Source organism: Halichoeres trimaculatus, unplaced genomic scaffold, assembly GCF_033239565.1.
Source record: "Halichoeres trimaculatus isolate MK-OKI-2021-1 unplaced genomic scaffold, fHalTri1.1 fHalTri1_scaffold_17, whole genome shotgun sequence".
Taxonomy (NCBI): Eukaryota; Metazoa; Chordata; class Actinopteri; order Labriformes; family Labridae; genus Halichoeres; species Halichoeres trimaculatus.
In genome coordinates, this window is record NW_027437195.1 from 14,799,936 (window position 1) to 14,933,118 (window position 133,183).

General features: G+C 41.7%; 3 protein-coding genes across 4 annotated transcripts; 1 reads left to right on the top strand and 2 right to left on the bottom strand.

Annotated features, from left to right (window-relative positions):
- Positions 1-62,824: 62,824 nt before the first annotated feature.
- exoc5 (exocyst complex component 5) lies at positions 62,825-75,142 on the bottom strand. The gene is made up of 18 exons (XM_074691866.1): positions 74,946-75,142; positions 74,523-74,617; positions 71,591-71,738; positions 71,290-71,484; positions 69,805-69,869; positions 69,560-69,588; positions 69,343-69,452; positions 69,179-69,223; positions 68,946-69,086; positions 68,786-68,868; positions 68,482-68,691; positions 68,213-68,360; positions 67,993-68,101; positions 65,102-65,222; positions 64,877-64,963; positions 64,671-64,779; positions 64,311-64,526; positions 62,825-64,034 (listed from the first exon to the last, which is right to left on the bottom strand). The coding sequence occupies exons 1-18, from the start codon at positions 74,970-74,972 to the stop codon at positions 63,846-63,848; spliced, it is 2,127 nt and encodes a 708-aa protein (XP_074547967.1). The 5' UTR covers positions 74,973-75,142; the 3' UTR covers positions 62,825-63,845.
- ap5m1 (adaptor related protein complex 5 subunit mu 1) lies at positions 75,139-80,297 on the top strand. The gene is made up of 8 exons (XM_074691867.1): positions 75,139-75,411; positions 75,535-76,195; positions 76,285-76,512; positions 76,599-76,738; positions 77,244-77,329; positions 77,558-77,670; positions 77,840-77,936; positions 78,029-80,297. The coding sequence occupies exons 1-8, from the start codon at positions 75,344-75,346 to the stop codon at positions 78,109-78,111; spliced, it is 1,476 nt and encodes a 491-aa protein (XP_074547968.1). The 5' UTR covers positions 75,139-75,343; the 3' UTR covers positions 78,112-80,297.
- A 5,888-nt stretch (positions 80,298-86,185) lies between these two features.
- Positions 86,186-112,044, bottom strand: slc35f4 (solute carrier family 35 member F4). Of its 2 annotated transcripts, none has more exons than XM_074692790.1 (7): positions 111,633-112,044; positions 91,717-92,017; positions 91,114-91,333; positions 90,893-91,018; positions 90,570-90,762; positions 88,093-88,182; positions 86,186-87,561 (listed from the first exon to the last, which is right to left on the bottom strand). In XM_074692790.1, exons 1-7 carry the CDS (start codon positions 111,859-111,861, stop codon positions 87,320-87,322), a joined length of 1,401 nt encoding a protein of 466 aa, XP_074548891.1. In that variant the 5' UTR covers positions 111,862-112,044; the 3' UTR covers positions 86,186-87,319. The 2 variants fall into 2 exon arrangements, with proteins under 2 accessions (XP_074548891.1, XP_074548892.1); XM_074692791.1 differs by lacking the exon at positions 111,633-112,044 and adding an exon at positions 96,870-97,414 and having other exon boundaries at positions 86,276-87,561.
- Positions 112,045-133,183: the final 21,139 nt, after the last annotated feature.

Consider the following 133,183-nt stretch of genomic DNA (forward strand, 5'->3'; position numbering starts at 1 on the left):
TTGAGTATTTGACCTGAATATGTGATAGGGTCAGGCACCGTGCCTCCACAGGGACCTCCCAGCAGCACAGGAGCATTACAGCCTCTGCTGGATTATACCACCCTTAGAGGAGGGTTAGACGTGTACACACACACACACACACACACACACACACACACACACACTGGTGTAGTTTATTAAACTCAGTGTATGTTTTTTTTAATTCACACTCATGAATCAATAAACCACATCTTGTTGGTTTTTCCTTTCCCAACTATCAGTATGTTTACTTCCTTTAAGGTATTAAGATATGAAAATTAAAGGAAACTTTCAGATAATTTTATGACATAAAATACCAAGCTTCCGTAACTATTTTTTTTGTTTCACAAAGTTTTATTTGCTCACTACAATTCCCGCATCTCCCAAGAAAATCTCTCAAATTACATCCACCCTTTCTTATTCACTTACAAAAAACCCAAGTCTATGAATATGCAGATGTTGCTAATCCAAAAAGTTTAACTGCTGGACACCAAATATCTCCTTCTCACCAACTAGAGAAGTGAGTTTCACTGCTCATGTGCCCGAAACTTTAAGCTTTGACGACACGCTTCTGTCACTCAAATGTTTAATTGGGATTGACTTCCACAAAATCTCAATAGATTCTGCAGAGCCATATTCAAAATTTGAAAACAGCGGTCAAGATTCAAACTGCATGAATCTTTAAAGTAAAACACCTCAGTGAAGTTAAAAATGTTATAAGTGAGAAAGCTTGAAATAACCGTGTCTCTCTGCAACCAAACTGGTTGTGTGTGTTGACAAAGCTAATGATTGTTTGCCTGACCTTGATTGAAACAGCAGAAATATAAGTCAGAAAGCAGCTTGGTGTTTTTGACAGTGAGGGAGAGTGAATAATGTTATCCAGAGGATTAACTTTCTTTACGAACATGCTGCATCACATGGTTTAGTGGCTCCACTGCCTGGGTTTCTCGTCTGCTACATGTAACTCTCCCGCCTTGGTTCGATAAAAGCAAGTGCAATGATGTGTGTGTGTGTGTGTGTGTGTGTGTGTGTGTGTGTGTGTGTGTGTGTGTGTGTGTGTGTGTGTGTGTGTGTGTGTGTGTGTGTGTGTGTGTGTGTGTGTGTGTGTGTGTGTGTATGTGTGTGTGTGTAAACCAGTGTTTGTGCCCTGTCCAAACCCCACTTTGCTTTGAATGACACTTTGGCGATGCCCCCAGCTCCCCACTTCGACTTCTCAAGCGTACCCCCCTGTTAGAGTCAACTCTGCCAATCCCTCTCATGTCTTTAATATCTCTCTTTGGGCCCGTGGGTTTTGCCAGCACAGGCTCCCCTGTGACAGTTGGACATCACTGCCATCACATTTGGGAGACAGTGGCGGGTGTTTGTGGCGTTCCCAGCCCCAGGCCTGTGGGGAATCTGTGATGGCTCGCCTGTCAGCCGGCCCCTCCCCTGTAATTAGGAGAGTCAACACAGCGCCTGGCTCTGTTTGGTGGGGGGGAGAAAAAGAAGTGGGGAGCATAGAAAGGGACTGTCCGGCTCCTGTGTTACTGCTGCTGGAGCAAGTTTGGACTGACAAACTTTGGTTTGCACCTCATCCCTTTTCTAAAGCAGGCCTGTTGAACATTGGGGGGCCACCAAGGAGGCTTTCTGTCAAACTGAACCTTTGTAAAAAATTATTGTTGGGCATGCTACTTGTAAAATTTAGTGAGCCAAGATATCAAATCAAACTTCAGGACACTGAAGCTACCCACTAGAGAAATGTAGCAAGCTAGGCTACAGCAACATGGCACAAATTAGAAAATGGTCTAGATACATTAAAGTTATTTCTTTTCACTAAACCAGTTAAAGAATCAATGTATGCTTATTAGTACTTCACTGTAAAAAGTTATGAATTATGCCTTCCATGTCACACCTGTGTTAAAGTAATCCACATAAAATTAGCTTCATTGCTTTCATGGACATGAAAAGCATCAGCTCAAGGACTGGAGAGTAAAGTCACCATCGATCGGAAATTAACTCTCCATTACAAAACAAAACACATCCATCATCTGGGATTCACTCATCATCTGCTGTTTGATTTCACACCATTGGAGAATGCTCTTCTTGTAAAAAAGTTAGCCTGTGTGGCTCCTAATGTAAAGCTTGATTAATAAATCAGCTACTTAATGAGAGCTGCTACTGCCATCCTACAGAGAGTTGTAGTTGAACGTTTTTTTTGTGTTTTCTTAAAGTTAGACAAGTTTGAACATTGGAATTTAAAGATGTTATGAAGAAGATCTGTTTTAATTGGACAACCTCGCCACCTTGTGGCCCGGAGTCTCCTCACACTGTTGTAAATTACTTTTAGTGAGGAGTGTGTTTGTTTTTGAACTAAATGGAGATCGGATCAAAACAAATTTTCTTTGTTCAAGACAACTTTTTACTGGATACAACACACCGAGGTAAGGGACTTATCTGTACAGTTATGTAGCTCTAGGGTTTGAAACGTGACATCAAGCAAACGTTCTAGTAGCCGGCTATATGCTAGCAACATTGTCAGCCCAGTGCTCTGATGTATCTGTAGGCTAATGTGACAACAAGTAGACACTGTCAGTTTATATGTAGTTTAGTAGCCATTTATATTTAGCACAGCGGGCAGCTTGGTGCTCTGAGACATGTCTGTAATGTGTAACGTTAGCAAACCCTGGTTAGCTAAGTCCTGCCAGTCATCTCCCAAGCAGAGCTAACGTAACCTCACTCTTCATTTTATTGATAGACTCTCAAGTTTGAACAGACCACTGCAGAATAACTGCTGACTGTGGGTTGGAATGAACATTAGCACAAACAGTTTAGCTTGTGTTAGCCTTTAGCTCGGGCTGTATCACTCTCCCATTCTCTCTTCTGCTCTTCTGTCCTTTTTCTGTCTGACAGTTAGGCTCCAGTGTCCACTATCACTACAAAATTAGTCACAGAAATCGTTTTCAGCAGAGAAAAACACAGATCTCTGTGTTTTACCTCTTGTCTTTACTTAACTTTGTCAGCCAGCATGGTGTTGTCAATCCGGTCCTGGTCGACCCGAACTGGAAGCTAAGAAGTAGCAATTTAAAATAACCTGTAACTAGCAATATTGGTGCTGATCTCATTTCAGAGTGTGGATTACGATCAGGTATATATCTATAAGGGAGACTTTTTCAAGATCACTCTCAAACTCCTCACAGTTCCTTTAAATTACTGTACAAACAACCAGGAGTTAAATTACTTGGGGCCATCACTACTAAAAACACAACTATCAGTGGTACCATTACTGACCAACACTACAGATGATGCATTGAAAAACAATCATTGGTCAAAGCTGTTTCCTGTGAGGTATTTCATGTGAATTTTACACCACCAGTATGCACATGTATAGACCCTGCACTAAGCCTCCATCCCCTCCTCTCTTCACCTCTCTCCTGGTTGCTGGGGCTACTGGTCAGCGGCTGGAGGAATGTGTTGTGAGTTGGAGTTGTAGCTGGAGCTCGGGACCAGCTCAGCTCGTGGGGGGAGTGCCATCCTACCATCCCACCATCCCAACAACCCATCCACTCTGCTCTGCATGGGCGGGGGGGCTGCGGGAATGCTGAGACCAGGAGGGGAGGAATTTTTACTGGAAAACCTGCCAGAGAAATGCCATGCGGGGAGCGATGAAGAGAGAAACCTAGATAGAGAGGGAGAGAAGGAGATCTGAGCCAATTGAAACGCAGCCTGTCAGTGTCATTTTTGGTTTTGTAGGATGCTCACTGATGATGGGCCAGTTGCTGAACGAGCTGGTTGACACACAGACACAGTGGCACCACATCTGAGTCAGATCTTAGTCAGATGGTTTGGCGTCCAGTGAGGTAGCTTGGAGTAAAGTCAGTGTATTTTAAACTTCTTATAGTTTTGGTGTGAGTCATCCATCTGTATTACCCACCATCTGTCTTACAACATGAGTGTGATCACTGGGTTTTGTGTTTTTAAATCAGATGGTGTGCATCAGTGTGCATGTGGTGAACAGGGAGAGTACAAAGGGAGGGGTTGCTTGAAGGCCCGGTGTACTTGCCAAAGTCTTTACGGCGCCCAGAGAGCCATGCTGCAGCATCATGGTCCACAGCATGGAAAGACATGGGGCAGATGGGTGCAGTGTAGCAGCACAACCTCCCCCCCTCCTCTCCCCCCAAATGTGAGGCAGCAGTGGTGGGAATGGCACAGTGTGAGAGGGAGCCCGGGTTCATGGCTAAAACAGAAAAGCTGTTCGAGGGGCATTTGGGGGCTGGAAAAGAGGGTCGTTTGAGGAGGGGGGCTTTGGAGAAATTGGTGGGGTAGGGACCCTGCAAACGAAGAGGGGAAGCCAGCCCCCCCACACCCCCCATCACATCCCTTTGAAATCCAAGTGCAGGGGCACGAGCCCAGGGAGGAGTGGCAGCGTGGCCCAGCGCCTGGGCAGACAGGCAGTCACCGCACTGGGCCACGGTCCAGCTTGCCTCGCCTGGCCCCCTTCTCCCCACCCCAGCCCACCCCGTCTGGCCCGGGCTTATGGGAGTCAGGCAGCCGACCCCCAGTGGACAGGCCAGAGCCCTGCACTACTGAGTCCAAACCCAGAGCCTCAAAACAGCAGCAGCACCCACTGGGAGAGAGGCCCAGTGGAGTCGTGTGGGGGGGGTTCCTCTGGGTGGGGGCCCAGCAGAGTCTGCTGCGATTGATAACCCCCACCTCAACCACGGGGCCGTTCTGCCTTCAAGGCCCTTCACAGGTCCAAACATCCCCATGGCAACAGTAGCAGGGCTGTCTACACAATGTGAGTGGGCAACAGGCCAAGTGCTGCCAAATTGGGATGAGGGAGAGACATTTTGGGAGGGTGCTCACTCCTGAATCTTTTCACCTTTACTTTGTCTCGGGGTAATCATGTTTCTGGCTCCAGTGATCTCATATCATAGACGTGACTGCATTTATAACTTGAGGAGTGGTCAGCAAAGACAATCACACATTGTTTTGTCACGTTCTCCGTCACTGCGTGGTGTTATTTTAATTCCTCCACCTCTCTTTGGGCTCTACTTTTTTTTCAACTGTTGATTTCTTGGCAGCGTTTTCTGAAACTAGCGCCTCAGGCAGAATTGACCTGATACATTTTGAAGCGTTCGTTTTATATTTAATGAGACCTTGTCATGGCAATATTAAGCCTGCGTAAACACAAGTAGTTCAATGACATTCACAGCAGCCACCTAAACTTGATTCCCCACCCACTCTAAGCCACCGCTGAGATACAGTATAAGTGGCTGGGTGGTGTTTACTGAAAGTGGATATCTGCTGTTTGTTTTGTTGTTCTGCTTCCCGACCGCAAACACTGCATAGATTTCCTTGAGTGCCGTTTGAAACGTGTATGTGTGAGTGTGTGTACGCCATGTGTTATATTTGCTGATAACAGGATTTACTCAAATTGCGACTCACCAGTTGAGGAAGGTTAATTGTCAGTGCAACTGGTAGAACGGCTACACGCAATAATTATTAGTCTAAGTTGCTTTATTATTTAGGGACGCTAATTAGGCATTAACTGTGGTCCCTCTTTTTGGATCACAACTTCAAATGCATGTCAAATTGCATTAAGTTCACTTTGACGTCCATTTATCAAACTAAAGGAATGCTGTTTTGTAGATGTCCTTAGTGGGTTTGTCATTATGAAATTGATCTGTTCTTGAGGTATTGATCAGAAAATTAGCTGGAGGGATTTTCGGAAATTGCTGGTAGCAGTGCATCCTCATTTTGAGGACAATACAGTTGTGTGTGTTTTTTTCTAACTTTGGGATGCTGGAGGTTTTAGTGTTTTGGTAATTTCAGATTGCATTAAGAAGGGTATTTGATACTTGGACATAAAACCACAATCACTTGAGCAGATGTTTGAAGTCGCTCCCCATATTTCTCCTCTTTTAACACATGGTTTGGTGTGTATGTGTGTGTGTGTGTGTGTGTGTGTGTGTGTGTGTGTGTGTGTGCGCCACCAATGTGGACAAGGCTGGCATGAGTCTGGCACGAAGGTGAGGTGGAAAGTGACGAGGAAAGAAAGCAAGAGATCAAGGCATGACTGCCAGTGCATGTCATTGCCCTACACTCTCATCAAATAGCCCCGTGCTGCTTATGTTGCTGCCCAGACGCAAATTAATTTGGACGCCTGGAAAGACTGCAGAGCCCAGGACTCATCTCTGCCCTTTAAAAAAGAAAAGACACCAGTGGAGAGAAGTCCTCCAATAAGGGGGGCGGGGGGCAGGCATGGGGCAAGAGGGGTTTTGATGGATTTCAGTGGAGGGCGATACAGTGTCTGGAATAAGATGGGAGGGTACAGAGGACACGGTTCAATGTGCTTGTCCTGCTATGATGACAAGATGGCTCAGCCGCCACTGTGCCACCAGCCTCCCTCCCCTCCCTCCCCCTGGTGCTCCCCCCTTAGGACACAAGTGGAGTTAGAAGAGGGAGGGGGGTTTGTAGAGGGAGTCCTGATGGTTAGCTGCCGTTTAATCTTCTCCTTGGCTCACTGCAGATTCTTTCACTACATGCCCTACTCCCTCTTCTCCCAAAATCTGTACCTGCTCATCCCTGGGCCTGCTGTACAGGGGGGCTCTTGATCAGTGAGGTGATGGAGAATGGCCCTCGTCACACACTCCAAATAGGATCGGATTGCCTGGGAGTAAAAGGTGAGAGCTTCATGGAGCTTGGTAAAAATAGAGGAAGTGGTAGATGTGTTGGCTTGGGAGGGGGGTGTTTCCACAACCAGACACTGGTGAGAAATGAGCTCTATTTAGATGGAGTTTGAAGCTTTAACAGGGGTTTGAACTGGTGCAGAACAAACACAAACCCCCAGTGCATATGAGGGGGGGTTGGCCAAGGAGGGGGGACACGAGGTGGAGGTCTTGTTCTCTACTGGCATGTCATTGGCATATCGTTAACCTCTCAGGGCTCAGGGGAAAACAAGCAAGCCTTGCTGTGTTCTATGGAGTCAGGGTTCGTTTGTAAGGTACCTGGGGAGAGCCGGACCCCCACTGGAGGACGAGGTAACAAAACAGCAGCTCCTTGAAAGGCAGAAGGATGGACACTACAGGGACAGATTAAAAAAAAAAAAAAAATCATGCTGAGACTCTGACCAGCCCCCATGGGTTTGGCATTATACAGATAAGAAGCCCAAAACAAGAGTTTTGGTATTATGGAGACCCTTCCCACTTCACATCAGCTCCATAATCCACGCCATTGAATTTAAACTATCAGCGCCCCTCAGTGACCATCACTCATCCTGTATCATCTTTTTGATGTCATACTACAATTGCATTGGTTGAAACCGTTCCTGATTATAAGTTTTGTTTGGTAGAACTGAGCAAATTTTTTCTGTTGAATAGTCATGGTTCGTGTTATACCAACCTGAAAATAAACTAATTGCATTGCAGTTTTTATGTATAGAAATGGGTAAAATAAGAATGATGAAGCAAAGACTGACAAGCAGTTATTTTCTCCAACATGACACTTGAAGACACTCGAGGTCAGGTGGCTAATATGATGTGTAAAGGATCATGTATAGTGGATGGGTAGTTATAGCAGATGGAAATCTAGACAAGGTGAGCAGGAACTCAATGTGACGCACAGGAACCTTGACTTTAACCTCTCTTACCTTTTCTGCTTGAATCTCGTTTCTGTTTTCCCATCGTAAACATACCAGTACCAAATTGACCAGACATCATTCAGTGGACTGCATGTTTCTTCTTAAGTCTTTTTTTTAACTGATTAAGTGCTGAGAGAATGACAGTACTATTCAGAAATAACAGTGTGAAGTAATGACGAAGTAACACATATCTAATATAAATTGTTATTATTTTAGTACCTTCAAAACAATTAGTCATATGGCTAACTTCATTTCGATCCAAGAATTCATACTTTACAACTAACCTGATTATCCCCAGCTAGAGAGCAAACTATAACAGAATAAAGACATGATTTATCTGAAGCTAGGACGAGACTGTACGCTAACAGTGTCTTGAAAATTCTTGTGAATATGCACCAAGCATATTCACCAAAGACACCTGTGTAGCTCATGTGTGAAACTTTTGGTTTGAGCTGATTTCAGGGACTTTGGTGGACAAATTTGTCCCAACTAGCAATCTTTTTGAGCCTTCAAATTTTCAGTCAGTTATATTTTTCTGTGTAAAAGTTGTTGTTTTTTTGCAAACAATTTGTCAGTCAAAGTTGTATGGCATCAGTTATATTGCTGATGATCTTGATTGCTGTTGTAGTTCATATAACCAATTCTGAGTCATCTCTTGATTGTAGTCCGTACCATACCATCCTAAAATGTAATATATATATATATATATATATATATATATATATATATATATATATATATATATATATATATATATATATATATATATAACTCACTATACTGCAAACCACTGATTTAAATTCCTCCTACAACTTTCATTTTCTAGGGTAGGTCACATACTATTGTACCTCACAATGTTGAATTTTTCCTCATGGGTTTAAATGTCTGAAGTGACTGGCACTAAAACAAAGATCAATGTGCGGTCATCATGTAACAGAAGTTGGTGAAATTCGTCTCATTTTTGGGTTCAAAGTGCATCAATGCGAGGCGAGTTAATTACATGGAGGCTGGAGAAGGAGCGTGCAGAGAAAAAATGGGCAGTGGGAGTCAGAACAAGAGGTTGGTAACTCTTGCTTCATCTTGTGATCAAACGCCAGTAGTGACACTACAAACTTCTATCCCCTCTTTTCAGCATTTCTCCTTTCCAACCTCCCCCCTCCCGTTCTTTTCTACAGTAGTAATGCCCCTCACTATTTTTCTACATCTTATCCCTTTTAATTAGAAAGCAAATTCTGCAGCCTGGAGAGACCTAATCCCCTACTACCCAACAATGCACAGAGTGGCTTTGAACAGCCGACCTGCAGCCCTCAACCCCCCAATGCCACAAATTCTCTCCACACTGCTGGACCTTAGAGGGGGAAGGGGGCTTCTTTTTTCCTCCCCAGAACATTATTACTTAAGGATGCATGTGCTGCTGTGTTTGCAGAACTACATATTTGCATTTTAGGAATGTTAACAGTAATTAACAACTAAGTGACATGTGTGACAGAAATGATACAAGTGTATGCCAACTGGGTCTATCTCCCCCATGAGAGATGCAGCCTCAGCTGATTTGCATATATATTAATGTCCCTTATTATATAGATTAGATCCTATTAGTTGTGGTGATTCTGGTAGAAGGTGCAGTCTCTAGGATGCTAAAAGTCTTGTTATTATGTTAAAATGATGTTTAAATTGTTGGGGGGCAAGTAGAAAGAAGAAGGGGGTTATGGCGCTGATGCAAGGTTAAGAGTGATTAGACACCCTGACCATCCTGACAATAGACTGAGATTAGATTTTAAAAGCCCCAAATAGGAAAAAGGCCTCTCATAAATTGAACTCCATTAGCTGTCTGTGCATTTACTGTGCTTGTATTTAAATGACCTGCTTTCATTTTTCAACAGAAGTATATCTAGATGGAGCACACAGTCTACTCCGGCAGCTAACACGGGGGGGTAAAGTGATCATGCACCGAGCGGTTTGTCAGGAGAATTATGAAGCTGTCAGTGTTTGCTCTGGTGCCACCAGTGGAGGGGAGAGGTCATCTGATAGCGTTGGTGATGAGACAGAGGAGGAGGAGGGAATCAGGCACAGAGGCGCTGACAATAGAAACAGTTTAATCTACTGATTGCTGCTCTTGATTTACAAGAGAGGAGAAACACTGAAAAGTTGGTTTTGAGGCTTTGTGCTGCGCTGCCTCCGGTGGCTGATGCTCTGCTCTGCCCATGATGATCATCAAGCAGCTGGGGTTCACTTTGGGTGTTTACATGCTACTGGTAGCTTTCTGGTGTGACACTGATTGTGATATTGTCAGGTCACAGAAAGATAATAGATATAAAGCTGGATGATTTTCTTTATTGCTGTTAGAGAAAGAACTATTAATGTAAATAGAAACAAATTTAACTGCCATGAGTTGTTTGGTACAAACATTTCAAGTCAACTCTTCAAGGGTCTTTCAGGTCATATAGTCTGGGTTGATTAAAGAAGCTTCATAACTTTTATTTTACCCACTTATCATTATTTTTTAAACAGCATGCCATTAAAACACAAAACAACTGCAGTTATCAACAAGCTGGTAAATGTAAAGGGTCACCAGCAGAAACAACACTGGAAATGAATGCTTGTGTTACTAATAGTAAAGATTGGAAACAAATTTGATTAATTAAAAAATTGTGAGGTAATTGGTTTGGATTAAATGGTTTGTCTGGATAGGCAAATTGCAATGCCGGTTTGAGTTCAAAGGTAAAGTTATTTTTAAGCCAATTTGTAAAAAAGTAAATACAACACCCCCAGAGGATGCTGGTCGGCTCGGCTTGTTTGTCTAAATAACAGCCCAAATACCATCAGGGAAGCTTGTGGGATTTAGCCAATTCTAAGAAACTTCAACCCAAACAAATTGAGACTTTTTTCTGAGCCTTACTTTTCTGTTTTTGACTTTGACTGCGGTAATGTGTATCTTGATAACAGCCTACAGGAGAAAGGGGCAGGCTTTAAAGGGGCTGTGAGGAGTTTGAAAGTGATCTTAAAAAAGTCTCCTTTTAAAATGACATTATCAGCACCAATATTGCTGGTTACAGATTATTTTAAATTGCCACCTCTAAGCTTCCAGTTTGGTTCGACTGGGATTGGACTGATCTACGGTATGTCTAGGTCTCTATGACAACACCACGCCAGCTGACAAAGTTTAGTAGAGAGAATAGATAAAACACCGAGATCTGTGTTCTTCTCTGCTGAAAACAATTTCTGTGACTAATTTTGTAGTGATGGTGGACGCAGGAGCCTAACTCTCAGACAGAATTAGGACAGAAGAGTAGAAGAAAGATTAATAGGAGAGTGATACAGCCCGAGCTAAAGGCTAATTAGCCTTTAGCCCGGGCTGTATCACTCTATAACACAGGGGGTAAACTGTTAGTGGCCAGCTGGGCTAAATTTAAACATCTAGTAAACTACTTACAAACTGACAGTGTTTACTTGTTGTCACGTTAGCCTACAGATAAGTCGGAGCACCGGGCTGCTGATGTCGCTTACATATAGCCAGCTGCTACGTCTGCTCATTGCCACGTTCCAAAGGGCTATGTCACTGAACTAATAAGTTCCTTACCTTGGTGTGTTGTATCCAGTAATAAGTCTTGAACAAAGACAATCTGTTTAGATATGATCGCCATTTAATTCCAAAACAAACGCACGCCTCGCTAAAGTTATTAACAACAGTGTCAGGAAACTCCGGGCCACAAGGTGGCGAGGGAGTGCAATAAAAAAACACATCCTCCTCATTGCATCTTTTTCAACAACATTTATGACTGAGAGTTTGTCAGACAGAGAAGTGGGAGAAAACTTTTTGTCCACATGTTCAAAAAAATCTCTATCTTGAGTGAAAAACTATACCTGAGTAGATCTTGGTGTTTTACAGACTTAATTTTTCACAGCTGTGTCTCTTTATTTCTAGTCCTTCAACTCTATCACCTCTTCCTTCTCACTGTTACAGGGTTGTCTTAGTGGAGTTTAGAGTTTATTTATACAATAGGGGATCTATAAAAAAAAACAAAAAAAAAAAACAGATTACTTTAAACAACTTCATTTAGTTTCCATATGAATCATCACTCAGCTAATTAACACTGATTGAGATGCCCTGAGCAGGGATAGTGCTTTCCCTGTCAAAGAAAGAGTGTGCATGCAGAGGGGTGGGTAGTTCTGGGGAACGAGGGCATTCTCCCACTTCCATTAACTTAAAGCTCAGAGGATTTTTATTTTTTGCATCCTGTCTCAATTAGTTACTCGCGCTGTCACTCTGTCTGTCACATCTTGGTGTGTCACGCTGGAACAACTGTGGAGTGGGCTGCCTCTCAGAGCGAGTCTGAGCGCGAGTATTCAGCAGGAGAGCGTGGGTCACACTCTTGCCTAAGGCCAACATATTCCTTTCCCACTCAAGGGTTCAATTTTCAGAAAGCTACTTAGGCATTATTCTAATCCCTACCCAGCTCTTTCCCCCCAAAGGCCAAAAACTCAGGTTACAGTTTTGGACATTTGATCTCACGTGTTGCTGAAGTTTGCCCTCCGTCGTTTCATTTTTGCAGCGCTGTGTGTGGCATAAGAAGACATCAGTGGAAAGTTTCAGGTGTTCCTCTGTCAAAATAAGCGATCACAGTTATATGAAGCTGTCTGTTTGAATGTGGCTGTTTAGGAGAAGATTTGCTGCCAATCTTTCTGACGGAGTGGGCGCCAACTTATTAATAAAACATCACATCTTAATTTGCTATAACAACACATTAGCATGACAAAATCAATGGCTTTGATTTGTTATTCATACATTTCACTGAGCATATTTGCTGATCTCTGGGGCTTGTGTATGCTCAGAGGTGGCGTTTCCTGAGGCTGCTGCAGATGGGGAGGAGCAGCAGAGGTCGTGGTAAGGGGCTGCTGGGAGTTGTGGGGACGTTTGCCTCTGTGGGGTGTTGTTTCTCTTGTACAGTTTTGTTGTCTAAATGATTTACAAACTTAATTGGCATCCCCGGGGGAAGGCTGCCAGCTGTCTGCCTGATGGCGAGGCTTTCTAATTTGGTGCACAGCGAAGGCTAGCTGCCGGGGTAGCTAGCGGAGCGGAGCAGGGAACGCAACACGCCGCACGCATGCACACGGCCCCGATCGAGCCCAGGGTTTGTTTGTTTTTCCCTCGTTTGTTCGGCAACAGACATTGCTTCATTGGGAAAGAGTGTAACAGCTGCTATCTAACAAGCAGAGTGCAGAGAAAGAGCTGGGCCGTGATGCGGGGGTGAGCTTGTGGAGAGAGCTGGCTGACCGCTGGGGAAGCTGGCAACGCAGGCAATCATGGCCTGGGACATGATCAATGCTGACTTTGAGATACCAACTTCATCCATCCAAGTGTTTTTACCCCTTTGTAGCCACATTTAAAGCCTTTGTAAGAAGGTTGTAGCTGGTTATGAAACACTCTGATATTAACAGTGATGCTCCTTTGTGACCTACGAGGCAACAAGATTGACGTTTCCTGTGTCGTACTTGTATACCACCGCCACTGCTGTGGGGAGGAAGCTGCCAGATCCAACGCTTGAATGCCCACTACGAAAAATCCTTTAATTTGACTTTTCCACAGCATTCACTCAAAACCTGTAACACATTGTTCAAAGAAAACAGGTGGAAGTTTTTCATCAAACACTTCCTACCTATAGAAGATCAGATCAACATGTTGATCACTTTGTCCACAGGGGGCGCTAACAGTGACACAGAAAGAAAATTCCTCACAGGAGCTTTAAAGTAGAATTTCAAAGTTACTGACATTGTTTCCACAGGGTCTGAATTTAAACTGCTTCTTACCTTGTGACTCCTCTGAAGTAAGATGTCTCCTAAACTCCAGCCAACCCTCAAAATTTTACAATCTGATGCCACTGAGGGATTTCAGGGGTCAATTTTCTCATTTAAAAAGTCAAACTAAGCTTGATTTCTGCTTAAAGCTCTGATTCATATAAAAGAGTGGAATGAGGAGCTTTGGAGTATTAAAGGTTTAGTTAAAGTGCGATAAAGGATAAGAAACTGCTGACTCTGGAGTGCACTCTTAACAAAGACTGTTATTTACAGAAGTGTGATGAGAGACAGAAACACCTGTACCTCACTTACCGTCCACTTTTCAGTGTCATGATGCTCCAAAGGTGGTCAATTTCTAAATTTAAGTTGTAATAAAAAATAAACACCAAAGGAGATCTTTTTTTTTGGTTTAATTGAAATACATGACACATTGTAAAGGTTGATCACAATAAGTGCTGAGGATATGATGAGACTCTTAACCCCAAAACTTTGAAGCAGAAGAGTAGTTGTGACTCTAGGAATGCTTTATAGGATGTAAAGGTTTAAGGATTTCTAGATTTAATAAAATTAACTTTTCACATCCAAACCTGAAGAAATGCAGCAGAAAAAAATTAGGAAACCCCCATACAAAGATTAATTAAAACACGTATAAAAGCGAGTATTTTAAATGAAGCTACTGATGTAAAGTACCATTACTCTGCTGTGTATGTGTTGTTGTGCACACAGTACAAATAATGTGAACTTAATGTAAAGTAAGAATTCGTTTCCAGACCCTCAGATATCCACACACACACACACACACACACACACACACACACACACACACACACACACACACACACACACACACACACACACACACAGAACTCTCCAGGTATACTGCCGTAAAGGTGAAGCATGCTGATGTGACCTGTATCCCAGGGTGCACTGGGGCTCTCTGAGGCTGACTTCTGCCAGTGAGCTCGGTCTGTCGGACATGTTGACTCTGCGCACATTATCACCAACGCGTGGCGCTGCATAGTCACACAGGATAATTGGCCAGCAGTGGCGGCACAGCAGCGAGAAATGTTAAAAGTTACTGGTTTTTCAAGGGTAAACAGGACTCGTGTCCCTGACGAGGTGGTGACAACTGTAAGATTTATAAACGTGCTGATAGGGAGAGGGTCCATATTCATGACGGGAGATCCACCCGCTCAAGATTTGCACCAGTGGTCCCAAAAACAAGCCCCTTGTTAGTGCTGTATTAAATTCTGCTGGAGTTTGGTTTATTTATGATATTAAGATCATTCTCTGTGTCAAGTGCCGCTGATCTGCAGGACAAGTGGTTTTACATTCTGTAAATGTCTTCCTGTGGTGTACTGAGCTGGTTTCCTGTTTGTTACAGTAACCACATATTATCCACTCCCTTTCCCTTTCTGAAAATCTGACCAGAAAAAAGATGAGTCCACTCGTAAAAAAATGTCTTCCTGTGGGCCTTGCTCACATTTGCTTGTTTAACAAACCAGAGAGATATTGCTGAAGTACTCTACGAGGAGATAACTAACAGCTGCAACCTCTCTACCACAGAAAGGCTACTGTGCAAAGATCTTGGCTCAAGGCCCGACTATTTTTTTTCCCAATCGCTTTTTTTTTTCTTCTGCCCAACAAGAGTGCGGATGTGGAGGATGTAGAGGATCAAGGGATCTAAAGCTTAGTAAGAGTGCTGCATTCATAGTGCATGTGGCTGATGGCCGGGCAGGAGCGAACATATGCTGAGGTCTTTATTGGCATTCTGGGGGAGATTGGAGGGACAATCAATTAGCCTTGAAGCTGCCTGTCCCCCGGGGCTCTTGGGATATCCAAATGACTTAGTGGCCGTACTCACAAGAAGATGCTAATTTGCTGGGCTTGACTTTTGGGCAAATGAGTGAAAGCTGCTCATGCTTTTGTTTTCTTAAAAATTTTGGTGGTGCAGGTGGACACAGTGGCAAAAAAAGGTGTGTATCTGGACCAAGGTGGTACATGAGACTCTAGCAATAGCATAGCTGGTCTTGACTTTAATGGTCTCATTGATAAGTGTTGTGAGCGGGACAGGGAGGGGGCACAGGGTTGCACTGCACCCCTGGCTGCGGTGCAGACTTGAGCAGAGCATGCAGGGGCACCGCTGATTATTCAACATGTTGCTTTAATCCTGGCCCTTGTGGTGGTAGGAACCTGTGAAAGAACTCGGTCTTTGTGCCGGGGGGCTAATCGTGTTTTGGAAACGCCGATCGAGGCTAATCTTCTGGGCCTGCCTCTAATGTGGAGCCGCTGATATCCTCTGCTGAGATAAATTAAGCTACTTATTAATCTAATTATGGCACATTCATCCCCACAAACTTTCATGTGACTTGGAAAAGCCCCCTTCACCATCAACTCCCACAACCCTCCATCTTTCCCCCCTCTCTCCAAACCCAGAACTTGAGACTGACTCCCCTTTTTCTGTCTCCCTCAGACTGCTGGACCAATTAGGAGCCCTCAGGGTCTCTCCTCTAACGAGCCTCCAGGCTCCAGTCAGCCTCTCCACACAGACCGGGGTCAGTCAGACTCCTTCTCTGACTTTAAATCTCCACCTGCTGTATTCCGTTTCTTTAATTAATTTTGGTTACCCCCAGTCTGGAGGGAAGTGGTCTCAAGAGTTTTCTTTTGTGATTTTACCTATCACCACTTTTCCACTCATTATTTGGAAAAGCTCAAACGCTGGTTGTGCTTTCGTTTCCTTTTCACTCAACATGCTTCATAAAATCACCCATTTTCTCTCACAGTGGACCCCCTCTATGTTTTAGCCTGTCCTGAAGTGAACTTCTTTAATGGCCTCCCTTCCTATGAAAGAAAAAAACTGCTTGGAGTCATGTGACGCCTTAACTCCCTGCTGCCCGTAGCGCCTTTCTCAGTCTTGAGAATGATACATCTCCTGCTGTGTTTGCTGTGCATTTACAGGGTGCCACGGCTCTGTTGGGTGGGAATCTTGAGTTGTTGGGAAGTGCTAGCAGGATGACAGGACCCTTCCTTCCATGGACACTGACCCAGAAGGAAGATGAAAGAAGTTCACGTCTGCACTTTAGCGGCTCAAACTGGGCTGCAATCATCCGTGAAGGCTCTCTTACCCGCTGTCTCTCTCATGCACCTCTCCTCTGCCTCTTCTCCTTTCTTTGATTTTAGGTAAGGCCGAGGAGAGTGGCTGCATACCCTGGTGTTTCCACTCCTCTTTTTCTTCAGCCCCCCCCCCCACTTGTGCCTCTCACGCTTTTGCTCTTTTCCCTAAGGCCAGTGGAAAATGTTTCCTTTCTAGCCTTTCACTCAGAAAAGCAAGAGTAGAGCTAACTTTTCGAGACCAAAAAGCTCTATTAACTTTTTTTTATTGCTATGCTAAGTAGCAGATGGACTTCTTAAACATAAATCCACCTGGTTTAACTATGCTCAGAAAACTAGCAAAAGTTGTTTTCATAAAATGCAATAAATCTGCTCATTGCTGCTTAAACATGACCTCATGTCACCTTTTCAGTGTTTTTTAAAAAGGTTTCATGTTGAGGTCTTTATCTTTGTATTTTGAAGCTTTCCATAAACTTCCTGCCAGGAATGGGAAACATATTGGTCCTGCCTTCCCGAGCACACCTTAAACAGGTATAATCTTTGAGACATTAACCTTGTGCTGCTCTCTTCCTCACGTGAAGTTGTGGATGTGCTTCCTCCTCAAAGCAAAGTGAAGGGGCAGGACGGCAGGGAGGCGTTGGCTCTCATTTGTTCTCAGAAACAAAGGTTCTGTGTTGCTATCTAACACCCATTAGATACGGAGAATTGAGTGTGCTGTCTGCGCCACGCACCAAACAGCGAGGTGATAACACAACGCAGAGGCAGGCCAGGACGCTAATTGCATGCCGAATATTTATAGTCCAGACAATTAGCTGTTGCCTTTTATATGCTAAATAACAACAGCAGCAGTAGCAACAGAGGGGTTGTGTGTGTGTGCGTGTGTGTGCGTGTGTGTGTGTGGGGGGGTAAGTAATTAAGATGCTCAAAACAGGACAGGGACATGCAGTCTGTTGTGCTCTGATTTGTTGCTAACAAACACAATAATTAGCCTGTTATTGTGGGATAATGAAGTTGCCAGTGTCCTTTTCCTTCTGCCAAGTGCCATCCCGTACAAGGACATTCCCATTACTGCTGCTGTTGGTGTGGACAGGACCCTGAGGACAGGGGAGTGAAGAAGGTCAGAGGTCACATTACGTGTCATACCGCTGTAGGGGAACTAGTATGAAGTAAAGTTGCAGTCTAACATTTTACCCACTCCTCTGTGAGAGTAGTGTCAGTTTGAGTCCAACCCTTTAGGCCCTGGTGTGAGAGTTTTATATTTCATCAACCCCTGGAGTGCCTAAACAAGGAATGCACAGGAATAAACACCTGACTCTCTGTTCAGTCTGTAGGATCTCAGACTGCTCTCAAAAGTTCTTCATTTTGGGGCGCTGATGGCCTAGCGGTCTAGGTCCCATCACTCTCAAACTGGTGGCACAGGTTTGAATCCAGCCTCTGGCCTGTTTCTGACATTCTCCACTCTCACCCCGTTTCCTACTCTATCCTCTGTCCTTTCCTATTTAGTTAAAGACATTAAAGCATTTCTGTCACTGCTGTGGTACTAAATGTCCTTAGGATTCAAGATCAAGACAAGCAGCTTTGCAGGGACCAAAATCGTGTTGTGTAGCATGTATTTGTATTATCATGTTTTATAACTTGACATATCGAAGCATATTATACTAAAACATAATATTTCAAACCATATCATGTTGTAATATATCTGGTTGTGACAACATGATTATCATACTGTAGTAAAAAGCATCATTATGAATTACATTTAATCTTAGTGTATCTTAACTTAAAGATGTTATGAGGAGGATCTGTTTTGATTGTACTCCTTCTCCACCTTGTGGCCTGGAGTACCTGCACACTGTTGTAAATTACTTTTAGTGAGGCGTGTTTGTTTTGGAATTAAATGGAAATAGGGTCAAAACAAACTTTCTTTGTTCAAGACAACTTTTTACTGGATACAACGCGCCGAGGTAAGGTATTAGTCCAGTTACATACTCTACAGTTTGAAACGTGACATCAAGCAGATGTTGGAGCCGGTGCTTCGACATATCTGTAAGCTAAAATGACAACAAGTAAACACGGTCAGTTTGCAAGTAGTTTAGTAGCTGTTTATATTTAGCACAGCTAGCAGCCCGGTGCTCTAAGACATGTCTGTAATGTGTAACATTAGTAAATCCTGGTTAGCTAAGTCCTGCCAGTCATCTACCAAGCAGAGCTAACGTAACCTCACTCTTCATTTCATTGATAGACTCTCAAGTCTGAACAGACCACTGCAGAGCTAAAGGCTAAATAGCCTTTAGCTCTGCAGTGATGGTGGACACCAAATTCGTGTCCACCATCACTACTAAACTTCATCAGCTGGTGTGATGTTGTCATAGAGACCTAGACGTGCTGTAAATCAATCCGGTCCTAGATGACCCGACCTGGAAGCTAAGAAGTAGCAATTTAAAATAACCTGTAACCAACAATATTGGTGCTGATAATCTATTTTTAAAGTGTGGATTATGAACGGGCATATATCTAGAAGGGAGACTTTTTCAAGATCACTTTCAAACTCCTTACAGCCCCTTTAATGTACACTAGCAAATGGAACCATTTACCAATGTATTGTTGCTGTCAAGTTTATATATATATGGTACATTTAAAATAACCAAGGTTTGACCAAAGTGCTTTACAGAATTAAACACAAACAAAGATACATTATACTTCATAAAATACAGTTCAATACCAGTTACCAATAAAACTCTAAAATGACAAGTAAAAGTAAAATCATAATATCATTATTGAAAAAAACAATATCAACTCGAATCAAATACGAGGAAGAAGATAAGGGTCTTCAACAGTGATTTCGTTTAGTTGTTTTGATGGTGTGGTCAGGACTGGTATGGTATTGTTCTGTGTTGTTTCATTTTTTACTGTATCTCATTGTAAAAAAAACATTGTGTCTATGTTTTTTATTGTCTTGTATTAGATAATTCTGTATGGTATGGTCTTGAGTGTCTGTTTCATTTGGATCATATCTAGCTTATTGTTTCCTATCCTGTCATATTGATTGAATGAAAATTTGCCTTAATACTAATTAAACACTACTTAGTGTGAGATACAGCTGTTGACTTGGATTGGGTGAAAACTTTCTTGTTTTCTGGAGGGTAATTCATGTGGTGTTGATCTTCGTGTTAGCATAGCTGTGAGCATGTTTATCAGCAGCTCTTGAAAAGAAGGACAAGGCGTATGTTATCTTATTAAGTCGTTTACATTTTGCGTCGAGATGAATACAAGTAATGATAGAACAAATAATATCCTTCTTATTGTTCGGCTTAAAATGATACAGCACTCAGTGAAAAAACACACATTCGGCTGGAGGTAAACTTCCTCCATCTGTGTGAATATCCATTGAGAGTATCCATATGTGTGTCTGCACATATGGCAGTGTATGTCTCTGACCGCAGGTTCACTGAATCAACAATGCTGTCTGGCAGGATTAGGTGCAGCTCTAGCTGATTTGATATTTGTGGCTGATAGTGCTTGTAAGTAGGCCTTTGTTCCCTTCTATTGTGGCTGAGATTAAGGCAAGCCTCCTCTTCATCATCCTGTTTCAGTGTAGTAATAACCTAGATAAAGCTACTCTTTGATTGAATCATTTCCGCCTGCGTTCAAGACCTGCTCTTGCTGACGTCTGATGCACCAGCGAGGAGTTGTTTCTTCTCCTTCTCTCTCTGTTTTTGTTTTCTGGCTTTTTATCTTTAATACCTGTCAGTCAACACTGAGTGCTGATGAGAATGATTGTGACTGCTAATTCATCACTCATGATGACTGGGATATTCTGTTTGTAAACTTTCCAACAAAGAGGTTAAAACTTTTGTAGACGTCTTAGTATTTGATTTGTTTGGGTTCACCTTCAAACCACATATGTTTTAAGAGACAGTAAATATTCTGAGCTGTTACGTTTGAGAGCATTATTTTCTGTTGTGGTGAGAGGAGGTGAAGTGCTGCGTGGGAGACTTTAGCTGTGTTTGGTGCCATGTGGGAGTTAACTGGGACTTATGATGCTTCTGGAGGTGTTGTGGGTCTTTTCAGTTCAACATTTATATTGATAGGTGCCAGCCTCATAACGCTTTACCCACACTCACATACTCATATTCAAATGAGGCTGCAGCAATGCTGCTGCATGTCTTTCAGAGTTTGGGGCTTTGGATATGGACCTCTGTATGAATACCAGCTCTGAATTAATTAAAGCTCGTGATTGCATCATATCGTAAATATTATGCTGTCTGGGTCAGTTATTTGACCACCAGTGAGATTTGGGAACCGTGTGATTCGAACATTTTGTCTCAAGAAACCAACAAGACAAACCACAATGTGTGACATAAGTGAAGATGTACACAACAGTTACATTGGTGATTGAAACAAACAGATACATTTATGATAGATAGATAGATAGATAGATAGATAGATAGATAGATAGATAGATAGATAGATAGATAGATAGATAGATAGATAGATAGATAGATAGATAGATAGATAGATGGGCTTTATTTCAGACTCAGGGTCCATATGTGAAAAAAAGAAAAATAATAAAAATACACACAAACAACGAGGCAAAAATAATAATAATAATAATAATGATGATAATAAAAAGACGAGCAATTCATTTTAAAAGGCACTTATACCAGTGCCCCCAAAACTGGGATGCGCAACGTATGCATTCAACGCATTCACCAGTGCCCTAACAATTTGATTCTCAGAATCATTTAATCGGCAGATGAACCTGTGCACTAGGTTTCTCAGATTTGCTTGCAGTGTGTTCACTCTCACACTCACAAACGGCGCACTCGCACTAGTCCATCTGGGTCTTTTTAAAAGTATCCTCAAAGCATCATTGTATGCCACTTGCAATTTCTGAAGGCTAGCTTTTTTATAGTTCAGCCACAGTTGTGCAGAGTACAAGGGTGAACAATACGCTTTAAACAAAGTCAGCTTCACATCACCAGAGCAATGACCAAATCTACAAGACAATATATTAACTCGCACATACAACATACAACACTGACCATACATGTCCTCATCATCTGTCAGATGGTCGGTGATCACATGACCAAGATATTTCACTTCACTGCTGATATTAAGGACGTTACCTGAGAGTTTAAAGTCAGGAAAAGTCATATGCCTATCCTCTATATTCTGCAAATCACAATCACACTTTTTAGGTCATTGTACTTCACATCGTGTTGATCCCCATACATGGAGCATACATTAAGGAGCTGCTGCAGGCCAGCAGAACTCGGACTAAAAATCACACAATCATCAGCGTAGATAAGATAGTTCATCACTGTACTGCCAACCATACAGCCAGTTTTACACAAACTTTGCCTATTTGATAAATAATTAATGTAGAAATTAAACAAAAAAGGAGATAGGATGCTTCCTTGTCTTACTCCATTGGTAACATGAACATGAGGTAAAGATCAGAGACCGACACTGGAGATTACCATTTATGGATGAAAAACAACAACACAGTTGGAGAATTTAATTTTTTAAATGCTTTTCACTGTTTTTAACTCATTTTTTAAAAATTATTTATTTATATATCTGTATCGTTTTTCACAGTGGCTCTTAGATGATTTTAACCCATTTGCTGGTACCTTTAAGCCATGTGTGGCATTTACCGTAGAAGCTGAGTGGGCTTGTCATCACGACTGTTGGTCATAATCTACTGAGTGGAAGCCAACAGCCCTCACTCCTTCACGTGGTACTGGATGAACACAGTTAAACCACAGTTTCATTCACTGAAAAAGCCTGGCAGAAAGACAGCCATTTATTGTCATAAACCATACAGAAAGTCATGTTATTTGTTCAACGGAGCAAATGCAGCTGAGGTAGAGTGAGTGTTAAATCCAGTCCCTTGTACAGTTGTCAAAACAATAACTAGACTGAAATACATTAGATTGAGTCAGAATTTCCAACATGGTGTCCAACGACCCAGTCTCAAGTGGACACTAAGGAATGACAATATTTTACTCCATGGCATTCTCCTCATTGTTTAAACACTGAAGTTTGTATTCTGATAACTTGTTCTGTTTGTTTTGGACTGAACCGTCCATACAGAACCTGTCAGATAAAAAACAGAAAAACCAATCATCTCCTTTCATGAATTGATGGCTGAGCATAACTGGACTAATCAGGTTCAAGTATTGTGCTGAGGATTAAACCATGAACAGTTTGGGTTCAATTGCAGTCAGATTATGAGATTCTCTGTGTTTGAGCAGATGTGACCTGCTAGCACCGTTTCCCTCTCCCTCACACACACTTTATAGAGAGTTACATTTATGGTCACAAACACACCCTCACTGTTTGCTTCCCTGTTTAAGGGTGTCACATGACAAAAGACGACCAAAGTCATTTATATGATTGTGTATCCTTCCTCCCTCTCCCTCTCTGTCTTTCTCAAACACACACACTAATCTCTACAGGTATTTCTCCTCGGCTGCTGTTATTAGAATGCAGCAAATGCTCTCTATTGATGCATGTCAGAGCCTCATTCTTTCATCTCCAACATTTAATTTACCGTCCTGTTGTGCCACTAATCCTGTGTCGTGCCATTTCCTCCGCTCCTCAGATTGCTCTCTCAAAGCCCCCTCTCCGCCAGATAAAGAGGAAGGTAATCGCCATTGTCTGGCTACAGATACACCAGTGCTGGCCCCCCTTTTCTCCCTCCGCAGCCCCCAAATTAAAGGGCCGTCCTGCCCTCACGCCCCCTTAATCACTGGCCTCGTCTCTCTGTGCGAGTGGACCCCAGGGCTGCTGCACTTTCATCCACAAATAGGCTTTCAGTGAGAACCACCCAGGGCTGGCCTCCTCGCAGGAGATCCCCACACACTCCTCAGCTTTGCTCTGCTCCATCTTTCATGCAGTAGACGCACACACTCGCTGTCCCTCAGACCCCCCTCCAGTGATCGGACATGAAGCGTTTTCTACTTTCGCTTCTATTGCACTCTGATGAATTGAGTCTTTCCCTCTCCTCAGGAGGTCTGACCCACCAGTCTGTTAAGGAACTTCAAAGGAGGAGCGCAGGGAGTCATTTCAGCTGTTTTAACTTTGAGTGCAGCTAATGACACCTTTTTCAACCATCCTACCACAGGAACTATTTTCAGTTTGAGACGGTTTTCCTTCAGATCTTGAATGTTTTCTGCACAGAGCTACTTACATTCTCTTTTACTGACATTCATGGGATACAGTGGCTAAAAAGGCATGTCTGTAGAAGTGTTTGCTCATATCTATTCAGATGATGACGAGGCAAAAAGCCCCACAGATTATCTCAAACAGCTACTTGGAAAATTGACTGAATGATTCAGCCTGATGCTTGTAATCATGAAGTTGGCCTGCAGCAGAAAAAAATATAATTGATTGGCAACACAGTGTGGGGTTGCTGGGGTCAGTGCCCTGCCCTCAAATACGCAGAACCACTCAATAGCATTTAGCTAATTTCTGTTAATTGTGGCTCTTACTTCCCTCGGCTGAATTGACATAACGCCGGAGGGCTCAGCCAAATCATCACCATTATGACATTAGCAAGGGCTTATCCAGCGCTAAGAGCTTGAGCTGATACTAACACTAAGGAGTTTAGGATGCTAAGATGAGACCCGGCAATTGCAGTAGCTGCCGTAAGACTGATGGGCAACAATGAAAGTTTACAATAAGGATCAAAGATCCGCGCAGGGTTAAGGGAACTATCCAATTAAGAAAGCACGCCTTTCAGCGCAGTCACACTAAGTTGGAGCCTCAGAGAGACACTCGCTAGGGCTAATGCTGGAAAGCTACACCCCCATCTGCTAATAACAAGCCGTTTAGCTTGAGCGATTGCTGCCGTGTACAAAGGAAAGACTGCTTTTTGCTACACAGTTAGCCTCGCTTACCCTGGACTTATTAAGACTCCTGTAAGAGGGATCCTCCTCTTTGACTTGGCTGAAGGGTGTTTAACACACACACACACACACACACAGCAAATTAGTGGTGTAATAGTATAGTCCCTTTCAGAAAACAAGGATGTTTGGGGGGCACAAACTAAGGGTTTTGGGGCTGTGGAGGGAAGATGATTGCCTGTGATGTATCCCAGGTTGTAATCCTCGGACAAGAGATCCTGGGCTCCCTTTTAGCCAACAGAGGGGCTCGGCTGGGGAAAGGCGCTGGGCTTAATTAGTCTTGTCTGGGGAAGAGATGGGCTTTAGGTGTAGCTAATTAAGATCATAGCTGTGGCTGAAATGGCTTAAACTGCACAGCAATACCAGTCAAGTCCCAGAGGAACAGAACAATGCCAGTGAGACGCCATCTTTCTGCAGCCTATGAATGCACATATTACCCAATAAAGAGAGGGCCATGTTCAAGGGCCATGTTACAGAGGCAGGCAAGTTGCAAGACTGTATAAGTTCTCTGCATTTATGAAGGTGGAGAGAGCAGAAAAGAAGAGATACTGCTGAGCTCTTTTACCAGCATTCTTGGTTTTACACCTTTTCAAGCAAAGTAATTATTTTTCATCATAATCACAAGGCAGACACACAGTATGAAAACTTTATATAATGTTTTATGAGGCACAGTTGTGCTCTGTATTCCAATAACAATCTACTGAGAGGGCCACTGTCAGTGAAACTGTGAGGAAATTTCAGTTTTTAAGCAAAACATCACATTTGATCACCCATCAGCTGCATTATGACATCACCTGCTAGCATCCAGACATTTAAATAACATAGTTACCTTTACCAATGAGGTTATGTTTTTGGAGAGTTTGTCTGTGAACAACATGACTCAAAAAGTAACCAACAGATCGTGATGAAATTTTCAGGAAATGTTTAAAATGGGATAAGGAAGAAGTGATTAAATTTTGGAGGTGATCTGGATCACCGTCTGGATCCAGGATTTTTTTTAAGGATTCTTTATCATTGTTAGATAGGGCTGTTTTCACCATATGTGTATATAACTCCACCATAAATGGTCAGATTGCTTTTCAAAACAATACAAGACAAGGTCACCATCATTTCTGACAGATGTAAAAGTACGATCCAGATCCTGACAATATTCTGGATACTAAGATCTGTAATATGAAATATGTTCTGGGTCAACATAATTTTCAACACTGTCAGGAAACAAATTATGGTACAAACCTGTAACTAACACCAAATTGTAGCAGACAGTCTGCTGAAAGGGAGTATAACATTAAAGTAGGACTAAAGTGTTGGTGACAATCACAATATGCTATAAGGTCTGCGCTCTCTGACTGCTTTTCTAGTTAATTATGCCATTAATTTGTCCATTAACATTTATTTATTTATTTATTTATTACCCAGAATAAGGTGCCGATAGTTCTCCAGCTTTCACTGTTCATTGATTTATCAGTTACTGATCAATCAGGATAATGGATTTTGGAAAATGTGTAGACAGTATTACTAAAAATGTTTAGTGGTACAGCATTCGCTTCCTATCCTGAGCATGCTATCAAGGCTGCCTATATAAATACAGTTAATGATGTTGGACGTTTTATTGTACTTTTATGCTTTCGCTTTCTTACTGTATAAAAAAAAAATAAACTAAAAAAAAAATAATTAATAGTCCAAGTCATGACAATCGGCAAACCTCCGTCGGTCCGTCTGCTAGCGCCTTGTAACGCCAGAGACACTTGACAATAAGAGTGGAACTGAATCAAACTGGAGCCCTCTTGTGTCTTCTGGCGGGCAAAATGGTTGGAGGCCAAACAGCCGTTCCCATAATCCTCACTATTGACAGGGCCCGCTCTGTTCTCCGCCTGATCTGTTTGGTCTGTCAAGTTAAGGGAGCCCCTCTAGTGCTTGTGGGAACCAAATCTATAAACAAACCCTCAACTGATCCGAGCCTTTCCGATTGCATTGTCCTTGGCCTGCTATCATCCGTGCCCCTTCAATGGGAATCATTATTTAATTGGCCCCCTGTAACAAAATGGCCAATTCTTTGTTCCATTTTAGAGAGGGGGAGATTATATTTCAACACACATGTATTCGGGGTTTGGTGGGAGCTTTGTAATAAAGTTTGAGGCTCACTTCACATGCTAGCAGCTCCAGACTATTAAAGGTGAGGAAGAATAGAGCAGTGCAGAAATACAGGATATATTTCCCTGGAGTCTTTCTGTCCTTTCATCTCTTTATTCATCTTTGTTAGGAGCAGACCTTTCTCGCTGTGACTTTGTTAAATTTCAGCATTTACCCTCTGTTCATATGAGATGAGGGGGAGATGGGGAGGGAAGCCACGACAACCAGCATCTCTCTTTCTCTTTCTCCTCCCTCTGACCAGCAGTCACCTTTAAATCTGGCTTTTCATATTCCTCTCAAAGCATCTTGTCCATTGAAAAGGCGCCTGCCAAACCGGATCCCTGGACAAACAAGAGACGTGGGGAAGGAGAGATGAGGAACTTATTTCAGTGTGCAACCCGTGGTGGGGAATAAAATGTTTCCCACTTTTCAGTATTAAAACAAGAAAACCTGGCTCAATTTTATACTAGAAATGAATCATTTTAAAGTAAAAAGCAAATGGCTTGAACTGAATGTTTTTATGTTCATTTAAAGAATCCTCAGATGGTGAAGTATAAGTCACATCTCAAAACATTGCAATGTACCACATACAAAAGTTTGTCCTGTTGCTTCAAGCTATAGGGTGTGAGTGACAAATCGAGTCAAACATGAAGTCTACCTGGGTGGTTGTGCCATGACGGGCTGTGGGAGAGCACCGGCTGGCCTGACCGACAGGCCTGCGATGGGCGATGACAGCCCGGCTTCCTCACCCATGAATAGCTGGAGGCCCTGCAGCACCTTCAGCCACATCTGCCAAGGCTTTGGAGAAAAGGAAATATTCAAATGGTAATCGGAAGGCCGTGAATCATAAGCCCAAGGTAAGCTATGTAATGCTGGTAAGACAGTGAGTAGTGCTTTATGGGTGGAGAGGGAAATCCTTTTTTCCATTCAGGAGAAGAATTGCAGCAGTAATACCATTAACTTGCACCCTGGATCACCAAATGCCATTTAATTGCCAATAGCAGCCCATTGTTTGGATCAGGGTGAGTTTAGGCTTCGGTGTGGCCGTGTTTATACGTGTGAGGGGGTAAAGATGGAAGGGTTTATGTTTCGGGGGGGTTGCAGGGTGTTGTAGTGTAAGATGTCTGAAGAATGATGCCCCCACACACACGCACAATCACACACAAGCAAACCGACGCCTAACTAAATCTCCGCAATAACTAGCTTAACTAAAGTCTTTAGGGAAAGTAAATTCGGACAAACTCCTCTCTTCTTAATACCTGATTTGTTCAACAACATGATTTGGGGCGCGTCTATTCAAGGCTCTTTTGGGCCAAGCCGAGGTCTTAAGGCTCAAGGCTTGTACCTCGCGGTTATTGTGGGCTGTTTAGGGTTTGTCTCAAATCTTCTTGTGCGGATGTGTGGACGCTCCTAATGCTGGCTAATGGGCTTCAGCAGAGTAACAGTCTCCCAGCTCCCATTGAGGACCCCATGGAAAGCAGCATAAGCTGCATCAAATAAAGGCCCTGGCCAGACCTTTCTTTTGGAGTTTTTTTTATTATTGGGAAGAGGCCACCCTCCATCACCCCCATTTTCACCCCAAATCTCCTGTCCATTCTCCTTGGATCTTCTGTCCCCGCCAACCTCCCTCCAGTCTGACCGAAACCAGCACCCCTCCTCTGTACTCTGAGCCCAAACCCATCAGCATTGTCATTACACCCTCCTCCCCCTCCCAACCTGCCTCAGTCCAAAACATCGGCCTCCACCCCCCTCAGCTCTGTCTCATATCGCCTATGCTGACCCTGACAGCCATGTCCTGGGGAGGGCTAAATTGAATGTGAAATGCATGGTGGGTCCTCGCAGACTCCATTGTGCAGAGGGGGAGTCTGGGAGGCGAGCAGCGTCACCGCTCCTCAGTGCTGATCGAGTTTGACAGCACGACGGGAGGAGGCAAGAAAAACGTTCTCTCGCTCTCATTCAAAACTGAAAGAGGGCCTTTTTCAGTCCAGCCCCCCTCCACACACTAACTCACACTCCATACCTTCACCACCAACCACTTCTGCCTTCACTCCATCCTTTTCGCTCCTCTTCTTCTTTTCACCCTGCGAATGAAACAGGCCTGAACTCTCCCTGGAATACTTGCTCCCCTGAGATCACACTAGCTTTCTTTGGGCTTGTCCTTGGAAAGACAACAGAGGAGTTACATTTGGAGACACTACGATTATGTCATGCAATGCAGAAAGACAAACCGCCGCCTGTCTCCACTGAAATCAGAGTTGAAACTTACAAAACTGTTTGTTTTTCACCAGCTGTGTTTGTGTGTGATCTCTTTGCATGTGAAAATGTATAAAACCAGGCTGTATGCTTGTGTTTGTGTGTGTCCGCTTGTGCATGCAGGTGTGTTTGTTGCCTGCCCTGCATTATGGAAAATGCTATTCAGTCTATTTCGCTCGGTGTCAGGCGCTCCCTCTCCCCTGGATGCGGCAAACCCCTCATTTAATGCAAATGACTGTCATCTAGAATCCAATGCATCTCTCATCGCTGCACATTGCCTAATCAATGTGAAGTGCTGTGTAAAAAAATACATTGCCTCCCTGTAATAGTTGTTTTTGACCGAGTCAAGTGCAGCCCCTAGAATTAATCCCAACCTGAGATTCAATTATGGGCGCCTGGCTAAGCAGAAGAGGGATAGCACTGTGGAGAAGGGGTGAGGGGACTGTGATAGTATGGAGGAGTTGGTCTGAATGTACCTGTGTTTGTGTGAGGTGTACGATTGCGTGAACACTCCTTGTCCTGGACCTGAGGGAGAGTCACATATGAAGGCTTATAATGTGCTGTTGCTATTTCAACCTTGTTGCTTGAACCAGGGGCAAAGGGCCCTCCAGTCTCTTACCAGAGACGTCTCATCTGATCATTCAAAGGCAGCACACGTCGACCTCCAAGGCCGTGCACAGGGTAGCAAAGGGAGTTGCGGAAAATTGGTTAGGAGTTGTGAAACCTCATTGTCACCTTTTTCTAATGAGTTCCCTGATCATCAAATGTGTTCTCAGTTCTGGCATTGCTTAAGAAAAGGAGGGAGGAGGAGGTGTCGTCTCATAGCTTGGTTGTGGGAGGCGAATTGCAGTTACTGCGCGGCTTCATCAATGTGCATGAGAGCCAGGCTTCCGGAAATTCATTTCTGCCGCATGTGCCGGATAAGCATGTTTCAGGTCAGTGTTTGTGCGGCGTGTTTTGGAGACGACGCTGTGTTCATTATAAGGTGTTAGAGTGCCTCTTGTAATTTTCTCCCACATTTACATTCGGTTGTTTTTGGGATCCATCAACACCTCAATTGTATATAATGACCAATTTAAGGATATTATACCAGCACACCCTGCACACACCTGGAGGACAGGTGAGAATTCAAAACAGAAGAAGTACAAGTTGATGGTTTTCGGTAAATCTTTGTTGAAAACGAGCAAAGTGTTTCTGATCACATCAGATGTGCACCCCCAAAAATAAACGTTTTCACCGTGCACAAACACCACACACACACATATTTGTAGTATATATCCCATTTACTATACTCTCAAAGTTGATCTTCCATCCAGCCCAAGGACACTGCTGCTGTCTCCCATCCTCCCCCTCCTCTACCCTTCCCGACAGTGGGCCAATGACAACATAAACACAGAAAAGGCAATTTAGCTCCCTCTTTTAGAACTACTTTGAAAATAAAGGAATTTTAATTATGGACACAATGAAAAAGAAAAAAGGACTAAAAAGGGAGAAAACATTCACGCACAGTAAACAAAGCTGAAACAATTATCTTCTGGTGACCAGTCGGTGTTTTTAGAACAGTCATTTTAATCTTTTATTTACTGCAAAGAGAGACAGAGGGGGAGCAAGAGACGGGGAGGGGAGGAGAGAGTGTAAGGGAGAGAAGAGTGAGGGGGAGGGGGTGAGGAAGGCTAGGGTGAAAGAGAGAAAGATAATATGCATATATTTAAAACATTTCCACCCTCACAATCAAAAGATGCATTTTTATTTTTTATTAGAGAAACAATTTTTCCACACATGCTGCTGGAGGAGGGTGTAGTTTGTCATTTGTTGGTGGAAATTGCTCGCTGTCAACCGCCCCCCCCTCTCCCAAAGACAGCATTGCATTTTCCCATTCATCAGCGAGAGAACAGAGTGACATTGTGAGTTTCCTCTGGTGGGATAAAGCCAACCAACAACAGCAACAACAACAACACAATACAACGTGATGACGGTATAATTGAACCTGGAGTCGCCTTTTGTTGCTCTGTGGTGGATTCAGGCAGGTTTTAATAGTCAGGTGATTGACATTCAGATGATTTGTGTGATGACCCAGCATGCACAATACTTAATGTTATGTTTAATGGTCAATTTCAGCTCTTCTAAATGAAATGATGAGGACGAATATGAATGCAAGTTCAGCATTTTTGACACACTGAGCTGCTGGGCCTTGCAATTTGCACAAGGCCTGTGCTGTGGGACACCAGTGTAAGTGCAATATAATTAATCTATCACATCTATTCCAAATGAGCCATTGACACCTTCCGTTTGAAGCTTCTGCGTGGATGTAGATGCGTATCAGCTGTGTCGGCCCCTGGGTGCCTCAGATATAAACATTCACTCCACTGGATGCTGTGATCCTCTGTTGAGCGACACTGATGCATTATGTGGGATTGGCTGAGATAGCAAGGCAAAAGCTACAAATCTCCATTTGCAATGAGGAGAAAATTCCATAGGATTAATTTTCTGTATAAGACCCCTGTCCGCCACCCCCCACCCCAAACCCCATTCCCCACCCCGACCACTACTACAGCTGTGCAGCCCGGTGTTAAAAGACCCAGAGGAATACTGTCTTTGTCATCCTGCCGTTCGGGGCAAAAGAATAAGAGAAGTTTTAATCCCCATTGTCCACGAGTCTTGCGGAGGGGGGCGGGTGGTCGGCGGCTGTAAGATGATCCAACCGGCCACACTAATCCCTCCATACCACTTTCGCCTTCACATCAAAAACACCCCCACCCTCCCACAAAGCAGCGGCCTTGTGCGTTGGACCCCAATGTGCGAATTCTAAAGAGGAAAATGGAGCAAAGAAAAAGTTGCAACAACAGAGCAGAATAGACTTAAAGACAGTTGCACAGAAGATGGGGCAGGCTCCGGGCGTGAGGGTGGGGGGCATGTTGGGCACCGACTCTGCTTCCCCCCTTCAGGGTCGGGCCCTGATGCTGCGACTGTGGTTGCTCATTTATAGGGTCTCCCTGGTAACCGAAATATCCCGAATCCTCTGTGTTTTTTCCATTTTCTTGAAAGACAACAAGCCAGGGGGAAGGGGGACAGGTGCCACTCAGCCGAATGCACATGGGCTTACCGTTTGTACACAAATACCGGCTGTGATACACCATATTGTTTCTTCCTAAATCCTGCTGGATTAGTCAGTGAAACAAAAAGGCAGTCAAATGTGAACAACCAAAAAAAGTGGGATTGGAGCTTCCAAGGAGTCTTTATGCTCATGGATCAAAAGTGATTTTTAAGGAATGATCAAGAAAACACGAATCTCATTCAGGCGCCTTAAAGAGGACTCACCTACTTGGATATTTGGCTGCCGTTGTATTCAGGCTGTAGTTTTGTGTGGTTTAACAGCTTTGCCCACGTTCGGATGTCTTTTGAGCCATCTCTCGAAACCCAATTGCATCAGAAAATCTCCCCAAAAAGGGAACTTGAAAGATGTGTTGCGTTGTGTCTGATAAGAGTCAGCATGACGATTTGAAAGATGATGATGAGAGTTGAATATGAAATGAAGAGATCTTGAGAGACTGGAGTTCCCTTTCAGGAGATTCATGGAGTCAGTAAAGCAAGAGGAGCAGGGAGTAGGAACGAGGGCCGCCGAAGTCAGCGAGATCATTCAATGTATATCCTCCAGGGAGCACGCACACACACATGCACACACACACACGCACACACACACTCGTGTGTGTGCGTGTGTGTGTGTGTGCATGTGCGTGCGTGTGTCTGTGTGAGGGAGCCAGGAGACAGCCGTTTAAAATTCTGTTTCCTGCAAGTGAGGAGGCTAATCCTGCCCCCATAATTCCCTGCAGCCAAAGCACCCCTCCCTCCTCAACATCACCACTCCCTTTCTCTCTATCTCACTCTCTCTTAGTTGCACACTCCATGAGTGACAGCACAATGCCCAGGCCCTCGCACGCTTATCTAACTCTAGCAGATGGTCGACTTGGATCAATGCACACACGCCACGATCAATGGCTGCGATAAAGAGCAGCAGGGATGGTACCCTCTCCCCGGCTTCCCTCTCTCCTTCTATCTGCCTCCCCTCATGCCCGTCCCGCTGCCCCTTGCCCAATTGTTTCTCCACTGACGCTCGCTCATCTGCATCTGCGCTGGCACCTCCCCGGCCACGGGCCCTCTGCCGGCGCCGGAGTCCCGCCGATGGCAGGGGTGCCTGATGTGCTTTCTGCTGCCTCCCTCAACCTGCTCTCTGGGAGGACTCTGAGTCCTTTTTCTATCAGGCTTATCATGAGATCACTGCTTTATCTCCTCTTCACCCACCCTCTGTAACTTTTTCACTCTTTTTTTCTCTCACACACCGGCTCTGGCTCTATCTCATGTGTTCATCTAATTCACTTCAACCACACAGGGAGCTTTGGTGCTTGTCTTGAAAGCACCCAACACCAAGAAGGTAACGTCCTCTGATGACACAGCCTTGTTCTCATCTCTTCATCGCCTGAAGGACCCTTGTATAGAACACACTCCATGTGTTGGGCATACTCACTTTACAGAAGATTTGGATGTGGTTCTGACAGGACGCCGAGAAGTCTGAGGTGAATCAAAGTAGGTCAAAGACAGAACTGTGAGGAGAAAGTGGAGCAGAAGTCTGACTGAGTGAATCCCCATCAGGAACTATGGGTGGAAGTGGGCCAGGGTGCACGCTGCTAAACAATTTTAAACACCATATGCAAAGAGTGTATTCAGAAACGCACAAGGGGATCTGATGTGCCAACAAGAGTCAAAACACACCAACAACAAAATGAAACTGATGTGAGTCTCAGCTGCTGAAAGTCACATACTTCTCTCATTTCTCTCCCACAGAGATGGGACTTTGTTTGAGTGGGGTAGTGAAATACTCTGCAGTGATTAAGCATTGCTCTTCAGTAAATACAGAGGACTTGCTGTGGCTAACCTTAACTTAGAGTTGTTCATATACCACTGTCACATATGCCCCTAAAAACAACTTGAAATGAAGAGTTAGTAATAGTTAAGTCTGCCTTTCCTGCATCAATCCATCAAAAAGTCAGTGGCCTTTACTGTAAGAAGGATGATTTACCAGAAATTAATTCTCCACTGAAGATCCAAAGCACTGACTCAGTTAGCCAGTTGAGTTGCACCACCACAGAAGAAGTATGACAGCTACCTGGAAACCATTTTTATGACAGTGATAAAACGTACGGTGGCCGGTAGGGGTTAACAGATTTGCAAAAGGCACATCTCGAATGCAACAACACAATGGAAGTTAAAAAGACAGTTATCCTAATGGACACAAAAACGTTGTCAGAGTAAGTAAATCATGAATTTCTATTTATAACTTCAGCTATGACAAATATAGCTCCAATGCAAATGTTGACATGACTGATTCACAAAGCTATTATTATTATTGTCATTGTAACAAGTACAATGAAATTGAAGTCACAGCAGCAATCAAGAAAACAAAAAGGTCAAAAAGGTCCATAAGAAAATAGATGCTGACCATCATTGTCCAGTTCAGCCAGCCTCCACCTCCACAGGGTCCAGGACTGAGCTTCTTCAGCAGTCTGTTCAGTCTCTGTCTCCTGGATCCTGTCTGCTCACAGCAGGTGAAGTTCTTCCAGTGTGGCGTTGGTGTCTGATGTTAGCTCCGTTAGCCATGTCTGTGAATAGTATGATGCTACTCTGCCTTCTGGTATTCCCTTTGTTGCTGGGTTAGCACAGCTAGCTCATCCATCTTATTGGAGATAGATCTTACATTCCCATGACGATGGATGGAAGGACAGGTCCATGTCGTCACTTCTCAGCTCACACCTCAGAACCAGCACGTCGTCCTCACCTCCTCCTTGTGGGAAACATCAGGCCTTGCACCAGTTAGCATTGACATGCTACAGGCTGCTAACAGCTGAGTTCAAATGTAAACAATGTGACCATGGTTACATGTAGGATCTCCAGACAAACACAGGAGAAAAAGTAGTAAAAATATCGCTGAAGCCACAAAAAGTTTGGTGTCCATGACCAACAAATGAGCCATACAAAGTGATGACCCACTCCAAATACAAAGATTAACCAAAAAAATTACAAGAAACGGACAAAAAAGAGAGAGCTGCTGCAATAGGCAGCCATAGCCAACAGGGCGGCGCCTAGCAAGTTTTACCAGTTTTACCAGTAAATAAAGAAATATAAGTACTATGAAGGATATCACAAGGTGACACCTCTAGGGAGTGTTATTTCTCATAGCTGAAGTTGTAAAACAAAAAAATCATTTACTTACTTTCACAACTTTTCTGTGCCCGTTGGGATAACTAGCCTTTCATAACTTCTGTTGTGGCAGTACTTCTGTTTTGTTGTGGCAGTTACATTTGTGTTTTTGCTCTTGCATTGCTGTTGTGGCTTTTTCAAATCATCTGACACTCACCAGCCACTGTTAAAATGACTCTTAGAAAGGATATATTATTTCTGTTCAGCGTGCCTTGCAGACACATACTTCATACAGCCCCTGCAGAAATCAAAGCCTAAATTGGGCAACTTTAGGCAAAGGGCCTGGATATAGCCCATGTTATTAGTAAACAACTCAAAGTTAGGCTGAGATAGCATGCCAGCAAAACAAGGACAGGTGAAGTCTCTGAAGAAAACAGTTTTACATACAGTGATCACAACCATCATGATGCTGGTGATGAAGAGGGGACTGGTTCCAACTGCTTCAGCAGACACACAGTGAATCACTGGAGTATGTCTTGACTTTTTTTTTTCAGGTAGTCTTGATAGCCCCTTTAACAACACATCATAATTTAAGGGTTTTTCAACAAACATTCCCTCTGTCTCATAGATCCATCTGGTAGCATCAACTTCATCAATTCTCTTTTGTATTGCTATTTTGAGTGCTCTGTGCGCTCATTGTCAGGAGGTTGTGAGGAATCCTATAGTTGGCCTTGATTGTCAATTTCTATGGCATACTACACAAAATATAATGATTGTTTTTTTCAGCCAATGGTTTCTTAAACCTCCCATTTGGTGGATTGGACTAAATCATGCTTAATTGTGTGGCATGATCTTGGTCTTAAAATCAACATTTGAACAGCATTTTGGGCCAAAATAATAAAATTATTAGTAAATTGTTCAACAGACAAGTATCCAGGGTGAAAGCGTTAAATTGTTTAGTCGACTAATCATACACAGTTAATCAGAAGATCAGGTGTCAGTATTGGTGGTGAAGATTATTGGGTACGAAAAGGTATTTAAACCATCTTTCATAATGTGGCTCAGAGCTCTACAATGGTTACTCTGACAGGACAGATCATTTTGGGCTGAGTTCTTTTAACTAGGTCCAAGTAGTTTAAATATAATGACTTTAAAATGTCAGGGTTCATAAATATTATGACCCAGCATAATAATCCAACACGTCGTTTCTCCTCTTATCAGACTGCGTGTCAGACTACTTTGTCCTGTCATGGGGATGTCCAAATGTTACACTTAAAGAAGTTTTTTATATGTTCTTCTTCTTCTGAAGTTAGTAGTTCATCCTAAACATATAAAACACAAAGGCCTGACAAACTACTTTACTGTGATCACCAGAGATGAAAACACAAACTACCTTCATCTGTGTGAACAAAAAAATCTCACAGATCAATGTCATGAGATAAAATGTATCAAGTTGCGTTGAATGACCATTAATTGTTAAAACTAGTTACTCTTAAGTGCTGTTGGTTCAAATGTCACCTCACAGCTCAGCCATGGTACCTATAGGAGCCCCGCTGCCACCAAGACCAAAACATGGGGCCATGTGACTTGTCAGCTGCATAAACTTTGCCCCACAGTAAGCTCTCTCTTTCCTGTTCCCTACAGGAATTTGTAATTTGCCGTTGGTGATGTAATGCGGTTCATAATAAGCCCATTAAAGCTTTTCTCTGTGCTGATGGAAAACGCAGTGGCAATATGGACACCTCCGCTATTTATACCTCTCAAATCCTCATGCATATTCACACAGTGCAGAGACAGGGAAAGAGCAGGCAGACACCCTGACAAATAAGTGCCTGGATCTCATTTCTTTTGGTGCCTGAGCTATTTCAGCACACTGGGGGCCTCCACCCCTCCTCACACTGTGGCCCCAGCCTCATCCTTTCTCTGGGTCTGCCTGCTTTCATTTGCTCTCGGTCAACATAAGATAGGGATGTGAGTGTGAGTGTTGCTGAATGTGTATACGTGGGTAAAAAAGAAATAGAAAAACAGGGAGAGAGTGTAGGGAGGTAATAAAGAGGTGAGGCTGAGAGTCTTATCTGTCCAGTGTTGTGTTACTCTCAGAATCACTCACCCATCTTTAGAGTTCAGCAAACTAGAGTTGTCCTCAAGCAGCTGTGTCGTCTTCTGTCACACTGACTTTACCTCTTCTTTTTACACTATACCTTTAGGATTAGTGTACCTTCAGAAGAGAGCACAATGACTGAACCTGAGCTAATAACAACTGGAATAATTAGAAAAGATTCCTGTGAGGAAATCTAGCAGGTGTATGGTCCTATAAATGTGGAAAAAAAAATTAAAGTCTCCTATGATGGTATATCAGCTCTGCCTCTGCCTCCACAGTAACACTTTAGGGAGGAAAAGGAGACATTATGAGTCTAAAAGAAAAAAAAGTTTACCTTGGATTTTCAGATACAGTTTATTTTCTTGTTGCACTTTTTAGAAAAAAAAATAGTGGAAAGCCTTATGTCATGTGTGATCTGGAATGGCCGATAATAATAAGGCTGATGATGATGTTTCGCATGTTTAGTGACATTATTCCATAGTCAGTTTCTGCTGGGTTGGATGTAGAATGGAAATTTGATGTTCCTTCACAGTAAACAGTTTGCCCCACCACTGCTGTAAGAAGACACCTCAGAAAACTGTAACAACGTAATGTAATCCACACTCGTGTGTCATCAGGTAAATGCAAATTTCTCCCTCCAAAAACAAAATAACTCACAAAAACTTAATGCTGGGTGAAGTAATGATGTAAAGTGGCAGGTTTTAAAAACATCTTTGAGAAACTTTGTGGGAGTTTAAGCAAGCAGCTCATGGCCTAACTCCTTTTTTAGACACTATTATATATATGAAATATAATAATCTATAAAATGAAATTTAGATGTATCACATGTCTTCTTGTGTAACTTCTCTAATGCAGGTGTGCTGACATAATTGCCTTTCTGGACAGACACCCCGGCTGACCACTCTCTCCTATTGTCACATGAGCTGCAGTCCAAAGACGCTGGCTCCCCCTCTGTCCCTCTCTGTCCTTCTCACTCCGCTTGCTCCTTAATCCTGCTTAATTTGAGTGCAAAGAAATTCACATGTGCCAGTAAGAACATTTACAGAGTACACTGCCTCCATTTTCCTCCCTAAAATAAAACAGAGCTTAGGCACTAAGCTCTATTGATCTTACAACTTGATAGTGTGATTAAGAGGGAAGATGGTGCCTTTTAAAAAAGTGCAAACTTTTAGCTTACAGGCTACACTAGCAGCTTTTAATGAGGACTCATTAGCATGGGAGCAAACCTTGGCAGGCAAGACTTAGTGTGGTTCACTGTGCATATCTCTGTGTTGATGATGATGATGATGATGGTGTGAAAAGAAGGAGAAAGGTGGAAGTTACAAGTTGCTTTGTTCTGACTGACAGACAGATTTAGTCCTGCCCCACTTCATCATTTTAGCAAATTTCTCTAACTTTTCTGATAAATGTAAACAAACACTCTGGGTCCCTTCACATCGTCTTTAATGCCACCACACTCACTTCTTTGCTATCGGAGATACTAATGTTTCTCTTTTGTGCGCTTTCTCATAACTTCTGGGGTCTCACATGTTCACTTGAGGCTTGGTGCAAAAGCAAAAAAACAAAAACAAAAAGAAACCCAACTAACACACCAGGACACTCTTTTTTGTGCAGAAAAACATGCATTTAAAAAAACGTGTCTGTATTTGTGCAAATACTTGTAAGGAGCCAGGCGGTCACATGCCTGCCTCAACTCCACCTCGTTACCTTTGTTCAGATCTACCAAAAGTTAAATGCATCACAAATAGCATCTGTAACGAATCTTCAGATACCAATCTATGACATCGCTGAGATTATGTCTGTGTTTGTTCTAATCCAGCCTCACACTTCAGTGCAGTGTATTCCCCTTTTTAATGTCAAACAGCATGTATGTGTTAAAAAAAAAACTCAGGTTCAGGTTCAAAGTCTTCATCCTGTGATGTTTTTGTTAAAAGAGTTAAAAGAGCAACTTACACTGTATCTTTTTCTAAACGAAGCAACAAACTCAGAAAGTGAAGGCTGACAAACTCCTCTCAAAAAGCCTTCAAATCCTAGTGGGACTGAATTGTTCAGCACAGTGGGTAGCTCCCAAAAATCTGTGAATATTCTTCAAAGGATAAACTTTAGTGGAAGTGCTAACTCCTGCTGCTATCATTACCACTTAGCAGCCGTCACAGGGAGTATATCTTTGAACGAAGGAGGGGTGGAATGAAAGTGAGGGAGCAAGAGAGGAGGGAAAGAGGGAGCCGAGGGCCAGAGAGATGCAGATTTGTCCCGTTGGAGATTTGAACACCTCCATACTGTGGGTGGGCAGACACACGGAGAGACACAGAGCTAAGGGGCTGCACGGCCACCCGGTAGGAGAAACTCTACCCGGCGATGGTAGGCATTAGTTCAGCACCAGCTCTCCTGCTCACACACACTCACACACACACACACATACTCAGTGACAAACCCAAAGGCTGCAGAAGTAGCTGCTTTGATCACTGAATCACTGGCAGTGACGACATGAACATTTCCACCACTTCCTTTTAACCCACTTCCACTAAATCACAAAAACTCAAATTTGTTTTTTCCCCTCTCTGAACATCAAAGAAGTTAAAAGCACGAAGCGAGGCAAGGATCCATCTCTATTTAAAAAGACAAAGTAGCATTCACCATGTGTCTATAAATGTCTTTTTAGAAGGAAAACTTCACATATTAGATGTTCTGACAAATCAGACAAAAGTAAAAACCCTCACCAAGAAGCTGAGCTCAAACTGTGCCATATTTTCCTCAGATTTTTTTTTTCACACGAAGCCAAAAGGTAAGAAAACATGAGACTTGAAAATCCTCACTTGACAATGGCGCTACCTCATTGTTTGTGATACCGAATGTAATGTCTCAGATCTCATTGGCATCTTCCTCTGGCAGCCTCGCTTGCTTTTCCCTCTTTGTATTTTCATTGTGGATTGTTGTTTACTGGCTCCAGCGTGTTATTTCAGTGCCTCTCTTTCCTCAAAACACCTACTCATTTGAGGACTGATTCATTCCGGGCTAATTCATATTCCCCAGGGATTAGAGACATCTAATTTGGTGATATTTCTGTCATGCACACTTTGGATGTAGTATTCAAACAGTCTTCCCCTCCCCTTTTGCCACAAGCACAGAAACACTAAAAACAAGTACACTGCAACATATCGTGGAGTTACCTTGTTTGCCAAGCTGAGTATCATGAGAGCATGAAAGAGTCACATCTTCATGTCTTTATTATTGAACACATGGTATGATCAGCAGATAAGGGTTCAAATTAGGGACGGGCGTATCATGAAAAAGTCTTAACATAGAGATAAATACTTCAGAAAATAAAATGAAGGTGCGCTGACAAACTGGAGCACATGTAACAAAAAGAAGGAAATAAAAAGAGATGCGGCAACAAACCAGTCAGAAAAACATTTGTTTTAAGGTAACACTCAGAAACGTTGTATCCAGCCCAACCTGACTGTACACACTGTCCATTTGCCCTATAAACAGATCAACTGGTAGAGAGAAGGTGAAGATAAGAAGATCAGAGAGGCATTAAGGTTTAATATTCCAAGAAAATAACATTAAGTCCGGCAATAAATGTTAGGGCTAATTTTTGTTTTGGTCGTCCGGAAAAGGCACTTAAAGGGGATTCTGTCTCGGTTTCAGTGGTTCTGTGTATTTAAAGTGGTCTGATTAAATTGATACATTACATAAGAAGATGTCTTATGATGGGCTGTCAGGTTGCTCTAAAGGTTTTGAGATAACTTTCAGATTTGTGTTCAGAAGATTGACACCACCATTTGTTTTCATATGGCGTGTTAAAGCCCCTGTATTTTCACCCCTGTAAGCTCTTTCAGCTTCTCTGTGAACACACAGAGATGGATCGTGGCTCTCTGCTCTGCCAGCTGAAGGCAGTAACTCAGTGGGTTAGGGTTAGCCTCTTAAAGGACCAGTTCACTTTGATATTCATAGATCAATATTACACTGTTGAAGCACACAAATACAAAAGTATGATGATGGCGTAGCTACAGAGCTGTTTTCGGCTTTCAATATGAAATTGGTCACCATCAGAGTTGTCCACATGTAGCAACAAAATGCTTTTGGTTCGCTAAATTTAATGTTGGTATTGCAAGAAAGAACACAAAAACCCAGCTCTAGAACACTTTACCATGTCGTGAGCTAGAATAAACATTAAAGGTTAATGGGTGTTTACACACTGCAAAAAACTGAAATCTTATCAAGTGTTTGTGTCTTATTTAAAGGAAAATTTGTGTGATTAAACTTGATATGATCCACATTCAACTGGTCAGTCCAGAAAAATGTCTCATCTCAGGTTATTTAAAGACAAAAATGAGGTCTGAATCGCTTGTAACAAGTAAAATAAATCTGCCAATGAACAAGAAAAATTTGCAGGAAAATTTGCTTGAAACTAGAATAATGTTTTAATACAAGTAACTTTTCTCTTGTTCCATTGGCAGATTTTTTTTTAACTTGTTACAAGCAATTCAAAGCTCATTTTTGTTGTCTGAACTGGTCAGGTGACTGTGGCTCATATTAGGTCTAAAAAGATATTTTCTACTGAAAATAAGACAAAAACACTTGGTAAGATTTTAGTTAATGCAGTGTGAGTGGTGTGAATCGCTGCTGTAGCTTTCTTTCTATGACCATGAGGTGATTGTGTTCAGTTATGTTCAACAAAGAAACTGAACCGAATATTAAACACTCACCACTTCAACACACGCTCTCAGTCCAAGACCTATAACAAGGCTGGTCACTTTTAGAGGCCCCTTCAAGTGTTGTTCTTAGATTTTTCCTTCTTTTTCATCATACACAAGATGATTGAAAACATCTTAGAGAGAGATTTTTAAATGTTTGTATTTGATTCCAACTTAGTTGACAAAAAGCCAATCAAATGATGGAAAGAAAAAGAGTGAGAAAAGCCTTAAACCTTAAGCTTCTCTTTAAAATGATAGGTTATGTTACATAAACCAAGTTATTTTATCTGCTTGTCCTGATCATTGACTGTATATAGAGTGAACAATGAGGCTTCGCCATTTACCATCGTACAGTTTTGAAGCCAAAATAATCCTGTCACAGGCGCCAATTGACAAAAATAACTACTGTTTTTTTCTCTTGAGAGTCTAATTACTTTAAAGCTCTCCTTCCCAACAATTTTACAATCCCCCCCCCCCCAAAATACACAAGAACGGCAACTGTCAATCATCGTTAAACTTGACGTAAAGCTTTGTTTTTAACCTATTACAACTAATGAAAAACAAAAACCTGAATACAAGGCAGCCAAATGATATCTTCAAATCACCACAACAATCGGACGTGAGAAACATTTCTACGAGGTTTATTAATTTTTTAAAGTTGGACCACAGCCCATCTGGAATTGGTGGGGGGATGGATTTTTTGACCTTTATTACAGCCAGCCACCAGGGGGGGAGCAGTTCATGTGGTGATCTCACTTTGAGCCGAGCAAGATGAGGTCCACTTTTTTTTTTTTTTTTTTTTTTTACAGTTTTTGGTCCTGACACTGTGGGTGGATCTGATCGCTTCAGACAGAGACAGACTGTTATCCTTGTTTTTGGTCGTGCTAAACTAAGTGTGCAATAGTAGCTTGACTCCAGGTGGGGGGATTGATAAGGTTGAATGTAATTTTGTACTTGAGTGAGTGCTGTTACAGAGGACCAGTAGCTGAATGCTAAGATTAAAAGCTGTGCTAATGTTCCCAAGTTATTTTTCCAGACATGCACCTGAACTGTGGTCCATTTAAACAAACTTAACCTATGGAGCCACTGTTTCAGCTGGATATAAGATTTTATTGGTTCATACAAGCTCATTTTCTGCTTCAAACTGAACAGCCCGCAGGGTGTAAAAAACTTCAACATTTGACGTATCAACATATTCACTTTTTGTTCTGTCAATGGAGCAGGCTCCAGGCTATGCATCAAAGCAACAGAACAAATCAGACTCTCATTTATCTCACTCTGAGAATTGTTTATTGTCACCAACTCACGGCTAACTCTGTGCAGGCACAGGAGGAAGTTTGTGTTGAGTTTTCAGGTTGAGAGATCCTCACCGGCTTTTGGTTTCCAGAAACCACAAGTGCTGATGTAGCTTCTCTGCAGTGTGCCCTGGTTTCAGACGGTGGAGTGACAGTGATGGATAGCTGTGAGCTTGGTACCAATAAGAGCCTCTGAGTGGTCCATTTGGGGCCCTGGACTTCAGTAGATGGGCCCTCCAGGAGACCCACTCTAAATTAAATCCTCTGAAGGCTGCCAGGCTGCTGTGATGCTTTCTCTCCACCCCACGCCCCGATCTCCACCACCGCTTCACTTTTGTTCCCCAAGAATAAGTTTTTCCTCCTTAATTAATTCAACAAAAAGTCATTAGACCTTGCATTTTGCCTACATGCCTAGTCCACCCCCACCCTTTGGAGACACAAAGAAAAGGTAGGATGGAGAAGAGGGGGGGCTCAAGAAATTAAGAACACTCGGTGCCAAATGACCGTCGGAAGCAAAACAATATTAGCCCCCTGAGTTAGCGTCCAGGACTCATAATAAAGGAATAACAGGAGCAGGCATGGAGCTGAGATGAAGGCTCTGTGCTGGTGGTGCAGGTTGTATTGTTCAGAGGGGAGGTGGAGGTGGAGGCTGCTGAGGTGGAGGCCCAGCCACAGAGCCTGCTCTTAATTTGCTGAGTGATGTAAGCCCTCAGGGTGCGTGTTGTTTGGCCCTGAGGGGTAATAACGTACTTGGCAGCTTCTCCTGTTCTCCATTCATTCAACACTTAATGTGGAAATACAGACTGATGCTTGCTCTGTGCTCACAAACAGGTCTAAAAAAAGCTTAAGACATACAGAAAGAAAGAAATAATATTCTGTTAATGCAAGAAAAACCCTTAGAAGATGCTGCCACACTTACTGTGCAGAGCAGGTTTTGTTTGAATGCAGCAAACTTTGCCACTGAAGGACGTGAAATACAACTGATGATTCGTTTCTGAATGAAAAACTTATCAGCACCTCCTGTGTTACTCAACTGGCTGAACATTTAAATTTCTGATTTTGTTTATCTCAAAACTGAAAGTCAGACAAATCAGTGGCCTGATTTTCTTCTCTTGACTTTTTAAAGATTCAAATATTTAACACATTTTAACTAAATCTTTGTCTTTCTCTGTGTATGACCAGCTTATGTTCCTGGGAGACGACTAATATTTTTATTCAGAGTGGAGGTCAACTTTACAACAAGTTCCGCATATTAGTTAGTTTTGGCATCATTATTGTTGCACAATAGCGCTGTTTATTATAGGACAAGTGCAATTACACAAGTGTGAAAAGTAGAATTTCAATCGATTTACTTCCAATTGATCAGATATTCATCAAGATGTATTGCAAAATGCTGACTCCACAGAAATACGTGCAAGGGGTGGTCATTGAAGGAGAACTCACAAGACAGTGAAATTGATACAGCACTGGTTGAAACTGGAAGAGGGATCTGATTAGATGATTGTTTTAGACTTAAATCCAATTTAATTTGAAGCGTATGTAAACTATTTCTTGTAATGTCTGCTACTTCCATTTTCATTCAGCCGATTTCATTTGACTCATTAGACTGTTCTTTAACCTCTTAGTGCCTGTTGTCGCAAATTTGTTACCTACCCTGTCAGGTCTTGATGCAGCTGAAATGACCTTTGTCACGCAAACCAAAGATCGTATTTAGTGGCTGTAGTTGCTAGGTGCCCCTGTTGGCTATGGCTGCCTTTTGCAGCAGCTCCCTCTTTTTTGTCCGTTTCTTGTAATTTTTTTCATCTCTTTTTCGTAATCTTTGTATTTGGAGTGGGTCATTACTTTGTATGGCTCATTTGTTGGTAATGGACACTCAAACTGTTTGTGGCTTCAGTGATATTTTTACTACTTTTTTTCTCCTGTGTTTGTCTGGAGAGCCTTCATGTAACCATGGCTGCATTGTTTCCATGTGAACTCAGCTGTTAGCAGCCTGTATCATGTCAATGCTAACTGGTGTAAGGCCAGATGCCTTCCCACAAGGTGAGGAGAAGGAGGTGAGGACGACGTGCTGGTTCTCAGGTGTGAGCTAAGAAGTGACGACATGGACCTGTCCTTCCATCCATCGTTATTGGGAATGTAAGATGTATCTCCAATAAGATGGACAAGCTAGCCATGCTAACCCAGCAACATAGGGAATACCAGAAGGCAGAGTAGCATCATGCTATTCACAGACATGGCTAATGGAGCTAACACCAGACACCAACGCCACATTGGAAGAACCTCACCTGCTGTGAGCAGACAGGATCCAGGAGACAGAGACTGAACAGACTGCTGAAGAAGCTCAGTCCTGGACCCTGTGGAGGTGGAGACTGGCTGAACTGGACAATGATGATCAAGCTGTCAGCATCTATTTTCTTATGGACCTTTTTGCACTTTCTATACACTTTCTTTCTTTTTTTTTCTTGTTTGCTGGTGTGACTTCAATTTCATTGTACTTGTTACAATGACAATAAAGTTCTATTCTATTCTATTCTATTCTATTCTATTCTATTCTATTCTATTCTATTCTATTCTATTCTATTCTATTCTATCTATGTCACAATTTATTGGTCAGGGGATGAACTCCTCACGTCTTTATATATAATATAACTTAGTTATAACTCTTGTGTGTACTATACTCAAATTTACAACCTCTTCTTATTTTAACATCTGTAAGAATGCAAAAACACATAAAACAATCTGTTTTTCTAATTGTTAATTAATTCAGGCAGTTGGGGGTTAATACACATACCAGCCTCCTGGAGAAACCAGGACGGATACAACTGCTCATTAAAATGATAATATTCAGGACACCCACAAGACACTAACAATGACATCAGGATAAATTCTTAAAGTTAAAAAAATCCAGCTTTTTTAGGGTCATTGGAAGAACTCAATCTCTGCAAGTAAAGTACTTTTTAAAAGTCTTTTGTGCTACTTTTTACCCTTTTTACAGCCCTTTGGGTGTCAATTAAATCTCTTTACAACTTAAAAAAATATTTCAAAAGCATAAACAGAAAACCATGTGGAAAATTATACAAAATTAGGAGTAGATGTTGAATTTTTTAACTAATTTTATGGGTGAACCAACTTTGTGGTAGAACGCTGAAAGGCTTGTCTCATACTTTGATGATTCCTTAGATGTTATGGTCACACACTCCTCCCTTTATGCTACACCAGGGGTGGCCAACCAGTCAGAGACCAAGAGCCACAAAAATGGCCATGGTACTACAAAGAGCCACATCATGCACGGAGTCTTAGAAAAACACGTCCCTCTCACACATAAACAAAATGTCATAAAACAAAAATTAATATATTTCCAATTTTCAAAGCAAGATTTATTGTGTTTGAGAGTTTACATTCATACTAGAGAAAAGAAACTGAAACTTAAGTATCAATCCCAACTGATCCCAACGTTGGCATCCATGTATATATTGTTTAGATTGATCAGCACACAATTACTCATAACTCTATATATTTTTTATGAATGGATCGAAGAGCCACACCGAAAGGCAAAGAGCCACATGCGGCTCGTGAGCCACAGGTTGGCCTAGCCTGTCCTACACTGTCCCTGTCTCCCCCAATTTCTTGTGCCATGCATGAATTGACAAACCTGACGGTGGATCTCTCCCATTCTTAGCTCTGTAGTTTTGCTGAGTCTGAGTCTGAGAAAAAACCTGACATTTCATCAACTGCTTTATAATATATATTTATTCAAATTATATGGAGACTTTTGGACCCCCTGTACTGTACATTTTAGTTTATTATCCCTCTCCAAAAGCTTTCCTCAAGCAACATCAAACAACCCTTTTAAAATCCAGGGAAATTTGACCAGTTATTACAAACCAAACACATCTTTAAATCTGCATGGCTTTATCTCGCTTAATTGCAATACTTGTAATAACATGAATTGGTTTTAAGTTTTTAATTATTTGCAATATTAACAACCAGACACTAACCACGTCTGCACATGGTTTGTATTTCCCAGCAGCCATTGCGAGCCTGTCCCTGTTAATCCCTAGTATACATGTTTATGTTCTTTAGGCCTCTCTCCTAATTACCTCAGTTTCAATGGAGCACATGACCCATCAACACTTCTCATGCATTCTCAGCATTTCAGCTCCTTATATGTACAAAACCCTTCACGCTCATTCAGCACGATCACATGATTCCCTGTCTCAACACAAAGCCTCACAAGAAATCACAGTTATTTTTATTCTCAGTGGAGGTTTTTAATGATTCATGGCCTGTGTGCTGGGTGTGGTCTGCGGATGTCTCGGTGGTTTGTCAAGTAAAGAGAAAAGTTGGTTAAGCTCGTGTCTTTGAACTATGATGTCGGGTCAGACAGCCAAGGCAGATATTTGCGCAGCAAATATTTTAATCCCCAACTAATCACTTGGAGAGTCCAGTGTGTGGAGGTTTGGGGTTGGAGTCGGGGGTGTGGGGGCTGTGTGAGGGGGCTGCAGTGGTGGCCCTGGCACATTCTTCCTGTCAGTGACACGCCTTTTTTCCAAGGGGATTGTGGGAAGAGTCAGAGAGGGTAACCTCTGGAGTGAGGTGTTGGCTGGGCCCTGCTGAAAGGCCACATGGGTGCATGCATGGGGCACCCAGACCCACCTTAACACCTGAGAACAAACAGCTCTAATTAATAAGAGATCTGTCTCTAGTTTTTGTTGATCTAGATGTGAAATCGGTGATATAAATGCACATTGTAAGCGTGTGCCTCTTTCATCCTCAGCATAAAGAATGTGCCCTCTAGAAGCCCCACTCTTTCTGCACTTTGGATTACGTTTCCTTTGAGTGGAAATGCTGTGCGTGCACCGCTTGCTCTAAACATTTTTTCCACTGATGCAGAGGAACGCGCTCTCACGCTGTGGCACTCCAGATTCTCTCAGCCGTTCGGTGACTTCTTGGCATTTGCTTATTATCAGAGTATTCTTAATCATAGTGGAGACAGTGCCAGTGGAGAGAGCGAGCCGAGAGAGACACGTCAAAACATCTCCAACCGTAAAGGACCAGACAGCAAGCGTGATGGGCAAATTAGTCAGAGGCGCTGCCTAAATGGCTGGCGAGGGCACAGGGGGGAGAGATAGGGAGTACGAGTGTGTGTGCAAATCAGCGAGGGAGCGAGAAAACAGAAAGAGAGGAACCTTCTCCGTTTCACCATTCAGCGGTGCCTCCTATTCCCGGAGCACTTCGCCAGATCACAACCCACTAACTGATAGAGAAATAAATTAAGGAAAGGCTGCTCACAAAGATACGATTCTGAAGGAGATTTAAGGAGTGGAACTGATTGTGCATGTCTGATTCCTGCGCTTCACAGTCCTCACCCGGGGGGCTTGGCTTTCAAAGCTGAGTGACTTGCACGGAGAAACACTCCATTAACAAAGTTCAGCTCTCCTCTGAGCCCCCCTCGCTTCCCCTCTCTCCTCACCCCCTCTCCCTCCATAGAAGACTTCTCCCAGGCAGCATCTCGTTTCTTGCTGGTGATGTTTCAGGGTGCTCTGCCTAAAAAAAAAAAAAAAAACATACACAAGAGGGAAAACTCACTGAGGGAGCTCCAGGCAGGGTCCAAGTCTGAAGGAGACTCTATGTTTCTTACAGCTTGGGTTGTATTTCCCTATTCCTCATCCTAATTTACTCAGGATAAAACAATACATCAACAACAAAAACATCATGAACAAATGAAGGTTTTTGGGGCAAATTTAGGAATCCCAGTTCTTTTATGTCAGATTGGAGTGTCTGTGGCTTAGTGGTCACCTTCTCTTAACAGTAAAGTTTGGAGTTGGAGCTAAGCTTGTAGTCACATGAAGTGTCCTTGAGCAAGATACTGAACCCTAAATTGCTTCGTCTTTTGTTTAACATGTGAATATGTATAAATGACCTGATGGTCTCTAACCGTGGCCTCTATTTGCCATCAGTGTGTGAAAGTGGTGTGGAAGGTTAAATGCAAGTCATAGTATAAAGCGTTTTGATTGGTTGAGATACTCTAGGACAGTATTGCTAATAATTCTGATTCAAGTAACTTAAAGGGGCTGCGAGGAGTTTTTAAGTGATCTTGAAAAAGTCTCCCTTCTAGATATATCCCTGAGTGTAAGCCACAATTTAAAATGAGATTATCAGTATCAAATATTAACCAATATTAAAGGTTACAGGTTATTTTGAATTGCTACTTTTTAGCTTCCAGTTTGGGTTGAGTGGATCCAGGTTGATCTTCAGCAGGTCTAGGATTCTTTGACACACCACACAAACTGACAAAGTTTTGTAGAAAGAAGAGCAATCTGTGTTTTTCTCTGCTGAAAATGATTTCTGTGATTAATTTTGTAGTGATGGTGGACACAGGAGCCTAACTGTCAGACAGAAAAAGGACAGAAGAGCAGAAGAAAGACAAACAGGACAGTGATACAGCCCGAGCTAAAGGCTAATTAGCGTTTAGCTCGGGCTGTATCACTGTATTTCACAGGGGCTAATCTGTTTGTGATAATGTTCATTCCAACCCACAGTCAGCAGTTATTCTGCAGTGGTCTGTACAAACTTGAGAGTCTATCAATAAAATGAAGAGTGAGATTACGTTGGCTCTGCTTGGTAGATGACTGGCAGGGCGTAGCAAACCAGGATTCCCTAACGTTACACGTTACAGACATGTCTTAGAGCACCGGGCTGCCTGCTGCGCTAAATACAAACAGCTACTAAACTATTTACAAACTGACAGAATTTACTTGTTGTCACGTGAGCCTGCAGATACGTCAGAGCACTGACTGCTAATGTCGCTACATGTAGCCGGCTGCTACAGCATTTGCCTGATGTCACGTTTCAAACCTTAGAGCTATGTAACTGTACTGGTGAATACCTCTTGGCGTTGTATCCAGATAAAAGTTGTCTTGATCAGTAAAATTTTGTTTCCATCCAAACTCTATTTAATTCCAAAACAAATGCAGGCCTTGCTAAAAGTAATTTACAACAGTGTGCAGAGACTCCAGGCCACAAGGTGGCGAGGGAGTGCAATTAAAGCAGACCCTCCTCATAACATCAATAATATCTACAACCTTTAAAGAATTTTAATATATGAAAATATCCCTCAGATTTCTGTTCATAATGCTACTCAACATTTCTCACTCCTCCACACTGTACTTTTATCATTTCTGTCGTCACTCATTTTTTAGACTCAGGCTATGTCACTTTCCCCTCTACACAGCACACTCCGTACCTGGTGTCTCTCTGCTTCGCTGTGTCAGTTATAGAGGGTTCCTCTGAGCAACCTTACAGGCCTGGAGCCGTCCTTTGTGAGCTCTGGATGTGCAGTGTTTTCATTCGGCAGTTGCTGGCTGGTTTTGTCTGGGACACAAAAAGACAAAACAACTGCACTGACAGCCAACATACTGGAAAAAAACACCAAAACCTACAAGTCCAAAAACACACCGACTCAGAAAACAGACAAATCCAGACCTGACAAGTGAAGCGCTACCGGCCTGTGGCGGCACTTAGCTGAACAGTTTATGAGTGAAGTGAACTTGATTTAAAACCTTTTAAAGGTCCTCCAGTTGATGGACTCTGAGGTCACTGCACAATAAAAGTCATAAAACAAAGCAGTTATTATTCTCTGAGCCAGTGACACAAATACAACACTGACACCTCCGAGAAACTTTCACAAGTTTTTCCTTTATAATGATAATAGAATGATTCACATAGAGCTTGTAAAAGCAGAGATATACTCTTTTCAATTAGAGTATGCCATTTTTCCAGCAGAGGCCCCAAAAAATAAAGTTTTATGTGCTCCTGTTGGTGTTAAATGTTCAGTCAGTAAAGCTCTTGCTGCCACTTGACTGGTCTCCTTGTCAGCACATGTCCTGCGTGTGTTAACAAATGTGAATCATTCCTGGTTTTTGCAGCACAGCTCTCTTACTGTAGATAATTTGGACTGTTCAGTTCGCTTTGTTGGGCACTGCACAGATGAACCACCCATCCTCCGGTTAGTGGACAAACTTTCACCTCCTAAGAAGTTACACAAAGCTAACCAGCTGCAGCTCAATGTTCATTTCAGTGAAGCATCAGTGTAGCTCATTACTCAGAAAGTTAAGCTTTGTGCAATGTTATCATCACACAAAAGTGCAGAGGCAGTTGCACTTGCATCAAAATGTTCCTTACACGTTAGCGGTGTCTTCTGTTTGTTTTACAGCTCTGTCTAATGTTGCGATCCATAACCACTGCTCTGCACACAGGGTTAAATTTTCTGAGGCGTTCAGAGAGACAGAGGGGCATTGAGCAGGCAGCATGGAGCAGAGCAGTAGCTCGGGGTCCCGAGTCCCAGGATTAGAGTCATGAGACTAGGCAAAAGGCAGCACCATTACCTCTGAGTGGAGAGGCTCAAACTCAGTGACTCCCTCTCACACCAGACAGAGAGAAAAAGACCCAGAAAAGAAGAGGGAGAGAAAGCGAGGAGGAAGGGAAGAGGATTGCTGGAGTGCAGAGCAATTAGGTGTGGCGGGATGGAGAAGATGTGTTTTTTTATGTTCAGAGGAGGGTCTCGTGATCACTTATAAAGAGTGTGCTCATAATCTCTATGGAGGGGTTACTGCAGTCAGAGTGATTGTGGTAATAGAGGTTGATTTCTGGCTGAGGTGTCCAGATGGATCACATAAAACTTCACTTAACTCACTTCTTTTGAATCCACCTGATACCAGTCTCCACTATTCATAAAGCCCTGAATTATTCCAGTGGGGCTGTTATCGCTTGAATGTGTTGCAACTTTATCACACAGCTCGTCTACACCTGAGCTCCTGACCCCTTTAATAGTCAATACAGCACTGGAAATATTTGATTTTTTTCTTAGCATGGGTGAGGAGAAGAAGGAGTTGAAGCAGCAGCAGCTAGGTGAGTGTGGATAATTGAGCAGTCTGCAGGCATGGAGCCCAGAGATAAGTGGAGGAGTCAGAAATGGAGTGTGATGCTGAGGCAAGGGCCGGGGCCCTTTATTTGATAGAGAGAAAAAGAGGAAACGAGGAAAAAGAGGAGGATGTCTCTGAGGAGGAGAGATAGACAGCAGCAGAGCGAGGGACTCTGAGACAGAGAAGGGGAAAGATATGGATGGCAGGCGGCAATTACTGAGACTGAGGCTCCATGTGAACACAGCCAAGTGTGTGTGTGTATGCGTGTGTTAGGAGGAGAGTGTGAGAGGTAGGGGGAGGATTGAGATCTCTGCCTGCCTGGGCCCCTGCTGACTCTCATACAGGCAGATCACAGGCTCATCATGTCAGCCCTGTTTGTGGAAATCCTCCCTCATCAAATGACAAATTTGTTACACGTTTACCTTTATCAGATCTGGGAAGAGAGGCAGAGTAGATGAGCGAGGAGGGGGAAAAAGAGCATGTGTGTGTGTGTAAGTGCCTCTCTCTGTTGCCGCTACCGTCGAGGGGCCAATTACTTGCTCCTCCGAGAGCAACTCTGCCATCTCAGGCCTTTCATTCAGCCTGGTCCTCGCCCTCGGAAACATCTGTCCCTGAATATGCAATGAGCATGTCAAAGAGAGTATACGCCGGTGTCCTGCACACAGCTAATATTTGCTAACATCAAACCTGTCTGTTCTGCCTCTAGTGCCGTGTACGCTGCCAGTGCTGATGGGAGCCTCTCCCCCTCCTGCTGTAAGATTACTAGCCTTGTTACTGACACCATGCCTCACCACCCACCTCCTTCTCCTCCTCTTCCTCCTTCCTGCGCTTCCTTTACCCATCCTCCTCTTATCACCCAACCTGCCCTTTCCTCTTTCTTTATCTCCTCATTAGGGTTAATTAACTGGACTCTGGCCTCATCAGATGTCTTGAATAAACATCAATATTGACCAAAGTTTTGCATGTCAGATTAGGCTATCTGTGGTGTAACGGCTCATACGTGATGAAGACTACTGTGAACATGCAGTTATCTGCCTGAAGGGGAGTATGCATGAGTTTTGACATGTTATTGGTCTAACGTTGTCTGCACTGAGGAGAAGCCACAGGTGAATAGAGAAAAGTATTACAGCCTCCCATGTGTTTTGTTTTCTTTGTGTGAAATGAGAGCATTTGAGTGAGGTTTCTTTTTTAATCTCCTGGTACTTGTGTTGTTTGATCATGTAACAGTAACTAATAAATGTAGCACACAACTCACCCCCCACCACCCTCCATCCCTGGTGAGGCTTCAAAAAGAAGATTAAAATACATTAGAAAAAAGTTTCAACAAAAGATTTGAACATGAACAAATAAAACAACCTGACTCGTGTGAGTAAAAATGCTTACATTCATACAAGTACAATAACTTAACTTGGTCTTTTTATGGGAAGTTTGATTATTTGGGTTTTTTTTATAATGCATACTCTGTTAACTTTTCTCTATAAGAAAAACAAAACAAACATAAAACATAAACATGCACAAAACACCACACCAGCCAATTATTCATCACCATTACAGTCCAACAAGCCAACTGGTAAAGGGGGACCAAGTACAATCATATTGATGTAGCTTATTCAGTAGGTTATATGTCACTTTCTCATACGATGCCAGTTTAACCATTGTCGTCAGCCACTCCTCATAAAGTGGAGGCTGTCTCTTCATCCAGTGTCTCAACAAAATCTGTTTTGCTGTTGTGAGAGCAAGTATAATCCGATTATTTGTGTTTTAAGTTCTCTATTATTTGTTTTTTAGTAGTGTTATTGTACTAAAATAAGTTTATTCCTCTAAAATGGGTGATGTATTGTGATTTCACCAAAAGATGATGCGGGCAGTGTCTCCAAATGTGGCTGATAGGTCAAAGTTTAAAAAAGGAAGTATCATGAGCCTGAGAGGCAGAAATGTAATGTCCACATTAGGGATGATCACCTTTTTTTTGCTCCCGATCCAATTCAGATTTTTTTATTTTGAGTATCTGCCGATCCCGATATTTCCCGATCCGATCTTTCAGCAATACATTAGGAAAACAAAAAGAAAAAAACTCCTACAAGATGTCCTTTGAGTTTTTTTTATTCTATTTAAATGAAGGTATCATTCTAGCCAACATGGATATAGCTTTTTTTTCTCCACTTAGTGCAGCATTGGATCAACAAAGTAAAAATAAAGCTTCTCAGTGGTGCACCACAAGATTACCTTGTATGTGTGTGACAATAAGGTTGCAATTTCTTGTTTGCAATATTGTTGTACTTGTTATAATGACAAATAAAGTTATAGTATAGTTCTAAAATTAATGATGGTGTTCTATTATACACATTTTAATTATAAACAAGAACTAAGGCCCCAGGCTTTTTCCAATTCTGTCTCCCCCAATCTCTAATCGTTAAAAAATGCCCCGATCCCGATCACGTGATGGGATCGGGACATCCCTAGTCCACATATGTGGATGCTGGGTCTTCAGAGGTTCAAAAACCCTTCACCTTATGTTGTTATTGTTTGAGCTTTGTTTCCCTTCATCGTGAAATCAAGTAGTACTTAATTCACAATAACATGGACTATTCATACCATGTCGACACGAATGGTGCATTTCCACTATCAAAAGTTGAGAAAGGTGACAACATAACTGATCAGTGCTGTCCTGCATTTTTCTAACTTTTGGTACTGGGGTACCGAGAGTACAATCTGACAATTTCTCCAAGCTTGATTTTATTTGATCAAATAAAGTTTGTACATTACTAAATAAATGAAAAGCAACCATTGATATTATTTTTTCATATCTTGGTTTCTGGTGTAATGTGTAAAAAAACATTCACAACACCTCTCGCAGAAGTGATAAAATCTGCTGTTTCTGGAGTGTCCACTTGACTGGGAGTCACATACACACCGAGCCAAAAAAGCTGTTTTCACAGCAGAAATAAACAGAACATATTTACAGCCTGGTACAGGAACTTCTCCTGTCTGAATCGCTAATTTCATTTTCTGCACACACAGGGGTTGGATTTTTTTTTTGGAAACTACCGTTTAGAAGATATTGAGCTCTCGAGCTCACCCAATCAGACGCACAGCTCAGCTCAGCTCATGTGACTGATGGGCGCTCTATAGCTGTTAGTGTGGACATTAAAGCCCACCCCACCTCCAATATGGGCACACCAGCAGATTTGCTTAAAAAAAAAAAAAATCTGTTCCACCAACAGACAGGTGACGTCATGGAGATATGTCCATTAATTATACTGTCCATGGATTGATCTTGTTAGGATGGCATCAAAGGTGGGTTTATTTTTTTTATTGTTCTTTTGTGTTTTTTGTAAAAGGAGTATAAAAGTATGTAAATATTTGCTGTGGCATATTCTCCAGTTCCCTAACTTGGCAGTAAAGGTCAGAACAAAGCCCGGCTGAAACTTTGGTCTGTTTGTGTTGATACATGCAGCAGACCCCAAAAATTCTGGGGAAGTTTTTCCTCTTCTTAGGTCACATAAAACTTCGTATAACTCTTTCAATATCTAAAGTTCTTCAACCCTGTCAACAGGAAAGGTTCATTAAAACATTTAGATTTTAACTTTTTCGGGTATTGTATAATAAAATATTTAAGTTCCTCACTTCAGTTCAACCAGTGAAAACTCAAGTGTCTGCTTGTCTCGTTTATTAACCCTGACCACACATTGCACTTTGTACTATCGAGCAAGTGAAATTTCCTCTTTGTGATAGACTGATTAATTAGTTGGCTGATAAATCAATTCAGTTATTGGCATTTTGAAATAGTTTTCATCAACAGATGTCTGCACTCGTAATGCTGATTTGAAAATAAACAAATAATGTCTGCAGACACTGCAGGCAGCCTCCTCCGTGTTATCTTCAGTGATTTGATGGGGTACAGTGAGCGGGCAGTGTCGTCAGAGTGAATAAAGTTGTTATCTTTTAATGGCCTTGTTCACTTTGATTGGCTCTTTGACATCAACCGTCAACAAACACAAGAAAACCCCAAAAATCATGCTTCAGGACAGTTTTTGGAAAATAATAAAAGAACGAGTTTAAGGCTGTTGCTATACCTCTCAAGCACTGTGCTTCAAGTGTTTGCCTAAATTCTCTGAGTCAGCATCGTATTTTCAAAATGTTATCATTTTCATTGGAAATGACAGCAGATTGAATCTGTAACAGTACACAAAGGATGATACGTTATTAAGTATGGAATGATGCAGTTTGATATTGCTTCTGGCTAAATTATCAGTCATATGCTCTGATATTTCAGGCATAAACCAGTGAGTTTTTGATATTCCACAAATTTATCAAAACTCCTTCTAAAAATGGTACTGGCTAAGACAACCATGCACTTTAGATTCGAGTTGCATGAAATAATCATCTAATAATACATGTCTTTTTTTTTTTTTTTACATTTGTTTTCATGATATTGTTCTTTATTAAGTTAAATTAAAACAATAATAATAAAAATCTTTGGCTCTACACACGAGCCTGTTTACGGACCTGTTCTCCAAATACTGGCATCAGGGTCTATATCAGCTTTTATAAAACCCCAATCCCAGTTGACCACTAGTTTCTGTCTGGTTTCTGGAAACTTTGACAACCTTAATTTTTATTAGGAAACACAGCTCCTTTTCCTGTCCTTCAGTTTGCTTTCACAGACTTTGGTATCAAGGCTTCATGAATGGGTGAGGGAGGGAGATATTGGGAAGCCAGAGAGGATGTGCTGTGACAGGAGACACTCTCTACACTGTCTCTGTCTCTGCTGACTGATGAAGATTAAAGAGACAGAGACACACAGAGAGAAAGATTATAAGAGAGCAGAGATTGACTGCTGGAGAGGGAGGGAGGGAGAGAAAGGGTGGAAAAAGGGAGGGAGGTGGAGAGAGGATGAAGGATAGCAGCACTGGAGAGACAGTGAGGGAGAGTGAGGGAGAGCATTTGCATAATGTCCTCCACCACAGTAAGTCCCTGAGGCTAGCTATGCTGGATAACAGAGGACCAATACTCTTAATTCAATCTCTTTATTTTTCTAATACTTCACAAATTAATAATTCGTCCCCATTCCACCCCCAGACACCCCCGCTCGTCCGCAAACCACCGTGAGCGCCGGGTTCAGCTGCCTAAGTTTGTAACTTTAACCCAAGAAATTGATGTGAGCAGGCCTGGAGGCAGACCTGCTAATGAATGGATCCAGAGAGAAAGAAGAAAGTTAAAAGATGGTCTTTTATAAAGTAATTTAAGAAAATCCTGTTAGCTGGATCAAGTACAAGAGTATAATTTCTCAAAATGGGGGAAAAGAAGCGCTTTCGCGCCTCTCCCGCACACTTAATAACAAAATTAAGGAGGTAAAAAGATAAAGAGAGGGAATCAATTAGGCCGGGGCCTGGTAAACAGAGCAGAGAGGGTGGGACGGCCCATGGAGGTGGGACGGAGGATGAGATGCTCAAGTGATCACACCCTCAGGCAGTTTAACTCCTCTCCACCTCCCACTCTGACATCAGAGTGAGGAGTGGGCCAAAGGGGGGACACTCAGGACAGGTAGGCCTTACACCTGGCCTCTTTGTCATGCTAGATTTTCATACATGAAATAAAGGAAAAGTGCAACACATTTTACTTGTAATCCCTTAAACTGTTGGTTTTTTTATATTTCATGTAATTTTTTTGTGACTAGAAATGAAATAAAATGAATTGTTGCTATAGTCCTCTGTACAGCAGCCTTCATTCACAAGAGAGCTTCTCTTTTTCTCCAAGGTTCATCATCATCACCATCGTTCCCTGCGGCAGAGACAGAGACAGGCGTCAAGTCGACAGCCTGTTAACCAGGCACTAAACACACTGCAGATAAGAGCAGATTATCAGGCTGTTATTGTTCCAGAGGGGAGTGCTCTGTCACAGAGACCTGGCTGGGCTCAGTCAGACACAGAGGAAGAGATGGATGGTACAGTACAAGAGGCTGGAAAGGTGGTGGTGAATACTTTCTATCTTTTCCTTCTGCTGTGAGCATAACCGTAGGCAGCATCAGCTTCGGGACAAAAAATAAGATAACTTCCTGTAGATGAGGGTTATTTGACATTTATTTCATGCTGATATTATATAATGTAAAGAATATTTTCTCAAATCATAAGAAAAAAAGAAGAATGAGATTTAAAACTCAAAAATCTACCATTTACACTGCTGCCTCCTTTTCTCCTCTAATACTTTGTAGCTACTGTCCTTTTTTGTTAAAAACAAAACAAAACAACAAACACAGAGAGAAAGTAAAAACGATCCTTCCTTTTTATTTTTTGCTGCACAGTTTTGTGAAATAAAGATATTTACAATTTTTTTAATCACATTTTATTTGAAAAAAAAAAAATCTTATGATGATTTCTATGAAATTAAAGTGACATAATTTGATTATTATGGTGCCAATAAAAATACTAAGAGTAATCACAGCATTTCCTGACTTCCAGAACAATTTTAATTTCTAGGATCGTTAGCTTAAAATAGATTGTTTTTCAAAAATAGAAAAGAAAAAAAAATGTTGATCTAATCCCGCATCTATTTGTTTGTATTTGGTACACCGTAATAAACCACAGATTAAATTATCATACATGTGGATTGATAGTTTTAACAATGTTTCCTTTAAAATCACTCTATTTACTGCAGTAGATTTATTATTAGTCTGAAATCAGGGCTTAATGTGGCTAATTATAACTGACAGACATAATGACATCTCTTAAAGTAAACACATTTTGATATTTGTGTGAGATCACACCTATAGATTACAAACACCTCTAAATCTAATTGTACCTTTACCTTACCCTGAAATGTGACCCCTTCGCCCTTTTCTCCATGTCTTCACTCGTCTTTCTCCTGCTCAGTAGATAAAAGCCAGGATGAATGGTCTCTGTGGGCAAACCAAACACTGAGTGTTATTTGATTCACACTCCCCTGGGTGTTATGACTGGGAAATAATTGTACGTATTTGTATTTGTTTCTTTTTACACTCTGCTGTGCTCTGGGTAATTCTTAATACCTTCTAGAGATTATACGGTAACTCCCAAACTCCCATGATTATAATTAAGCCTGACTTGGTTATAAAATGAGCAAATAGCAATTTAGTTTTGCATCGTGTGAGGGAGCGTCTCTGTGTGTTCCTCCTGCGTCTCTGTACATCTTTACATTTCTGAATATTTCTGTGATTGTGCCTGAGAGTTTGATTGTGCTCGTGCATTGTGAGTGTGTGAGTGTGAAGGGAAAGTGCTGCAGAGGAAAGGCAGATATATACGGGAATGTTTGCTTAGGCATGGAGACTGCTATCATCTTCCTCCTGGCAAAAAGAAGAAGAAGAAGAAGAAGAAGAAGAGGGAAAAAAAACACACAAACATTCCCTCATCCATTCTCTTTCTCCTCCTTATTCTCTCCCTCTGCTCTCCTTCAGCTCTCTCTTTTCTGTATCACTTACAAAGGCAGCCGTTTCCTCCAAAATGAGGCCACGTACGGAAGGTATGCAAATGAAATCATTGCTCGTGGATTAGAATGGGACACCATATACCCTAAATCATGATTGTCAATCATGGCTGGGGATTAAGGGATATGGGCTCACAGACCTAAAAAAGCAACATTTCCCCCCTCAGGCAGATCCCCATTGTGAGGAGCTCTGAGGAAGAAGAGGGCTCCACAGGGGAGGAGAGCAACACTGGAGCACTAGTGCCCCCTTCTGTCTTATGTTTCCCCGCACCATTTCATCATCAAACAGCAGCCAGGATGAGCAGAAATAGAGGCTGGCACACACAGGCCTGTTCATTTACATGCAGTGTAGCCCCGGGCAAAGAGCTTGATTAGACAAATGCACATGCTTTGGTGATGCAGTGTTTCATCTTCAGTGGAGGAGAGAGAGACCTCGTTTGTGTCGCTGGCATGTGTGCAGGCTTGGTTCAACATCAGTGGGTTAGCAGGGCCAAAGGCCTTACAGACGTAACAGATGTTTGTTTGCACTGGGAGTGAATGTGTTCAGCGCTGAAGTCCCTTAACCATCACAATCAATTTGCTCTTTTTACTGTCACTGAGGGATTGTAATGTGGAGCCTACACTGTATGCTCTTCTTATGTCTGTTTGTACATCAGCCAATTTTACAGACATACCAAAGAATTCATGTAAACTGATTTCATCTTCAAAAGTATGTGGTTAAAGTTTTACATTATGCTAATGTGATACTGCAACTTTAAATAATCTAATATGAAAAATGACAGTCATGCACATTAATACCTACAATAAAGAATATTACACCAGACAACAGCTTCAATACAGGATTAATTTATGATAAATAAGAGTTCCTACTTCATGTAGGGGAAACAGTGCGGCTCCTCACACAGAGACATGTTTAGTGGATTGTGTGTGCAGACCCTGGAGCCCTCAGCTAGAGTGCCAGTCTGTTCCTGTGGAGCAGTCAACCAGACAAACCCAGCCAAGAGAGAGCAAGGCGCAGGCACCGGGCCAGGAAATAGCACTGGAAAACACTCCACTATGGCAGAGAATTAATAGTGTTTTTATAGGAGAATAGGAGCAAGGGGAGGGGGAGGAGAGGAAAAAAAAGGAGAGGAGCACAAGTTTAGCGTAATAAGGAGGAACTGAGAGAGTTTCTTCAGGCGACGTCACACTCCGTGTTGATAATGAGAAAAGTGAGCAAAGGAGCAGACTTGGCAGCGGTCACATCCTGCACAGTGCAGCTCCCGGCTGCCCAAGACTGAAGGTGGGGCGGCACCTGTGCCATTCTGGCCCCAGCATTGAACGGGCAGGAGGTCAAGGCCAGGGCAACATCTGCAGCACATCAGAGGGCCTGGCTGTGTGCCTGCATCATGAGGGTCTGCCGCACAGATTTCTGAAAGAATAGATTTTAATAAGGACAACAAAGTGCCTCCAAGGTTTGTGAAAGGAATCTTCACTAAAGAGTTCAGGAGCATGTACACTGTTAAAAGAGTTTCCTCAAGGATAAAAATACAGACTGAAACAACACTTACCTTCAGATAAAACCCACACAACACGTTCTGCACGCTCTGCAGTGTCTCATCACAATTACCTGACTAATTTAAACCAGGGGGATCCTTAATACCGTCCCCGTGTGTCTACTACAGTCAGACCACCTGAGTCATCCCTCTGATTGAGGCTAAATTAAACCACCGAAATTGATACGAGCCGCCAGCCGCACTAAAGAGCAAATCATTATGCATCATTAGGTGAAGATTTAGTTTAAACGTGTTTAGCAGGAATTAAGCAAAGCTGTTGTTGACATGGATTGACTGCTGTAATGCTTTATTGTCAGTGCTCCAGGAGGCAGAGGGAGGGCCAGCCTAGTTGTTGGGGTGGCAGCAATGCGCCGAAAGCAAGGATTTATGGGGATGTTAGGAGGACAGGCTGGGTGTGTATTGAAAGTGGAAATACAGGAAAGTATGGTCGGTGAATTTGGAGAGTGGACACAGGGATGGAGATGCAACAAATGATGATATGTGTAGTCAGGGGAGAAGAAGATTTGGACTCAGAAATTCCCAGTATGACCCAACTTGAACATGGATGAGCGTGTTTGTTGAGATGTAGGATGTCGGATTCAGGATCTTATTTTAAATTCTAACATCACTGCAGCACCACATACCACATTTAAAATCTCTGAAAATGTTTCATGTCTTTTCATGTTTGTCTCCAGTAATCTGAATCTGCTCAGCTGTCCGGACTGAGTAAGACCAAAGTGCATCTTGCTGCAGATTGATTCTTGAGAGGCACTGGCAGCCTTTTCCCTGGCATTAATTTCTGTGTAATTATGACACTAGAAATCTTACCTAACATGGTAAAAGCTGGAGGAAATACACAGAGAGGAGTGTTGTGTGTTTTTGGAAAGATGTAGAAGTTGAGGTAAAGGTGGAAAAGGACCAATTTGTCCGTGGTCAGATAAGTTTCCCTCTCCTGTATGACACTCCTGTGTTTGTATGTGTCACTGTCTTTATGTGTCTGAATGTGTTTGCAAGAGCTGCTGAAGCCCACGAGTAAGAGGGGACAGTCTTATCCAGCTCTCCAGTGTTGACAGTATTACTAATCCCCTCCACCTGCTCAAACATCCACCCCAAAAAACACATCCCTCCCCCTCCTCCATGTGCCTGTGCTGGGAGTCCCTGGGGCCAGGCTGCGCCTCTGCCTCCGTCTCCACACCAGTTATCGTTGCTGGCCCGGCTCCGCTCCCCCAACCCCTTCCTGCGCCGTGCACATTAATCGCTGCAAAAACAAATAGTTTTCAAATGTTTGGAAAAGACCCTCTGTTTGCATCAGGGCCTAACAAAATAATTTTTACAAGCTATCCAGTTGTGATTAGGGCTGGGAGAATTGAATTTATGTGGCATTGATAATATTAATATTAGCCTAATTAATTATGTTGTTTGAACTTGCATAGCACTGTGTGTACCTTCTACACAACGCTAACCAGCCGGAGCTGGAACTGAGCTCTCAGGCGTCTCTATCTCACCCGCTCTCCCCCAGTCCATGACTACTGCACACAATTCATCAACTCGTAGATATCTAATCCCCTCTGGCTCTGCTCACTTCCTGAAGTCTGAGAAAGAACTTTCCTCTGGTGGCAAGAATTCCCATGAATACTTGATGACTTCTATAGAAAGAAAGACTGTTTCATCTCACTTTGAAAGTGACATTCGCAGAAAGAACTGGCCAAACTTTCTATTAACAGCTTCCCATTCACCAAGAACTTCAAGAGGAGGGCAATTATAAAATGCAACATATTTTTAATGAGTCACAAATTAAGGTAAACAGCAGTACAGTGGGAGCAGCTTTAAACAGGAGATCGTTTCAGGCATCGGGGACATAATCTGTCTTCTTTTTAGTGCAGAAGACAACAAGAGGCTGAAATAAGCCCTCTGTGGAGAAATCCTCCTCTCTGGATTGTTCCCTTAATCAGCAAGACTTCAATGTCCCCTGACCCAGAAACACTGCACACCCAGCCAATAATGTCTTTGGACTGTGAGCACTGCTGGATGAGCAAGTGTTGATCTGTGCAATTACAGTGACACATAATCACTGACCCATCACACCGACATCTGAGCCTGAGAGGGGACCACCCAAACCTCCAGAGAGGTTCTCAGACCTGTTTGTAGCTCCCATCACACTTCTTCACGATGGCCTCTTGACCTGTACTTTGTTGTGGGGGGTCAAAGGTTAGGGAGGTGGTCATGTGTCTCTTCTAACCAGACGGGGCTCTTATTTCTGGGTCTCCTCTGTCAGAACCCCTACAGTTCATCACAAATAAAAGCTTCTCCCACTACACGGTGCCGCTGCAGGCCTCAGCAGTGACTTTACAGTCTGACTCTCAACAGTCTCCCTTTGTAGCAGCTTTAGGATCTACTCCCATGCACATGTGCAGCTGCAGAATTTAGATATTTGGCACAATCAAAAGAAGATTTTTACATTACAGAGATCAATGTTGTCCACTTACCTACAATATATCTGAATTCTTATACATGTGGATTGATGGTAGATTAGGAGTTAAAAACAAATCTTTAGTCAGTAGACACTTATTTTTCAGTTTAGAAGTAATAAACAGTGAAAAAAAGGCAAAATGCACATTTCCCACATTCAAGGAGCAGCCGTCTTTGTCTGAATGATGAACAGAGGAACCCCAGGTAAGTCTGTGAGCCAGGGGCTGCACTGGCGTCTTCTCTGAAGCGAGGATTGGTATCTCCAAGGTGCATCTTCTCATCAAAGCGTGGGTTACTGGACGGAGGGTAAGGAGGAGTTACGTCAGTCATTAACTGAAGTGTCGGCCCAGTCTAGCCGAACGGTAGTCCACTCTGAGCTGGACGAAGGCGTGCAGGAGGTTTCGGTCCAGGTTGGTGAGCTGCTCGCCTGAGCAGACCTGCTTCAGGTTGTCAGGGGCAACAACCAGGAGGTTACAGAGGGCGTGGAGGGTGTCGAAGAGCTGCAGCACCAGAGGAACCTGGGGAAAGACAAGCACACGAGCTATTGTAATGTACAAACTAAACCCAGCTGTTATCTGTACCCTGAAAGAGGAACAATCAAGGTCAGAGACATGCGGTGAAACTGTTATTGTTAATGCACCCTATCATGTCTAATGTCCTGATCTTCATAAAATGACCAAACAACTGAGGCATTATGGTAGTTATAGTTTTTTTAGAGTCTAAATCCAGAGAGTCATGTTAAGGCCTGTGACCAAAGCATCCTGAACCTTTGTCCCCTCCTCCACCCTCCTCACCCTGAAGTCCTTGGCGCACCGACGGTATTCAGCCACGTCGCAGATGGCCAGCATGCCTCCCATCGAGCTGTAGCTGTACTGCTGTAGGTGCTCGTGAATGAGTCGATGGAAGCGAACGCCTAATTCCGTCAGCACTGTGTCCACATTTTTCCCATCCATGGACTTCCGCACGTGCTCCACCTGCCGACTGACGTAGGCGCACACTTTGGAGCAGGCCTGCCAGGAAGAGGGATACAAATAAGGGCATGGAAAGAGTCTGACAGAGACCAAAGTCTTCCTCACAGAGAGCTGTGAGTGATTTGCATGTAGCTTTGCTGCTTTGTTTTTGTTTCCATGCGGTCTCTGTGGAGCATCTCTTACTGTAGTGTACTGGATCATGACGTTGTTCTCGTCCTCAGGCTTGAAGTCAGTCTTCTTCTGCTCTGTTGCCAAGATGTGCTTCATCTGTCCCACCATGCAGTTTAGTGTTCTGCGTGTGTGTACCAGAAAGAAAGTTAAAGATCTGATTCAGACAGTTCCTTGTTAAATCATCAGAGTGGTCTGTGGCCTCTCCTGAGCGCACTGACCTGTCAATCCCTGTGTCCAGTTTCACTTCCATCTGTTCAATCACCTCCTTCTTCTTCTGCAGGCACTCAGCCAACTTTGGAGATGAACTGGAGGCACAGGTTTGGAAAAGGTAAATATGAGCTTTTCCTTTCATCTAAAAACACTGTGTGGTTCAGAGGCAGTGCTAATGTAACAGCTGCACACTGTGAAAAACAAGCGATTTGAAGCTTTGACCCAGAACTGACCTGATAAGAGGCATGAGCTGGTCATTAAACTGCTTGTCAAACAGGTGGAAGATGGAGTTTGCCTGTTGAACCACATCCAGGAAATACAGGTTGGCATTCTTGGCGTCTGATGAGGGAATCGCTACAGATCAAAGAAAAAAAGAGGAGAGGTACAGACAATGAACCCAAAGGTAGGGGGAAGGATACACTAATATGATTCATAAAGGGTAGAAACCACTGCCACTGCTTTTGTTCTGCTTCAGCATTAGGCAGTCAGACGATCATTTCAGTAGGAAGACAAAACAGTTGATTTTGTCCAGTTAACACACTTTGATAGTTCCACTGTAGCTGCATAAAAAAATAAACTACCTCTTTCATTCAACTGCCTAGATGCAGTAAAATGCTATGAAAAGCCTCAGAGGCACATCCTGCCGTGTATCAAGGTATGCTCTCACTCTTTTTTAGCCAAATACAGTTTTAGTTATGTAACCCAAGAGCAACAAGGTGTGACAAATTCTGAGCTTTATTTCTGTCGTTTTTAGTGTTGTGACTGAAGACGTGTCACACCACCTGATGCATCTTCAAGTTTGCACTGTCAGACAAAGTCCAATGAAAGGACTGATGTTACAAAATTTAAAAAAGAAACTGAGTTGCTTGGGTCCACATGAAATGTGTAGGGTTTTTTTTTAACTGTTATAGTCAAAAATACTTTCATGTGTTTTTTGTCAGCTGACCAAATTAGGAAATATCCAGATTACACCAGGCAGGGCTTAAAGCTGCAATAATTGTAGTCACATTTATGCTCCTGAAATTTAATGTGAGAAAATAATTGTTACTCTGGAACTGTTGTTTTTCCCCTCATTTTTCTGCATACAGAAGTGTGAGGTGCTGTCCACCTCTGGCTAATTTTGGTACCTCCTTTGGCCATTTTTACACCATTCTCTTTTTATTCATGTTTTTTTTTTTTTTTTTTTCAAGACTAGCATCTGATTCTTTCTTAAAATTATATTTCTGGGCCTTTGTGGGATAAGAGAGCTAAAGACAGTAAATGTGCACAATAGAGAGTCGTAGAAGACCTGCAGCAAATGGTCAGATTCGGGCGTCGAACCAGCAACGAGGACTTCAGCCAAAACGCTAAGCTAATAGTGCACCTGGTTGATAGCTTTTAAACGCAGTCATAGTTTTACCTCAATGTAGACACAGCACTGTTTTGTAAAAGTCCAGTGCACCAGAAAAGACACAGCTGAAATAGCCTTAGAGGAGGGAAAGAGAAAAGATTTCCACTGAGTTCATCTGCGAGTTTTCACTAACACTGTAAAGTTATCCCTGCCTGTGATTATATCCACAAATGAGAATCTGGTACACACATCTGCAGTTATGTTTATGTATTTCAGACCATGGACCCCCTGCCTGATGGAGGGACAGAAAAGGGATTTCTTAAATATTGTGTGTTATATTAAACCCAACCTAGTACAACTTATAAATGTACCTTGTTGGTGTGCATTCAGTATTACTCTATTCTGGGGAGCCTGACAGTGCCAATAAGAAACATGTGGGCACGTGATTGGTAGAGCAGCGATGGAGGCGGGTCTCCCTCTGTAATTAGGAGCTAGAAGTGAATGCTGGATGAACCTGTGTGCAGTTGAAGACAGCTGCTGTGTTGCTGAATGTGTTTAATTCTGACTGAAAGATATCATCTTTGGCCTCTGAGTGTTAAAAACCAATAAAATGAGGAAAATAATTAATATTAGGGAATAATTACATAAAAAAACCTGTATCAATCAAAGATGATGCAGACCTCCTACAGGACCCCCTAGGGGACCCGGGCCGCCTGTTGAAGACATCTGTTCTAGATTTTTAAATACTTGATGTGTCATTATTCAAACTAAATAAGTGCATTGTATTTTTCACTATTTCTTTTTTGTGAACTTTTAAAATATTGTGAATTTGATAACATTTTCATATCAACCAAAATAGTCTTGAATTGAGATTTTCCTTTCACCCCTTGTTAAATGTTTGAAATCTCTGAACTATGTTGCTTGTTAAATGTGTTTGTTTGAAAAGTGTGCTGGTGTTTGAGTCATGAGGGCACCACCGCAGCCTCATTTACTCAAAGAAAAACCCTGAGCAGGCGTTACTAATCATGACATCACTACTCAAACATCAGCTTAACATTCTTCTCCTTCAATTCTTAATTTAAGTTTCTTTAATATTCACCTTCAATCATTCCTGCTCACTGTGGATCACTGCCACATCACAGGCAACAAACACAATATTTCTTTTTCAGGCTGCATCACAGAAAATGAAACTTTTGGAGTTGTGGATGTGGCTGCACCAGCAGCAAAAAAAAAGGCTCACAGTTTTTTGGAGAGAGGGTGAGTAAGCCTTTGAATGGCTCCACTTTGAGAATGGCCCATTGCAGGTATAGTAGTTGTGGTGCACCTCAATTTTCTGTAGACGCTCCAAACTGAAAAGTTCATTTCAGGCCCTGTTGTGTTTGCCAGATTTCTGGCTTTGGGTTGTAATTAGTCACTGGTAAGTACGTCACATGACGTGGATTCATAAAAAAGCCACAGCAGACTCCAGTGAGACTTTTTCCCCCAAACTCTGCTGTTTGCTCTTGTTGGCGGCCAGGATGTGATCTGGTCTGAGTATATTTATTACAAACACGATATCCAGTGCTTGACTAAATGCTTTCAAAGAAACAAACCATCTGTGCTGTGGTTTCTGAAAGCACACCTACTCTCTTTGAAGCCTGTGGAGAGGCCTTGAGATCTATGAAAGGGTCACTCTTTGGACCCTGAAGTGCAGCACCAACTTTTACCCAGAGTGATTTAGCCTGTTTCTCTCCCCTAATCCAGATTAAATAAAAACACTACGGATATAAAACATGTTAAAATGCTGGGACTTACCTGAGAGGCCGATCTCTAGTGCATAATCGATGTGCTCTACACACAGATGGTCGACCAGCAGCAGGAAGATAGAAAAGGCATTCTTGGGGAGGTCTGAAGGATCTGAAAGCTGAGTCACATCATAGAGAAGAAGGTTCACTCTTCAAGCCAAGCAGGAGTTTTTTTCTCTCCTGAAAGCTCTTGTTTCAAAGCAGAAAAGAAATACTTTCAGCTGCCTTACCCTGTTGCATCTTTCAAAGGCATGACGTGTCTCCTGCAGCAGGTTGACAACAAGCTCTGGGGACAGAAACGTCTCCCCATGGGTGTCAATGATTGGGCCAAGAGGGAGGTTTGTGCGCTGTCTGATCCGCTCCTTTAACTCTTGGATACTGTAAGAAAATGTTTTATTTTTTATTTTTACGAAATCAAATCGTATTCCCTGCATAACTGAATAAACACACCAACAAAAACTACTCCTGGAGTGGAAAAAATTGAGCACTAAAGTCTAACCTGCCAGTGCCGATTGGCCGCTTCTGGTGATTCTTGGAGTCATAGTAGCGCTGGAGAATCATGGCCCCTCTAGTGCGAAGGTATTCTCTCTCCATGTCAATATAGCTTTCTAGGTATGAGGAGAAGATGCTCTTTATCAGCTTGGACAGGAATGTGTGCTTGTCCGAGCCCAGGTTGAACTCTGTCAGCTTGGTGGCGAGTGTTGTGGTCCTGGAAAGCAACAGAAAAGCGTTGTGTCAAAGTGACAGCACGTAGGTGGCTGTGAATAAGAGAGGAAGTGTGATAAAAGTGTCAGGGTAAATACCTGGTGTAAAGGTCATAGAGGTTTTTGAGGTACTGTTCTACATCTGAGTGTCGAGTCTCATCCAGTTTCTCTTTGACATGGGCCTGCAGACAAACAGGTGTCATTATTTTAAGGAAAAAAGAAAGCTAACCTTGGAAAATCAAATCAGTTATCTGAATACCTGAAGTTTGTTTTCAAAGATGTTCTGGATGAGTTTTGCCATGACGGTCTCTGGGCTGCTAAAGATGTCGCCCACCTGCTTGTTGACCCGCTGACAGAGGACTGCAGTGTCCTCAAACACATCATTCCTCATGTAGGCCCCCTTCAGAGACAGACAAAGAGTTAACTAGTTCTCTGAGGAGATTGGTGCCAAAAAAAACAGAAACATTAACTAAAACTACTTTCATCACTCACCTCCTGGCACTGCTTGATGTAGACATCAACACAATGTGCATAGCCCTGGAAGAAAAAAAACACATTTAAAGTGAAAAATAAAGACAGAAATATATCACAGACATAAATGTTGCGTTAAGAGCAGCTTTTAAATACAATCTGGACACACCAGACAGGATATTTACCTTGAAATGTAACAGAACTGCTGCCACCTCTCGCATACGTCCAATCTCACCCCTGCGCTGTGCAGCTGTGAACTCCTGGATTAACTGTTGCTCAAGGTCATGGTACTTACCTTTAAAGACATAAAACTTTGTCATCATTTGTAACTAGCTTCATGTGTATTGTAATGATAATCAGAACTGCCGACAATAGATATAAAAAAAACATTTTTTAACTTACTTGCAATTTTTGCCTTTACGTCTGCAAATCTGTCATAGAAAAAGATTGTTAATCAGAGGGATGATAATGGCAGGTGACACGCTGAAGTCGTTTAAAAAAATGTGTGTTTACTTTTGGAGAAAGTATTTAACCCAGTTGTTGTGCAGTGGGCTTACACTGTGACTAAGTGTCTAAATGACTAAAACTGTACCTTCCCTCGTCTGACATGCTCTTGTCTAAAGCTGCCTCCAGGAAGGCAGACTTACCTGTCAAATGGCAGCTCCTGGGCAATTAGATGCAGCTTCTGAATTATATCAGCAGCCTCCTTAATCTGAGGAAGAGAGTCAACGAGAGAGATGAAGGAGTGGGTGTGAGGGAGAGTGAGTCAGGTGAGGCAGGAAGAGATAGAGCGCCACAGGACCATGAGAGGTGGACATCCAGACAAAAGCTGGTGGGCCGCCGGCAGTGTCTCCACTTGGGGGATCATCATTTTAGCACAGCCCTCCTCCACCTCCCCATGTTGAACAGGGAGCTGATAACAGACAGGCTGCGCTCACCTGGGCATCGGCAGCAGCAACAGCAGCAGTCCTGACTTAGCAGCACATCCAACTCTTTATTGGCATGCCTTTTCTGAATGGGCTGTAATCCCACAGGAGTCTAAATCGCCTTCAATAATCTGTCCGGCCAGGGATATCTGCCTCAGAAAAAGGGGGCCCTGTCGAGAACACCCCCCCACACTCCCCGCCCCCTCCTGACATACACACTGTCTGAAAAAGCCCCAGACCTACTAAAGGCCCGCCGTCCGCAACTCCTCTGTTCCCGCAGATGCCTGCCTCAGCTAACATCATTACTCTGCTCCCGTGAGGAGGATCCAGCCTTTCTGCTCGGCGAAGGTTTTCTAAGTATCTGTCCCCCAGCTAAGATTAGCTAAATCCCATGTAAGTAATGTAGCCGTCTCCCTGCAGTCAGGGTTTAGCAGCACTTGTCTCCACGCTGGCGGCCCAGCCCTCCCTTTCAGAAGGATTAGCAAAGCCATCCCCCTTCAGCTATTCACTTGCAGCTTCCCTCTTTCCCCTTCGTCTTGAGGTATGCTCAGGAAAAAGGAATCTGGCCAGATATTTCTGCATGCCTTTCCAGAAAAACTAGCTCCATCTCAAGCTCTCGTCTTTGGGATTGACCCCAGACTCACTGCTCTGTACCCACTAATGATGCTGCTACTAACAGGAATTAATCTGAAGCATCCCAATCTCTGTGCTGTCGCTTAGAAAACTGCAAAATCAAACTTTCTGGGGGTGCTTGACCAACATTGAGGTGGCATCTGTGTAGGCAGGAAGTAAGTTTGAGCGTGCATCTCATCTTCTTGCGTTCATGTTATCGCCACCCTTGCATGTACCATAATGCCACAGGCTCTTAGCTGCTGTAATGCGACACAAAGCTGAGGAACTACCAAATTCCTGCACCCAGACAACCTCCTGTAAATGCAATTAAGGTTGACATGAGCATGTTGACATCCATGCTAGTCAATCAGCCAGCTATTGTCACACAGCAAATGACAGTTTATTAATCCAAATTAGCCGAGGGATCCAACTAAAGGGATAAACTTGACAAATTAATATGGAAGGTTTACCTCATAATCCGGTTCATTCTCACCTCCAGCTGTATCACAGCAGGGGGTCCTAAGTACTGGACACACACACACGCACACACACCTCCAACGACGTGAAAGGAAGAAACACATGCAGCATTCTCACCTTGTCTGGGTTATTGAAAACGTCACTACGCAGGTCTCCATCCAAGAACTCATTGAAATAGGTCATCAGACGCTGAGCTTCCACAGCCCTCTGCCGGGGTGTGTTCACCCCCTCAAGTTGGTCCCCAAGGTGACAAACCTTGGTTGCCACATAGCTGATATGCTCATCAAGCTCCTGGAAATGCTGGAAGGCTACCTGGATTGAAACAGAACAGAGGAAATGTAAAGAAAAGATGAAGTTATTCTGTGATTACAGATTAAAAACAGGGGGATTAAACTGGGTACATGATCATCAAACATACCTGATTGCTTCTCTGCAAGTCTTGCACTTTGTGGGCGAATTCCTTGGCCTCACGATGACACTGATGCTCAAGTTTCTCCACACGTCGCTGGATCTTCTCATCCAGTTGCTTCAGCTCTTCTATGTGGTTCTCAAACTCTTCTAACAACCTGCCAAAAGAAAGAAGAAATATAGATCCAATGCTATCAATGGTTTCATCAGCCAACAGTATATCCACAACAAAACAGTAAAACTCACAAAATGCTCTTATTTTGAAAGGGCAGTCAAGTACCAGAAGGTTTAATCTGTCCCACTGACCTCTCAGCTAGAGATATGGCTAGTTACAAAATAGTCCCTGATGATTAATTCCTGGGTCCCCAGACTTAAGGAGCTCTGAAAACTAGCAACTTCGTCAGCTGCATTTTAAGTGCCATCAGGACTGCAGAGCAAATGTTCTCAGTCAGCACCACATTTCACAGAGCAGGAAACATCCCAAAATGATGAGTGTATAATCTCTTGACTAATTCCCTCGGTACTGGCTACAGCTTAAAGACATCTCCCGTCCCTTTTTTTTTTCCAATAGACACTCATTCCTTGGCTGGTGACTCACAGTATGGTGGCCTCCACAGATATGTTGTCTCTGACTCCTCGCTAAGAGCTTCCAAGGAGGTGGCGGCAACAGTTTAATGGAGGAAGTAGATAAGGCGGGGTGAATCCACATAGTTAAACTGTTATGGCATTTTTGCTTACGAGAAATATCCTGGTCCCAAGTGTAAACAACACGACAACAACAAACAGTGTAAATACCATGGAAAAAATCTGAAGCTAGTTATTTCCTGCAATTATTTTTTGCAGTGTAACCATCAGAGACACTTAATTAACATTGGTGACATCGCGACAAGCTTTGGACAGTGCAGGGACAACAAAGTTTCACTCAGAGAATTTAGCAAGTTGATAGTGATGGCAGGAAATAAATAATAATAAAATAATAAATAATAATAAGTTTTGTGCTGAAGGGTTTGGGTGAGAATGCACCCTTCTTACATGATATATTTGGAATTTGAAAATCTGCTTTTGACCCCTAAAATAACAAGTTTTTTTCTAGTTAATAAGTTTGACTTTATCTGAAGGAGAAAAAAATATCTTGACATTATTTTCGCAGAATGTTGGTAGGTTAAATTGTGACTTAAAATGTGGAACAGGCCAGAGTGACTGTGATTAGTAATTATATAAAAGTATTTTTATAGCTCTTGTAGGATGAACCACAATTCCTGCTGTCTTTCAGGAGAACTTACATGTTAAGTTCAAAAATTATATCACCACAAAAAGAAATCCAAAGCAAAAAAATCTGAAGAAATGTGACATTGATTGTAAACTTTAAATCTAGCTGAGTGTGCACACAAGAAATCAAAGCTCAAGAATGAAACGCATTTGATACAGCATTTGTTTTTCACTGTTTTTAACTTTATATTCTGAAAGGGGGCAAAAATGATGTTTTGCTTAAGAAAAACTTCAGATGTGAAACTAATTCAGAAACCAAGAAATGCAAACAATACATGAAACTGAAAATCAAGGTAAAAAATTTGAGAGTTAGCTGTACTTTGTGTCTTACTCCTGCTCATGGGAGGAACAGTGTGTGCAGAAAATGTTACTGATAAGCTAAGGCGTAGGAATCGAGGGGACGTGTCCCCCCTAATATTAGAGATGGGCATACCTGTCCTCACCAAAATTTATACTGCTGTGGAGAAAAATATTTGATTTCAAAATTTTTAACTCACATGCTTTTATTTGGAAAGCACAACAGAGCACCATGTTACTGGGACGCACCCTCCCTCATCGACTCTGAGAGTGTTTGGGAGGTGTGAGACAGCAGCAAGCGACAGCTGGTTGTCTAATGACAGAAAGTCTTTAAATGGGGTAAAACGATCTGTAGTGAATGTTGTCATGAATACGGCTTGTTTATAGCCTCATATTGTTAGTTCACATTGATACTTAGAAGCAATATCTTTTAAGTTAAGTCATCTTAACTCAATCCTCAATCCTTAATCCTGGGATGGTCACTCGTCCTTTATTTAACTGCTAACTTTGTAACATCAGTGCAAGCCAAAATGTTCTGTTGCCTCATTTCAGTTCAATGCCACCACTGAGGAAAAGACTGAAGCAGCAGCAAGGCCAGCTTTTTTAAAGAAGAGTAATGTCAGCGTGAGTGACGGTTACACAAACACTTTTAATTTTATCAATGAGAAGAACTGTAATACATTAAGGGAGGAGGCAGGTAGAGGTTCAGGGTGTAAGGTAAGTTTCCTATTGATTAGCTATAACAGATTCAGAGAGGAGAAAAGGTGAGGACTGATGATAAGTTTTAAAAAAAATCAAGTTTTAATGAATTATTTCATTATTTCCATAATACTATAAGGGTTTGGGATAAGTTATGATTAGGTTATCAGCTACACTCTTGACCTCTAGAACACCTCATAGTATTCTGCAAATGTATAGGGTGAATGCTACTCCATGGTAAAAGTGAATTTTCCCTGTCTATTTTTGAAATGGGCCACATTCGTGCTCAGGAGCTGTACCTTGGATGTGCATCTCTGAAGCTTTTTATGTTTATGTATGTTTTTATGTTGAGAAGCAGGAATGCAGCAGCAAGAAGAAGACAGGAGAAGGAGAGGTTGTCATAGGGCTTGATGTGAGGTTTTAAAATAAACTAGTAAAATAATTTACTAGGTAAAGTTAAGCTGTAAACAGAGTTAACAGTATATGACCTTATATACATCTACAAATCAGTTGTTATTAGATAATTTTTTAGTTACTGTATGTTATGTTGTCTGTTGTAAATACATTAATGTCATGAAGGACATCAAGGGCTTGAGGCAGGGAGTCAGTCAAATGTGCCCCACCCACCCCAATGTACAACCCATTCCTACGCCCTTGCTGATAAGAACCAACAGTACCTTTTGGGGTCGAAAGCCTCCGCTCCTCCTTTTGAGCCTCCTCCTGGAGTCCTCCATGCCAATCTTTCAATGTATTCATCTGCATCAAAAGGCTCCTGAGGGAGAGGACATGACTGGGATGGTGATCAGCTCAAACTAAGAAGACAGTGCCCCAGAATAGTCATAACTATACAATTAACGTTTGTTTTGATACAGACGGTTAAAATTGAATACACACCAACAATCATTCACTCTTGTGTTTCCCTGAACAACTAAACAAACCCTACACATTTTTGCAACAAAAAAACACGTGTCTGTCTGTATGGATCACTGATTCGTCTCCACAACGCGTTTCAGATGATGGTAACGGTACCGTTAAGCTATCATTAATGATAAAGAGCAACCTTAGCCTGACAGCGAGCTAACAGCTCTCCGTAATTTTACCTCGAACAGCTGAGCGGTAGTTGCCATCTTCAGAAGATTCAACTAGAAGCGATAAGAAGTGAATCTGGTCGAAGAAGGAGCTCAGAGTCGGAAATACCTCCAACTTCTACATGGATTTACTTATTTTGTCCAGTTCTGCTCTTTGTTGACAGCTAGCTGATTAGCAGCTCCGCTTCCTGTTTGGGCGGCGAAGGGTGGGGATAGCTGCATGAAAGTACGCATGCGCGCAGGTCGGCTGACTGGTGTGTGTGTTGTCACATGAGATAATAACAGGAAGTAGGTAGCAGCCTTGGCTAAATTTTGAGGTACTAGTCGTAGGTAATAATAAAATGCCAATAAAAACACAGAAAATATCAGAATAATCTGTAAATTAAAAACACACTTGTGAAGCTGTACAGATGAGTGTTCGTGCTTTGTGGATTATTTCTCACGAAAAAGGAGAAAATGCGTCAGTTCGCTTTTCAAGGTAGGTGTGTAGATTTAAAACATTGTTCTTTATCTTTAAATTTGCACAGAAATATGTTACATAGTTTGCCTTTGCCCTGATTGCAGCATAAAGATAACTGTTGCTTTGTGCTTTCCTTCATAGGAGGTTTGCGACTGTGGAGCATCGTGCAAAGAGCCTTGCTGGTTCCTCATACGTAGCTGTTCCAGAGGACAACACGGTGCTGCAGCTCCTGCTCACTGAGCTGGGTCTTTCAGACATAGACAAACCCTATGTAGCTGTCAGGGATGATTGCCTTAACCGTCAGCGATCACCAGCTCTGGAACTGCGCGTGGACAGTCCTGAAAAGGAGCCACTTTGGCCAGTGTTGGCCATCTTGCAGGGTCCTCTCATCCTAGCTTGCCTGCCTTTAGTGGATGCCCCTCCCGAGCCACGACCCCCACTGTCAAACCTACTATCTGTTTCTCAGGGGCTCTCACTCCTAGCAGGTTTGCAGACTTTTCTCCTCTCATCTGGGGGCAAAACAGACAGTGAGGGACTGGTGTCTCGCCTGGCCATGCTACCTGCCACCCTCCTTCAGATTTGTCCTCTGGGCACACCACTGGATGTGCCACTACTCTGGACACCTGCTATACCCTCAGTGCCTGCTCCTACAGGGAACCAGAAACAGCCAGCCTGGAAGACAGGGCTCCATCGGGGCAGAGCTGTGGTAAATGTAGCACTGGTGGAAACAGTACGCTCTATGCAGTATGGTAACAGGAGCAGACAGGACTTATGGGATGTTTTTGGCACTGTGACATGCAAAGTAAGAGCACTTTTGACAAGAAGGCAAATAACATTGTTGTTTTGGTTATTATTGTGCCTCAGCTACCTTTACTGTCCTTTTGTCAACAGTGCGAGGTGGAAGGGGTACTCCCAAATGTCACAGTGACCCTCACACTTCCACCAAATGGTTCTCCACTGCAGGACATCCTGGTTCATCCTTGTGTCACCTCACTGGACTCCAGTATCCTCACTGCCAGCAGTGTGGACAGCTATGATGGCTCAGCATTCTCAGGGCCTTATAAGTTTCCTTTCTCTCCTCCTCTGGAGCCTTTCAGACTGTGCAGCTATACATCTCAGGTATAAAACACACACATACTGATATGCCTTAACCCCCACTAAATGTGATTGTTGTTTAAGTATGATTCCTGTTATTCCTCGATCAGGTCCCTGTTCCCCCGATCCTTGGTTTGTATCAGCTGAAGGAAGAAGAGAACCAGCTGCGTGTCTCGGTAACACTCAAGCTCCATGAGAGTGTGAAGAACAGCTTTGACTACTGTGAAGCACACCTGCCATTTTTTAACAGGTAATGAGCTCAAGAGTATACACCAGTATGACAATGGTGTTATGTTTTTTTTGTTGTATTCTTTCTTTGAATATTGTCTTTCATTATTATTTAGTTTCATGATCTCTAATGTTTGTTAGGCATCATGGCATCATCCCTGTCCATCCAAAGTTTCTTTCTGAAAGTGCACTATAACTCACCTTACCTACAGTAATTAAATGAGACCTGTCAAAGGCAAAGTAATGAACCCAATAACATAAATAAGAATAATGGCTTAATCTGCGAGTCTTGAATAAAGATCAATCATAATGTTTGACTTATTAAACCATGAAGGTCTTTCCAGAAATGCGCCTCCAGGAGCCTTTTCCCTGCATGTAAAATAAGAGATTATATAATCATGATATTTGGTAGTCAAATATTTTGTTATTAGCTGCTGAAATTTGAAGTATCCATTAAAATAACTCTTACAAATGAATAACTGGGATTAGCGTGCTCATGTTAACATAACATGTGGATGTGCATGCAGGGACCAGATGGGTGTTGTGGATGTGAAGGTGAGCTCTGGACAACTGGATGTTTCAAAGGAGAAGAACCTGCTGGTGTGGGGTCTGGGTAGGTTCTGTGCACTCAAACATTCATGTTGAATAATAAAAAAACAACGGCTCAACTGTACATCTGTATATAATAATAGTAATAAACATAAGAAAAATACCTTCTTTTTTTTACAAAGCCCTTTTCATCGGATGATCTCAAAGTGTTATGGCTTGATAAAAACAGAATATAAAAAATTAAAAAGATAAAAAGAATTTATGAGGAGTTTTTCCTCTCGCTGATGTGTAGGACAAAAGTTCCCTAAATCTCGAGAGGTTACAATGGAAGGCAAGATCAGCTTTTCCGGGCAAACACCAGGACCCACTGACCCCCTCTGCATCGGGCTCACGGCCTATGTCAAAGTAAGTTCAAATGCTAACTTATTTTAGATAGCAATTGTGCAGACTTGTTTTTCATAATTCATTTTGTCCAGTTAAAGCTTCACCTTGATGCAGTGAATTTGGTCGAATAGGTAGGAGGTTATTGTTAGTAAATAAGAAACGAGTCACAAATGCTGTCTTATATTTACAGCTGTATTTCAAAGTGCCTGACATGACGCTTTCTGGGTGCTGTGTGGACCAGCATTCAGTGCAGGTTTATTCTTCAGCTAAACCAAGGATTATAACTTGTAAGCTTAATGTAATTTTTCAATTAGAACATTTATCGTATGCACATTTTTGGAAGCCAAAAACATGATCTCTTTGTTTTTTTTTTTCCCAGCACGAGAACTTCTATCAAAAGAGTACTTTCTGTGGAATTCAACTGGAACTGCTCCGGTTTCCTCTGGACAGATGATACTGTAATATTGGGCGATTTCATCACTCTGTGACTGAAGACAACTAAATGGCACAAACTGGAAAAACATTTGTTACAATCCTTTTGTTACCAGGTAGCTTAAATGTAAGAACTTGAGAAAATGGACAAAACACTCTCGCTTTCAGTTTTAAAGACCTGCATAATTTAGCCATTTTTGACGAGCTAAAGTTTTGATTCTGGATGGATGCTCTCCTCTTTCAGATACCTTCCCCTGTAGCTCAACTTCTTTTATCCCCCGACCCTCACCCTCCCTCACATTTATCCCATTGCAGACACAAGGGCCACCCCTTGCTCTGACAGTCCCACTTCAGTGACTCTCCATCAGCCGGATAATTAGCAGCTGGGGCCTTGTCATCAGCTGTTGTGGGCCTGGACAAGAGGGGCGGCTGGGCTGTGAAAGGCCAGGCAGCTCGGGCCAGTGTCTTGGCCTCAAAAGGCTCCTCTTTTAAAGCTGGCAGGAGTCCCCCCTCCCCAATCCTCCACCCTCTTTTGACCTCATCCCCGCCCTGTCAACTAGTGGCTGGTTCAAACACACAACCTCTCTAAGCAAACTGTGATTGAGCACTGACCCTCTGGCCCTTTGAGACTTGAAAGCAGTCAGTCCCATTCAGGGAGCAGTACCTGCCTAATTGGTGAAAAAGTCACAAGGATGAAAGTCACAAAGATGGTCACCTCTTGATGTTGCAAAGATGCTTCACCTAAGTTAATTAGTGAACTATTCTAAATATGTCGCAAGGTTCAGAAAAGACTTCTCTATTGGCAGTATGTGTGTGTTTTAATGCGCTCTCATCTTACTTTTTACAATCAGTTCACACAAACAAAAAGAAAGTTTTATGCTATCACTGTTACACGTTCACTGTGAAGCCTCATCTCAGAGTTTGAAGGGAAAAACAAGCAGCAGGTGAAGGGTTAAATCAGAGGAGATTGTGGCCCATGATTCCCCAGCAGCCAGACTTCTCTGAGTGCCCTCATTGTCTGCTGTTGGCCTCTTGTGCCCCTTGCTGGTCCAAACGCTACATTCTCACGTGGATTTCCACTCAGAAGGCTGACCATGACCAATCCTCTGTCAATTGGAACCAATTGCTCACACGGCATCTTTCACCTTCTTTTTATGTCGCAGGACAGAGTGGCAGACACTGAGACCTCTCGGCTCTCCCCCTCCACCGTGATTTGGCTTTAAGGCCCAGTGTGTGTGGCTAGCGAACTGGAAAAGTAGAAGTTTTTTTTGAAGACTTGGGCCACTCTAAATCTCCTCAGTATCCCAATATGTGGTCAGTCTGGCTCCTGAAGTCTGCAGTCAGCGGCCTCTCACTGGCAGACTTTGCTTTGTTGATTGAATGGATGGTTAAGTACAAGGAGTCGTTTTAATGTGATGCTATGCTCCAGTGCCTTCAGATCATACCTTTGGATCTTTAGCATCAGTGTTCCAATCATTCACTTTTATTTATTTAATCAGTGTTTTCACTTTTATACACACATGCAAGAAATAAAAGAGCACTTTTATACAATCATGAAAAAAAAAAACTTACATGGGCAAAAATAAACTTGTGAACGTGACAAACAGTGTTGATTGTGTTATATCATGTGAGCCAGTATAGCCTTTAATACTCAATAAAAAACCCAAATTCACATTTCCTGCACTACTATAAACACTACAGCTGTTCTCTACACTACTGCCAGTTTGTGGCTTCACTGTCCCTCAGCCCAATAATGACACCCAGTGGTGGAGAGCATTACACCTAATGCTGGACTGCTTTGATTTCTCTAATGCAGTTTAATGCTTATTTCTTCTTTTGAAATACCTCTACTTAACCACAGCTGGATAATCTTTTGTCAATGAATTCCTGTCTGGCCCCCCGCTGTGTGATGCGATCCCAGCAATGTTCTTCTAATGTGCCATGCCTGAGGATCAGGCTTTAGTCGGCCACTGTGGCCTCAGGTGTTTGGTTTGATTCCAGTTCCTCTCAGACTCTCTGTACTCGCTGAGAGCCGGCCTCAGGGAGACCACTTGAAAAGTGATGGTGCAATTAGCAATTTCCTGTTTTCAATCTAATTATTTCTCAAGAGCTGCACACCTTCTCTAAAAAGGGGATATTTTTGGATACTGGAGAATTCATTGGAACTAATTTCTACAACATTTGCCAAACACATCCAGAGCTTTGAGGACAGGTGACTTAAATCCCTGTCCTTTCAGATCAATACAACATGTTCAACATCTGTAGTTTATTTACAGTTAAAATAATGACACAATGATGATGGCACACAGAACTTAAGCCTCACTGTCTTAGTAGTTGAAGACATTTTTGTGCACTACTTTTACCCCTAGAGGGCACCATAACTTCAACTAAGAACTATCCCAAACATAGAGCATTTAGTGCATATAATGCCAGAATTTAACTGGATGAGACCTTTTTTTTTCTGAAAACTTATTCAGTGCAACTCAAACACATACAAACTGTTGAAAATCTGTATTTTTTTGCTCAATCCAAGAGCTGAGTTATGACAGTGGTTGTTCATGTGATAGACATTATGTTTTCATGTGAATCTGTTCCAGAAGGCTTTATACATGCCAAATGTGTTTTAAGTCTAGTTAGAAATACCAGCTTTCTCTTTCATCACAGTTCTTGTCCAAAGTTAGTCTCTTGTATCCAGTTTGTAGAGTTTCTTCTTCTCTTTTTCTGGCACTTGTAGTTTGATTCTTGTGTATCTCGTCTCCTCCTCTGAACAGGAGTTGTTTGTTTGTCTTGCTTTGATGTTTTTTCCCAAATTGTGACACAAATTTTGGGTCCTGAAGGCAGCCAGGATCCAGACTTTCTCCTGTGGTCTCATCATAGAAGATGTCCCTCTCTGTGGGTCTTCTCACAAGTTTCCGTATCTGTTCTGTATTTCCAACTCAAGAGCCAAATGTCAAAACTTTTGCATCAGTACCAACCAGTTAAACACATTCAGACAACACTTTGTATTTTCCTTTTTGAATGATAATGTAAAGCCATACCATTAGCCGTGTAGACAACCTTATGTCTCCTCAGCTCTCTGGCTTGTCGAAGGTGAGCTCGTCGAAGTCGGTGATCCTGTTGAGTAAGAGCCATCTGGGCGTCCAGAGACCCCCCCTGGAAGGGCCACAGGGCAATTGGAAAGAAAGCAGGAGTGAGTATTTTAAATTTATGTACATGTTATATTGAAATGCAGCACATTATTCTCAGCAACATTTGTAAATTTTGGTATGTTTTATATGCTTTTTGCAGACAAAAGTCCTACCTTACAACAGTAAAATACAATATACACTGATTAAAAAAAGAGGTATAAAGCAGGCTCTCTAAGCCCTGTGAGTAAAATTCTGACAGACCAGCAATGCAACAACCATCTGTGATAAATGACAGAAGAAGAAGATAATTCAAAGTTAGTGTGATGACCCATGAGCCTCCCCAAACAGATTTTAAAAGTGCTTTTTTCTAAGGACTCAGGGTTTCTCAGAGTCAGTAAAAGATTATGGCGAGCTCCAAAGTTTTGGTTACAGTGCCTCAAAAGCTCAACACCCTTGAGTCTGAAGGCTTGTCTGTGGGATGGACAGTAGGTGTTGTGAGTTGGACCTGAGGGAACAAGCTGATGAGTATGGTTGAATAAGTTCTGCCAAACACTCTAGGGTCTGATCATGAAGGGCTCCAGAAGTAAGGAAAGAATTTTAAACTTGATCCTACAAGACGTGAGGAGCCAGTGAAGAGGTTTTATCATAGGAGTGATGTGTGCCTGTTTGTTTGACCTGGTGAGTATTCATGCAGCAGCATATTGTCTGTAGGTGGTTAAGGGCAGACGTGCTGGGAGAGGTGAAAGGAGCGCAACACATAGTTGATAATCAACGTGGGACGAGACAAGACTGTGTATGAGCATCTTGAGCTCTGGAGTAGACAGTGAAGTTTACTAATGTTTCTCTGATGGTGGTAGTATGGACTGGTTAGCTCTGTTACATGGCTTTGAAATGAGGATGATTAATTAAGAATAATCCTAGATTAAAACATGACAGGCTCTTGGTAGAGACCAAGGTAGGGATAAGTACTGAATTAGGTACTTTCATAGGCACTGACTAAATTCTTTCAAAAGTACCAGGTACTGATTCTCATAAAATCGAAAGGTACCATGTTTAGGTACCCAACACGTCCTTGTGACTGTGAGGGAGTTATAGGTTTTAGGGTTATACATTGAAGAATAAATATCCATTAATTTATTCATTTTCCATACCGCTTATTCTGTTCAGGGTCGTGGGTGGCTGGAGCCTATCCCAGCTGTCATTGGGTGAGAGGCGGGGTACACCCTGGACTGGTCGCCAGTCAATCACAGGGCTCATACATAGAGACAGACAACTATTCACTCACACACTCACACCTAAGGACAATTTCAAGTGACCAATCAACCTGGTGAGAATGTTTTTCTACTGTGGGAGGAAGCCGAAGAAGCCAGAGGACCCAGAGAGAACCCACGCATGCACGGGGAGAGCATGCAAACTCCACACATAAAGGCCCACCAGCCAAGCTAGGAATTGAACTGGTGACCTTCTTGCAGTGAGGCTGCAGCGCTAACTGTTGCGCCACCGTGCAGGCCAGATTTTATTAGTAAACAAAATAATATTTTTTACCACATAAACATACACAAAAAAATTGGTACCATTGAGTACAGATACCAATTGCCAGACACTAGGCATCTGTATCGCATCATTTCAGATGTGAAAGGTTCCCATCCCTAGATCAAGGTACATTAAGTTCTTCCTAAAGCTTGTGTACATTTAAAAACTCAGCTTTGGTCACCATATATTGGGGGGTTTTACTGCAGACACACTGACCACCTGAACAGTCATTTTACAAATCTGCTCATTTACCTCTACTCAAACTTGTGGATGACAGTCCCTGAAGTTAAACCAAACAGTTTAAAACAGGGATGTACCTGTCAAAGCTATACTTTCCTTTGTATCTATGGTTATATTTCTGGTTAGGCGACTTTTCTGTGCCCCACAACCTGAAAGCAGATCCCACTGAGGGCTAGTCATGGCTTAAGACCACCCCAGTGACACTTTAATCAGATCCACAGGGACTGGAAGAGCCTACACTTGCTGCTCGCACCTGTCCCTCCTCTTACCCTCCTCATCTCTCCTCTTCTCCTGGTCCTTCGCCATCCCTCCTTTCCTCTCAGGCACTGCTGCATACTTTAATTTTCCCTCAATAAAAAAATGAATTATTAATGTTACGGATGCACTTCAGCTCTTAGGTACTTTGTCAAGATGTCTCACCTGAGCCATTCGGCCGGTGCCGTTGTGTCCGGTTGGGCCGGTTGCAAAAAACTGCTGGACACCCCCATCTCTGCAGCCCCTGCCCTGGATAAAAAACATGATAATTCTTTATTAGGTTTGGTGATGCCACATGGTTGGCTTTGCTGGGACAGTCAGTTTCAATATTTTCCCTTTTTTAGCTTTTACCATTGCAAATTGATTGGCAGCGCTTGGTTTGCCAATTTGAACAGCCAGCGGTTGCAGTGCCTGAGAGGAGATAATGATGTGATGTCTGGGTTAAAAAAAAATCACAACCAGTCAGAAACACTGATGTAAAATTATGTCTGTCAGAGACTCAGCGCAGGATTGAACAGATGAGAAACTTCTCATTTAAATCAGGCAGCAAGAAGCCCCTGTTACATGTAATGAACTACTTTGGGCAGTGAATTTTGCAGCGCTAAGGATGAGGCAGACAGCCTACTAACCTGAGAGTGTGGAAAGAGTTATTTCTTGTTTCAGTGGAGGTAGGCTCGTCTTCTTCTGTCCCAGAGACTCAGACGACTGCTCCACACTGATCGGCAGGGCGGGGAGGGTCCATTCTGGTTTCAGGTGGTCCCCTTCTTCTTGTTGGCTGTTACATGGAGCCACTTTATGCAGCCTGGGTCTGGAACTTGTGGACCCCATTGTCCCTATCCCCTTAAGCTGAGATGTTGAAATGCTTTAAGATGTTAACACTTTCAAAAAATTTATCTTTCTTTAGATTTCTTATTGATTGAAAACACCAATCTGACCCTGTTTTCTGATAGAGTTGTTGGAAGTCCTTGCTTTACTCTATCCCTGTTGATTCCTTTTGGCCTGTCACATAAAAGCATTATGTAGGTTAAAGGATAATCTCACCTTTTATATTGACTCCACAGGCTCCATTTGCTGCAGGTGCTCCTAAACTATCCGGCGGTCCCTGCAGATAAATTCAATATCCATCCTGAAGCATCTCTCCCAGGTGTTAAAGCACGAATGAAACAAACACTTTTGCAAAGAGTTTAAACAGTAGGTGTGTACTTCATTCCTGGCTTCATACCTGTCTATCTCATTGTAATGAGCTAGGTTTCTATGGAAACTCTCCCTACAGGTTACTTTGTAACTCAGAAGTTAATGCTTGAAAGAATCTGTTTTTTTCCCCTGCACCCCATCCATATCTGAAAGCCCAGAGGGGTGAGGAGAGAGACAGGTGCTGTGGGAAATAGTTGACTCAGGAGGAAACAGGACTTGAGTGCACAGAAAACCACGAGGAAAACACACACAGTTACAGTGGTGTGACCTATCCGGCAGTAACCTCATTTTTACTATTTTTTTAATACTCTGTTGGTTTGCCTGAGGTTTAATTTCTGTTTTTTTTTTGTTTTTTTCTTTTTTTTGAACTTGACATTTGCTTTCTTTTAGATGCTAATATGATCGTTTCCAAAGAGCCAGGGTTTTCTTTGTGAAACTTGTGTGTTGTGTTTAGATAGATAGATAGATAGATAGATAGATAGATAGATAGATAGATAGATAGATAGATAGATAGATAGATAGATAGATAGATAGATAGATAGATAGATAGATCAAATTGCTAACACACTAAACAAATAATACATGATGCTAATAAATGTTAGGATTCTAGCATTTCCATTTTCAGCAGTAGCCTTAACATCAATGAATCTGAGCTCCTAGCCTTAATAATATGTACAGACCTACAGGCTCATCAAGCTGTTAGCATATGATGATATACCTTAATAAAATAAATAGTTAGTTGTGTTGGCCCAAATTCTGACAAAAAGTGATGGTTTTTGCTATTTTGACTGTTACTGATAGAAGGTAAACATTGTGGATGCTAAACAAACAACATGCTAGCAGTAGCAGTAGTGAGGTCTCACTAAACAGCCTGTACAGCTGCTTTATTCAGGGATTTTTTTTTTTTTAAGAATGGCTGCCTCCACAGCATTATACGTGTTTTTGCTTTATTGGAGCACTACAAGTTTCATGTTACTCATAAAAGTGCTCAGTGTTTGCAAATTTAATGCAAACGATGCAGATAGGAAACTTGTAATATGAACTGATCTTGTAACCATGTCTTCTTTTTTTTAAATTACTTCTTTTTAAATCATTACTGCTATCCCCCCTAAGAGACTTCTTTAGTAAGAAAGTGAGCAAATATCTTAATTACTTACTGTTGTATTTGATATGCTGTTAATGGGCTCTTATCAGCTACGCACAGCAGCAGAACTCATTGTATGACTCATGAAGCAAACATTGCACATTAACTCTGGAACTTCTTCATTTATTTTATTATTGTAAAATGCCACTGCAGTAGTTTGTCTGAAACGATCATCTCAGCAAATGCTTCATTAGAGGTTTCTCATCTCTCACACAGTGACTACACTCTGCAGTGGTGTGGCACTGCATTGCTGGGCTCTTGGGAATGAATGTGTATACATGTTTTTGAGAATGATGCAGAAAGACTTTGCAGCTGAGCAGATATCCTCCCCACCGTAGTTGCATCATCCAGGCTAAAATGTAATTTTCTCACTAAGTTATGAGGCACTAGAGAGTCATTTTGACAAACTGAGCTTTAATTCTATTTGCTGCCAAATAGGCTCACAGTAAAATCACAAATTGTGTTTATCTTTAATAGACTCAATCACCCTCAGTTTGCATGCGCATGTTTGTATGTGTGCCAGCACATGATGGCTGAGTGCAATACAGACAGGAATTACACAATATCTTAGAGTGACAGGAATGTGAAAAGTCATTGCTGCTCAATCAATGCAATGCACTTTGCTGATTACTGATAGTGTACGAATCACACAGCTAGTTCTTGGTGATGAAAATGGTTCTTTGGAAAAAGGTTGTAAGAAGAGTCAATTTGCCCATGACACATTTTAAAAAGTGTGTTTTCAAATTTTCAATCTCAACATTTTAAGTCTCCAAGTCCATTACAAACACATTAACAGTATTTACGGTAAAGGAATATCTTATCATCAGAAGAAATAGTCTCTGGAGCCCTGATTGCATTAGTGGATTAGCCTGAATAACTCAGTTCGACATTTGACAATGTTTTCTGCATTTTTTAGTAGTAAAGTCCCAACTCTATTCTTTTTCTTTGTGGTTGGAGTTTTTTGTGGGGCTCCCCTGAAGTGTCCCCTAATATCTGCTTTACATACCAGAGTCATGGTGCTGGGTTCCAAAATTGGAGTTAGTGCTCTGACAAAATGCAAATCTCCCGTCTTAATGTGAGGGACCTGTGAAGTCTTGCCAGCTGTTTCTGTAATATATCTGCATCATTCTCCCTGCTGATTTTGGCATCAGCCACAAAGAAAGATGCAAAATCTTCCAGAAGTGAATCTCAGACTTGTGGTTGTCTGACAAACTTGTAAAACACAGTTATGAATGTGGGTTTTAAGTCTTTTATTATAAAACCAAAAGGTCCTGTACATAACGCATAGTATAATCGCCATTCTTGTATATAATACTATTCAATAAGACTTAAAATTGATACTCTTATTAATACATTTCTAAATAAATATCATAAATACTTATAAGATTGAGCCAAAGTGGCCCTGCCAATGTTTATATTCACAGAATACAGTCTGCAGAGCAGGTTGGGAGAGGTCAGTCAGCTCTTGGTTCAGGTGCGTGCGAGGAACAGGACTGCGCGTGGCAAGTATTTTAAGAAAGTAAATAACACTTTCCACTCTTTCAGTTTGCTAAGTCCATAAAAAGTATTTCTTTTCCCCTCCTGCAGTGAAGTGGCAGGGACAGAGATGCATCTCCAGAGTGAAGTTTAACGAGTTCAGGTATTTTTCCCTGTCCTCCAGGTGGAGTCCTTATGGACAGAAGATCCTGCCCAGCCTCTTGAGTGGGCATCAGAGGAACATCAGTAAGAAGGTCTTCATGAGCTGTCATGCTAATGGGATGGAGACCGTGCCATTGGCTCGACTGCGGCTTCGAGTGTGGACACTGGACTCTGTGAGCTCCTCGCCGTGGTCTTCTGACTTTTTGTCTGCAATGGTCGCCAGAAAGCGCAGAGTGACCGAGTCCCACTCCTCCGGCAGCAGCAGGAGCAGGAAGCCCAGGCAGATGATGCAGGTGGCTGCAAGACGCACTACGCTGAAGATCACCTCGTGTTTCAAAACATCTACAGCTGCAACAGGTAAGAGAAAGACAGGAGCAAGAGGGAGATGGTGAAACGAAAAACAAATCAAGATTAATTACATAAAGTAAGATAAACCACAGGACTCTGCAGCTGAAGAGGATGAGTGAATCAAATACGGCTTATAATCAGAACAAGAGATCCTCTTTATCCCCCGAGTCTTTGTGGTCTCCTGCCCAGGGACAAGTTGCGGTAGCCCACTGACCTTCATATAGTCCATCGTGGTTAAAGAAAAGAACTCGTCTGCAGGCATTTAGTGTCGCCTTGGCAACTTGATCCTCCCTCAGTGAGAATATAGTTTGAGCACATTGGTGATTGGGTTTCTGGGACGTGTGAAGCAGACTTGCTGTGTAATCTGTTGGCCACAGGGGCCTGAAATGCTGACCTCTTCATACAAAACTGCAGTTTGTGTGTTTTTTTACTCTCTTTTCCACACTTATACTCAATTCAACACAACAATAATAATGAAAGAACACTATTCACAAAATTAGAAGTAATATTCAAATCACATTAAAACCCTACCTGCATTGCCCGGCACACTTAGAAGTGTCCCTATGGAGATGAGGATGGGGTATGTCAGCACCACACCAACATCGACCAAGATGTTGAACACTGTGAAAAACATGAATACCCTGAGATTAATCAGCTAGAATTCATTAACTAATTAATCAATAATTTGTTAGCAAAATATCATCTTTTAAAAAATTTAAAAGTAGGAAGTAGTATAGAGGACTCAATGACTCACAGTGAAAGCTTCAATTTGCTGGATAAGCACCTCTTGTTTGAACTTAATGATAATGTGACTGCTCCTGATCAAAGCAGTAGTGCAAACCCTGTTCACTTTATTGTTAAAGGTCCCATATTATGCAAAAACCACTTTGTTAAGTCTTTTAGTGAAATTTGTGGGTCTTTGGCTTTCCAAATGTGATATTTAATAACAAAACCTGTACTTAGTAGTGCTTGTGAATGCAAAATCCTGACCTAAAACGAGCTGTTTCGAGTTCGGGGATTTGCTGATGTCAGCGATTCCCTTTTTTGACCAATCAGGAGCAAGTCTGACCTGATTGGTCCATAGGAGCAGATACCCCCGAACCCCCTCCCCGCTCATTCCCCTCCCCGCTGCTGGAGAGCAGTGGGGAGGGGAATGCTAAAGTTGAAGAGCCATCATTGCTCTCTTTTTGGCTGTAAACGGCCACATAGTTCCATGCACAAGCTTCCCATCTCGGAAGAAGACAAGACTAAGTGGCTAGAGTTCATTTATCAAGGATAATGCCAGCAGCACTCATTAAAACTGTGCATGTGAGTGCTAGTCACTTCACGGCCGACTGCTTTTCCAACTTTGGACAGTACAACAGAGGGCTAGCAAAAAGACTGTTCCTGAATCCAGGCACATTACCAACCATCTGCCAACAAACCTGGGACCCTGGAAATGTGAGTATTTTAAATGCTGTGTGTTGTGGAGCAGATGTAAGAGCTTTTCCTCAGTGTCCCCCCTGTCTCTGTGTTAGCTTCAGGATGCTAACTTTAGCTGCGGTTAGCCTGTTGTTTTAGCCTGTAATGTTACGGTAAACAAGCTCTGCTGTTTTCTAAACATTGTGCACTCGGAGCTCGTGGCTCCGCTCTCAGTGACGCGGAAGAGCGGGGCAGTATCAGCGGTGGCTCATTTACATATGAAGGTCACGCCCACTAAATCAGACCATTCTGAACAGAGGGGCTATGAGAGCCTGGAAACAATGCTGCTGTGCTTGATTTATTGGCTTTTTGGACCAAAACATGTTACTACCATTTCATGAAGACATCAATGATCCATATTAAACTGCAGAAAAGGAGCAGAATATGGGACCTTTAAACCTGAGTGCACATCCTTCATTAGAGGTTATAACACAGTTAGTTATAAATAGTAGTTATAAACAGAGACACTATCACTTCAGCTGCACATGAAGTTAGCCTGGGACAAATTTGTTTACATCTGATCGGCTGTATGTCTAGGCCAGGGCTATCTTGAAGTAGTCTGGGACACAAAAGAGATAGGGCATCTTCTGTTTAAGTGGTGTACATGCACTCATTAAGGCGCCTACAACACCATGTCGGAACATCACATCCCACAAAAATCTGGCATCAACAAAATTCACAGGCCTAAAACTGATTCACGTGGATTGAAAGTGCACAAAGAAAATTCTTCATTTAGTCTAAAGAGTCAGTCCAGCAAAAACTGGACAACATGTACTGAAACAAAATGAAATACAAAGTATTTTTGCAGAATGTGTTGAAGCAGGGCTATGAGCATGCATGGCAGCAGTGTCAACGAAAAATAGAGGATTTAAAAACAGCATGCAGAAAAAAGAACAGCCTACAGAAAGTCAAAGGACTCCAACAACAGGTGTAGTCATGAAGGGATAACTTGTCTCTCAAGTCTCTGTTTTTTTTCCTCCACCTGACAGGCTCAGAGAGTTATTTTAAGTATCTGCCAAGCAACAGCTTTACACCAACAAAGCACGCTTCTTTTCCATTATATTCTTACCACAGCTCTAATTTCACAAGATTTAAGAACATTCTTCTGTTTCTGGCTCATCAAAAAAAAGTTTTGTTGGATTCAAATGTAATTATGATGTACGACGCAGTCAATCACTGTTACAGTATGTCACCAGCACAAACACTATTAATGAACATACTTTGATTGGACACAGTTAGTATTGAGGTGTGAGCACTACAGCCTCTTTGCAACTTCAGGTTGAGCCAGCCTGTAGGAGTAAATCCAAAAATAGTTGCACCAATGAGTTATTTGGTCACAAAATCCCAAATTAAAAACTAAACTGAAGGGATCACCTCCTTTAAAGAAATTGTCATGAAATACTGTATTAACATCTGGTTTACTCAGAGGATGAAACTGATTGACTTTGGCCATCCCCTGATCTTTTCAGCTTGTAAGCTCAGCTCAACTCTCTGTTCATGGAAACATGTTATAATGTTTTATTGAGGTTTTATTTTTTTATCCTCACCCAGCCACAGTCCTGCCAGTCCACACATGTATCCCCAGGGCAGTGAAGACAGTGAGCCCAAGTGCTCCACCTTGGTGAAGTAAAGGATGAGGGGCACACAGGAGATGAAGATAAGGTTAAAGAAGCCCATAGTGGAGAGGAAGTGAGCCACTTCTCCGAGGTTGGCACTGCCCAGGAACATCTTAAACAGCACCTGGATGTTTGGGAGCACATCAGAAGCTCTGTCAGTCGATAGAAAGTGTGGTAGTTGAGAGAAAGATAACCACAAAATAGGTTTAGGTTGAGATTATGCACTTTAAGGAACACATCCTCAGAGGTTTTACCTTGTAGAGAGCTGATGTGGAGGCCGAGCCCACCGCTAAAGCCACTCCCACAAAGGAATCCCTATGGAAACCGTCTGCATACGCCATCATGACAATTCCTGTGATGGCCATTATGGCTGCCACAATCTGCAAACAGAAATCCAAAGTCATCAGCACATCTTAGAAGTAAAAAACAATCCCAAATCCTTAATGGCTATCATCATTAGTATTTTCATACAGACCCGGACACCCATGAACCGGTCCTTGAGAACAATCCAGGACAAGAGAAAGACGAAGGCCTTGTGGCAGCAGTAGAGGGCGGAGACATCAGTGGCGGTCAGCTTCTTCAAGGCCAGGAGGTATAGGTAGTTGGTGAGAGTCCACAGGATTGAGAAGGGGGCTGTTCTTTTTACAAAAAGCTTGAGAGTCATCCCGTCCTCTCCAAAAAGCTTGCTGCACTCCCTATGAGCAGGAGCAAAGAGCAGAAGTGTAAAGAAAGTCATGTGGTTCTGATTTACTGCCTAGAACAAAGGAACAACACTTAACTTTGCTAACAAAAAGAAAATCAAAATGTAGAAAAGACAACACTTGTTCCTTTAAATTAAGGGATTTAAATCTGTTAGGGGAAACTGTAATGAACCACAAGACCTCTAGGGGCCACTACTGACTTATTTTGCTCGACACATACAGGACAAGATGACAGGAAGCAGCAAAAAGCTCTATGGTTATGGTTCTGCTGTAGTTCTGTGGTAACTCCAATATTAAAAACAGGCCAGCTTTCAAATTGAGAGGTGAGATTGAGAAGTGGGTTAAAAAATGTGAAACTTTTTTCTGTTAGCGTTTACCTGAATTTCTGTATGGGGGTTTGCTTATCCCGAGTGATCACCACATGTCCAGAGTAGTAGATTGGAAAGAAAAGCATGTTCCAGTTGCTGCTGAACCACGAGATGAAGAAGGGACAGGAGAAGGACTTGAGAGTCAGTTTCACCACCTGAGTGCAGCCCACCCAGGAGGAGGAGATGCACAACACCATCAGCAGACCACCCAGCACCTTCAGAGCTGTGCTGGTACATGTCTGAAAGGACGGGCTTTCCTCGCTGGTCTCACTGCCTGGAGTCTCTGCGTGAGAGTCAGAGCCTTCCTCTCCTGATGGCACACAAAGGGACAACATTATTAGTACAAACCAAAAAGTTTCACTTAAAAACTAGCCTTAAATATTTATCTTGTGGCTCTAAGTTAAATTTGTGACTTAATAAACTTGTGCCAAATGGACAATTAAAACATGTTACACATAATGAGCAGACGTAAAACTAATCTGAATCTGTTTTATTTGGTTATTAAATCTTTCTATCATGCTCATCCAAGTTGTTAAGTTAAAAAAAAACATTAGCTTGGTACAATAGTCGGAATTAACTCTGTCATGGCTTGTTAGCAAGTTACTGTGCTAATATGCCAATCTATGCTAGTAACTGATCTGAATACATTAGCTGATTATCACTGTTAAGATTACCATTGTGAACCTATTGAACAAGTTAAGGTTTGCAAATTAGCATGTTGGGACAGAGTGTGATCAGTTAGCATGTTTTGCTGTTCAGCTCTGTCTCTGGAACATTAGCCAAACTTCTTCTCAAAGGTTGAGTTTCTGCACACTGGTCAGTCGCCCTCCGTACCACCTCACTGCCACAGTTTGCATTTTTCCTGCAGCGAGGCTTCATCCAGAATGTGTCAGGTTAGCATTGTGGTTTTGCATGTCATAAATAGCCCTGTCGCCTCTTGATGCAGCACGTTCTGAGCACTCGTTGTAGGCAGGTGTGCTTAGAAACCTGACGCCCAGATAGCAAGAGTAAACCTAACCACATGACATTCCACTAGAAAGTCATGTCAACCTTGGCAGCAAGTCTTTTCACTGTTGGTACATTACTGCTGTGATAATGTTGCCACTGGGATATACTGGAACGTGAAAATGAGACCTTAATGGGCTGACTGGGAAATATAATCAACAGACAATAATGCTCTGAAATATAAGATGAACAGACAGATGAACAGACTTGTTTTTAATCTTAGGCCAGTGGTGCATTGTTGATCTGGCTCTGTGCCTTAATGGACTGCGGTAGTAAAAGGCTCCTGGACCTGAACTGCACTGTGTAATATGTGAAGTGCTGTGTGGGCGAGTGTTTCCGGAGAGAGCTCAGATCCGTTCTTTTACTTTCAACAGTGTGATCAATTTACACCAGGGCAGGAATAAAAGATGACATGTGCTGGATGTTTGCTACCTCAGCATGTGAAGCTCTGCCGTTTCCACCATGGCTACAGACACTAGAGCTCTGAAAGCGCTTGAACCCTTGGTATCTTTCTTGCTCTGTAGCCGGGTATCTCAGGGGTGCTCATTATTGCATACGATCTGAAAGTCTTTTGTTTGTCTGAGATGAGACCTCAGCAGGATGACAAGGAATGGGAGTACAAGCTGATTCTGCTTAAAGGAGGGTGGATTGTACCTGCAAGTATTTACTATTACACAAAATGACACCACAAGATTTTAACAGCACAGACTATTTGATAAAACACCTACATTTGTGAGGAATTTTGGAGATTGTGTTGTTTTAAGAGCGTTGAAATGCCACTTTCTAGTATCTAAAGATGTCTGTATCTGTGCCACCAAACTTCTCAAAGTGAAATAATGAGTGTCTTTTTATCCAAGAGGGCCACTTATTTCATCAAGAAAAGAACTCAACAGTCTGCCAAACTTACTTTATAAGCCTAATGAATGCATGAGATCATTACTGGCAGCCAGTAAGAGTATTACAGCTAAGTGGTGTCTGTAGGAGAAGAAACGGTGAATATAAAGTCACAGATTAGTCACATCAGTATTCTGGTCAGGTTAAGGCATCAGCGACATGCAATATAAAATATTACCTACAGCAGTTAAAGCCCTGCATTTACATCTTAACAAAGTAAAAGTCCATGTATGTTTTATCAGATTAAAGTGCATGAAATGTAAAATCAAAAATATACATGGAGAAAATAAATCTCTCTAACTGTTATATTTTCTTACTTTTTAAATTCTCCTTTCATTCAGCTTGATTTTAGCTTTTAACACGAGAGCTTGGTCCCTTTATCTTTGGCAGTTCAAACTTGTGTTTTCAAGTATTTACAAGTTGAATACGAGGAGTCAGAAAACATCACAATGCCAACATAAGTTAAATTATCTGTGTAGTCAAAGTTATCATCACTACTCCAGGTATTCTTCTGAAATGTCTTACTTTTAGAGGGAAATACCGAAAATGTTCTACTTCTAAGGGTTTCAGATGGTCATTCAAGAAGTTTAGAGAGAATATAAGAATTAAAAAAGCACACTGCAATCACAAGTAAAATCTTGCATCTTTAAATCAATCTATCCCTTTGTTGGAGGGCTGAATGTGAGTAAAGCAAAACTTTTTCTTCGGACGTTTAAAACCATACAGTCTTGTATGAATATGTAACTGGATGGTTTTAGAAAATGAGCTTACAGATCATTTTGATAGATTTAATCTCAGGTATGAGCTGATCTGTCTTAAAAAATAATAATAATAAAAATAATAATAATAATAATAATAAAAAAATAATAATGATAATAATAATAATAATAATAATAAAAACAACAATAACAACAACAATAACAACAACAACAATAATAATAATAATAATAATAATAATAATAATAATAATAATAATAATAATAATAATAATAATAAATACATTTAATATATTACATACTTTACATCTCTAGGAAATCTCAAAGTGCTACAAAAAGTTACTTAAAAACCTGAAGAAATGACAAGGGCAACATCAGTCAAGAGTAAAATGAAGACCAGTAAGTACTTGAGACATTTTTCAGTGCCAACCTACTCTCTCAGATGAATGTGAGCAATAGATCACATGAGGGAACATCCAACAAGATGAAAAATGTATTTATAACTCATTGCTATCGATCTACTTCAATCTAACGATAACTCAGTAAATAAGACATTATCTGTTCATTATTGATGACTGGTGAGGAGCTTAAATTAGGTTTTAATATCTGCCCAAGAGGGAGCTTTCTGATGCGACTAAATGTACTCTTATTTTTATGTGTTTATTGATTTTTAGTGAGATTTTTGACAGATGTACAGTTTGTTTGAAAGCAGGAAATGTAGCGTTAAAGTGAAATAATCTTGCTAAACTTAAAACTTGTAAAGAGAAAGCACTTTGGTAAGTGTAATAAATTACTGATATGTCACTGAGCTTTGGCTTTTAGTCTGTTTAGCAGGAAATAGACCCCCTCCCACAGCAAAACCCAATCTCAACTACATGGATCAAACTTTAACAGCCAAAGAGTCACAAACAATGACTTTCCTTCATCAATTAAAACATGTTCATTTTGTTTATTTACCTTTTTTTTTTTTTTTTTAGCTCAGGTTGTGACCATCACTTTAAAAAATTCTCAGAGCTTTCGAGTAAAATGTTTCAGCTTGCAGAGTATCCCAGCTGAGAGATGTACTACAGTATGCACTGACAGCAAATTGCTAAACACTGATACTCTTTCTTTTCCCACAGAATCATCCAGGGATTTGGTCTAATTACGTTCTGTCCCAGCAAGGATCCTTAATCAACCTAATGAGCCTGGTGGAAGCTGTCTGGGAAACAGAGATCTGACATTTCTGCAGGAGAGGAGCAGCCTCTCTGCATCCTCAGAGCAGGACGCTTCGTGTTTCATGGCACTGACAAAAAACCTGCAGCTTTTAGTGTCGGATACGGGCTTTTCTGTCCTCAGGTAAAAGCCACTACAGGCTGATCTGGTGCCAAGATGCAGTAATATTATAACTCTACTATTCCCCTGTCTCATAAAAGCAGCTCTCGTGGCCAGGATTGTATTCTCATCACAGACAGTATTATTGCTGACTAATATTGCTGCTAAAAAGTTGCAAAGGAAACAATAATCTGTAGAGGAGTCCGAATGTCAGCCCAGGCTCACATGAAAAAGATGATTCAGGGGTTTATTTCAGTCACCTCACAGTTCCAGATTTGTAAAAGTGCTCAAATTATATTGAATAACTCAAACTTACTGCTTAAGATCCAGGAATTAGAAATCAACAATTAGCCCTCACTCAATGTTACTGAATAAAAAAGTTTATTACAAATTTTCAGATTGAAATAAGCTCCCTTTCACCTCTGCTCTACAAACATGTACTGAATTTATAGCAGGAGAATTTAAAGGTGTTGGTATCAGGCCAGTTAATTAGAGAAATTGCAGGGATGTACAGGATCAGTCCCGAGCTTATCCACTCTGCATGACGCACTTCACTGCTCAGACCCCCTTATTTCAATCCATTCTGTGTTTTATCCCCGGCAATGACGACGCAGGCTGTTGACGCTGATGGATGGACGCCTGCTGAGGTCAATATGAAGCAAACAGCAAAGTCTGCAGGGTCAGGAGGACTTTCTGCACAGCAGCTGCATGCTTATGATAATTCTCATGAGTTAAACAGGAGAGGAGTTTAGGTGAAGTTTGAGGCTTCAGGCTGTTAGAGTGGGAACAGCATGGTCAAACTTTTTTCACTTCTTCGTCACCAGGTGCTGCCACAAAATAGGCTTCTCCAACTACACTTTTGGTCACCATGCAATTATTCGAACTCTGCCAGCCAGAAACTGAAAACACACTTTTTTTTTACGGAAAACAGGAAAAATGGTCTGAGAAGTCCTGGTGAAGTCAGCTCATTTAATTAGCAGGTTTGTTCAAAATTTTCTGAGCTATAGTAGTTTTTTCTCCTTTTGAAACTTGAGTGGGATCATGGGAAATAACATATCACCTCCTATAAAAGCTGTCCCATAAATAGATAAAAGTGCAGCCTCCATGAAAGCAGCCAATCTGAGCTAATGCTGCCAATAACTGAGCGCATACTAACACATGAAACACACACTCACACACTCTCACACACACATCTTTCAGCATGAATGGGCCCCGCTAGTTCCTTTAGTTTACCTTCAGAGATGGGGCAGGTCAGGACCTGAGTGCTGTACGAGCTGAGAGGAGCTACTCGGGCTGAGTGCTTCTTCATCCTCCACTGGGGGCTACAACACACTGTCCTTCCCTGGGAAGTGTGTGTATGTCAGTGTGTGTGTGTGTGAGTGTGTAAGAGTGCCCGGGCTGCACGCTCAGCAGCTCCTCCTGCTCGCTCCGTCCATCCTCAGACTCCTGACTCCTCTGCTTCTTCCTCACACTCTTGATCACCCAGCTCCTCCTCCTCCTCCCTCTTCTACCAGATCTCTGTCAGCCCTTCAGTCCTCGTCCCAGCACTCCAGCTCAGCCTCTCTCCTGCCCCGCGCTCTGCTCCTACTGCTGCTCCCTCTGTCTGTCGGACGGTGACACAGCTCAGTGGAGATATCTCATAAAAGTGCGCTGAAGTGGAGTCCCTACTGTTGCACTGTCATGCCGTGATCCGGAGCTGCCACTGTCTCCAAGGGAGACTGAGCTTCAAGTGTGTGTGGCATGGTGCAATCATTCCCCTCAATCTATCTCTCCATCCTCCTCCCTCCTCCTCCTCCTCCTCCTCTCTGTCTCTCCTGCTTCTCCCCTCCTCTTCTTTTGCTCCACAAATCAGCAGCTTTGTTTGGAAGGTAACCAAGCAGCCCGGGCTAATTATGCTGTGTTAGCTCCCCCCCACCCTCCTCTTCCTCGTCCTCCTCTCTCCTCTCCTGTCTACCTGACCAGGCTCCTCTCACTCCATCCATCTCTGACTCTTTATCTACTCTCGTCCTCTGGCTTCCAATGACTCCCTCTCTTCTTGGCACATCTCCTGCTCTTCACAGCACCTTGAGGGTCGAATCATTGGCAGAGCTCTCTTCTATTGCTTTCACCACAGCAACATTTACTGGCCTCCATTTCCCATGAGCCTCTTTACACTTTCTACTTGAAGTATACACAGATGCAAAAGTATTATTGAGCTTTTACTTTGAACAATCTCACAATATCAAGCCAACATTTGGATCAACACCAAGTTTTAGTGTATTTGATCATACAAACAATGTGTACCATTACTTTAAAAATATCCAAGAGCCTGAGGCTAATTTGCACATCAAGATAAACTAAGCAAGCGGTTATTTGACAGTTTAAGTTTAACCACTGCCTCATAGTGGTCCCATGGTCTCTAGGCCTCAACCCTCATCACTAATTCAAGCAAATATATTGATATTTTATTTTATTTATCTATTGCATAATTTATTGCATATAAGCAACTAAAATGAACCATACATAATGATTCCATAAAAGAACAAAACAAAACTGACAAAGCAACAAACAGTGATATCAGGAAATGTGCAGGAGGGGTCAATAAAAACAACAGGGGCTTGTTGAGTGGCCCTCCTAAAACCTTCCTAAAACGAAATATACTCATATATTCACGCAAATACACAAATATATTTCAGTAATTCATCAAATAAAATACAGTTAAACAGAAAAAAATTATATAATGTTAGCAAAAGAGGGATAAGAGAAAAAAAAGGAAGTAAAAAAATATGGTGGTGAATTGATTAATTGATCCAGTAAAAAACTGTGTGGTAATGACGCTATGGGACTAATTCTGACACACACTCCATTCCAAACTTGGTGGTACTGGATGGTGACCTCCACAGAAGGGAGCAGCTTCATTTGTCAATATAAAAAAGCTCATTCAAAGCCAGCAAAATGGCTTTTGTATTCAAGTGATTATTCCCTAATTCACATATACATAAGAATATTAGATTTATTTCTATCAAGTCTGCCTTCAAAGATCTAACTAGAAAAGCACTCAGAGAGCACAGACCTCCTCCAAGCATATTGTGATTGTCACCAACAGTTTAGTCCTACTTTAATGTTATACTCCCTTTCAGCAGACTGTCTGCTACAATTTGGTGTTAGTTGCAGGTTTGTAAAATAATTTGTTTCCTGACAGAGTTGAAAATTATGATGAACCAGTACATATTTCATATTCTGGATCTTAGTATCCAGAATATTACCAGGATCTGGATCATACTTTTACATCTGTCAGAAATGATGGTGACCTTGTCTTGTATTGTTTTGCAAAGCAATCCAACCATTTATGGTGGAGTTATATACACATATGGTAAAAACGACCCTGTCTCACAATGATAAAGAATCCTTTTAGAAAGTCCTGGATCCACACGGTGATCTGGATCACCTCACAAATTTAATCACATCTTTCTGATCCCATTTTGAACATTTCCTGAAAATTTCATCAAGATCTGTTTGTTACTTTTTGAGTTATAATGTTCACAGACAAACTCTCCCGACAGCACAACACAGAAAGAGAGTCAAGAGTCAAGAAAAACAGCCTTGACAAGTCTGTGGAGGTTTAGAAACGATTCATTCTCAACAACTTTTGTCTTCACTGTCAATAAATGGTAAGATTTAGAAGAAAAGCCTCTGCTGTATGAGGGATCATGTAAAGAATCTGGGCAGCAAAGAGGATTCTGCAGGGGGAACAAATCCCCTTTTAACAAGCACACAAACAAATATTAATTCTGGTACAAACTCACCCCAAAATAGCTCTCATGTATCTTATAGGGATGCACCAGTAAAGTAAAACTGAGATCAGTTTCATCTACATCAACATTATGAGACGACATGTGTTGTAAACATGAATGAAAAGTGCTCATGCTAATCAGCTAATGCAGACACACCAACAGGTTTCTTCCTGGTCAAACACTTTGGTTCATCACTTTAACCCTTCACTCTTGTAAGCACTTCTCAATAATGCTGCTTTACTTTTATCAAAGTACAAATTTCTGAGCAGGGCTGTTGAAAGAGTGTGTTTGTATTAAATATTTACATCATGATGACGCTGCTTAAATACGTTTTTATTACTTTTTCCATCACTGCACAGTTAAGGGAAACCCTCTCATCAGCATCCAAAGTAGACCTGAGGAGGAGGGTCAGCCTGCGCCATGTGAGTCAGGAGTTTCCATCTTAGGCGCCTCCTTCCCCCAGCTGTGGTTTATCTATGTAAGGAATTAATGGAATAAAGTATTGCTCGGCCCTTACATAAACAACAGTACAGTGCTGAGTGTATGCAGTCAGACACACGAGGCCCTGCAGCCTGTAATATAATCTTAATATAACCTGTGCTTTGCTATGCTTATCCTCCCACTGTAAGATCAATACAAGCCAAGCCAGGAACACAAGCAGCATGATAAACTTAGAAAGAGGACGCACGGGGAGTAAACAGTGTGGTTCTGAATTTTTGCTCCATACTTCTAGATAATTCTGAATTTGAGCTATTTTGCAGTCCTGTTTTCTCCAGGATCTCTCTCATTGTATCATTATCACTCAGAGTCCCCCTCCTCTCTGTCTGTCTCTACTCTCCAGTGCTCATCAGCCAAGGTTCTGGCACGCCTACAGACAGCATAGCAGATCAGAGCTCCTCTCTGTGCATTCTTCAGGCTGAGAGAGTCAGCACAGTGATTGTTTGGCTGTTTGTTGCAATGAAAAAATAGAGGGCCACGTTCCAGTAACACCATGGTAATATGTTTGTTTGAATGCAGAATTCAATATTGAGGAGACGCTTTGAAAAGGCAACACTCTGTTACGATTTTTCTCAGGATAGTGCCTCCGTCTAAGCACACTTCTACAATCCCCCAGCGGGACGGAATAAGTGCAACACTAATGCGAATGCATTAAGTGACATCAGGAGACTGAGGCTTGATTAAAATGTGTGCATTAAGTGTGTGATGCAGGCATCGCTGAGACAAATGTGTGGTCAGGTGTAAGTAGGGGATGAGCCTGGGGGGGTAGAGGGAAGGGGGGGCATGGATCCCCCTGAGGCGAGGAGGGTTAAACTTAAAAATAGCTCTGCTGATGAGTGGAGCCAACAGCCAGACAGGGAGGGGAGAGAGAAACAGTCCAGTCAGCAGAGCCCAGGATGCTAATCGCTATCAGATTAAGAGAAAACCTGGAGCTGGGGCGCTGCTGGAGGCCAGGGTTCAATTTCAAATAGTAGTCCAAGGATTAAAAGCTACTGACCCTTTTCTTTTAGTGTGTTTTCATGCTCATGTCTCTGTGTGACACCAAACTCAACAGCACCATAAATAGTGATTCATAAGATTCATCACCTGGTGCAGCATGAATTTGATATCACTGTCCATGCTACAGTCATTCTTGGTTATTTCTATTACCACTAGACTGGTACTTTCATCTGACTGAATCTGATGCTCATGCCCCCAAAACACCAACAAAAACAGATCAGATCATAAGGAGACTTTAGTTTTCTCTGTAAAGAAACCTTTAATATCTGACCCCACTGCTGCAGGGGAGGTGTCAAAGTGATCAGCTGCTCTTGTGCCACTTCGACAGCCTTTATTTACACTTTTCATTACAAAGGCTCTGAACGAGTGATAGCTTTGACTAACAGAAAGACAGCAGGATGAGATATCCTGTCAGGAGACACTATTTACACATGTGCACATTCAATCTAGCTAAGAGATCAGGCAGACCACTTAGTCCACAGGAGATTGCACAATTAGCAAAATGGAGCTTCTTCTTTTATATTAAGAAATGTTTGATTTTGAACCTCAAGGGCATACAAGTTTTTATTCAGTGCTTTTTTTGTGTTACTTTTATTTTGGCACTGGATTCCTGCAGGAACTTCAGCCAGAATTTCCATCAAGTTTATTAAAAGAGAATTTGGCTCAAACACAAGCACTAAAACTCAGTACAAAGAAATAACTAAAAAATATCATTTTACTATGCAGGTCATGGAGAAGTACTGGTATAAGAGTAAAAAAAAACTCCTCACACTGCATTTAAGGCAAGTAAATCTGTTTCTCGGTGCAGATGATTCATCACTAAACAAACCACGACATTCTATAATAAGCAGGACCCTGAGTATCTATAACACAATAATACTATTACACCAAACATCAAAGCCCTAAATAGTGCAACATCCTGTGTCCTCATCACCTCCATAGCAACAGAGGGTCTCTGATACACTGACGCACTCAGCTGATTCAGGCTCTTTTGTCATTTAGATGAAGCAATGCTCCTCAGTTATCTAGTACAAGCGCCCTTGTCTTCGGCCCCCTCTCTGTTTCTCATCACATCTCAGAAAAGATGAGGAGCAAAGATGGAGGAAGAGAGATCACTGTCAAAAGAGAGAGTGAAAGCTGCTGGTGGAGGCTGACTGCTCATAGATCCACACTGTACATCAAACATGAGCCCAAATAATCAACTTTACTCAATGAAGTTAGAATATTTGAGGACGAGGACACCTAGTGGTGATGGGTTATATTGCAGGTGCTTGGATGGCGCATCAGGAAAGATGAGTGCTGTTTGCTAAAACCTTTTCAGGCAGGTAAGCTAGATGTACATGCTGCTACTTTTCACAACCACCAATCTAATTAAAATGTTCTATTGTGGACCTAAAATGTGTTTTTGTTTATCTCAAAACGAATCCTCTCACAGGGAACAATGCTGAATTATTCACAGACAGTTTTCATCCTTCACAGGACATTTTCTTGATATAAACTCCTCACAGCCAGGTGTGTGGATTACTTCAGTGTCAGGGACTTTCCTGGGAAGACATGGACGGATCAGCCTGTTAGGGCCTCAGGGCACAGACACTTTCCAAGTAATAGGTGAAAATATTTCCATATGATGGATCCACAGAGATGCTGATCTGCATGAATCTGTGCTACCACTCTGATGACATGAGGTAGTTTTTGTGAAATAGTAACCATGTTAACCAAAACGAGCTCTTTCTGAGCCTCATAGGTTTGTATATTCACAACCAGATAACCTGACATAACAACACACACACTTTAAATGGCAGCATCATTTCAGCCACAGTTCATTCACAGTGAAAAACTCTCTAATGCTACTCTAGCTCTTTTATGGCAGTGATAACAGGTAACTTCAGAGAAGATTACATTAATATTACTGCAATAAAATCCAAAGTGATAAAGGCCTCTGAACTTGGTGTCAGCAGAGAGCTCTTCTTCAAGCGGAGGCCACGAGTTAGGTTGAAATTCATGACCTGACTCAGCTGAAAGTAAACTGGAGATGTTAAATTTCCATCAAAATAAACACACACACAGTCAGCCTCAGGCTGAAGTGTATTTCACTTTTATGAAAGCTGGAACTCAAGCCAAGATACTTTTTTGTTTGGTTATTACAGCTGTATTTTTCATTTAATGCTTTGTAGGCTGTAAATATAACTGCTGACACCATGGCTGATTCAAAGCAGCAGCAGGAGAAACCTCAGAGACACACATATCATAGCTACTACAAATAGGAACATGCAATATGAACAGCATCATACCAGGTAAACAGAAAGAAAACAGCTTCAGTGTTGGGCGGACTAACTCAAAATATGATCCCAAAACAAAGCAAGTGAAAATGACATATGTAGAAAATTTGATTATGAAATGCTCCTTTAAATGACTTCCTGCTTAAAAATACATGTAGATTTTTACAAGGCTGATCCTTACCTCACAGTAAGAGATTCATCATTACATGTGCAGCATTTTATGAGGGATATGGAGGGTGACTTTATTATTGTTGTTGGGTTTATACGCCACAAGAGGGCGGTAGCAGGCTGCTGACAACACATTTGATTGACTCAGCATGATGGAAAAGCTACTACCAGCCTCTCATACCTTGAGGTTTTCTGTGATGTAATACTCTTTTTGGATCATGCAAGGAAAAACACCTGAGCCGTGAAGTAAACTGCTGGAGCCAGCCAAAATATTTTCCTGTGTGACACTCAGTGTTTTAACATTTGACCAACAGCACTGTAGCACGAGTCCAGGTCAGCACTTCTCTCCCTGCTTTGGACAGATATTGCGCCCATTACTTGCGGGCTGCTTTTGCTCATTCCCAGGAGCATGTGAGCCGAGCAGCACTCCAGTAGTCATTCAGGCAAAGCTCATATCCCATCCGACGCGAGGCGGGTTATAAATAGCACTGAGTGTGCAGGCATGGGAACGGGACGGCCCAAAATAAGTGCATGCACATACAGATTGTTTGAGAGGGAAAAGTGAATTTAACCTGCTCTTAACTGCACAAATGATTTTAAGAATGCAAGGTGAACATCCAACAACTGCAAGCATGAATGGATAGAGCCGTGTCTATTTTCTTTGTATGTCCCTCCAGACTTTTTCTTTAGACTGAAATGCACATCAAACAAATCCCATTGTGGGAAAGGGTTGCTTTTCACACTCTTTCTTCTTCACTTTTTCTCTGAATGCCAGTGTGGGTGTGTGGCCTTTTGTGATGCTGGTGGTAAAAAGAACACAGAAACATGGCAGTGTACCTGTCTGTTGCTTCTCTCTCAGTGCATCTACTTGCCCGGCGGGGATCGTGCCAGCACTATAGACCTGCCCCTTTCTATATTATCTAAAGCACACAGCAAATTATTGTGATAGTTTCTGGAAGAAGCTGAAGAGGAAGTCATTGCAAGAGCTTTTCTTATGTGGATGCTGTAAGAAAAATATGGACTTTTCTTTTTATAATTTATCATCCTAGTGTTTCACTTGAGCTTTGCTATGATCTAAAACTTTTGTACAAAACCTGCTGCTTACACACACACACAACAGTTCACATGTTGGTCCAACTTTGACAGAAGACTTAGATGCTTGATGTCTTTGTGGGCCCTTTGCATTTTTCATCTAACATCACACAAGTCCTCCTAGCTGCAGCCAGTGAAATCAAACTATGACGATGAGACTGAGATTTAAATCTGGTTTGTTTTTATTTTAACAGAAAAAGTGTTCAGTGTTTACTCTGACAGGATTATAATGACTTCTGCTGCCTCAACAGGGCTGCATCTGAACTTTTTGACCTCGGCAAAAGGGAATGAATTATGTCTGCGCACTTACAGTATCTGAGTGTTATTGCTTTATCAGTCCCACGCTATCATGCAGACATTCAGTAATGTGTTTTTCTGTCTTTTAAGAAATATAGAGTGGGACAGAAAAAAATGCTGAACTCTTAAAAGATTGAAAAATAGAGGTGTGTTGAAAATTCAAGCACATAGTGCAAACAAAAAATGTGTCAAACAAAAATGCCACATAGCAACTCATATTTTATCAACTGAACCTCAAATAATCATTTTGAATGAACGTCCTGTCTCAAAAGGAGCAATGTTGGATGCCCTCTTGTGTTACATACTCTGTTAGTTTAGGTGAGGGGGGTGGGTGGGTTGATCCTGCAAGTGTACTGGGGAAGCTCTGGTAAAAGTATCTGTTTTCTGTGTTTGTATCACTCCAGAAAGGATAAGGACACCATATAATCCCAACAGAGAAAACTAGTAACTAAAGCAAGCAGTAGAGGACTAGGGATGGGTACCGAATTAGGTACTTTTATAGGTACCGACCGAATTCTGTCAAAAGTACCAGGTACTGATTCATGTAAAACCAAAAGGTACCATGTTTAGGTACCTAAATGCATCCTTGTGACTGTGAGGGAGAGGAAGAGTAGGTGATTTTCCATGCTGCACATGAACACAGCATTCAAGGCAAGTTAAGTTTTTTATATAACACATTTCAGCAAGGCAATTCAAAGTACTTTACATACAGAACAAATAAAAAGAAAACAATTAAAATTCAATTAAAAAGCAGATTAAAATTAATAAGACACAGTAAAACAATAAGATAGAAAAAAAAGTTAAAATGGATTTTAAAACAGATTTTAAGATAAGAGTCGCAATGCATAGTTGCAAAATTGTGGGATTTCTTTTTTGATTTGTTTTTTATTTTTTTAAAGAAAAGTTATTAAAATGAATTGTTAACATGCTCTAATAAAAGGAAGCAATCTAAAGGGAAGTCTATCACCTGGATCTAAAGATGCAGAGCGTTTCAGCAGACCGGATATTTTCTGGCAGCTTGTTCCAGACATTTGGAGCATAGAAGCTGAATGCTGCCTCTCCATGTTTATGGGTTATATACTGAAGAATAAATATGTTAAATTGAAAAAAATATATATTATTAAACATATTTTTACCACATAAATACAAAAAAGTACCAAAAATGGGTAATTTGGCCAATTGCCAGGTACCGAGCATCGGTACTGTATTGTTTCAAATGTGAAAGGTACCCATCCCTATAGAAGACTGAGTAAAGAAATTAATCTTAACATGAATAATGTCCTCAGCCCACCCAATCTCTCACACATCTGCTCTCCCTGACTTCCGGTGAAAATTTTACAAGAGGACTGGAAGGATAAATGATTGGACCAACTCAGGGTAAATAATGTGGTCCTTTGAATTCCAGGACATTTTGCCGAGACACCTTTAGGGGTGAGATTCAGTGCAAACTTTGGCCTCATTGGTGGACAACACTTTGTGCTTCAGCCTCAGTTAAAAAAGTGTATTTTGAACTTTTACTTTTTTTCACTTTGGTGAGTATCCCCTAAATGCCTCCTGGTATACTAGATTGAGAGAAAATACTCTAAACATACCAGTTAAATTAACATTAGAGTCATGCAGTTGAAACATATTTATCAAACTTTCTTTTAGAAAAGCCATGACTGAAATTTAAGAGGTGTTGTGATAAGACATGTCCTCTGACTTCTTTCTTTAATTTTTAATCAAGGCATATTATATCATATCCTAACTGCTCTGACTGCTTTATAGCCAAGACCCTGTCACCAAATGTAGTACAAAATCCCCCTCTGAGGCATCTTCCAATACAACACAGATGGCAAGTGGCAATAATAAGCTGGCATCAGAATCTTACTAAATATATCATTACCCCATAGGCTTGGCATGATAAGCCCCTGTTCTATTTATGTGTTGCTTTGTTTCACCCTTTATGGAAAATCAACAGATTGAGGGAAGCGTGACTCTAAGTGAACAAAAGTGTAAACAAAGCAAACAGGATGAATGAATACAGGGATTAGAAAGTAGTGGCTTTCTCTTTCATATTTCTAAGAAGTAACATGGAGAATCTGGTGCGCACACGAGCAGCTCAGTCAGACTCCCTCACAGTGACAGCACCAGCACCAGCATGTTTAATAGCTGTGCAAGCAAGAAATATGGTGACAAGAACGCTGCCCTGAGGAATACCTTCTGTTGACTCTGGCATGCACAATAATCAGTTGATGGATGGTGGGAGAAACACAGGGCTACAGATGGCATATTTCATCAGAGAAATGGGAAATGGCTCTTGAATCAAATAACCCCTCCAGTCTCTGATTCTCTGGTATACAGGCTCGCTGTGGATGTTATTACAGTCCACACCTGCTCCTTAAACCTGAAATCACATCATAGAAGACACCCCATCTTTCATTTTCCTCTCGTACTGTGTTAAGTAAGCGATGAGACGGGACAGATTGAGGCCTGTGTGCTGCAAGTAATCATTTTTACCACAAAGTTGTGTGTTGCTTTTGAAGTCTGTGCAAAACAAACCGTAAATTAAGTTTACTATCATATATAGCAAAAAAAAAAACAAAACAGCAAAACGTTCATCTGAGGAACCAGACAAAACAATGTTTTCTTTTTTCTTGTTTGGAAGATTTTTCAAATGATTCGTCAATCACAAAAGATAGATACTTCTTTTTGACAATCACTTGGTCTAATACCTTGCAGTTTAAGACAAAAAAAGTTGCTTATTTAAACAGTCATCTTCAGGCTAATGGTCTTTTTCCCCTCATGTATGTCATAAAGGGACTTCACCATCAACTCTTGTTTATTTCAGAAGCTGCTAAAAACTTCTGAAAGTCTTTAAACTTAATGCAAAAAATCATTAGAAAAGGACTAAAAAGGATAAATAATGAATAACAAATGTAATAGTCTATTATGTACCAGTTGTGTCTGAATCAGTGCAACAGGTTAGCTACAGGAGCAGAGTTTAGATATTAAAATAGCAATGTAGTATTATGTACTCTTTGCATATATGTGCAGTGATGCTCATGTTGCAGATTTCACATGGTTACACGCTGTGATGACACATCACCTGCTGCAAACTGCTCTGCTCATGGTGGATTAGAATGAGATGGACTGAGACTTAAACTGTGGATGTTGAGTCTTTTTAAATCATGTGAACAAAGATTAAGGTCTAGATCTGTTCTTTTTGTAAAGTGTCTTAGTTGAAATTAAAAAACACATAAAGGTTGGATTGGCTGGTTGCAGAAGCGAAACGACCTGACGCGTGTATATCACAAATCAAAACTAGTAAGCATGAACAAAAAACTCTTATCGCCAACAGCAAAGTAAAAATTTTTTAGAACATTTCTGATTTTTGCAAACACCAGGAAGTCAAACGGTTAGATATAAGTCATGCAATGTTACAGTTGGACCCTGTTATGATATGATTCAATACCAATAAAGGGATTGTGAGGACTATTTAAAAAAGCTTGTGTTTTTTCAGGATAGAGACTCTGTTTCCCATGAGCACTTGAACCCACTATTGTGAGGACTGACTCATACCCAAGGGGCAACATCCGGTCAGTAAAAATGAAGCCTATGCAGAACTGCTAAAAGTTGCTGTTCGTCAAAGATCTGCTTGAGGCTGGCTGCTGAAAGACCAGAAGTCACGTACACACCCAGCCATAAAAATGGACTTCTACAGCATTAAAAGGCATATTTACAGCCTAGTTCAATTAACGGTCTGGGTCTATAATGCTGATTTTACTATCAGCACACACTGTGCGTTGAGTGAATTTTTTCTTTCTCTGTGGTTTAGAAGTTATTAGGATTGTTTGATTTTCCAATCAGAGACACAGCTCTGGTCACGTGACCGCGGGGCGCCCTGTAGGTCAGAGCTACAGGCGGCGTCATAGCAAATGTGGCTGCGTCCACAGACTGGCTTCATTTCACGGTTTCAGGAACAGACGGGTGACATCGCGGAGGCTTCGTCCGTGTTTTATACTGTCTATGCTCGTACCAAGGTGTGCATTTGTTGTAAAGCAAATGAATGGAGATCTGATATTCTTTTTAATTAACACTATTTTTCTTTGTTGTTTTACCAGATACAACGAGTCAAGGTAAAAAAAAAAAAAAAATAATAATCAAAATAATAATAATAATTGTGTATAGAGCTTTTCTAAGATCTCAAGACACGTAACATTACACAACAAATATAAAAAGACACAAAAAACACAATGACACAATGATTCGAGCATCAACAGTTGGAAGCATTTCTAAAAAATATGGATTATGAGCTGGGTTTTGAATGTAACAAGGTCGTTGCGGTTGCACATGTGTTTGGTTTGGGGGTTTTAGTTTGAGGGAAAGGTCAGCAATGGTGAAAGCTCTTTCACTCCAGGTTTGGTGCTTGATCCTGTCTGTGGGGAAAGGAAGACTATAGGGTTTTGGGAGAGGAGCAGGTCAAGTAGATAGTGAGAGGCCAGGTTATGGAAGTGATGTATTTATCACTGTTACGTAGCGCTGTTGTTTGGCCCGCGGCAACAAGTAAACTTTGTCAGTTTGTACCAGAGTTTAGTAGCTGGCTATATTTTGTGCTCTCCACAGCATCATGCTTTGAGACATGTTTACAACTTGTAGCATTAGTGAATCCTCGTTATATCCTGCCAGTGCACATCTACCAAGCAGAGCTAATGTAACCTCACTCTTCATTTTATTGACAGACTCTCAAGTTTGAACAGACTACTGCAGTCATTTTGGCACAGAAAATACAGATTTCTCAGTCTCCTCTCTGGATAAAGGCCTGATCAGACATATAGAAGTGAGACTTTTTCAAGATTATTTAGAAAGTCCTAATATCCCCTTTAATCAACACTTTCTTTACCTTTAATAAAGCTGCAGGGTTGTGGACAGAATATTTTCATTCCTATCCAGAATCTCTTCAGGCCTAAATTTAAAGAGTCTGAGTTGTATGAATCTTTGTCTCCACTGATGACTACAACAATAAAAAAGCAGCTGTTATAGTTTATTCTGTGTAATCAGTGTTTCCTGATATGTGTTGTATCATGGGAAATACCCAGCTCCATTTGCAATCAGTGTTGGTCAAACTATTGGCAGACGTGCTGATTTTCAGCTTCTTGTCAATACATGCGATATATTGATGCATCCTTTTTAACGTGATTTGCCCCTCAGCCACACACTCACTTCCCGATTTTTTGCTGAGTTAAATGAAAATGAGTGTAGAGCACTAATGAACAAATAAAACTCCCATTTTTTCCAAAGTGCCAGAGCAGAAAAAACGTGTGTTTGTTGCACAACTTCACTTTCAGAGGCCCCACAGCTGTTTACTTATTCAGTGTTCAATTTGAAGCTCTGAGTATCTGTGGTTAATAAGGTTTTTCAACAGTAGATTAATCTGGACATGTAGATCTATTCTCAAGTGAAAATCCTGTGATTGCATTCATGGTTAATCTTCTGCAACTGACACCTCTGATAAACACGAGCCACTTAATGAGAAAGGCTCATTTCCTTTTCCTCTGCCTCCATTCAAACAACCCATGGAGGTGCTCTCAGTTCATCCAAACCAAGCGTGTGTACGTGTGAATCTGGCTGCACACACACATTTCCTCTGAGACTCGAGACAAGTTTGTCACTGTGATGAATCATGTACCAGAGTACAAGGAAGAAGTAGTATTTTATTTCAGAGGAACGTCACAACACATGAAGAGCATCTTTCCTCCAGACGTCATGAATTTGCAGTCGAGCTTTTACGTAAGAGCCGGAGGGAAATACAAGGGAGCTTACGTGACAAGTCTGATTCACTTGGGTTGAAGAGCATCAGCATCTAAAGTCTTTCATGAAGATGATGAATCACTTTCCCCAGGATTTATTCAAGAAAGACACCAGCTCCTTCCCACAGTTTAATAAGAACCTTTGACTACAAACCTTGCACAGCCAGCTCTGCACACCTTCCTTCATTAGCATACAGCAGTTTGTAAAAACGCACTAATTGGCTGCGTGCAGAACATAACAATGGTTGTTCTTCTTCCACGGCTACAGCCCCACTGGCAATACTTTAACAGAACTGGAGGGCCGGATTTTAAAGATCAACCCCTGGAGCAAAGTGCATTATCAGCTCTGCTCCAATCCAAGCCATTGTCTCTGTGTCAGCAAAACTCTATATTGCTCTACCAATCAAAACCACACTGACAAATGGAAATTATGGAGGAGCTGAAGAAGCGCTGCTATATTCTGGAGATAGAAGGCAATATTCACATGCATCACGGGAAGAGCTGCTGTGTTTGCCATTTGTGGGGAATTGATTGTTGTAATTAAACACTGGGAATTCAATATGCGGCCGACATGTGGGTGAATGTTTGCAGAGTTCCCAAACATGGGCAACATTAGGCCACACTGTAAACAGTTTACTTTGGAAGTGAGTTGGAAATTGGCAGCATCATTTGCAGCATGACACTTTGCTGTGTAATTACAAAGCCTGATAGTGTTAGATCTGCCCCCCACCCCCCACCATGTCTCTCATGTTGTATCCCTCAGATGAATTGATGGTCCAGCACATCACTCTGCCTCCAGCTGATAATAGTATTAAGTGGCATCATGCTTTCTCTTCATAGCTTGCATTAAAACCCGTTTGACTGAGTTTACTTTAGCAGATTTGTCTCAGATTATTAAAATAAAAATTAATTTGCAATGAAAAATGAACATGCATTGTCTCTTCTACCACACACTGCATACCATTCAGAGTTATTTCCGACACTTTTTCTTTTTACTACAACCTTTCATACATTTGTCTCTTTAACTGACGCGTCACACTTGCTCAAAAGGCGTAAATTGTCTCATCTATTCAAGATCCAGTCACTTTCAGTTTGACTTACTTCTGTGACTGGAGTAGCCCGGGTTGTAGCCGTAGTAGCCGGTGATCCTGAGGATCCGGTCCTCGATGTCGTGCACCCCGTTGGCCGTCACTTTGGGGCTGATATCCATGAAGACCGCGCAGCTGCCACCTTTCGGCGTCGCTTTGCCCGGCAAGTGTGTGCTCTTCTCGGGCTCCAGCCTGACGCAGGACTGGTCTCCACTGTCATTTACACTCTCGGTGCTTGTCATTGCGGGTCCGAGCGGACAGAGCTGAGAAAAGAGCGGAGGTGAGCCTTGATCAACATGCGAGAGACCCCCCGGGGCTGCAGCAACAATTAGCAACAAGAGGAGGAAGAGGAGGAGGTAGAGGAGGACATCTACATCCACATTCCTCCAGTGATGCTCCCGGACGCAGAGCAAGGTTATCAAACTCCAGGAGGCTGACACGCATCAAACACTAGGGGGCGTGTCACTACTATCACATGCTTTATATTCAATTAGATGAAGGACAGAACTTGGCTGCAGTCAGCATGAGAGGAGCAGAGGAGCCAGACTCATTACAGCCTGCATGACAACAAGCCCCCCAAAACAAAAACAAAAACACAGACGGATCAAAACAATCTCTTAGGCATCACAAAATCACCAGCAGCCTACAGTTAAATCTATTAGCCTATATTTTCAGGTGTATAATGTGTCAGTGATGGTGATGTTATTGTCTTGAACTTACATATTTGAGATTCAATGCCCTGGTAAAAGACAATAATGTGCATACTGGATATAATGAAAAATCATAAAAAGTGTTTGTATTTCAAAATAAATTTCTTTTAAACAAAACGTGCTCTAAAAAAGAGGTCACTGTGCCAATGTCTATAAAGGTAGGAGCACGTGGAACTATATGTGATGTCAGATTTACAGGAAGGGTTTTATTTTTAGAAGCATCAGGCTGAAGTCAAAGATTTCTTAAAAGGACTGTGAGGACTATCTGATTAAAATGGACTGTAGCGACACCTTTAGCCTGGAGTCATTCACACACTGTCGTGGTGATATGACTGTAAAGGTTCATTTATACTCCCTTCTTGTACGAAAATATATATCCTTTTCAAACAATGTTACTGTCACTACTCACATGCTTCCATGCATCCTTCACGTTGGCATTGCCGTTTACTAATGCTTTCACCAAGGGGGGGCAGCCCAGAGTCAAAAGTTTATGACAACAAAAGACTCAAAAACAAACATGGTGACTTCTGAGAATTTCATCTCTTGCATTCAAGACAAAAATAGAGGCAGAGTTGTTGGAGGCAGTGGTCGGTGAGGCAGTTAAATACATTGTGAAAGTTCTGCCATTACTATTTCTTCTTTGTGTTCCACTAAAGCTACTTATCGGGTAGTAACAGCACCACGGCCCCTACAGTTTCCAGTGGTACTGCTCCTTTTCGCCCTTATCCATAAGCTTTACGGAAACGTGCCGAAATATGAAATCAACACAGAGCACAGACAGTACGTCAGATAGTCTTTCTCCAGGCAAACACAATGAAAAGTACAACTTACATAACTGTTAATCCTTACATTACCGGTGCTTTTCTTTGGTACAATTTTTTCCCAATACAACACAACAAAATAAGACATTTATCAACAGGTTACGTAATGCCGTTGTTTGAAATGTGAAAACAAGAAACTTGTTTAAATGTGTACAGTGGTTCAGTGGTCAGCTATATTTAGCGCTATTCATAGCCCAGTGCTCTAAGACATATCAGTAATGTGTAACATTAGTGAATCCAGGTTAGCTATGTCCTACCAGTCATCTACCAAGCAGAGCTAATGTCAACCCACTCTTTATTTTATTGATAGACTCTCAAGTCTGAACAGACCACTGCAGAATAACAGCTGACTGTGGGTTGGAATGGACATTATCACAAACAGTTTAGCTTGTGTTATAGCCTTAACCTGTGTTATAGCCTTTAGCTTGTGCTCTCTACCGTTCAGCATTTTTCTGTTTGTCTTTTTTCTGTTTGACAGTTAGGCTCCAGTGTCCACCATCACTACAAATTTAATCACAGAAATCGTTTTCAGTAGAGAAAAACACAGATCTCTCTTCTCCTAAAAAAGCCGAGATGGACCAGCGCTAGTGACCCTCTAGTGTCTAGCTGGGTTAATACTTTGCCTACTGTCCTGAGGAATTTGATATTTAAATTCATAAATCGCCTGAATGACTCTGTTAATGTGGTGATTTTGTATTGTTCCAGTCCTGTATATAGCGATGTAAGATACTCATCTGTGTTTTGGAAGCACTGGTATGACTGCCTCTTAAAAGTTTAGAGGTTTTAATTGTTTTAATTGTTTGTGTATTTGTGTTTTTTTTTTTGTTTCTGTAGTGTGGACCATGAGTCCATAGAATAAAGTCTATCTATCTATCTATCTATCTATCTATCTATCTATCTATCTATCTATCTATCTATCTATCTATCTATCTATCTATCTATCTATCTATCTATCTATCTATCTATCTATCTCAGGAAGCTGAGAAGTAGGGTTGAGAATTAACCATTGTGATAACTTTATTTAAAGCTGTGGATTACAATCAGGCATATATCAGGAAGGGAGACTTTATCATCATGTCCTCACAACGCAGTTAGGAAATCACTGACTTTTGCAGACTGCCACAAACACTACACTTGCACGTAACCATCTAGTCTCTAAAGGAGTATTTACAAGTCATCATTTTTAGCCTCTCAAAGTCTCCATAAGCCTGCAATGAACACAAAAAGTGGTGATTAAGCACTTAGCATTTGCATCTTGTAGTCACCTACAAGGATCTAGCCTGGATTAAAAGGGTGTTGCTTGTAGTGATGCACCAATCTAACTTTTTGGTTCCCATTCCTGATACTGATAACTACAGGCTTTGGGTATCACCCAATACCAATACAGATCCAATACAAGTGTTAAAATAATAACCTGCATGCCCAACTGTGGGATAAGACTTGTAATGTTTTGACTTAAAGACAAAAAATCAGTACACATGGAATTACTAAAGTTAATATTTAATAAAACTATAAAGTGTTTACATGTTTACCAGCAGTTTGGTATGCCTCAAAACTTACAGAAATTGCTATTCAATTGTCAACTTTTATACCCTGCAGACTAAGTCATAGTTTAGCCTTAGTGTCAAGTTTAGGTTGATCCTTTCCAACTGATTCCTGATCCAGCTTTGAGAGGCTGGATCAGGTGGATAATGAATAACAGGATCTGGATTGATGCATCCCTAGTTCCTCATGTGCCATTCTTTTTGCAGCATTTGTGATTAATGTTTTATCAGGAGCATTTTTTCCTGTGATAAAACATACAGGCTATTAGCTCTGTAACAAACATAAAGGTCATAGTTAGCTTACCGTTTTTAAGGCATCTTGAGTACTCTCAGTGGTTATGCCTGTATGTCTCTGAAGATGCAACTGTGTATTAAAACTCAATATCACTGCTATTGATGCCAAATTTTGAAATAAAAAACAAACAAACTTTTTTTATGATTGAAATAAACTTATTTCTGATATGTTCAGCATTTCAAAAACATCAGCAAGCTCATGGAAAAACTTCAATCTTGAACAGTGTATAAAAAAAAAATACACAACTAAATTTGTCTATTTTCAGGCTTGTTTCGCTGCTTTCTGCTTCTCTGGAGTTTTTGAGGATAAATTCTGCACTTTCTCGACCTCACAGTGTGACTCCATTTGTTTTCACAGTAAATTATATATGTTCTGTGCACAGACAAATGGGGTTCATCTCACACTAGTTCACAGCTTTTGAATCCTCTCTTCACTTCAGTGTATGACCACAAGTTTTATTTTTAATTTTGGCATTGCCTGTAAGTGTAATATAAAAGCCTGAAGATTATGAAGTTTGTGAACATTATTTTAGGCCATAACAAATAAAGTTTTGTGTTATCATTTTGAAGCACTTATGAATTTTATTCTAAAGTAAACCCCCAGAACAATCTCTTTTCCTCTCTCCTCTCTTTTCTCCTGCCACAGGTTCTCAGCCTGCCTCTTGGAAGCCTCGCTGGACTGGATCCCCCAGCCTGCAGATGCTGCACAGAAAAAAAAAAATCAGAAGAACTGGGCTCCAAATCCAATAACACAAGAAGCAGTATTTCAGTGTCTCTCCAATACCCCTCTCTCCAAGTCCTCCACTCTGTGTGAAATCGATTTCCTGCGTGTGGAGAATTTGCGCCCCTGTTGGCATTGTTGTGCAGACACATGCTGGGGTTTATGATGCCCTTGGATGCCAGAAGTGCTTCCTCCCCCTCTCTTACTTACTGAACCAATCTCCACCTCATGTTCTTTTGTTTCAGTTTGTTTGTGCTCCAAAGCACTTATCTCACACATTCAGTTCGGGGACAGCTTTGTGGCTACAACAATGAAATGCCAGTGCCCAGAAAGTTTCTCCACGCCTCTTGAGAAACGCTCATTTATTATTGGACACTTTCTTACAAGTCTGTGCAGCTACAGTCCAAAAAAGTTTTCTTCAGTTGCCTACTTCTGCTGTGCTATGATTCTGTATAGATGATGCACTACAGGACATAAACAGCGACATCAGAGGTTTCTGCGTTGGCTGCTTTTTTCAGGGACACATCTGAGTTATTGTTTTACATCAGCTGCTAATGCACCTAAGAGTATACCACCTCCAAGGAAATTTGCTCTCTGACAGCAGCAGGCTCATTAAAACCTCACATTATGGAAACAGTTAATATGTGGGCTGGCTCCTTATTTGAAAGTCAGGTTTTATTGCAAGGCCTGAAAGTGTCATTGTCATCAAGGTACTGCTATTAAAATCGTTCCACACTTGGAGAAATTTCAGCACACTGTCATTAAAGGAAGATTCTTGCATTTGTTATGTGGCTGATTTCAATTTTGGTCTACCTAATAGACATGGTCTGACTTTACTTTCCTCTTAAAACTTTCATTTCAGATGAACATATCAAAGGATTTCACCCTTTAAGTCTCATCAGCAGATTCAAACTGTAAAACTATTTTTAACCTGTGTTGAAAGCAAGGGGCAACATCCAGTTGGTAAAAATGAGTTGCCGTTTATCAAGGATCCGCTTGAGGCCAGCTGCAGATAGACCAGGAGTTACGTACACACCCACCCAAAAAAACCCTGATTTTTACGGCATTAAAAAGTATATTTAGAGCCTGGTTCAAAAAATGGCTGTTTTTGCTTTCAGCACATACTGTACGATGGGTGAATTTTTTTTTCTAACCCAGCAGTTTAGAAGCTGTTAGGATCGTTTGATTGTCCAATCACAACACAGCTCAGCTCACATGACTGACGGTCTTCCTGTAGCTGTTCGAAAGGAAGCTCAAAGCCGGTGTCATATCCAATGTGGCTGTGTCAGTGGATTGGCTTCATTTCACGGTATCAGGAACAGACCGTTGACGTCTTGGGGACGAGGTTTATATCTTATACAGTTTATGATTGTAAGCAGTGGTTGCAGAAAAAACTTGAACAAAGTCTCTGTGACGTCACCCACTGGTTTCTGAATGCAGGCACCATAATGAAAAAGCTGACCTCAGCAGAAATCCTACAACATAAAAACAGGTCAGGAAGTGGCGTTAAGACTATATATTTTCAGCCGAGCTGTCCAGCAAACAGCTACAATAAAGTTTCTTGTCAGTCAAATCAGCTAAAATGGTTATCTTTTTGGCTACTCGTGTTAAAGGCGTGTTTCCACGAACAGCATTTTTTTTGGTTTTAGCAGCATCCACAACCTCAAGTTAAGAGCACTTTTTCTGTACTGCTGTCTGTTTAGACCAAGGTTATAATAGTTAACTAAAACTAAAACTAAAACTAAAACAAAAACTAAAATTTAAAACACATTGCAGTTAACTCAAACTAATAAAAACTAGAAAAGAAAACAAAAACGATAAGTAAACTAAAACTGTATCTTGTGTTCACAAAACTACCTGAAACTAACTAAAATTATAGACAAAATTCCCTTAGTTACAGTTTTTGACAATATTAATAGCCTTTAGAATTTAAATTAATCCGCCACATTTTCCTAACCAATTTTACGACAGTTTTCGGCAGTTGTTAGTGCCGTACAGCACCATCATAGTGACGTACTGGGACGTGCTTGTTTACTGCACTGACTGGCTGTGCTGCAACAAAACGTAGTGGAGCAATGAATCAGAGCATCTATAATAGTTTAATTTCATGTGAGTCTGACTTAATTTTTACAGAGTCCAAGTTTCTAATTATTAAAGCTCATATTATATTGTTTTACATAATTTATGTTTATATTTGTTTATTTAAGTTTATTTTATTTTCATGTGTTTAAGGCAGCAGCCAACATTTCGGTATCAGCATTGACTGAGCAGTGAGCACTATGTTGGACTTGAAAATAAACAGTATGACAAAATATTTACTCTGACCTTTTTGAATCCTGCACCTGGTTAATAAGGTATGAAAAACTAAAACTAAACTTAAACTAAGCCTTGTTGCAAAAATCAAAACTAAATAAAAACTGGAATGCCCGCTCTAAAACTAATAAAAAATAAACTGTATGGAAAAAAATGTCAAAACTAACTAAAACTAAACTAAATGACAAATCCAAAACTATTTTAACCTTGGTTTAGGATAAGGGTCATCAATCTTTCTGAGACCGAGGGCTACCTCACGGGACATGAGTGGCACGAAGGGCTACTTGTCTGAAACAGACGTCCTGAACAACATTACACAGATAACTTTTCAATAACACTGATCATAGTAGAAGTGATAATTCTATGTGAAGAGACTGCTCACAGGTCAATGTTAATTAATTCACAATAATTATTAATGATTTACACAACAATGATGGTAGGAAGTAGCTCCATCGTGACCAGTGCTGTTATTTGGTACATGTCTCGCGGGAACCTAATGTAGTTCTTGCGGGCGCCCAGGTGCCCATGGGCACCATGTTGGTGACCCCTGGTTTAGACGGTCTCTGTGCGCTACATACTCGCTGCTAATCAATGGAATGATGAAACTGTGTCATGGCATCAGCAGCAAGTTAACCCTCAAAAAACAACTGGTTGATTTCTTCTCCGTTTTAATGTGGACCAAACTGCGACCTATGAAGTAGTAATTGAAGCCAATAGAGAACTGCAAAAACCTTAACTCAAACTGCATAATTGTGAATAATTGGGGGCATGGCTGAGTTTCCAGGAGGCTAACAGTCTGCCTCAGCTCCCTCCTTTTCTCTGTTAATGATCTAAAGTTGAGATGAGTCAGCATTTCTTAAAGGCCACAGCATCCACCATCGTTTGGCTTCATTGCACCTCTTCAGAAACCAATCAGTGGCTTGGACTACATCCATGTTCAGGACGATCTATACTGTTGACAGAATTTATATCACAAATCCCACTCAAGTCCATCTTCATGATTTTTCATTGGTTGGTGAAGTGTTGGTAGAAAACAGCTGAAGCCAGGGACATTTTTACTCTTCGGATACTACGAGAATACTGTCAGCGAACAACTGCTGTTTTATTGAATTTTAATCATGGGCTTCAGCAATCAGACTCAAATTATACTCAAGGACAGTTTTTTTTCTACATCAGCTTCATTTTAACACTGGTTGATCCACCACCTGGTCACTAAAAAAAAAAAAAAATCTCCCAGGAGCTGTGTTTGATCCTGACTCTTCTATTTTAGGACTCGGCTTCTGATTTTAACGCTGAGAGTCAAGAGTTTTTTGGAGATCCATCAAAAGATACTTTGACAATAATGGCCTCGCTCTAATAGCTCATTGACTTGTCTCCACTGAGCTTGTGGTATAGCACAGACATCCATCCAGAAAACACAATCCTTTGCCTAAGTTGAATAAAAGGACACACTGAGGAGACAATATGTCCCATGTGACTTCATCCCAGTCCAACCCCATCAGTGCACCAGCACCCCCCACAGAGAAGTCACCTTAGAGATCAGTGACCGACTCCCCAGCCACCTGCTGTATAAATATTCAATGTGTACTAAAGATAACCTGGCCCGTGCAGCTGGGAGAGAGGGAAGGAAAGAGCTCTGTTTGGTGGAAGATAGGGTTTGTCATTTAAATATAACGAGCTTGACTGTGGCTGCAAGGCGTGTTGGCCTGCAAAGGTCACGTTTGAAAGCATGTTAAATATTTGATAACTTTGATCACCGGTCTCTGTGGTTAGGTCTGGTTTTAATCAGGAGTATGGGTTCAATAAAGAAGAAATAAAATACATAGGAGAAGTGATCAAATGTCAAGCAAAGAATGTGTGATCATCCCACAACAATTGAGTTCATCCCTGCTGTTGCACAACAACATCATGTGCTGATTTTACTGTCAGTCCCCATCCGCTGTGGCTGCGTGAGATAAACATCAACGTCATGTCCTTCAGAGCCTCATATAACCTTTCTTTGTTGTCTCCATGTAAAAAGAAAAACAGTGCATGCGGCTCTGGGCAGCCTATAGGATTTCCTCTTCCTCCCTCTTGTGCTACAAAAGTTGATTTGCCCAGAGGAGGAAATTGGCAAATAAGCCTGTGTGCTCTCTTTTCAGGATGCCAGGCCTCGTATAAATAAAACATACTATGGCCAGACTGCGTTTTTAAAAATAGACGACCCAGAGAGCTTAGCCTCTCTGTCATGCCAATTCACTCTCTGCCATGTTTCATGCCTGTTTGAACATGATTTGAGAGGAGGGCAGTTAAATACTGTATGTTCAGTAAACACTACAAACTGTTGTACACAGAAGCGCCCCAAGTTAGCACAGTCACATGTAGCGGACATGCGACCCAGCAGGCAATTAACCTGAACCACATACCTGCAGTAAAGTGTTTGTGCACATGCAAATTTAATAAGCAACAGTCCAAGTATTCATTTTTCTGAAGGTCAGCGTCAGCATGTTGCCAAGCCCTGTAAAGTATGTAAAGATGATTCATTGTTCACCTGAGCAGAGGCTGAAAACACGTCACTTAAACTGTCAGTAAAATGTAAATCACAGGATGTCTTTAACATGTGGCCGGAGCATGTGAAGTCACTTTGCCTTTGACCTCATGGAGTAACGTTGAAGGGGAATCAATACACTCAATGACTTTTACAATGAAGCTCTCATATCATTAGTACATCACTAAAAGAAGGTGTTTTCAGATACTAAACAGTCTTTGTCCATAATGTGACTGTTAGTGTTTCAGACTTGTAAATGTGGGTGGATTGTGTTTTATCAGGGGATATACTCCATTACTTTCATAGACAGCAAAGATCAGTGGAGCAGAGATTTATGAGGTGTGGAAGCAGCCTTTCACTTTGAATTTGTTCTGCTCTGAATTATAAATAAGGTTTTGTTGTTTTGTTTTAAGGTTGTGAAAAATAACTTTGACTCTCAATCAGAATTATGAAGCAGAGTGTATCATTTCATTTAGTTGCAAGATTACTCACCATAATGGAGTTCTTCTTTCAGAACAGGGTCTGTGGGTCTAATATGAGCCGTTAGGTCACACTCTTTGTCAGTGAGAAGTTGAGAAGAGAGCTCTTTTATTCTTTGGTTGCAGGGTTTATCTTTGACATACCCTCAGAAGTACAAAATAAAATGAGTTTACAAATCTGTGCTCCTCTGGGGCAATGTTTAACTTGATCTTACCTGCTGAATCTGGGAGGCGCCTGCTGGAGATTTATGGCCTCTAGTGATAACAAAATTAAATCCCTGGGCAGAGCTTTTCTGCATGCCTCGTCCCTCCTCACTGCAGTCAGGATGATGGATTAGGCCGCTAGTGTGAGGAGGCTGAGGAACACAGGCTGGACGGCAAAGGCAAGGACAGGACATTTAGTCTGATTGGCCGGGCGGGATGGTTGGAAATGGTGTTGTCGATATTAGCTGATGTTCTGCCTCCATCTTGCCCACCCTGAATTTAAATGATTTCAGGATGTAACAGGTGCTGGTAAACAGATTGCATCGACAGATATTTCATTTCAGTTGTACCACTTTGAGTGCGACAGAAAGCAGACCATCCCAGAGAGGAGGCCTGAATGACGCCCATGTATAAAGGATCGTACATGTGCTCACAATGGTTACAATACAAAATCTAGTATTTCTCAAAAATAGGGCACCCTGTAGAGTTAAGTTTAATAACTATGTCAAATGAAAATGTGTCATAGTCAAAGGATCACAAATAAGCAAACAGCAGCAAACCTCCCATGTCATATCAAAGTGACATGGCCCAGTCTAAGAATATGAAGTCTTTGTGTAAGTCCTAAACTGCAGTTCTTTACAGATGCTATGAGGAGGATCTGTTTTAATTAGTGTTGAGTCTTCAAATAAGACTACATTTTTCCAGTATGCGGGGAAGAACTTCCCTGACGCACGTTTAAGTAGTAACGGAAATCGAAACTGAAAAAATACATTACCATTGTCCTTTGAGCTTTGGATGCCTTGACTCGTTTATTATTCACCCAAAAAGAAAGAAAACAATGATCCACGTTAAACAAATAACCAAAACATTAACCACCCATTACAACCAGCGCGGTTGAAAACCTGTATGCCTTCCATTCCACACACACACCTGGCTCATTAACTCAGGCTTCTTAAACCTCTCTCAAACACCACCTAATGGCAGTACCAAAAATTGCGTTCTTGAACACACCACAAACAAAAGAAACCAAGAAGAAAACAAAACTAAATTATGGCTCCAACAATTAGACTGCCTCGCCACCTTCTGGCCTGGAGTCTCACACACACTGTCGTAAAGATGTGACATTAACCAGGCGTGTGTTTGTTTTGGAACAAATTGTTTGTGCCAAGTTTGTGCCAGATACAACACGACAAGATAAGGTATTTATCAGTACAGTTATGTAGCGCTGTTGTTTGAAACGTAACAACAAGCAAATGTTGTAAGTTTATATTAGAGGTGTCCTAGTCCGATATTGATATTGGATATCGGTCCGATATCAGCAAAAAAACAAATATCGGTATCGTATTGGAATGCATCTAAAATCTCTGATATAAGCAGTCCATTCCAGACCCTGCTCCTGCTGTTTTTATTTGATTTATTTAGGTTATTTTCTGGGTCTTCTAATTTATTCTTTATTTTATTCAATAACTAGTATATTCTTATTTTTAATGTTAAAATTTCTGTCACCCATTGGTTAATGATAAATGGGTCAGTTTTTCCTCATACCTACTGTTGCTAACTACTGTTCTTTGAATAATATCACTTAATCAAGCCTTTTCTAACATGACAGACATACTACACAATAAGTAATAAAAGTATGCCTGTTTAATGCTGATATCGTATCGGATTAATATCGGTATTGGCCAATACTCAATGCTGCAGTATCGGTATCGTATCGGAAGTGAAAATGTAATATCGGGACATCCCTAGTTTATATCGTATGTCAGTAGCCAGCTAAACGTAGCGCTACTAGCAGCCCGGTGCCACGACGTATCCATAGGCTAGTGAATCCTGGTTAGCTATGCTCTGCCAGTCATCCACCAAGCAGAGCTAACGTGACCTCACTCTTCATTTTATTGATAGACTCTCAAGTTTGAACAGACCACTGCAGAATAACAGCTGATTGTGGGATGGAGTCAACATTAGCTTTAACAGTTTTGCCCCTGTGTTATAGAGTGATACAGCCCAAGCTAAAGGCTAATTAGCATTTAGCTCGGGCTGTATCACTCTTCTGTTTATCTTTCTTCTGCTCTTCTGTCCTTTTTCTGTCTGACTCTCTTCTCAATTCTAAACTTTGTCAGCCGGTGTGGTGTTGTCAAAAGCCCCATTTCCACCAAGCAGTCCGGTTTAGATCAGTACGGTTTGGTCTTGTTTGCATTTCCACAGCCAACCGTGCCCCATCGTGGTAGACGCCGTGTAAGCTGGGTGCCGACAGCTGCATGTAGTTTGTCGCCATGTGAAGCTATAGCAGCGCAACACAGTTTACCCCGCTAAAAAAATCCAAAGAAGAAAAACGCGACACAGTAAATAAAGAGCAATGATGGAAGACATCCAGCATTTCGTTCTCTGTGATAGGCATGTGCAATCAAGCTTGGTTTCAGAGAAGTCTGTGTGCCGCCAGGAGAAATGCAGCCGCTGTTGCAGGGTAAGTGACAATTCTTTCGACCAATCAATGGTCTGCAGTGTAGTAGCTCCACCTTCAGAGAGCGGATTGGCTCATTTTGGCACCCCTTCAAAAGTATCCCAAAAAAATGGGATGGCTCATCTCGGTTATTGGAGGATCTGTCCCGGGATGAGACAAACCAAACCGGACTGCTTGGTGAAAACGCAGATAAAGAGACAGATGTGCTGTGAATCGATTCAGTCCTGCTCCACTAGATTGGGAAGCTACAAGGTGGAATTTTCTAATAACCTATATTAACACTGATAATGTCACTTTAAAGTGTGGCTTACAATCAAGCCACACGTTGATCACTTTGAAATTCCTCACAGCCCCTTTAAGAGTTCACTTAAGACTAGCAGCAGAAACACAAAACTACAAACACATCAATTCAAAAATCAATTTTTTCAGCACAATAACCCTGGTTAAAAAAAAACATCTTTGTTATGAACAGCTAATTTCCATACAGGTGTACACTGTACATTTTTATATAACTTGAAGTTTTCTAAGTTATTCAGCTTACATGTTTTGTCAATTTAAGGACATACTTGACTAACAGTCAGGCACCCTGTAGTAGTTAAAAGGCCTGCATCTTCACATTATCCACCTTAATATGATGTGTCAACAAAAACTGAAAAATTTTAACGCTTTGCAATAGTAGCACTAAGTATAGAGTTGTTGAAATGGATCGATGACTGCTCAAGGGTTGGCCTCATGGGGCTCACAACCTAAACCCCTGGAGATTAATGGCATTCCTTTGTGATGTTAACACCTCAGTATCCTCAACCTGAGGCAAATACATCAGCTTCTTTTTCATTTGACTAAAGAGACAGTCATCCCTGCTCTGCTCCTCCTGCAGGTTAATGGCTTCATTGAACTATCAGTCTACCGCCACTCCTCCCACAGCTCATTAAGTATGATCTAATATAGAGAGTTATCAGCCCTCAGGGTCGACTCTCAGGACACTCTAATCCAGGACAGGCACGCCAACACTGGGAATTCAAGGTCAAGATGGGTATCGACTGTGAGATCTATCATAGGATTTGGAAATCCTCCACAGAGCTCTCTGCCCCAGTCGCTGTTATTTGTCCTCTAATGAGTAATGGTGCAGGAGGATGCCATTGTTCTGGTGGATTTGTCCCCTGAGCCGGGTGTGCAAGGTGACATGTTGAATATGTGCAGCCTTGTGGGTTTAAACCAGCTCCAGATCATGTTCAGGGACTTCACTGTGTTAGCTGTTCTTCTGGTTCTTTATAGTTCATTAAAAACACAGTCGCCCACCAAAACAATAACGTGTTGTGCTTGTTAAACAACACCACGGGTAACATGCCAGATCAGTGTTTTAGATCACACAGTTAGAGGATAAAAGCTGATGATGAATGGTGATTAAAGGGATTGTTGTGGATACTTTGTTCATAGGTTTGCACACAAATGAAGTCATGGTGGGACAACAGTTCAAATCTTTTGTGTGACATCACAAACTGTTAGCTCTGTTAGCAGTTCATTCACTCATTTGGTGCCACTTAACCTTAGTGGCTCAAATGTACTAAAAAGGGAGAGTTTGTCAGTGTATGAAGACATACTTTTGGTCTTTCTAGCTGAAAATTTGATGAGACGATCTGCACTTCAATATTTAGCTAAATGAATTGTTTGGATTTGAAAACCTCTTAGCAGCAAAATTTGACAGAAACTCTGAGTGTTACATGGTTTGCTTTTTTGTGTCTCAACATCAAATGAGGGAAACCGCAATAATTTTAGAGTTTAAACTGATCATGATAATGATAAGTTACATTACCAGCAACAAATTCCTCGTTGAAGCTTTAAGGTCAAGCAAGCAGACCTGGTTCCAGTGCAGCTCTTGTGTATTTGTTGCTGTGAACATTGCGGCCTGACACAAAGTAGATTTTGCCTTGGTGAAGACAAAGATTTCTCTATTCACTATTCTAGATTTTGTAATGAGAGCAGGAAAATTTTGTCAAATGTTTATTTTTCTTCCATGTTTTATAGACATGATAGTTATGTTAAATGCTTTTTAAACGTCCTTATTCAGGTGGGATGAATGCAATAGTCGCAATGCATGCATATTTATGATCATTTGCTCAATGGTTCTTGGTTAGCAGTCTCATAAAACCCGATCCCCTCTGACCCCAGTCATCCTCATTGATCACCAGCATTAGCCCATTTCATTCAGGTTTGATTGGATTGCACCACTTTATTCATCAGAGTGTTGAGAGTGCAGGGCCTCATTCTCCTTCTCATGGTAACTGTCTCAGCAGTGGGAGTTCACAGAGGATCAATGCTCACTGATTGCTTTGTCCCCACAGAGTTTTGTGCTGCAGTAAATTGTCACAAGCAGCAGCTCTGCAGTCAGCATCGGAGCACTGAAACCTGATTGCAGAGGGACTATTGATGGCCAACTGCTTTGGCTTTGTGAGGGGTTCTAATCAACATTTACGATGGTCAACGGGTGATCTCACACTGGGGCTTTCTTCCCAAAAAGACCTTACAAATCCACATCTACAATGAGACAAAAGAGACTCACAGATATTATTTTCTCAGAGGTTTTATAGTGAGAATAATGGCTGCGAGTGAATGCTGACATTCTGCCAGGAAAAGGTCATTTTAAAACCTTTACAACATTATTAAAAATCATCAAACTAAAAATACATGATCCCTCTGTGCACACATTTTACAACTTTCATTTTCACACTGAATGTAGAAATGATAGTTTTACAAACCATAATGAAGCACAGTACTGCTGAACTCTGCATTCCAGCTATTCTATTTTTCCTCTCGCATCAATTCAACATTAAAAATTCAAGCTGAGTAAATGCAGCCATTAACATCACAGTACCTGTCAAACCATTAACTTAAATAAATAATAGTTTGATTTTTTTTTTCTTCCCACAAAGTATGGATTCTAAACCACAGAAATTAGACATGGTTGAAACCACTTTATTATTCACATTGTTTGATTTGTTCTAGAAATCATTTTTAAGTGTCCTTCCTCGTATGTTTTTTTAACCTAACAGATTATAATGCATATGTTTTTTGAAATACAAGGGAATGAATACTGGATGACTTGTTTCATAACACATTGTAATCACTGCTGAGGGGCTTGTGCTTTAACTCATGATATATTTATAGTGTCTTGTAAATGTAAGTCGATGCAACGACCTGTATTTCAGCAGAACAGCTGATGGTACATTAATTTTAGACTTAGTATGGTAATTTACACTGACAAAAGCTGAGTGAATCTATACAATTTTTAAAACTCTCATTTCTAAAGCATTTTCTTAAAAAAAAAAAAAAATCACCATTAACTGTCTTGTTTTGCTGTTTACCCTGCAGATTGGACAGGTGTTCACTTAGTCCTCTGGAGCCCAGTTTCTCAGAGACAACCTGCTTCCATCGTGTGATTATACAGATGGTGATTTTTTTATCCCCAGCATATTACAAGACATTGTGTTGTTTCCCATTATTTCACAGCTGTTACCACAGTGCCACCTTCTGGCCAACCTGCTAATCACACACCCAGGATCACACTCACAAGCAGTTTGCACAAAAACATGAAAGAAAGCAGAATGAGTCATATTTCTCAAAGGTTTGGTTTGATCTGAAGATATTTTGGACAGAAAATGTTCTTAATGATGAAGATAATCTCAGATGGGAGCTGCTTTTTGCAGATGGAGCATCAAAAGATAACTCAGTCTGACGTTTTTAAATGCAGGCATTTTCTCTTGACACATTAAGAAACAATTTACAGTAAAATTTAAAAGTTTAGTTTGATAAATATGACAGTATACTTAATGAGATGTATTACCTTGTTTGAGACTCTGTGTATTCTTACAGGTATCATTTTTCTTATATCTTTCTGTTTATGCTTTCCAGAAATCTGCCTCCAGAGGGTCACTTGTCTGCTGCTAATTAAAACTAAAGGTCCCTGAATAACAGGTTCAAACAGCGTCTATCAGGGCTGACAGCCTCCATCTTTATGAAGATGCGATAGTCGTTAACAAAGTATAGATTTTATTCATTATATCACCTCTGGAAAGCTACAACACCATGAATTATCCTGTTTTTTTCTGTAAAGTTTCATTATCAACCATGAAACTGTTTTGTTTATTTTAGTAACAGAAAGCACTTTTTTTGTTATGTGCTACTGGTAGACTGTATTTGTGACAATGCTTGTCAGTTTATGATTATAAGTAGCACTTTAAATGTTTGAAAAAAGTGATGTACTGTACACCAACCTGGCGTCAAACAACACAATTTACACAAACTTTTATAATTTCCATTTTTGTTTATCATATTTTTTTGCCCTAAAACTGCCACCACTTACAGATGCATGGCTCGTGTTCCTGATGTTCTGAAACATCAGCCGTCTATCTACTGATGCACATGTATGATCATTAATGCAGCAGAGGAAAAGTGTGCTCAAGTCTACAAAGTTATCGATCACATTTTGAGTCCAACGCCCCGTGGCATGTTGTCAAACTTGGATTTGTCAGGCTTTACAAAGTAGGAGCATCCCCTGCAGGTGTGTGTTTGAGGAGTGGGCTGTGCTGCACGACAGACACCATCTGTTCCTGATATCTTGTTATAATTTATACTGATATTTATGGCACAGTGTGAAAGGAGGGGGGTTTAGGATCCAACAAAGTTACGGCACAGACAAGTAATTTGCTCAACAGCTCCCAGATTTAGTCATCTCGGTTTAGATGTTACCACACAAAGAGGCTCTTCTTAATACTTCTGTTTCAGGCAGTGTTATTTCATTTTAATGCAACTTTAATCACGTAGCTCCGTGAATAAAACATGACAGCTAAGTCCCAGTGAAAGGGGTCATCATTGTCTTGAAACAACTTCACACAGAATAGCAGTTACACCCTGTTAGACAGAGAGACAGCGTCTGGATGAAGTGGTTCTCTGTGGGGTTTGGATTTAAAGCCTTTGTTTTCATTTTATGAGATGGTATGGGAGCTGTAATAACTTCCATGAAGACAGAGCACGAATAATACATCAGTCATGATATTAGAGATTTGAGGTAAACTCTTGTTGCTCAAGCACACTGTTCTTTGAGATGTGCTCTGTTCCTTTTTTTCTCTCAAAGATTGGCAAATATTGACGAGCCTGTTCAATTAAACTCAAAATCCCATGAACTCTGTGACCTTATAACCAATTACAGATGGACAGTTATCAAGCTTGAACATCCAGAAGTCTCAGCTTCTCTTCAGCCTGCAGAGTCAGTTACAGCTCTCCGTGAGTTTTCTTACACATGCCGGGAGTTATCGCATTGGCACCTTCTAAGAAACACAATTTACTGGCTGAGAAAGTCAGTGTCAGCTCTGGCTGCAGGGAAATACTGCATTTCTCAACAACTTTCTGGGAACTGAGATTAGGAGGTAATTTCTGATGTTGCATGGATAGCCAAGTCTATCTGAGCCCAAACCTCAGTCTGTACAGTCAGATAAAATCAGTCTATAATGCACACCACATATGGAACGCGCTGATCAGCTCCACATGATCAATATCAGGTTGGGGGAGTCAAACGGCTACATTTACTCTACGCTTGTGCAACTGAGCAAGAAATGTAAAAGTTTAGCAAATAGTCACTGGAACACTCTGGATATAAATGATAGCTGCAATTATCCAGCATTGAACAATAATCTTGTTTGACTGTTTACACAAGTTCCATCTGGACTATGAGAACATACTGGTGTCAAGCTGATACTTTTGTTTTGGTGTCAAGAAACATGAACATCAACAAACAACTACAAAGATTAGCTCTACCCCTTTGAACTGATCTGTCTTCAATTGTCCTCATGTGTAATTTATTCAAATAGACAGACAGCAATGGGTATCAAACAATGGACAGCACAACAGCTATCCCAAGTGAAGCTGTCATTTTAGAGCTCCCCTTGGTGACTGGCTGCTGTATAGGTCATAAAGCCTGCTTCCTCCATGATATCACATGATTTAAACTAAGAGCCGACTACTGGTTTGTGATCCCAAGTTCAATTTTAATCTTGGTGTCAAAATGAAAACTGATTAGCAGCTCTGTTTGCAAATACGGGCTCCTGCAGGGTTTTAACCAGAATAACAAAGTAGAGGAGGAATAGCAGAGAAACTGCAACAACCACTAACACAAGAGTCACAAAAATTTCTGTAACCAACATCTGAAACCAACACAAGAAATTTACCAACCTGAGAAATCCCAGAGGTTTGATCAGTAAGTCTATTGCATGTGTTAAGGTGGCTGATGCAGGAGTGTTAAAACCTACAGTCCACTGAGGACAAAAGAGCAGAAGAAAGCTAAACAAGAGGATGATAAAGCACAGGCTAAAACAAAGGTGAACCCACAGTCAGCAGTTATTCTGCAGTGGTCTGTTCAAACTTGAGAGTCTATCAATAAAATGAAGAGTGAGGTTATGTCAGCTGTGCTTGATGAGTTGCTAGATGAGCACTAGTTGCTCATAAGGAGGATTCACTCACATCACAAACTACAGACATGTCTCAGAGCACCAAGCTGTGAGTAGCACTAAACACAGCCGGTTAGTGAACTGCTGTATCCGGTAAAAAGTTGTCTCTAACAAAGAAATAATGTGTTAAAAAGATGACCTGCTTTCCATTAATTTGCTTTAAAACAAATGCACACTTCAGAAGGAGTTATATCCTCACAATAGTAGGTGCAAGTGCTCATGGGAAATTAAGTCTTTCTGGTAAAACACTAGCCTTTCCAGACAGTCCTTAGGCCCCCGTTTACATGACAACGTTACATCTGAGAACGCTAAAATGCTTTGAAAAGGCGGTGGAAATTTTTTCTACATGGAAACGTTGATGGACTGAAAACGCTGTAGTAAGCATGCCAGGCCTGTAGGTGGTGCTATAACTGTCTTGTCCAGAAGCCGCTTTTGGTAGATATCCATCGAAGTAGAGTTGAACCGATCATCTGGTGTATTGGGGAATACTAAGTTAAAAAGTGGAGCAACAGATGCACATTTTGTATGAAGACAGTCAGCACAGCAGATTCAGCAGCACAAGCACGGCATGGTAGTTCACGACGATCGTAACAACATTACTGTTGTACTGTTGAATACGCGCGTGCGAGGCGGAGTGTGACGTCAGCGTTTCCACTGAAAACGCCGGCTTACTGTTTACATGGCAACGGTGTCGGCAGTGTTTCAGAAAAATCCTACCCTGGAGGCTGTTTACAAAAGTTTGCGTTTTAGGTCGGCTGAAACGACGTTTATGTGTAAACGCGAGGCTAAAACGCAACAAAACTTTTGCGATTCACCCTAAAACTGTTGTTGTGTAAACGGCCCCTTAGAGACTCTTAAACAGTTTTCACTGTCAGAGGTACAGCTGACAAGCCTGACGGGGGGCAGCTGTAACTGTTAAGGAGGAGGTCAACTCTGCTCCAGCTTTGCCTTTTTACCTCTCAGTAGATCAATGAAGTTAGGATGTGTCAGAATTTCAATATGGCAACCTACAGTAATAGGCTTCAAAACTCTGCTCCAGTAACAGATGGGTGATATCACAGAGTTAGTCCGTGTGTGGAACAGTCTATAGGAATCACTCTCTGGGACACCAATATTACACCGTTCTGTAGGGCTTGGATGATAGGCTTTTCTCTTGATTCAATTCTTTTACGATTTTTTGCCAGCAAAATTAAAATTGAAATTGCTATATTTCAATATTTCAGGTTTTTCCAGACCTAGTGAAAAAGTTGAATGATGGTGATGGTGTCTACAGACTTTATCAGGAGCCATATTTTGCCAAAAAATTTACAAAACATGTGAGTCAGTTTTTAGGATTTATTCAGGAGCTCTGACATCTCAACTTTTTCCCAACCCACCATATACACAAAGACTTAAATGAAGGACTTAAATTTGGAAAAAAAAAAAAAAAAAGTTTTTTGAACAAAAAATATCACAATGTTAATTTTTTATACAAAAAAATCCTGATACTAGGATACATCAATTTTTTTTCTCCCACTCATACCGTTTCAGGGTGCAGTGTCTGAGCACAGGTGTAGTGATGGAGGGGCTCAATTCCAGCACTGTTGCAAAACAGCAGTGTGTAAGAAACAACAGTTTGCTTAAAGAGTGTGATGTCGTGGCTTACCAGCCAGACGTCTTCTGTGTGCACCTTGTACACAGGAAGATAATCACTTTTTCAACCAGATCACTTTCCAAGGCTGGAAGCTATTACAATGATAATAATATTAAGATCACATAGTTGTTGCTTTCTTGTGATACTACGCTCAAAAATATGTTGTTGGGGTATCTGCAGAGACTTAGTTTAGATGTTTCTTACAATGAAACTTTAAACAGTATCTCTCAGCACACACTGATTCGCTGTCTTCTTGCTGTTTAAAGGTAGCTGTGAGAAAAAAGTGCCAAATTGCATAATAACTAAACCTCCCTCAGCCAGTTCATGGGAATGACCATTTCTTAATTTGAGGGTTTTCACTCATTTCTCAAGAGACCAGCCCCCAGCTTGCATGCATCAAGTCATCTCAGATACCATCTGCTCTGGACAAGACAAAGAGTGTAGTATTTTAGCTCCTATCAGCCTGCATCTGACAAATTACAAAGTTGATCTCATCTCTTCCTCTGCTCCAATTTTTTTCAGCTTCCAGCTCATTTCCACAGCAGAAGATAAGAAACATGCTTCAACTGTCAGGTTCAGAATAAGCACCAAGAAAACACAGTTCCTCAGGTTAGATGAAGACATGCTTCTTTCTGTTCAGGAATCCAATTTGTCTGTTTTTAGTTTGACATTTCATACAGAAGCTCTTTTGCTCACAAGCTATAGGACGTAAATCTCAGCAGAGCACTATATGCTTTATTTCATGTGCACTTGTTTCCCATGCACTACTTTCTGATGTCTCCCAGCTGTTTAACATCTGCAAATTTGTGTTTCCTGCCCAGAGTTAAAGCCGTCTGTCGATTCATGAGCACATTTCCCATGCTCGCATGCTGGGCTGGATCCTGCTGCTTCTCTGAGCTCTGTGCCCTTAGTACAGTGCCTGTAATCTGATCCCGGACCAGATCATGTAGCACGACATCCCCAGTGCCACCGGGCTTCCCGCCTAATGGTTACGAGACATGCCGGCCCCCAAATCCCCTGTCGCTGAAGACTGAAGATGAACAGCAGTGTGCAGACTCCTGAAGTTAAGTTGGCATTTCCTTCAGTGGCTTCTTCACATTGATAAGAGCTCCCCAGGAGACAGGGGAGCAAAGAGGGGAGGAAGAGGGGGCACCGGTCTAACTGCTGATATCACGTGAGTGTAAAAAACTATCGACTAGACTCTGTCTGGTCTTATCTGTTTTGTGAAGGACTGTGGGGAATTGGAAGGGGTCCCTGGAGATGGCGATCCCCTTACCCTTCCAACCCAACCCCCACCCTCATCCTCCTCCACAGAGCTGTAAAGCTGCCGAGTGTGTCCGTGGAGAAAGTGGACACA

What these genes read in the sequence shown, in the direction of transcription:
- exoc5 (XM_074691866.1), bottom strand. Translation starts at nt 74,972, where the DNA reads ATGGCAACTACCGCTCAGCTGTTCGAG. An exon ending in CGTAAAGGCAAAAATTGCAA is followed by an intron (nt 69,453 to 69,559) that starts GTAAGTTAAAAA and finishes ATGTCTTTAAAG; the next exon opens with GTAAGTACCATGACCTTGAG. An exon ending in CAGTTCTGTTACATTTCAAG is followed by an intron (nt 69,224 to 69,342) that starts GTAAATATCCTG and finishes TTTTTCTTCCAG; the next exon opens with GGCTATGCACATTGTGTTGA.
- slc35f4 (XM_074692790.1), bottom strand. Translation starts at nt 111,861, where the DNA reads ATGACAAGCACCGAGAGTGTAAATGACAGTGGAGACCAGTCCTGCGTC. An exon ending in GGGCTACTCCAGTCACAGAA is followed by an intron (nt 92,018 to 111,632) that starts GTAAGTCAAACT and finishes GTGTGCCATCAG; the next exon opens with GAGAGGAAGGCTCTGACTCT. An exon ending in ACCCCCATACAGAAATTCAG is followed by an intron (nt 91,334 to 91,716) that starts GTAAACGCTAAC and finishes TCCTGCTCATAG; the next exon opens with GGAGTGCAGCAAGCTTTTTG.
- ap5m1 (XM_074691867.1), top strand. Translation starts at nt 75,344, where the DNA reads ATGAGTGTTCGTGCTTTGTGGATTATTTCTCACGAAAAAGGAGAAAAT. An exon ending in TTGGCACTGTGACATGCAAA is followed by an intron (nt 76,196 to 76,284) that starts GTAAGAGCACTT and finishes TTTTGTCAACAG; the next exon opens with TGCGAGGTGGAAGGGGTACT. An exon ending in GGCTCACGGCCTATGTCAAA is followed by an intron (nt 77,671 to 77,839) that starts GTAAGTTCAAAT and finishes TTATATTTACAG; the next exon opens with CTGTATTTCAAAGTGCCTGA.